Here is a 121896-nt window from a genome sequence, read left to right on the forward strand (position 1 = left end):
ACTTCTGCCACTTAAGAAATAAATATACACACCTACTTTGCCATCTTCCTGTTTAAATGCTATGGTCAGTTACTCCTGCCCATTGATTATTAGATCAAAGATTTAGTGATAGAAGAGACTGCAGATGTTATCTGGTCCAACTTCTACATTTTGCAAATGAGGAAACTGAGGCTTAAACAGAGTCAAAGGGGTATGTCTAATGTGACAGAGCTAGTAAGTGGCAAGGGAAGGATTTGACCCCAGGTCCTCTATGTGCAAATCTAGTACTCTTTACTGTACAAATTTGTAGGGCAAAGACTTCTTCGTATCCCTTACAGTACCAGCCTCAGAGTAGGAGGGCATGTAATACTTTTAGGTTGAGATAAATCAATGGGATCTTTGCTACTAGACTAACTAAGGTCACCATAAATGAACTTGCAATTCCATGACTTTCACAGCTCTCAAAATATGGGGTCCTGTACCATTTTTATCCCACTAGCTGATCTTGAAACTAAAATATGTGTATTTTTGTCTATTTTATCTCATCTCAAAAGGGCTTATAAAGTTGGGGACAAATAGGAATGCATTAAATTGAAGGGGAAAATAGACAGGAGAGTTTAAAGGGAAGGAGGGATGAACTCTAGTCATACTTCAATATTCCATTAAATAAAATTTTATTGTACAAAAAAATGACTTTTACGTTCCACAGAAATATCACTCTAAAACACAATAACTTGACAAAGACACCAGTTTCTAGGACAGCAGAGCTCACCCAAAACTGGTCCTGAAATTAGCCAACCCCAGGGCAATAGATGCATTAACTGTGACAAACATAAGAACTATGTCCTGTGCCTCTAGAGCAGAATGAAAAAATCATCTGAAGGAAAGGAGGCCTCCTTTATTTTGTAGTCTGTCTTTGTTCAAGAGGCATTAAAGCAAGGTAGGTAAGGATAATGAGTTCTCCCTTCTATTGCCACTCCTTTTCCTGCATACATTTTTTGAGATCTAACTGCACAAGTATTCATTCACATGGATAGCGAAAGAGAATTAGCTACTGTGCAATTAAGTATATGAAATGAAGAGAAAGCTGCTTAGGTTGTTTTCTTTATGAGGTGCAAAAATTTCTCAAATGTGAATAAGAAAGGAGAAAGCTGAAGAATTCAGAGAGAGATCACTCTCTATATGATATTTAATCACTAAGAATTACAATTGCCTAAACATTCCTTTGAATAAGAGAAGTCCTTAATCAATGTTTTATGGAAAACCAGTTATTTGAAATAGAAAAAAATGCTTTAAATGATTGTACTTTACAGCAACAAATTTTAGACATATGTATGTGAGCAAACATGTATATGTCTGTGTCTATGTATGTGAGACTTAGTTTAATTCCTAAAATGTTGGATCAAAAACCTTTTTTTGGTGGATATCAGGGTGGAGGTGAACACTGAAAATTTCATTAGACCCTAGTCATGGTTCACTGAATATAGGAAGCAGATTAACATAATGGAAAAGGGTAGCAGTTGCCCAAGGACCCCTCAATTTCCCCAGGGGACAAAGCTCTTCCATGAGACACAATGAATAAATTGACAGAATGGTAATCAGGAAATCTAGGTTCAAATCCCAAGTCAGGCACTTAATACGTATTTATATAGTGCTTTAAGGCTTGAAAAATTCTATACATATCATCTCACTTGATCTTCACAACAACTCTGTGATGCAGGTGCTATTATTATCCCCATTTTACAGATGAGAACTAAGCATCACACAGGATCACACAGCTAACAATTACCTCAGCTTGGATTTGAAATCGGGTCTTCCTAACTCCAGGTCCAGCACTCTATCCACTGCACCATTTAACTTCCTCTGGTTGCTATTAGCTGGACAATCCTAGAGAAAGTGCCTTATCTATAAAATGGCAATTAAAAATACTTATACTACACCGCTCACAAGGATTCTTGTGACAAAAGCACTTTGTAAACCTTAAATCTCTAAATAAATACGAGTTCTTGTGTTTTAAAATTAGTGTAAGTATAATTTACTATGCATAATTATCACTGATAAGAATGAATGGATTTTAAAGCCAAAGTTTATCCGATACGAATATATCGGCTTTTAAAAATAATGTCAACTCCTGCTTACAGTTTGAAGTTGGCACAGATTATTGACTGGGACAGAACTATTTTGTCCAAGGAAGCTAGCTTTCCTTAGTGTGACCCAGCTGAATAGGTTAAATTAGAAGGTGGTAATTTAGCTGAGTCTTGAAGGAAGCTAGGAGGCAGAGAAAAGAAGAGAGCACATTTCAGGCACAGGAGACAGTCAATGAAAATGCCCAGAGTCAGGAGATGGAGTGTCTTGTGTGAGAAACAGCAAGGAAGACAGTGTCACTGAATTGCAGAGTCCATGGAGCAAAAAAAGAGCATTTAAAAAAACTGGAAATGTGGGGGACAGGGTAAGTTACAAAGGTTTTTAGAAACCAAACAGAGGGTTTCACATTTTACTTTGGAAACAATATAAGGTCACTAGAGTTTGAATTTATGTGACATGGTCAGATCCACACTTTAGAAAGATCACTTTGATAGTTGAATGGGAAAAGACTTGAGGCAGGGAGACCAACCAAAATGCTCTTTCAGTAGTTCATGAGAGCTTAGGAGACCAGCAAGAGGAATAGTATAGAGGGAGAAGACAAAGCCTAGGACTGAGCCTTGGGTGATACCCACAGTAAGAAGACAAGTCCTCAGTGAGGATATGGCAAAGGAGACTGAGAAGGAACTATAAGGTTGGAAAAAAATCTGGAGAGAGATGTGTCACAAAAACTTAGAGCAAAGATAGTAGCAATGAGAAAAGGTGGCAAGAGTTTCAAAGGCTGCCAAGTGATTAAGAAGAATGAGGATTGAGAAAAGGCTATTAGATTTTGTAAATAAGATACAATTAGTAACTTTGGAGAGAGAAGTTTTAGCTGAATGATGAAGTGAAAAGCCAGACTGAAGAAAGTTAAGAGAATGAGAGGAAAGAAGTAGAGGCACTTAATGTAGGTGGCCTTGTCAAGGAATTTAACTACAAAAGAGAGGAGAGATACAAGATGATAGCTACTGAAGATGGATCAATAGGGAGATTTTTGATGATGAAGTAGACACAGGCATGTTTGTAGACACCAGTGAAGCAGCCGGTAGACAAGGAGAAAGATTCAAGATTAGTGAGAGAGTTGGGATGATAGAGGAAGCATTTTATTGTTTAAGACCAGATGGAATGGGATCACTTTTACATGTTGAAGGGTTTGCCTTGGCAAGGAGAAGGACCACTTATTGTGTGAGACACAGGTGAAGGACAAGAGTGATGTGAGATTAAGAAGGAAAAAGAAGCTCTCAGTGAATAGCCTCAGCTTTTTCTGTGAAATATGAAAGGAGATTCTCAACTGAAAGGGTGTGAGCTGGAGAGCCAGGGGGAGTTTGAAGTGAAATGAAAAATGTTGGAAAAGTCACTGTACTGAGGGGGATAGTGAATCAGCTAGAGAATTCTAAAAGGATTACCTCAATTTATCAAGGACCCAGTTGTGATTACACAAAATAAGTTTATAGTGGAACCAGTCATCATGATTACATGATTTTCTCTACCTTCCTTCAGCATGTGAATAGAGTGAAAGCAGAAAATGATGGGAGTAATTCAAGGCTGGGGCTTGGCTGGGCAAGATCAACAAGAGGATAAGGGGGCAAGGGACTCCAGAGAACAATGGAGAGTTGAACTGGTTCACAAACTTGAACCAGTTCAACTGGTTTAAGATGGGGAAGGGAGGAGAGTGTAGCCAGTGAAGTAGTGATGGCCTGGGAAAATGTTAAAGGGTGGAGGAATTTGGAGTTTATGGGTAGGATGAAGATCAGGGTTAGGAATTATAAAGCAGAGGGGAAAGTAAAAAGGTGACTAGACTTGGAGTCAGCAAATACCTGGGTTCATGGTCCAAATCAGACACTTGAGAGCTATATATATTTAACATTTCTGAGCCCAGTTGTCTCATCTGTAAAATGGTAGCAATAATAGTTCTAGCGCCAACCTGGCAGTGTTATTATGAAGATTAAATAAAATAACAGACATAAAACATTAAACCACAGTAGAAATGCCAGTAATAAGTATTATTATTATTCCTGGTCAATGTCTAGGTTCTATTTAAACATTAAACAATTAGAAATGAAGAAAAGCCAAATTTACTAAATTTGAATAGCCTCAGCTTTGCATAATCTGGCTCAGGGGTCCTGGGAGACCCCATCCAAAGGGCTTCCATAGACTAATTGGTAAGTCAAATAACTCCAACCCTTCCCCTCTCACACTTATTCTCTATTATAACCAACCACTGTGCCTAAGGGCAAAAGCCAGGTAAAATCATACTGCTCATAGATTAGCTGATGTAATTTCGAGAGTAACTCTCAGGTTGGGTAGCCTATAGGGTCTAGGAAGCCACTACAAGTTGTTTCTTCCCTCCCTCAAGCCCCTGATTCTAAATCCAACTTTTATGTCAGCCGGTGGGTGATCACAAAGGCTCTCAGTATTCACCAATGCTCCTGGCCTTTACCTTACTATAGTATACCTCTATGTGCTGATTTCTTTAATTGCACATCTGCTAAATCCTGGGAGTTGGGTAAGGATCCTTGGGGTCCCCACTTCATAGTAATCTTGCAATCACAATAATGCTCACCTACTATTCCTTTGATATAAGTATAACTTCTGCCAGGGAGAAGGAAGCCCTGGCTATATTTGGATTCAGATGATAGGTGAGACTACTAGAAGGAAAATGAGCTGAGACAGGATAGTAGATTCCTCTCTATGATCTCCTTTTATCCTTCTGCATATCATCACTGTATTTCTATTTCTTCCTTCTCAGCAAGTATCACAGTGTGTACTTTGCCGTCTTGACAGTTCCTGAAGAATCTTCTCTCTTCCCCTCTTTGGTTCATGATGAAAGAGAAGTTAGGAAGGGACATTAAGTCCAATGTACTCCACAAACAAGGGCGTGTGTGGGCACACACACACACACACACACACACAAACACCTGCACACATGTCATATATGTTTCTATGAGGTCAAAGACAGGTGGAAGCCATTTCTATTTCCTACTCTTCCTTCCGAAAAGTTTAGACTATCTCTCCTCTAGGTTATATACTCTGTTTGGGATCAAAGGAACTAAGGGGATCATTGTGCTCATCCCCCTCATTTTACAGATTGGGAAACTGAGACCTAGAAAGTTTGACAGGCACAGAGGCCATAACTGAGTCAATGGTACTCTGTCTCTAGACCTCTAAGAATTCAAAAGCTAACTCTGAGCCCATGAATGGCTGTGACTGTGCACAAATGGTTTTAGCTCTTGCCTCAGTGCTGTAAGGATTAATTGATCACTGCAAGACATCTTGAACTACACAATAGGAAACAAATACAGGAGCCCTCTGCATTCATGGCTTCATGACTCACAGTTTTGAATATTCATGGTTCACTGTACCAACCTATGCTTTCTGTTCTACCATGCCCCAAGGGTACAGAGACTCTGGCAAAGGTGAAATAGAAGGGCATAGATAGTATGTGGCTGTAATGTTGATTCTATGTGTTTTGTTCCTTGGCAGACTCCATAGAAGTGGGGTGGGGTGGGGTGGGGAAGGACAGCACCAGAGTAGTCAAAAAACACCCAAAGCACCCATTAAATAGATATCTTCCCCATACATTCAGCTGATTAAACATTCTTGGCTTAGTTAGCTGCTCTTTCAAAATTTATAATTCATTCATTCATCCATCAAACATTTAGTAAATACCCACTATGTACAAAGCATAGAAAGCTACTCAACCTGAGCTTGACTCTTGCAATTACATCAGTCAAACCACCAAGAATCTCCCTGAGGGCAAGAAATGTCTTCTTTTTGACTTTGTATACCCAACTTCTTGCACAGAGCATGGCTTATAGCAAGCTTTTGATCTGTTCTTGATTGCTTGTTTAAATGAAACAGTAGATGGTATGACAGACCATCTAGAGGGAGAAAGAAGGAGGTATGGGTTAGAGGGAAAGCAAGGGAAGACTGAAAAAAATAGTATTTGCTTACTTTGTAATTTTGATTGGGAACCTGGTGGCAATAAGTGCTTTACTTAAGATATTAACTGTAGGAGGCTGCAAAATCTTACTTCCTGCAGTATAGAGCTGGTTTCCTTTTCTGGTCCATTAAGATTCTACCAGACTAACCTAGTATCACCCTATCCTATCCCCAACCTTTCAAATAACAGAGGAGATACAGTGGAGCTATCGCACAGAATAGAAATCTTAAGATTGGAAGGTTTAGATCCATTTAGTTCAACCTATACCTGATCGTGAATCCACTCTGAAACTGGGCCAACCTAGTCATCCAGTCTTCACTTAAAGACCTTAAGTCAGGGATGTCTACTTCCCACTTGAGGAAGCCCATTTCCAATTTTGAATCCCTTTAATTATTAGGAAGTTTGTCTTTATATTAAGTCAAAATCTGCCTCTTTGCAACTTCCACCTGCAATTCTTAGTTCTATCTTCTGGCCTCAAGCGGTACAATTGTAATATTTCTTCTACCTCTCAGCCCTTGAAATCCTTCAAGGTAGCTATGCTATGCCCCTTCTACCTCTTGTCTTCCCTAGGTTAAATATCCCCAGTTCCCAGTTTCTGGGCTTGAGATTCTTCACTATTCTGGTAACTTTCCTTAGGATACTATTAAGCTTATCAATGCCCTTCCTAAAATGGAACTGCTAAAAATGAACCCAATATCCCAGTTGTGGTTTGATTAGGACAGAGCACAATGGGAAGAACACAACAGGACTATCAACTCCCTGTTCTTATGTTCTATGTCTCTCTGAAGATCACAGCTGCTTTCTTGGTCACCATATCCCACCGTTGATGCACATTGAGATTGAAATCCAGTAAAACCAATTAATCCTTCCATCTCTTTTCTTTGTTATTACTATAGTCTAGAAGAATACTAGGGGGTCATCCTATCTCACAACACCTTTGGAAGTTAATCCCCATGAATGGGGAACATAGAAACACCAATTTCAATTGATGTCTCTATTTTGAAAAGTGATTTTCAAGTTCCAGCAGGTGGGCCACACTTGAACCCATCCCTTTGTTGTTCAGTTGTTTTGAGCTGTGTTCAGCTTTTTGTGACTCTGTTTGGGGTTATCTTGGCAAAGATATTGGAGTGGTTTGCCATTTCCTTCTCCAGCTCATTTTACAGATAAGGAACTGAGGCAGAGTTAAGTGACTTGCCCAGGGTCACATAGCTAGTAAGCCAGATTTGAACTCGTGAAGATGAGTCTTCCTGACTCCAGGCCTGGCACTCTATCCACTGTTGCACCTAACTGCCCAAATCTATGGGGATCGGTTTTTGGGAGAGGCCATACATTGGATCAGTGACTCAAGGGCTAAAGTCATGCCTGATTCAAGGTGAGGTGAGGAAGAAAACAAACAAAAAAACCCGAGGTGCCCACATACAATTAGTTCCTAGGATCCTAGTTCTAGAGCTAGAAGGGACTTCAGAGACCATCTGATCCTCCTCCTTTACTTTATAGTTAAGAAAATAGAGGTTTATGAAGTTCAGGTAACTTGCCTAAGGTCACCCAGGCATTAAGTATTCGAGATGAAATTTGAAAGTGAGTTTAGAGGCAATGCTTTCTTTCTCTATACCTCCCTACATGAATTAAGTAATTTGTTTAGCATTGCTTCTAACACTAGAACACTTGAGAAGTGACATGGCCTTCAGCTGAAAGCTACTTATCACAAAGCTTCTGGCCCTTTGTCAGTGCTCTAATATCAGGGCATTTTAGAGAATCATGACACCCAGTGCAAAAATGCTTGGTCTTCAGTGATTTTAAATGTTTGCTTCTTTACCTTGGAGGTAGCTCATCTTACCAAGTGCCTATCTTTTGACTGGCATTCCCTTTCAGCTGCCTCCAGTTAATATAACTGCCTGGCAGATCAGCCTTCATGTAAAATGACACGAAGCATCTGCCTGTTCTCTATACAAGCATGTTTGGTCCCGTCCTCTTCTGTGTGCGCTAATAGGAGTATGCAGACTGCTCTGCACTGTGAGCTGCTTAAACACTAGAAGTTTGGGGCTTTAATTAATGATGTGAAGCCTTACCTCTTACTAGTGTGTTTAAATGCAACAATTTACTTGCAGGTATCCACTATATTAGAATTGGGAAAGATGACTGGTCAGGAAACTGTGTCTGTTTGCAAACAAAGGGCTCTCCAAACCTGCTAGCTTAAAGAAAATCAAAGGAGAAATCTTTAAGGAATTTTAAAATGCAGTACTTATTTTGGGCTGGATATAGGCTGGAATACCAAAAGCCCATCTCTCCTCGCCTAGCTTTATTTTCCAATAAGACGAATGAATTTATAAGTTTGAATGTACAAATATTGGCTGCACTTTGAGTTGAATCTGATCCCAACAACTTAAGAGAGGCCGCAAATTGGTGAGTTTTTCTTGGCAAGCATGAAATGCTAAATAATGGTGTTCAAATATATGGCCTGCTACAGTATTTAACATATATAAAAATGACTACATATATACATTTACTATACATCATACATAGTACTGTTTATAAAGTGGACTCCTACATAACAATGAATTTCTATAGAGCCTATCAATGTTGTATTTAGCTAACCAGTGAGTGGGTAAGCTTTCATTGTAAGCACCCATCTCTAACCTTCACCCTCTGCTAGATTTTTTTTGCTTATTTTTCTTTTAGGGAGAGTGTGGCTGAATTATTTGAAGTTTCATTTCAGCGTTTTTAAAGAACTCTTCTTCCCTGCTGTTATAATATAGTTAGCATAGAGTGATTGCTTGGATGTCTCACCTTTGTTTCATACCTGTCTTGCTCAGAGGAATTGTATTGTTGTGAGCAAAAGTGTATTGGCCAGGATCAAACATGATAGCTTGTCAATAGCAGTGTAAAATGGCCCACAGTCACTTACACAGTTTGTAGTTCAGGAGGGCAGTCAACACCACAGAATTGTTATTGGCCAAAGAATCAGCGACACATTCTTCTAGGTTCCTTGTGTATTCAAAAATGGCAAGGTCTGAAAATGTCCTCCTTTGTTCCTCTACTGTTAGGCAATCAATCCTTCTAGTAACTATTAATTCTAATATAACTGACTGTAAAGCACAATGTTGTCCTAGAATCTTACTGAAGTTCTTAGGAGAGTCAAACTTGCTTAGCAAATGCCTGAGTTCCCTTTAAGGTTGATAAAGAGTGTTAGGCAATATTCTTTTTTAAAATTAAAACAACAAAATTTTATTCAAGTTTATAACTTCCTCACTAACCTTTTTGCTCAATTCATCATCATTTCTTTATTGGAGTGTTGAAATTTCCCCCAGCTATTAATTTTCAGGCAATATTCTTAAATAATGTTTCATGCTATTGAACCGAGTCAAGGACATGCACAGCTGAGATACATCATTGTTTTTAGGAAGCAACATGACCCAGCAAAAAGAGTGTGGGAGCTAGTCAGGAGAAAATGAGGTTACAATGTAATATCTGACACTTACTAGCCATAGTGGATAAGTTACTTTATCTCTATGAGTCCCAGCTTCCTCATCTGGAAAATCAGGATGGTGGTAATCGTCATGACGATGGTGATGATGATGATAGCATTTATATAGCACTTTAAGATTTGCCATTCTTTAGAAAAATTATTTTATTTTATCCTCACTGTAACCCTGAGAGAGATATGCTTTTATTACCTTATTTTACAGAACAGAAAACTAAGGCAGACTAAGTTAATGACTTTCCCAGAGTCACATAATCACTAAGTATCTGAAGCTGGATTTAAGAGGATGTCTTCCATGCTCCAGGTCCAGTGTTCTATCTACTGTGCTATCTAGCTGCCTACAGAGGTAGCAACTACCTCACAAAATTGTTCAGAAATTAACAAGCACGTATTAAGAACCCACTAAGTCCCATGGAATTATACTGGTGCTGGGGATACAAATAAAAAAGTGATATAATCTCTGCCCTCAATGAGTGTACAGTTGTTTAAGGATCAAATGAGATTCCATATATATGCATGTATATATGTGTATGTATTTTATATATATATATATGTATATATATATATATATAAAATTATTGCATAGCTTTAAGCACAATGTAGATGTTAGCTATGAAAAATTTTTAAAATTCTATAATTTTGTAACATTTTCCTTTTGCAAAAGATACTGTAGTTGAAAGATATTCAGTTTTTCCGATCAACTTGTCAATGATCCAAATTTTATGCTTAAAGTCACTTTTGAACACCTTATAGCATTAATTAGTTGCCTTCATTAGCAAGTAAACACTCTCTACGTTTGTATGCATAGGTTTTGGAAAGCCTATACACATAATTGAAAGTTGGTTTCCTTTTTGATGGCTCTCAGATCCCAAATGCGGTTGGAAGTCCATTGCATTATCCCCTCCAATATCACATCAGGTTTTAATAAGCCTTCTTTTTGTAACGCACATGTGCTTGAGACTTCATGGAAACCAAATCAGTAGAGAGAAGGGATTACTTTAGAGTCCTTTGAAATATGCTTTGTTTGAAATGGCCTCTGGTGACCAGCTTTCATGAATGGCTGATTTTGCTTGTGGGGGCACATCATCTGGTTTAATCATACCCGCCTCCTTTATACAGAAAGTGCACTTCTTACATGCACTGAAGAAGTTTTAAAATAAAGTAAATTCATTGGTAAGAAGATAAATTTAAAGAGTGGATAATAATAAAATTTTGACATTTCAGTGATTAGAGATGTGATTGTGTCTCTGAAATGTCCATGCACATTGGTTGAACTACAAGCTTAACCTCACTAATGAAATTAATTCTTTCCATGTCAGACTGAGCAATAAATTACGATGCTGCCCCTTAACTTGTTTAAAAGCTGTATTTTTGAAGTTTATTTTCTCACATCTCTGTAGGTTAAAAGCTTTATGAAAGTTTCCTGATGGTGGGATACCAGTGACATATTTTCGATCAACCAAAAAACGACCTTCTAATTTATAACTCACAGACTTTCAGAGATGTAAGAGAGACCTCAGTGGTAATATAGCCCAATCATTGCCCAACAGGAATTCATGATAGAACATCCTTAGCAGTCATTCAACCTTCATTCACATCAAGACCTCCAGTGATGAGGAAATTGCTACTAGCAAAGGTGGCCCATTCTTTTGAATGGCTGTAATTGTTAGAAAATTCTTTGCATGGAAATTTTCTTTTACTTAAATCGAGTTGAAAGCACACTTTAAATTCTGAAATCAGAATGTGTGCACTTATTTCATTCAGTGCAGACATTACTATTTTCAGATCACCTGCAATCAATTGTTTTTGTAAAGATGTGATGAAGTCATGGCTTTAAGACCTTGTGCAGAAATTCTACTTGACAGGTATATAAATCCATCTGAAGCCACTGATAAACATCTCAACAATGGCTAGATTACAACTTGAAGATTGGTGGATAAATTTGACAGACTGGTAAAGAATTCTGTAAATGTAGATAGCCGATTACATTTTTTGTATTCCTTATAAATCCTTTGCTTTACAGCTAAGTTCAGTGCATTAGCCTTCTGGTAGAGACAGCAGATCCTGCTATTTACTACCATTTTTTGCAGGCTTGATAGCACAGAGGAAATTGAATTAGAGGATCTATATCTTTTGGCCTGATAATGTTGTCTGCAATTGCCCCATTTGGCTTTTTAAGGACTAGCTAAGAGTTCAGTAACAGGAGGTATACTAATGCAAAGACAGCGGGAATTTTAGTTACTTACAAAACACCTGTTGAAAATGAATTTGCCATCTAACTACCAGGAACTACCATATTCTTGTAAATATCTCTCACTTCTATCTTCTTGATTCCACTTAAATGACTACTATGCTAGCGTAGACTTTCCTTACCTTTGACCTGGTCTGTTGAGAAGGAAACTGAAGCCCAGAGAGAGATGAAATAACTGAATCAAAAACAAACAGGGAGGAAGCAGGAGAAGTTAAGATTAGAACATAGGTCTCCCAACACCAAAGCCAGGAGTCTTTCCACTGTAGTATGCCATACCATCCACAATTTGATTCAAAATTAGGAGCAGCCAAGTGGCATAGTGGAAAGATCACTGGGCCTCAAATCAAGTAGACCTCAGTTTAAATCTTGGCTCAAACACTTAACTAGCTGTGTGACTGTGGGTATATGATTTAACTTCTGCTTACCTCAGTTTCCTTATCTGCAAAATAGTACCTACCTCCCAGGGTTGTTGTGAGGATCAAATGAGATAATATTTGTAAAGTGCTTAGCATAGAGCTTGACACACAGTAGGCACAATTTAAATGTTAGCTATTATTATTATTATTAATTATCAAACCAACATTTCTACTGGCTAAACTGGACTACTTAATTCCCCTATTCTCCTCTTAACTTCTCCTATCTCCATGCATTTATTCATACCATTGTCCACATCTGGAATGTCCTCAAATTCACAAAGATTAAGTTGATTTGACATCAATTTGATAATGTCCCAACCTATTCAGAGTTCTGTGTGTGTGTGTGTGTGTGTGTGTGTGTGTGTGTGTGTTTAATGCTAATGATCCCATGTCTTTTGCTGAGGTTAACAATGACTTCTTTTTAGCCAAATCAAACCTCCTTTGCCAGACCTCTTTGCTTGCTGCTTTTGGCAATGATAACCATAATCTGCTCCTTATCACTCTTTAGCTGCTGCTCCAGTGAGGCTACTATGTCTTCTTGACTCACTGTATCTCTGTTAACTTTCAGTTTAATAAGCATCAACTAGGTGTATAGCTCCATGTCAGGCACCAAGCTACAAGATCAAGAGTGACACGATCCCTAGAGTTATGAAGTTTTCATTCTAAAATTGGAAAGGATCATAGCTGGAGGGGTCTTAGAGGCAATCAAGTCCAAAGCCTCCCCATTTTTCAGATGATGAAACTGAGGCACAGATAAGTTAAGTTACTTGCCTAAGATCACACAGCTAGTAAGTGTCCAAGGTGAGGATTCAAACCCAGATCCTCCTGATTTTACGTTCAGCGTCCTCCCCACTATACCAATGCTGCCTCAGAGAGTTCAGTGTCCTACCCACCATACCAATGCCACCTTTCAGATAAAAAATAACTATTAAACAAAATAGAACAAAATGAATACATAGGAATGATTTTTTAAAACTAAGTCATATGTGAGATCAGGAGAAGGATCACCTTAAAATAATTATTGATGTTTTTATTTTACATCACCTTCATTTCCAAATAAATCTCTCCTCCTCCCCCTATATAGCAAGCTATCTCTTATAACAAAAAATAAGGAAGAGGAAAGAAAGCAGTTAAGCTAAACTAATCATTACATTAAACTAATTGGGCAGTGTGTGTGTGTGTGTGTGTGTGTGTGTGTGTGTGTGTGTGTGTGTGTTTGTCTAATTATCCCTATGGTTCCCTTGTGGTTCTAAACACAAAGTTCCCTGTCTCTGCAAATGTGGGAAGGTTTTCTCATCTCTCTTCTAAGGTTGAGATTATTGGCTTCATAATTACTTAGCAAGGAAGGCTCATTTCTGAATGGGGGGATCAGGGACGCCTTCATGGGGGAGATGACATTTGAGCAGGGTACTGAGAGATGTGTTGAAATTGGACAGGTAGAACAGTCAAAACCCCTATGTGCATAACACTTTTTAGCCAGGACTTTTGCCATAATAGCCCTTTGAAGTCAGCTGTGTCACCACCAGGTGAAAGATGAGGAAACTAAGGTACAGGGAAATGATTTGAGTTGGTCACAGACAAGAGGACCAAAATTGGAACCTGTGTTTTAGGACTTCGGGCTACTATTCTTTCCACTAAGCCTCATTACCTGCCTTTGCTGGATTCTCTTCCTACCTCTGCTTTCTCACTGTAGAAATTGCCCAGAGTTCAGAATTGAGCTATTGCATTCTCTTTATACATGTAGTCCTTTCATAAGCTCATATATTCTTGCAGTTTCAATCATCACTAATAAATGTATGACTCCCAAATCTGTATCTCCTTCATTAACTTTTTATTCTCCCTCTAGGCCTCTATTTCTTGTAGTCTGCAGAGACTTCCATTTGGATGCCTTGCAAACAGACAAAAGTAGCCTTTCTCATTATCTTCTCGCCTTTTCCCCCCATGTGTCATATTCTTCTTTACCTTGTTGTTTAGGCAGAAAAATAACTAAGTGGCAGAGAACCTAAAACATCTGAAACAGCTGAGAAAATATTAAATAACTAAGAGGTTACATATCCAACACATTAAAAACTTACTGAGAAGCAAGTAAAGCCTATTATCTCAGTAGCAACTTGGAAATGATGAGATATATTTCAGTGACATCAGAAATCTAGATTTCTCGATACTAAGGGTCACATCACCAGGTACTTTTAGTCCAATTTTGGCTTATTATAATATACATGGACAATGGGATCTTTACTGATATAATCAATTTATTCTAGCTTCATCAGAATTTTTAAAATTATAGCATAGCTAGTCAAAGGACATAGCTTTTAAATACTTTTAAAATACTTTTAAGATATTTTACAACTTTTAAATACTTTTCAGACCCATTAGTTCATTTTATTCTCCCCAAACCTGTGCGACATAAACATTATATCATTTAACTTTAAAGGTGAGAAAAGTGAAGTATAGAGATATCAGATAAGTCAATCAGTATCCAGTCGTTTTAGCCGCAGTAATCTAAAGGACCAGAATTGAAATTGAACGACTCCACTGCTAAGTCTTCCAGTCCACTGTTCTTTACACTTAACCATGGTTGCCTCTCTTCAGTTCTTCTCTTTTGCCCTTTTCTCTGTGGGAAAAGCATGAAGGGAAATTTCTCAAGGTCCCACTGAGCTTCTTTCTTAGAATTTTCAAAGAAAAAACAGTGCACTAAAGGGCCTGCAGTTCAGACTCAGGAGTCAATTAGATTGTAAGCTCCTTTAGGCCAACAACTGGTTTGTTTTTTCCTTTATGTCCCCAACACCTAACAATACAATAGTTTTATTCAAATCAGAAAACATTTATTAACACAGTAACTTGTGCGTAATAGGTGCTTAGTAAATGTTTGCTTTAAAAAAATTACCTGGGGGAGAGGTCTGGTTCAACTGGTGTTTATTCTGAAGCTAAATATAGCATATCTATTCAGGAAAATTAGCACAGAATGGAAACCCAGGAGGTGGAAGATGTGTGAAAAGATTAGAGGTGGTTTGAAAATATTATTGTCCCAGAAGGAAACAGATGGAGTCTATCTACTTTGCTTGGAATTTTGATGAATTAACTTGGGAAATAGATGTTTCTTGGATTGAGTGTATGTTGTCTTTCTTTGCCAGCTATGAGATTCCAAAGAAAGAGAAAAAGTCCTTTTATAGATGTTCTTTTTAAAAGAGTAGTTCCATCCTCAAGGCCACCTCCACAGAAAACAAATTGTGAATGAGAACCTTTAAGCTTAAGCCTAAAAAGGAAAACCCATGGACATAGACACCAAGAAGGGGCATGAGCAGGGAAGAAAAATAAGGGTCAGAACCAGTGCTTGATGCTTGTATTCTCTTTTGCGTAGTTCTGAGATTAAACTCATGGAGTCCTGGCTACATTTACTGTGAATAATTGCACTCTGCTGACCCAAAGTCTCCCTGCAATTTCCATTGGTTCCTTGGTTTTTCAGATTCCAACTGTTGTATGGCTTTGTCTTTTTTTTTTTATTAAACAGTACCCCTGCCCCAAGTAGGGGAACATCTCAATGACCGTTAAGGTTACACTGACCCTGTCTTTCTCATACTTGAGATACGTGCATGGGCTTCAACCTATAGCTTTGTGTTATCCTCAGATTAAAAACACAAAATGGCAAATATGTACACATCATCTTTGTGGTCAGTGGAACCCATGGCCTCCACTGGTAACCTCATGATGTCAAGAACAATTGGTAGGACCCCCACCTCAACCTGGTGAGTGAACTTCCATTGTAAATTTATAGGAAGACATGGACAAGGGTCACATAGGACGGACAGACTTGGATGGGCTACACTTTGAGTCAACCTATGTCAATGAGATCACGGAGCCACTGTAGTGGCTTCCACATCTTGGAGCAGTGATCTGGAAAATCCATGTAAAATTTTTTGGCCATCCCTTCATACCAGAGATGAAATCTGAATTATTATGGTTTTAAAAGATAAAATGTGTTGATATTATACAATACTATAGATATATTTTATGCATTTCTGAGTTTCTAAACTTCTTTGTCATCTGCTAGCCTTTGCATGTTGTCTGTGGCTTTTGCAAAACTCCCCAAAAATTACCATTTAATTTCTTATGCTGACACAAGATATATCAAAACCACAACAGGGAAAGTCATGATTTGAAAGGGCTAACTGTAGTTGTGTAGGAATCATTCGGTGTTTTGCAACCAAGAAAATCTTTCAAACCTTTTTTAATTAGTTAATCAATAAATATTTAAGCACTTACTATGGTCAAGGCACTGTGCTAATTTCAGGGGGTACAAAAAGAGGCAAAAGAGGGTTTATGCCACCCAAGGAGCTTATAAATGAATGGGGAGTTGGAGACAACGAGCAAACAAAAATGTACAAGCAAGCTATAAATAGGATAAATAGGAAGTAAATAAGAAAGGGAAGGCACTAGAATTAAGAGGGATTCAGAAAGATTTCCTATAGAAGATGAGACTTTAGCTGGGGTTTAATGGAAGATATTGAAGGCAGTAAGTGGAGATAAAGAGCGAGAGTATTCCAGGCATGGAGGACAGCAAAATAAAATGACTGGAGCTGAAGAGATGGAGCATCTTGTTCATGGAACCACGAGGAGGCCAGTCTCACTAGATTGAAGAGTATGTAACAGGGAGGAAGGTGTTAAGAAGACTGGAAAGGTAGAAGGAGGCTAGATTATGAAAGGTTTTGAATGCCAGAGGATTTTGTACTTGATCCTGGACGCAATAAGGAATAGGGATATAGTTGGACCGTTAGTAGTTGAATACAGGATAGATTGAAGTTGAAGGAGACTTGAGGCAGGTAGACCCCTCACTAGACTACAGAAATAGTCCAGGCTTGAAGTGATGAGAGCCTGCACCAGAGAAGTATCAGTGTCAGACAAGAAAAGGGCACATCCTGGAGAGATATGAAAAGGATGAAACTGGCAGGCCTATGTGAATGAGAGATAGTTAGGAATCAAGGGTGACACCTAGGTTATGAGACTGAGGGATGGTACATGATGTTACCCTCTATAGTAATAGGGAAGTTGGAAGAGTTTTTAAAAATCAATGTTAAACCTGCAAATCCGGTCATACCCAGAAACCTAGGGACTGAAGTCCTCTGTATAACCACCAACAAGGTCAGAGAAAAGTCAATATCTAATCACCCTCAGACATTACCCTGCATCCCTCAGACATGACTGCTCAACAAGTAAGACAGCCTGGATGAGACAGGCTATAAGCCCCATCCATTCTGATGGCAGTGATGAGGTGTTAGACTTAGATTCTGCTGTACAAGAAGAGCATATGTAAACCATACCCCACCCCACCCCTCACTGGCTAGGTATCTACCCTCCATTCTTTTTTATGTGTCTTGAAACATTTAATGACACATTTACATTTCTCCTTGGCTGTCCTATACAAAGAGCCAATTAAACTTTCCATATAGTGACTGACTGGGAACTGCGTTGGGGTTTTTGTTTAATGAGTTGGATAAAGGCTACTTGTATTCAAATCCTGATTCTTGGATAGAACATAGTTCCCTAAGCACAATTTCCATGTGTGAGAAGAGTTGCTTTTTTAATTTCTCCTGTTTTCTACTATTTCTCTAGACAAATCGTGATGTCTCTAAGGACATTTGTAGCCCACCACAAAGTATCCAACGCAAACATTGCATCCTTGTCTTTTCTGTCAAGTCCAGCATTTTGTCTGTTTTCTTCTTTACTTCATTTCCTTTAAGTTCTGGAAATCAGGCTGTGAGAGGATGACAGGTTTTAAAAGGTCATTTTTAAATAAAGAATTGTCTGTGTAGATTCTTGTAAGAGGTTTTGTATGTGTTTGGTGGAGTTGAAAAAAAAAGTTTGATTCAACCAGTATGGATGGATGATTAATCTTTTTTCTTTGTATTCCCATTGCTAATGTTTTTATAAATGCATTACTGGAATAATTAACAACTTAAGGCAGAATAATTACAATACTTTTGTGCCTCAAAAGGAAAGGGAACTAAATTGTCAAAAAGCAATGCATCTTAGCAAAGGCAATGTTATCCCCCTTTTCTTTCTTAGGAAAGGTTTATTGATGTGTACTATACACTGAGAAACCAGGGCTAATTTTTTCCCCTAAAGGTCTAAAGTTAATAAGATGAGATGAGGAATGACTGTTAATCACTTGCTTTGGGTTAGTGCAAATAGCTTTCCTTTGGAGATACAATTAATAGGAAATTTCAATTTCACAATATGGGGCAGAAATATTATTGACCTGTTGCTCATGTCACTGCTCAGTAGAGTGAAGATGGCTACAATTTCTGTGTTGAGAGTAACTGCAAAGTTTGGTGTACGCTGTGACCAGTATAGAAAACTCACAACCAGCCTCACTTCCCACACATTCTTTCAGATTTTGTAAGTAACCAAATTTTGTTGAGGCATCATGGGTGATAGAGAAGAGTGTTGATCAGGAAAACGTGACTTCCAACTCTGCCTCTAAAACTATGTGGGCATGGGAAAGCCACTTTTTTTCTAAGTCTCAGTTTCCCCCTCTATAAAATGGAGATACTGATGCCTACGGTATCCATCAACCTCACAGGTTATTGTAATACTGAAGTAAGATAATACATGCAGAGCGGCTTTGAAACTTTAAATTGTCAGTTATTATTATTGCTGATGTTTGAGGAGCAGCCATTAAATGAAACTCATTTTTTGCCTTTTTAAGCTGATCCACCTACCCTTTTGTGTGAAAAAGCTCAATTTGGCATCTTAATAAGATCATAGAATGGTTGGTATAGAAATGAAAGGGACCTTAAATGGCATCTCATCCTGATATTTTCCTTACTTGTCCTGTTTTCCTGTTCTTTCAAATCTGTAACTTTAAATAAATGCACAGAAATGAATGCACAATAAATCATTAGGGCAGACTAATTGTAGACTTTTCATACTCAGAATGCCCTTTAACTTCCACAAAAGCCCTGGAGTTGACATGCTGAATCTTGTATGTTGACTTCTGCCTGGGCATAGGGTCAGTCTGAAATGGAATGCTGTTTGATAGACAATGCAGTCAGGATTTCCGTGCTAGAGACACTGGGATTCTTGTGTAGTTTTCCTCTCATACACACACGCACAAAGTAATTGGAAGCTGTAGAGTGAAGAGCGTTAGTGTTGTTTATAAAACATCTCATAAAGCTTAAAATGAGAGGAGTGTGTATGTGTGCAAGCCAAAATCATGTATATGGCCAGGACTAAAAAGTATACAGCATTTTTGTCCCCCACTTTACCTTTCTGGAAATATGGAACGTTCTGTAGCACTCTGAAATAAGTGGAGTCCTTTCCTCCCATAGTGCAATGCTTCCATTTAATTAGTCATGCTTATTTGTGTAATGCTACTCTAACGCTGCCTGCCTAGTTACAAAGCCTCAGGTGTGTGAGTTGAGTGTTTGATGAAGTCTGCCCCTTTCTAATTAATTTTAGGGTGCAGTAATTTCCATACAGACTTTCTCATAGGCCTTCAAAAATGGGGGAGTGGGGAGAGGAGTGAGGTCTTTTGCCACTTTTTAGTCATCTATGAGAAAATGAGACAGTTTTAGGTTAGTGCTCTAAAGTGGGAAGGCATTTATTTATTTCTCTGGCCTTGGTTTTGTTTTGTTGGGTTTTTTCTTTCTTTCTTTTTTCTTTTCCTTCTCCGGTGGAGACTTGCTGTGGCTTTGCCCGGCTTCAGCCTGAAATGTACAAAGAAAGAGGGGAAAAACGTGAGAGTGTAGTGGCTAACCTTTAGTCCCCGGACCAATCAATCATTTTCAGTTGCAGGTTTATATGTGCTGCAGCAAAGCCCAAGCTCGGTGCTCTCAGCGCATGGGGCTTCACAATAGTGAGGCTGTTTGACCGACAAGTCGGGAGAAGGGCTCTGATAGACACCCTGGAGCCGATACTGGGAAGAGAGAGAACAGTGAGGGAGGACCCCGGCTCGCCAGAGGGACGGTGCGCTCAGCTCTGCCTCTGATGGATGGGGGGCAGCTAGTAGGAGCTCTCATAGTCGGGGCTGGGGGAGGGCTTCACTGACACTCACTTAAGATGAACTCTCTGTCAGGAGAAAGGAAGCTCCAGGGTAGTGATCCAATGCAGATTACAAGTGACAGCTATGCCTTCCATACGGCTTGAAAGGGGTTCTATATTTTACGCAGGTGAGTTATTTCTCTTCCAACTTCTCATTACTTCCTCGACCTCCCCTACCCACCCACCTACCCACCCACGCACATGAATTGCTCGGTTATCTGACAGACTAGATTCTAATGTTACTTTTGTTAAGGATTTTTTTTAAGTATCGTTACAAATCTGAGCACAGATAATGACCCTGACGTTTCTGTATTTTAATGATCAACTTTAAGCCTGAGTGTGAATAGTAAGATACTGTTTGAAATAATTGGTAGCAGTCCCGTATTTTGTTTCCTTCTGTTCTCTTTTCGTGTTGGAAGGAGAGAGGGGAAAAAAAAGACATGTTGTGGGCTATTCAGAAGGGTTATTCCAGATCAGAACAACTTGTCTCAAGGTCTGTGACTGATATTTCCTTTATATTTTTTTTCTCTCCTCTGATAGGACTAGATCAGCAGATGTTCCAAACACCTCTGCAGCACAGAAATTGATTACTCAGCCCAAATACTTAATTCAAGGTACTATCTACTGTCCTAAAACATATAACATGTGAAGCCTTGTCTGGAGATCGTATGCTGGCAATGAAATTGAAATAGTCAAGGGGCAATTTGGAAAACAAAGGATAGGAGTAAGCTTGTTAAATATTCGAGTTCGCAGAAAAGGTGAGTAAGTTTGTCACTTTCTGGATGCTTTGACTGATTTTTACTTATCTCTACTACTTTTTGTAAGTTTATTTTGATATTTGGGTTTGTTTTACCCTCCTTTTCTCTCTTTCCCTACGCCTCTCCCCTTTTTCTTTTTGACTCCACAGATCTCTGACAACCAAGAAACAAACATTTGGTCTGTTTTGTAACACTGAAACATCTACAATGAAGTCCTATTGCTGGACTCTGGTTTTGGCTGTCCTGGGTACAGAATTTCTGGGAAGCTTCTGCACCACTATCAAATCTCCACGGTTCAGAGGGCGTGTGCAGCAGGAACGAAAAAACATCAGACCCAATATTATTCTTGTGCTTACAGATGATCAAGACGTGGAGCTAGGTGAGAGACTTTGAAAAGAAAACTGTTTTCACCTCCTTTGTATAAGTAATTCCACTACTTTCTAGCCTCCTGCCAAGTTAGTGTACCTATTAGCTGACCTAGTTTTAGAAATGAGATTTTATGGGACACAAAGTATTATATTTTGCATTTTACCACTTCCTTTGACTGTCTGGAGCTTGACATAGTCTGTTTTGAGGGGAAATTTTATTTGTGGAAGCTAAAAATTTGACCTTGCAAGTTGGAAACTGTTGGCAAACATTAAATACTGTTTAGGCAAAAACATTTCTAAAATTGAGAAGCTCTCAACTATATATAAAGTATATCGATAGAAAAGGAAGTTGATGGAATCATGTTTGCCCACAAAAATGAAGCTGCAATGTTTTACAAATTGTGTGTTGTTAAAATTGGCCAGGCAGCCACTATTAACTTTAGGAATAATGGCTCTTTCTATGAAAAAATATGTAACTTCAGTAATTTAGAACACAACCCAATGTCAGAGTTTTCAGGGTAACCCTAATAGGATCTACGGTTTTCTATTTAGTAGCTATACTATAGTCAAATCATGGTTTTTTCTTTGCTTCTTCTGCCCTACATCATTTCTCTAGTACCACACCCATGGGGATAGGATGCAGGGAAGAGGGAAGAGAGCATTTATGAAGTACCTACTATGTGCAAAGCACTGTACTAATCCCTAAGGACATAAATAAAAGCAACAGAAGAGTCCTAACCTTCATGGTGCTTATGTTCTAAGTGTGGAAGAGGACATATCATGGGGTGCTGGAAAGGAGATAAGGTACCTACATGAGGGAAAAGAGGTTGGCTAGGAGAGAAGTCTAGAGAGTAAATTGAACAAGAATGAAATGAACATGGCAGCAATCACTTCTAAAATGGCCATTCAGGCAGAGGAATAGAAGAGCATGGCTTCAGGGCAGTGGTTTTTCCAGGGACAGAGGATGACTGGTGAAGGGGTTGAAAAGTCCAAAGAGTACAGCACTAGGGTGAAATGAGCATGACCTTTCCTGAATAGTGGTCAGAGAGAGGCAGTCACCAATCAGGAAAGCTGGGCCTCTCAGCTTAGATTTCCCAAGTTTTAGGTTATCCATATGGGTGTGCTCATAAATATTTAACAAGCAGCTCTGCTGCCCTGTCCAAAAAATGTACCCTTGACACCTTTAAATTTAATTTGTACCATTAACCTTTTCTCCATTGCTTTCTTAAGTCTAGAAAAGCAACAAAACAGTAGGACAAAACTTGATTTATAGTGCTTGCCAATTTCCAAGGTGCAAATATTCACACTAAAAAGTTAACAGAAAAGCTCCCTCCACCTGTACCCCTGCACCCATTTCTGGTAGGCATGAAAATCAACATTATGCAGTGGAAGGAGGGCTGGATTTGCTTTAAGATGATCTGGGTTCAAATTCTCAATTTGGCACTTCCCACCCATATGATTATTTTAAAGCAATTTACTTAAATTTTCTGGGCCTCAATTTCCTCACCTACAAAACAAGGAAGGTAGACTTGTTGACCACTAAGATCTGTGATCTTTTGAAATTAGGATCAGTTACTTCTTCCCCATAATTGCCCAGGTCATATTCTCATGTTTCCCAGCTCGCTATGAATCAGAAAACTCTCTTCTAGTCTGATCGCTGGACTGAAAATAGACTTGCCTGGATAACCTACCTAGATACTCAGTTGTGCTAGAGAGGAGGGAGAAAGGGAACAAGTTCCAGCTCAGAAAGTCCCTTGAACATTGATTGGCCTTTCACTGCAAACCTGGAAAGAAGAAACACATCTTCAAGTCTATGTTACTCTGCAGACCATCATATAACCAGTTTAGTTGAGATAATATAAGGCAGTTCATACAAAATCTTCCAAAGCTTTCTTAAGCACCTACTGCCAAAATTTCTTTCCTTCAAACCCCAACTGAGGTGCCTAGTCTGCCTTCCCAGAATCCCCCCTCACCCTTCTCCAAATTGAAAGTGATCTCTTCTTGCTCAAATTTCTCATATCACTTTATCTGGACTTGTCCTTTGCACTTATCCCAATATTTATTGTGATATTTTTTGTGATTTGTTTTTATTTATTTATTGTGATATTTATTTTTATATACATTCTTTTTTTTTAGACTGAACTTTTTGAAAGCAAGATTTATCTGGTATCCATCTTTATGTTCCCAGTTCATAGTGCCTCATGCATAGGAAACACTTAATTTTTTTTTTAGTTGATTAGAAAAACTAGCAACACTTCCCAGTTTGTCTAAAACTGTACCTGGCCTTGTTTGAAACTGTACCTTGTCTAAAACTGGCCTCAGGGTCCTGTCAGTCCCAATACAGGGCTTATTCTACTCAGTTCCGAGCTGTCCAGAGAAGACCATAACTGCCTAAGCCTAACTGTGACGTCGGGTGACTTTACCTAAGGTCACCATTTCCTTGATTTTCTTCTTTTGTGCTCCTTAGTAAATGTTTATCGAATTGAATTCTATTGTTGATCCGGAACATAATTTAATTCAATGAATATTTCTCAGATCCTTGCATATTCAAGACCTTGGACTGGGTGCTCAGCATCTAAAAGCAGAAATGAAAGAGTATTGATCCTCAGGGAACTTGCATTCTATTAAAGGAATTTGGGAAGAGTACAAATAAATTAGAGGTTAAAAGGAAAGAGCATGAAAGACTTGGGAGATCAAGAAAGGTGTTGAATATTAAGTAGTACAAGGGCTGATTTGAACATGAAGGAAGCTAAGAATTCTACCTATCCTGAAAATGTATGCTAGAGATAAGAGACAAAATGACAGAGGAAACAGGAGAAGATCAATGGGGAGGATCAGCTAATATTTTATGAAACTACAATTTGGTTTTATTTTTATTAAAGAGACACCAGTGGCCTTAGAAAGTAAATGCAGCTCTCAGAAATAATTGCAAGGGTTAGAAGTTATTCTAAAATTTTTGCTCATGACACAGCATGACACTCTGATATAAAATCAGAGGAGGATTTTTTGCTTTAATGTATAAATCAGGGATTCTAATGTGAGATATATCACATTTATTTTAATTATAAACTCCATTAATAGTCAGCCTGGCATAGTGAAGACTGAAAGACCTGGTTTCAAGCACTACCTCTAATTCATATTAAGAATTTTCTTGGTGGCCACACTCACTGCTTGGCGACATCCAACTGCATGAAACAGCTATGTCACAATAGTATGACCAGAGACAAGTCACTTAACTTAGTTGCCCAGGCAACTCTGATGAAATCTCAGGATCTAAAAAATAAACTAATGATCAAAAAAAACCAGAAAGTCAGATAAGCACACAAGATAAATAATAAAAGCAAGCCTAAACCATTGCACCCTTATGTAGAACATTTCAACATTGTAGAACCAAACAATGAGGAGTAAACCCACTACATGTTTATCTGTTACATTCCTTTTCCTTTAATTTTTTAAATCGATACCTTTGTTTTATATGATATCATTTTTTAAACTCCTACCCCTCTCCTCCTCCCCACCACCTGAGAAGGTTACATTTATTTTAAAATATTTTAACAAAAATCTACACCTCCCTATGGAGGGAGCTGCTTCATACAGTTAATACTTTTTCCCTACTTTCCCCACTTAATTCCACACACTTCCTTTTTGGAAAAAGAAAAATGAAATAATGGAGAACAGTTGGCCTTTAACCACAAAATTGAAGCAACTTGCTCTATTTTTTCCCACTCTCTGACTTCTTGACCAGGTGGGAAAACAAGAAACAGAAGTAGCTGGTATGGTCTACACTGGAGAAGTGTTTTTTCATTCCCCGTGCTGCTCCCACATTTAGGCCACCAAGATTCCATTACCATGTTGTAATACCATGCTACTGATACCATCCCATAAAATCTTAGCTCCTGAGAGCTTGGACTATCTAATTTTTGTACTTGTATCCCCAGTACCTAGCATGGCATTAGCAAATCGCAGGCATTTAATAGTTATTTATTGATTTAATTGAATGATGCTTCACAATGATTGAGATTCTGCTGATGTCCATCTCTATAGTTCCTTTACTCATCAGCACCATTTTGTTTTCAACTAATGAAATTCTAGTTCCTTACATAATCATATGAAAGTTCCTATGAATGTATTCCCCATTTTACAATGAAAGTCAATGAAGAATCATTAGAGTTCCATATATGAAATTTTACTATTTAATAGGCTATCAGTATGGAGTATTAAAGAATATCTATATTTGAGTGCTTTCCATCACTGAGTCCATCCATCAGTGTGTACTTCTTGAGCTCTTGCTACGTGCCTATCACTGTGGTAGGTTCTATATAGACAAGCTTTATGAAACATAACTTCTGCCCTCAAGGAACTAAAATTTTATTTGGAAAGATAAAAAGACCACAAACAAAGCAATCAGAACACAGGATGAGGTAGGTTAAAAAAAAGGTACTGCTGTGGTCAAAGGCAGCAACCCTCTCTATAACTGGATCAAGTCCAGGGAATAGTATTTTTACATTGAGAGCGTAAGCTATCTTTCAGTTAGGAATAACTTCCTTCCAACAATCCTTGTATATTATTTCTTTGGACTGTTATTTTTTTACTTCTACTGAAATGACCTTGCAAGTGTTTAAATCTTTTCTTTGTATAGCCCCATCATGCATTAGCACCTAGAATGTTGTATGCAGATGTGGTCACTATTCCTCTAATAACATACCGCTAAACTCTAAAAAGGCCCAAAGGGAGCAAGGTAATCACAATTATGGAGCTTTTTTCACATTACAAGAGATTTCAAAGTGAGCAACCACGAAGGCCAAGAGGAAGGGAGTGTGATGTAGTGGCTAGAGGGCAGCACTTAGAATCAGGAAGATCTGGGTTCAGATAATCACCTCTGGCATTTTGCTACATGTGGGATCATGCACAGGTCACTTAATCTTTCTGCTCTTCAGGCAGCTCTCTAAGACTTTAAGTTGTAGAGGTCTGCTAATCTGGATTTCTGGAAGGAAGTACTAGAATAATGAGATCACAGGGCCTTCAGGCATCTCTATTTTAAGTGCCTACTGTGGGTAAGACATTTTAATAAGTGCTAGAAGTATAAAATGAAGCAGATAAAGTTTCTGTTCCTTATCAGCTTATACTTTAGTAGAAGAGATAGGACATTGGCACAAAACTCCTAAAATGCAAATTAGAACACAAGGAAACTTAGATATAGTGAAGTTAAGAGATTGGTTCATCATACTTAGTGGAAGATCCAGGACCAAAATTCAGATCTCTTGACTTGTAGTCTAGTTCTAGCATATTTTCTATGCTTCAAGAAAATATGTATTTCAAATCTAAATTATTAAAACTGTGATATTTGTATTAAAAATAGTAATCAGTTCTAGAATTGTTATGCTGGGTCATAGGATTAAAATTTTAAAACTGGAGAAGACCATATAGTTCAACTCCCTCATTTAACAAATGAGAGGATATGAGTTGTTCGGGTTCATAGGGTTATTAAATAAGTGAAAGAGCTAAGATTCAAATCCTCTAGTTTCAAGTCTAGCACTTTTTCTAGTGTACTAGTCTGATTCTCAGTTGTCCTCCCTTACTTCCAGAGTCAACATGATGGCAACCATCTACCAAAGGCTCTTCGAAAGTATTGTTTGTTGTCGTTTTCAGAAATGAAATTCTGAGCTGATTCTGACCATTGCTCTGATTCTATGTGGCATTTGTTATATTATTATATTTCTTCTGGGGAACTAGAATTGATACTGAGAACATGATAGTATAAGTCTTCTGTTTCCATTGGACACCAGACAAAATAGTTCACAGAGATAAGGAACTCTGTGAAGTTAAAGATGCCATGCTGTCTTTTAAGAGTGACTGTTTTTGGCTTTCATGGCCCTGTGTCTTTCTGGAAGAAATAATCAGTCTTGGTTCCCTGGATAAATTCCAGATGGATTTATTTTCTAACCCTTATCCCCTCCAGTCTAAATTGTTATTCTGTTCTGGTTTTAGCAAAAAGCATTATCATTTCCTATGGACCAACATCCATAATTTTGGTAAAACACTATATGCTTAGTGCTTTCATGTTTTTTGTACTTTCAAAGTTTAAATACTGCTTAGTATGAGGCATTTTAAACCAGAAAAATTATCCTGCTTTTAGGCTTCTATATTTTGTCACACTTTGTCAGTTTACAGGGGATCCAGGTAAGAGGAAAGAGAGAGGAAGATTATATGTAAATTTATTATACATATACATATATGAACAAAATAATAAAGATCATATATAAATAAGAAAGGTTACATGTGAATATATAACATTACATGTTAAACATAGACTACCTCACAAAAGATAGTAAAATTCACGAAGAACTCTGAAAAACAAAAGTTGAATATGTGAATTGTCTATCAAAATTCATCATGAAAAACAAATTATTTAATTACACATAGAGATTCCAGTTTCTACAGGAAGTGAATCTCAGCATGTCACTGCTGTTTCTGAGCTGTCTCTAGAGAGGATCAGACATGTCTCATAGCCGCAGAATGTGTCAGGTTATAGTGATGATGCCAATGTATCTTCTAGAATTTCTGACTGTGTATATTTTTCTTGACTTGGGATAAAATGACTTGGTTGAAGCCACCTATTAATTTCTTAGAGAAATCATTCTTTCAGAAACTCCTTCAAAACCCATATCCCCAGCATGGTTTTTAGGATATGTAAGCTGAACTTTCTGAAATGTTTAAAATTAATGTCATAGCCAATTCAGCAGAAAGGTAGTATTCAGTAGTAGAAAGAGTAATGCACCTGGTGTCAGGCTACCTGGGTTTCAGTCCCTTACTCTAATACTTGCTTGGGCATTTCACTTCACCTTTCTAAGCCTCAGTTTCTTCACCTATAAAATGGAGTGATGATGATAGCTATAAATTACATAGTGATTTAAGGATAGTACAGCCACCATTATCTTACAACAACATCATATACCAGATAAACTTCTAGAGGGAGTGAAAATAGTACTTTAAAAAACAAAGATAAGAAAAACATCTGGACCAGATGAAGTTTTCTTATGATGTATGCAACAGCATTTTGAAGACTTTGGCAGATTGATCCTCAATGTATCTAAAGAAAGGCAAGATATCAGAGATGTGGGAAAAGGTGATCAAGGAAACATTAATAATTACCAACTCATATGCCTAATTTCCATACTATATAAAATTTTAATTCTTATGAGAATAATCTTTATGCTGAGAATCAAAGGTATACTTGATAAGAGTATTAGAATAGGCAGACACTCAAAAATGATATTTCACAGAATACATCTTTATTGACTGAAAGGTATAAAGAAGACAAGATCTCCATGGTATTTATTTTTTGTTGATTATTAAATGCACTTAATTTGGTAGAGCAAAATGCTACTTTAAAGACAAGGTGGCTCATATATACATATGTGTGTGTGTGTATATATATATATATATATATATATATATATATATATATATATATATATATATCAGAACTGTACTAAATTCCTTGAAAGATATATTAGTAGAAAAAAATCTTATTCAATGACCCTCTGACCGTTCATGGCAAGTCAGGCCTTAAACAGAGAGAGCTGCTTAACAAAAGCATTTGCCATTTTTGTGGAGGAAATCCAGTGCAGACCTGAAGAATAATCCCCAATAGCGAGATTGTCCAAAAGCTCCTCTATCTAGATGACATTTAACTGATTGCATTGATCCCCAGAAAACTGCAGAGCCTACTAAAAGAGATCTATGCTTACTCAAGAGACTTGGACTGATTGATTATTCATACAGGGAAGGGTGAATCCATTGTCCAGTTTGTGATATGCATTTAGATAGACTGTAGATCTTGTCCATCCATATCTTGTAAAGACACAGCAAATGGACAATAGTTAGACCAAGAACTCAACAGTGAGAAGAGAGCAGGCTAGCTTGCCTTTGGGGAATTACAAAGTTCTTTTGATATCCCCAAGTTTCTCCCTAAGACAAAGGCCTATCAATTTATTACCATTGGTGATGTAGTAGATATAGTGCTGGGCCTGGAGTCAGGAAGACCTGAATTCAAATACAGACTCACATATTTACTAGCTATGTGACCCTGGGCTAGTCACTTAACCACTCAGTTTCCTCAAAGGTAAAATGGGAATAATAATGGTACTTACCTCCCACAGTTGTATGAGATATTTATAAAGAACTTGCCACAGTGCCTAGCACTTCATAGGGACTACATAAATGCTAACTGTTATCATCATCAGTCATCATTATCATTATATTCACCCAATGATGTTGTATGGCTATGAGTCATACAATCTCTGTAGAACCAAATTTGAGGCTCATCCAAAGGTCAATAGTACAGTAAGTGTGAGTAAATTGTAACACATTACAAATAAGTAATTACACAGGAGTGATATAAAGGACATCATAAAAAATTGTATAATTGAAAAAGATCAACTGGTCACATGGTAAGAGTAAGGGATAGCCAATCAACAGGCCATGGCCTTCATTGGTGTCCTTAGTGTGTCAAGAGAAGAAGATGAAAGACACCAGAACGTTTGGGAGGGCCCTACATGGCAAACTTGAGGGAGAACATAAACAAAAATCAATCAAACAGGAGGGGCAGTCATGGATGGGTCACTGGAAGGAATGCTTACATTGATGATTTTGAAGGTTTAGTGTTATGTGAAAGAGTTTTACTGCTTTATTTAAAGCAGTATTTATTAATTATAATTGATATACGATATAATTGTATATAAATATAATAATCATTAATTTATTTCTTTAACATTTATCTACATCTGCTCAGCAAATCTCCCCCACCCCATTGTTAAAATGGTACTAGGAAAGAGAACTATATATATTGTAAGCAAAAGCAACCTTCAGTCTAAAGTGCCACTTTCCCCTCCTCCATTTCCTTAAACAAAGATAGCCTCGTTTAGTATCAGAGCAGTGAAGATCTCAGGTATCATTCAATGCAACTTCCTCATGAAACAGAGACCTGAAGGTATAGCCATCCTTCATCTTCACAAATGGTATTTCTATTTTCCACACAAATGTCACTATGACCATGGTCATTCCCTTTGAGTTTCAGCTTCTTTTTGGGAAATGCCTCAAAGAGAAGTAAACGAGCTCAAGTGAAGTCTTTAGGTTTTCACCATGAGTAAGGGCCATAACTTAAGGAGGTGAACTCTACAACTTCTATTTTGACTGCCTAGAATTCATTTCTCTTGTCTTTTTGGTTCTTGGCTATGTCTCAGATAGTTATAGTTGCCAGGATAAGTGACCACTAGAGAAATGAAATGTTAACTCTAGCATTTTTCTGTGCACAGACTCCTTTACTAAGAGAAAATACAGTAAGTGAAGATGGCAGTACTGTCTGGGAGTAGAAGGAACGGTAGTCATAGGCAGAGTAGATGTAATTTGGTTTATGCTACATAGCACAGGGCAGCTAGGTGGTATACTGGATAAAGTGCCAGGCCCGGAGTCAGGAAGGCTCATCTTCCTGAGTTCAAATCTAGGCTTCTGACATTTATTAACTGTGTGATCCTGGGCAAGTCACTGAACCCTTTTTTACCTCAGTTTCCTCATCTGTAAAATGAGCTGGAAAAGGAAGTGGCTGCAGTGTCTTTGCCAAGAAAACCCCAAATGGGGACATGAGGCAGACATAGCCAAAATGACTGTACAAGAACAGTGTAGTATGGGGTGATGAATATAGAATCTGCCTCTCATGTATCTTTTCTGTGTGACCCTGGGCAAGTGACTTAACCTCTCAGTGCTACAGACAACTTTCTAAGATTCTACATTACAAAAGAGTTTCTGGATCTGAATTGGTAGAGGGAGTTTCTTCAGTGGAAGTTCCCTGAACCATTGAAAGCGTGTTGCCTCCCACAAAAAAATACTGTTTTACAGAAGGGTGACATGGAAAGGTTGTCATGATTCAAGTTCAGGAAAGCTAGGTGTGAATAATAATTCTTCTGTAAATATTATAACCTGTGTATCATTGGGCAAGTCTCTTGACCTCTTAGGTTCCTCATCCAAAAAATGAGAGGATTACACTAGATGACATCTAAGATCTTTACCTATATTAAATCTATTATACTGATCTGATCACCCTAAATTGTGATGGAAGTAATCACTTAATAGATGTTTACTAGTAACCATTCTCAAAAGTCTCAATTTTATCATCTGTAAAATAGAAATAACTTGAATGCCAGTTTTATGCAGTTGTGAGAAAAGCGTTTTACATATATGAGATCTATCAATACTTTCAAAAGCTTCATCATTTTGTCAGCATGGGCCCCCTTCCACAGGTGCCTATCAGAGCTGCTCCCTGCTTTAGCAGGTAGTTTTATGAATTGGATGGATTTGGGTGACCAAAATAAGTCATCTGGAAGGTGACTGTTTGATGACGAGCTTCTTGACCTTAGTCTTCAGATGTTGGTCTTTAGATGACAGCTCTGAGTGCTTTCAAACTTTTGGAGACTTGCCAGAACTTGTACTCTACTGGCATAACTTTCAAGGCTACCATTTAATTCAACAAACCTCTATTGAGCACCTACTATGTGCATGGAATTATTATTTACACTGGAGATAAAAGGATAGGGATAGGAATGGAACCTGTGATTTCATGGGTATAGGGAAGTCCCTGGTGAAAAAAAACTTCTTCTATCAATAGAAATCCCTGCAAACTATCATCTTAGGGGATTGCTTAGATAACTAAGAGGATGAGTGACTTTCCCAAGGTCACATGGCTCTCAGTGGGGGAACTTGAACCCAGGTCTTCTTGCCTCTGAGACTTTGTCCATTATGCTGTGCTGCCTCTGTCACTGGAGATACAAAGATGAAAAAATAGTAATTATACCCAATATTTTCAAAGTACTTAAAAGTTGCAGGACATTTTATATACATTACCTCATTTGAGCTTCACATGAAATCTTGGTATTATAGGTACTGCAGGTGTTATTTTCTTAATTTTATGAATAAACTGGAGCATGGTGGACTTTACCATGGTCAGACAACTAGTTAGTTGCATTCATGAGCTTCAAATGATTTCCTGATTCCAAGTCTGACATTCTGTCCGCTACACTGTCATGCCTTTCCTAAAAAGTTATATTATTATTGCCTTCAAGGAGCTTGTGGTCTACTGGAAGATATAACATTATAAAAATGGTATTAAGTGTTTTTGCAAGGCAGAATGTGGAATGGACACAGAAGAGATGCACAATTGTCTATGAAAAACTTGAGCAAGGGGCAGCTAGGTGGCACAGTGAGTAGAGCACTGGCCCTGGAGTCAGGAGGACCTGAGTTCGAATCTGGCCTCAGACACTTGACACAGTTACTAGCTGTGTGACCTTGGGCAAGTCGCTTAACCCCAGTTGCTCTGCCTTCCCCCTCCAAAATACAAAAAAAGAAAAACTTGAGTGAGGAGAGCTCAGCCAGAAGTATAAGGAAGAGTTTCATGGAGGAGGGGGCAGATGGGCTGAGAGTTGAGGGAAAGAAGGATTGGAGTAAGTGGATATGTGAAAGACTGATAGCACAGTCATGGGGAATGCAGGAATGTTTGGAAATGGCAGAAGCAATCATGGGTCATAGGACACTAAGTTTGAAAGGGATGTAAGAAGTCATCTGATCTTCTCTTGCATGCTTTGGTGTGCTGGAGATCTCATCTTCCTTCAAACAGAGCTTTCTCCAGTGGGATTTGTATACTATGAGATGGCCCCAACCAAGAACTAAAGTCCTTGATGATGTGTGTCTTGCCTTTGAAAAAAGAAATGTTTTCTAGTGGCTGCTATTAAATTAATTTGGGTACTAAGAGTATTATACAGAAATGGACTATTTTCAAAGAGGCCTTGTTTTCAAAAGCAGGTCATTTGTGTGCCAAAATGTATTATTCACAATTAATATGTGACTTCTTTCATTTGGTTAAAGTTAGTATTTGGTTATCAGAGGGGGAGGTTTTTTTTTCTCTTAGTACTGAAATGCTTGTCATCTTAGTGTGTCTTTGGTCTCTCCCGCTGCTGGAAGAAGTCAGTGTCTCAAAAAAAGTGATGGAGAATAAAGGAGAAAAATTTAAAAAGTTAAAAAGAAGTCATCTGATCTAATCCAAACCTTAACTGAATCTCCTTTTCAACATCTCTAGCAAGCTTTCATTCAGTCCTTGCTTAATGACCTCCAGTGATAGAGAATCCTGTATCCTCTGAGACATCATGTTCACCTTGGGACAATTATTTGGACATTTTCTATATAGCAAATGTAAATCTGAATCTCTGTATTTTCTACCAGTTGCCTCTAGCTTTACTTTCTGGACTAAGTTGGCATAATGGAAAGAGTGTTGAACCTAAAATCAAGAGACCTGATTCAAATCTCATCTCTGATATGTACTAGATATGTACCTTTAAGCAAATCACTTCTGTGAATCTCAGTTTCTACATCCATAAAATGGAGATAGAACTACCTGCCTTACAGGGATGTTGTAAGGCTGAAGTTAGAACGCACATTTAAATTTTTTGTAAATCCTTAAATACTATTAATACAATATAAATACTATCTATCATTATTACTCCCCTCTAATAGGACTACTGTCATGTTCCACCCATGTCTTCTCATCTACTGGCCAAACACCCTCAATTCATCCAACTAATCCTTGTATTTCATTGCTTCCTTATGCTGGTGACCTTCTCTGTATTCATGCCAGTTTGCCAACGTCCTCCCCAAAAGTGTTGCCCAGTACTAAATCCAGCATGTTCCATTTATAGTGTGATGGGAACAGAGTACAGTAGATCTTAAAATATTAGGAGAGCACACTATGGTTTTCTTAATTCAGCTTGTCTTTTTTGGTTGATGCCTTACCTTGTTGACTCACAATAATCTTGAAATCCACTAAGAACCCGAGATTTTTTTTCAAATGAGCACAATCACAACTCCCAAATCATGGAGTTAATATTTTGAACTTGAGCATAAACTTCAGTTTTACCCATTAAACTTCAGTTTATTAGATTCTGCTGATCACTCTTGACTAAATCCTTTTGGACCATGATTGTGTCAACCAACTTTGGGTACTAAGAGCATTATACAGAAATTAATTAATTAACTAGCCCTTTTGGTTTTTTGTTATTTACATATTTGACATGCATGCCATCTATGCCTTCATTCAAATCATTGAGAAAATCTTTGAACATCACAGGACCAAGGACAGATCCCTAGGGTTCTCCACTAGAGAGGCTCCTTGCACAAAGGGCTGGTTGGCCCATTTCTTTTCTAAACTCTAGTCTTTATCTCAACATATACATACACTTTCTTATCAAATAACACATGTTCAATGCTTAGCCCAAAATAAGTGCTACCTAGATGCTATTCATTAACTCCAAAATTGGTTCTATTTTGTGCTCCCCTGAGCAGGTGAAAGTAGAAAAAACAGCTAATATTGTCTTAAACAAAGTAAGGGGATTATTGCTTCGCAGGACTCTCGGGCTGTCTCAATGATAAAGCTTGTCTCCTGTTATAACAATAATGTTGCTTGCAGCTGCTGTGGGGGTGCAAGACCAATGATACTAGCACACAGGAGGGTTGCTAGCACAGGTTCTTTGATCTGCTTTTCTAAAGGAAAGCAACTTTAAAGAGGTCAATAATCTCACTTTAATCAAACATATATATGTATGTGTGTGTCTATGTATATATGTATGTATGTATATGTGTGTGTGTGTATGTATATATATATATATATATACCATTCACTTAGTCCAGGGGAAAAGTCAACACCCTGAACTTCAAAGCAAATACAAACAGAAATTACAAGCAGAAATTATATAAACAGAGCAAATAACACAGATCAGCAGACAGAGCTTCTAACTGTCTGTCCATAGCAATACATACATAATTACTAGAGAGAGAAGAACCAACATCTGAGTTTTTAAAGCTGGGGGGGGGGGCTTCTTAACGGCTACCCAGAGTCTCACCTGGGTACATTACACAAACACTTTTCCCATAAGTGAGCCCCAAAGCAAAATGCCAACCTCCAAGTATATATACTCTTCTTCAGGGTCAGAGAGCATCAGAACCCTTATGACCCAGGCTCGTGTGACTTAAGCAGGTCACATGAGCCTATTAATGGATGGGAAAGATCTTTCCATCTAGCAAAAACTACATTAACAATACACCTGTTTACATAAGACAGTAAAAGTTTCTACAAGGAAAATATATATGTTTGTATATGTGGATAAATAGGTAGATTGATAGATATGTAAAGTTAGGTTATATTATTGACTGATATTGATTCTTTTGGCTTCTGGGTTTTCAGTGGGTAGCTTTTTGTATTTTTTGAACTGGCATTGGCTTGCATAAAAAGTTCCTAATTGTCAAAAAAAAACACTACATAGGCTTCTTCTCCTGTTGTTGGGGAGGAGTGGGACCAGTTGGAAATCTGAGGTTTCAAGTGCAACCCCTTTGGCATCAGTTCTCCATGTCATTTCTTGACAAGTTCTGAAAAGACTATTGACTTCTAGCCTGGGCTTTTCTGCAGCATTTGGCTGAGGGTCAGGTACAGTGTTTGGCTGGGCACGGTAGTAAAGATACAGATCCATGACTTTTTCCTTTACTGCCTCTCCCCACCCCCCAACACATACAAATGTACATTTTTTTAAAAAAATATTTCTTTCTCAATTCTCCAAATGGAATGCACTGCATATTGTAGAATCATTTTCTTTTACCCAGGGAATCACATCTATATTTATTAAAACCTAAATTGGTAGAGTTTCCCTGCTATACAACTTGGAGAAAAGCTCCAGTTTAATTAAAAAGAGTTTTGTCATTACAGTGGAGGTAATTCTGGTGAGAGGATTCATTTTTTTAATTAAAGAAAACATTTTTATTTTCTCAAAAAGCTAATATGGCCTATGACTGGTAATCCTGAGAACAACAACATTTTGCTTGTGTTTTGGGAGAGGGGCTTTTTGGTGCTTGGCTATTCTATTGTTGGAAGGTAATCTTCAAAGGACTGCTGGCTTTTGAATCTGCTCCATATCAAAAATTCTAGCTTTAATTATCAGATTAGCCTGCATTTTTCCTTTGTGACTAAGGAAGAGAAAGGCTGAAATGTGCTTATTACTCTGCAAAATACCTCAGATGGCCGGATATGAAATGTTTAATTTTGTGCTAGAAATGAGGGCTGATCAAATTATAGGCTCATTCAAACCAGGGAAAGAATTAATGAATCAGGGGGAAAGAACCATTAACCCAAAAATGGGTTTTAAGCTATCTTTGCTCACCCACCCTGGATTCTTTTGTGTCTTGCAGGATCCTTGCAAGTGATGAATAAAACAAGAAAAATCATGGAGCGTGGGGGAGCCACTTTTATTAATGCCTTTGTTACCACCCCCATGTGCTGCCCCTCTCGGTCCTCTATGCTCACAGGGAAGTATGTCCACAACCACAATGTGTACACCAACAATGAGAACTGTTCCTCCCCTTCCTGGCAGGCAATGCATGAACCACGCACATTTGCTGTGTATCTCAACAACACCGGATACAGAACAGGTAAGCGACAGTGGCCTTTGGGACTCAGTGTGTAATGGAAATTGTTTAATTTTTCATTAGCTATTTTCCTGATCCCTTCAGCTGTTAGCTTTCTCTCTACCTGTTGAAATGGCATTATTTTGTCTGTAACTTGAACTTACTTACATATGTCTGCGTTGTATCTCCCTACCCCCAGGATGTAAACTTCTTGAGGGATTGGACCATTTAAATTTTTCTTTATATTTTTATAACCTAGTCTTGTGCCTAGTGCATGTGGGTCATAAAATAAACATTGTTGGATTGAATAGAATTGAATCATCTAGCACTGTCCCTTAATCATAGATCGATGTAAAAGAATATCCTAGGAAGATATCTTTTGTGGATCTTTCCCCATGGGATCTTGGGCCATATAATCTGTCAGCACTTAATATGTTATATTTATGAGCAATGATGTTGATTACGATGATGCCGGAATTGTCATTGACAATTCTTATTAGACATATGTTCACAATGGAAATGAATCCCAAGAACATTGACAAAGTGATCTTTCCACAATAGGAAAGAGGGAAGGTTATACCTGGGGTCTTATCCTAAGTGTGTTTGCTCATATTAGTAATCTTAAATTTATGGCCCCTTTTAGCCAAGGACTTAAATGCAATTTGCAAATCCATCAAACATCCCTGAGGGATTAGTAGACGGCAAGATTTCTTTTCACATTTTATAGCTGAAGGGGAAACTTTCAAAAATGATGACCTGCTCAATGGCAGAGTCAAAATCAGATCCTTAACAACCTAGTCCTGCCTCTAGGCACCAAATGTTATATCTCTTGATGGAAAGTGTATAGTTAAATCAGTACCTTTTAATTAGGTAATAAGCTTACAATATGGCCTTTGGTAGCATAGTGTTTCAACAATCTGGCTGGCAGCTGCTGTGGGGAGCGTAAAACCAACAAGAATCAGCTTATAGAACCCTGCAAAAGCCAAGGTTCTTTTGATCTGCTTTACTCAGGAAAGCAACGTTAAGGAGTTAACAGGCTTACTTTAATTCAGCATACAAATACCATTCACTTAGTTCAGGGGAAAAAGCCAGCACCTGAACTTCAGAGCAAATACAAATAAATTACAAACATCAACAGACAGACCCAATACAAAGCATAGTTACCAACATCTAAGTTCAGCCCAGGAGCTCATAACAAGGGCTGGCCCAGAGTCACGCATACCACCACTGCTTGTGGGTCAGAGCTCCAAAAAAGAGAAAGCCAACCCCGGGTTTCATATCTTTTTCAGGGTCAAGGGTGAGTCACACATGAGACTCACCCACATGACCTAAAATCATCACAAAGAGGCAACTTAAACCCACGTGGTCTAAAAGCCTGTGATGTCCCAAACATGCCACTCAAATCCATGTAAACTAGGCCCTTCCCTGAGGCAAAGAGGTCACCAAGGACTCCCAATCTAATCAAGGAAACAAAGACCAAACTCTTCAAGGGTACTTGGTTGAACTGAGTGCTAAGAGCCCATTTTGATTGCCAACACACAAAGACAGCGCCAACAGCTAAGACCTCGATGATTCTGACATCCTCACATGTAATCCAGAATCACTGTCTATGGTTTGACTCCCCACCCCCCAAGGGGTACCATATGCATCTGAAACCAGAGGTATGGATGAAACAGCTCTTGCCAAGACATGACACATTCCACCAGGGTAGCTGAAGTGGTTTCTGGTTTGAATGTTGGCATCCACTGGGGAAAATCTGTACCTCAACCTACATAAAATTCCTAGGATGAGAAGAGAAAGGTCAAGGGGATCAACAAAAAGGGGCATAAGTTGGTAGATGACATGCATGAGAGTAGTTCTGATGAGTTACGAACATCCTAATTGTAGTAGTAGAGCAGGGGAAATTCAGAAGTGAGGAAAATATTTGCAGCCAGTGATGATATGTACATTTATGTTTCACATGCCAGCTGGTCCTTTTGAAAAGTTACTTTATGCCAACTTTCTTCTTCAGCTGCATGCCATCATTACTCCTCCACCCATTCAGACATGCAGAGACAGACATTCCCTTTCCATCCATACCTCACCAACAGTTGATTGAAAAATCTGGGGCTGCTAATTGGGCTTTTTGACTTGAAGATTAAATATGATAGGACTCCTCCTTTTAGAAGCTTTGAAAATTCATTTGGGCAGATTGCAAGATTGCCCCTACTATGCCTAAAACACATGCCTTTTATTTTCACCTATTGATATCTTTCGAAGCTTAGCTCAGGTACTATCTTAGCAAGTTTTCCTTGTAAAAGTTATTTTTAAGTTGTGTATTAAACTTATAGTTTGTTAAGTTTATACATATATATATATATATATACATACATATATATATATATATAAACATTCCTAATTTCTCTCAACTAAAATGAGCCCTTCCTCAAATTTTGCTAGAGCACTTTGTTAGTCTCTTACCTTTGCTACAATCAACCAATCAATCAATGCTATTCTTTCAGTTCCTTTGGTGTGCTTAGGTACTGTGTCAAGCGATGGAGGTAAAAAGACAAAAGTGAAATTGCTCCTGCCCTCAAGGAGCTTACATTCAAACAGGGGAGATTACACACACACACACACACACACACACACACACACACACACACACACACATATGTATGTGTGTATATGGCAAAGTCAAAATCAGATCCTTAACAACCTAGTCCTGCCTCCAGGCACCAAATTTTATATCTCTTGATGGAAAACATATAGTTAAATCAGTACCTTTTAATTATGTAATAAGTTTATAATATGGCCTCTGGTGGCATAGAATAGCCAGCAGGTAAGACCCTGATGATTCTGACACCCTCCCGTGAAATCCAGAATCGTTGTCTATGTGTGTGTGTGTGTGTGTGTGTGTGTATACATACATATATATATACACACACACATATACATACATACACATATACATATATAAGACACACATATACAAAGAATATTTACAAAATCAATACAATGAGTTTGGAAAGGGAAGACACTAATAGCTATAAGGAATGTGGAAAGGTGTCCTATAGTTGCAGCGTGGTCAGTTGGATAGAGTGGCTTAGTGGATGGAGTGCTGGACCTGTACCAAAGAAGACAAGTTGGAATCCTGCCTCAGATAGTTGAGTGTTCCTTAGTAAGTCACTTAACCTCTCTTAGCCCCAGTTGTGTCATGCGTAAAATGGAGGTAATGATTAGCACCAACTTCACAGATGGATTGTGAAGATCAAATGTGATAAGATATGTAAAGTGCTTGGTGAACCTTAAAGGACTGAATGAATGTTCTTATTAGAAAATGTGCTTGATGTAAGTTTTGAAGGAAGTTGGGAGTTCTCTAAAAGAGTCAGAGAGGACATTTTAGGCATGAGGGACAGCCAATACAAAGGCAAAGACACAGGAAATGGAGAATCTTGGGAGAGGATCAACAAGCAAGTTATGTATAAATTGTAGAGAGTCAAGACAGGAGTAATGTGTAAGGATATCAGAAAAGTAGGAATAAGGCATTGTTAAGAGCTTTAAATAACATACAGTGGGATTTCTATCTGGTCTTAGGGATGATAGGAGGCTCCTAACACATTCTACCCTGTATTATACTGCCTTGTGCACATGCACATCCCCAGATAGACTGCAAGCCTCATGAGGGCAAAGATTGTGCCATTTTTCATCTTTGTAATTCTGTTGTCATGAACATAGTAGGTGCTGTTTGAAAAGTAAATGTTTAGCAAATGAAAAAAGGACTAAATCAAAGAATAGTTTGAATGACTGGATTTTGTCAAATGACACTTAGAAGAATTCAGTGCTCTTGCCCAAACACACAGATTTGGATTCAGACAGATCTGTCCTTGAGTAGATCTAAGAGAGCCGACTCCATCTGATAGCACCTTCTGGAGACTCATGCCTTTGGTCCCCCTTTAAGGTACTCTGTTTAGATGAGGTAAGTGTTAAATGTCCCCAGAGTGATAATGATACTCTGTACCAGTTAACAAAAAATTGGGATCTTTCTTCCAAAATAAAAGATATTCTTTAAGGAAAATTGTTTCCCAAGTAGTTGGAAAAGCAGCAATAAAGAAATAAAGGTATAATATGCAGTTGGGGGAAAGTACATTAATAAATAAGAGTGGAATTAAAATTTAAAGACTGTAAAAAGGCAGCAATTTAGATCCACTTTGTCAAAGTCCAGCTTTACTGAAAAGAAATGTTAAAGTGGCCCAGACACTTAGTAAATAGTGAGCTATTTGAGGAATAATATTTATCTACCAGAACCCCATTTGAAAATATACAAATCATCAGATCTGAGGGATGAGCATCTTAGGAAATTAAAAGATTTCGTGACCATGTGTTGCACCAGCAACTGTTATTATTCCTGAGAAACCTGAGTTTAGAAAAAGTTATTTTCTTAAAAAGATGAATGAGTTATTTGGCAAATTGGAGTTAAAATTAAGTATATTGCCCAAATTAGTAGAGAAGTATAAAACATACAAATAGACATCTAGGAGAAGGCATAATGAAACATTAAAATTGTATAAGAACAAAGACCAAGAGACGAATTATTAAATAGGCTCATTTGGGAAATATCCAGAGGAATTACAGAAAATTAATTGAATTAATACAATGTCCTATCTGCTACCACATAAAATGATTTATTGAGCCAAGATCTATGATTGGTTTAGTAATACCATGAATGTTTACAAATTGTTCTTGGATAACAAAACTTTAAAAATGCTTAGATTTTTCAATGGAAGGGAAAAAATAATAGCGTGTCTAACTTTATGAGAAAACAGTTTGGGGTACAAGAGAATTCTATGTCTTAGTAAGTGAAGTCAAGATACTTGGGTTCCTATCCTGGCCCTGCCACCAGCAGGGCTAAGTAGAATTAAAGATCTCAAGGTACCTTAGGATCAGTCTCTTCCAAACCCATCATTTAACGTGTGAAGAACCAGATTCCTTGAGGTCAAGTGACTTAACTAGAGTTTCACAGCTAGTTCATAAGAAACTGTTCTAACACAATAATAATTATAATCATCTCTCCTCCACATCTTTAGCACTCCACCTAGCAACTCCAATCTTGCAACCTCTTTTTGAAGGGAACCATGTAATAGCACACCAGAAGAAACAATGATATGGAAGGGTGAAAAAAGAACATACTAATGAAATTTTCGAGTAGTAAATTAGGGTGAATTTCTTTCTTTCTTTTTTTTTTGCTTTATGGCAGGGCAATTGGGGTTAAGTGATTTGCCCAAGGTCACACAGCTAGTACATGTGTCAAGTGTCTGAGGTCTGATTTGAACTCAGGTCCTCCTGACTCCAGGGCCCATGCTCTACTCACTGCACCACCTAGCTGCCCCAGCATGAATTTCTAATACCACATAAAGCAGACCATTTCTAAAACATACCCAGAAAGCTTGACAGTATAGATGGGAAAATGAAATTCATCTTCAAGAGAAATTTACACACCCAGTGCATCTGTAGAAAAATAGCTAGAAACCCAGATAATCAATTTCAGATACCAGCCAAGGAAATTGTAATGTTAAAAATGCCAAATGGCTGTTACAAATTTGCCCACAGCATCCTATTTCAAGAAAGCCAACATTGATTTTAGGCTGAAAGTATACTGGTGCAGTGTAATAATATATAGAAGTAAAAATCTCTCCAAAGATGTTTGGTGAGACTATATCCAGAATGCACAGTTCATTATTTTAAAATACTTCATTAGTAGAAATATGTAGGAAAACTAGGAGTTTAGAGGCAAAGTTCAAGGATCACTTAGGGGCTTAAGAAATAATTTGTATGGGATGAGCTAAAAAGACTAGGTTTTTATAATTAAGGATACTAAAGTAGTGTTGGTTAAAAAGCCTAAGATACCTAAATGGGAAAAAACAGTAAGGAAAAAGAGGAATTATTTTGTATTGCTACATTAAGAATGTAGCTAAGAGTAATGGGGTGGAATTAACCAAAGAAAATGTCAGCCAAATGTAAAAGAATCTCCTTGCATTAAGATCTGTTAGACAGTTAAATCATCATTTCAAGAGAATGAACTATCTTCCCTGGAGATATGTTTCAGCGAATTGAGATAAAGTAGAATAGAAGGCACCTCAGAGAATTGTCCTGAAGTCCCTTTTAGTGTGGCTGGCACTGTAGCTTAGATGATATAAGAGGAGAGATCTTTGATAGCTGTTTCTGCACATGGCCTGAAATTTCTGCCTGTGTCTCAGACTAAAACTGCATTTGGTATGAAATGTAAAAATATCTTTTGCTCCTTGTGCTCCTCATGAAATGAAGTGTATGCGTATTGGGGCTGGGTGGGAAGATGGAGAGAGCTACTCTGTTCTTTTTATATATATTTCTCTGTTCTTCAGCAATTTGGGAATTAAGTACTGAACAATATCTGACTCAAGAGCCTGTCTTATTATGAGGATACAATCATATGCATCCAGTGTTTCATTTACCCTTTTTTCATCACCCTCTTTTAACACCATTGAACTTAAAATCAGAGTCAAGATTTGATGCTAGCAATAAATGGAAATCTGGATTATGGTAAATTATATTAATCAGTCAGAACAGCAAAAAAAGTGTAATTTCTTCAGTATGAGAAATTCTTGCATCATACAGATCTCAGAAAGCATCCTGTCTATAAATTTTATTTGTAGCAACTATTAACAAAATACTTAATTAACCAGACCACCCAGATTCACCAAGATTGTCAAATTTAACCAGAAATTTAACAACTATTTATGGAGTGAATTAATGTATTAAATTAAAAAACATTTATTAAGCCTCCACTCTGCACTAGGCATTTGGTGTTACAGCAGTAAAAACATTACATTCTATTCAGAGAATACAGTGTGTTAAGTAAATACAGAGTATATACAAACTTACACAAAGTAATTTCCTGAAGAAGACAACATCAATGACTTAACCGGAGAGATCAGGAAATGTCTTGCAAGCTTGGGGTTCTGTACGGTGGAGGTGACTGCCAAATTAATATTTCACCTCTCAGACATGGATGTTTTGCATGCAGAGGACCCTAGCAAAAGCTGGGAGCTGTCCACAGCTGAAACTTATTCAGAACAAGGAGGGTAGCTGGCACAATGGACCAAAGCTAAAAAACATCAGTGTGCTCACTTTTTTAGTTGAATCAAATTATATCTTTAACCATCTTCATCCTTTTGGCAGCTCTGTAGCATTTGACCTCCCCCTTTACTCGGACACACTGTTCTCCCTGGGTTTTCAAGACATTTCTCTCATCTGGTTTACCTACTACCTCACCCCTTTATTGGATCATCAACATACCTGCCTTTCCTATTCATGGTTGTACCCCCAGGGCTCTGTCTTGGGCCCATTTACCTTTTACAGCTAATCTGTTTTTCTTGGGGATCTCTTATGCACCCACTAGCTTTACTATTGTCTCCACAAAGACCATGGCCATATCTATTTATTAAGCCCCGATCTCTGTCCTGAATTTCAGTCCCATACCACCAAATCTTAACAGTCCATAGAAGAAACCATCATTTCCTCAAAGCTCTTCCATCTTTGCAGCTCATTTAATTCTGTTAAGGACACTATCATCCTTCCAGCACCCACCTTCAAAACTCAGAGGCTGTCTTGCCTCTTCCCTCTCATTCATCCATCATATCCAGTCAGTCACCAAGTCTTGTGAATTTTACCTCCATAATATCTCACATCTATCCTTTTCCACTCACACAGTCACCACTGAAATTCATGGCCTTATAACCTCTCATCTGACCTATTGCAATAACTCCATAGTCTCCTCATTCCAGTGTCTCTCCTCTCTAAACCATCCACACAACTGCCATGTTGATATTCCAAAAATGCAGTTCTAACCATGTAACCCCCTAACTCTTCCCAAGAAGCCTCAGTGACTGTCTGTTGCTTCCAGGATAAAATACCAACTCTTTTGTGTGACTTTGAAAACCCTTAACAATCTGGCTCCATTCTTTCCTAGCTTATTACACATTGCTACCCTTTATGCACTCTATATTCCAGCCAAACTGGCCTATTTGCTGTTCCTTCTATACAGAGTTTGTGCTTTTGCACAGACTGTCCTCCATACCTGGCGTATACTCCCTCCAGAAACTGTAGCTTCCTTCAAAACTTAGACCAAATTTCATCTCCTATCAGAAGCTTCTCCAATTTTTGATGCCTTTTTCCAACACCAAATATTTTGTATTAACTTTGTGGGCACATGTTATTTTCTTTCTTCACCTTCCCCCCATTAAAATGTAAGCTCTTTGAGGACAGGGGCTCTTTCATTTTTGTATGTGTTTTCTATATTTATCATTATATGCTATATATATAATATATTATATATTATGCTACATATAATATATTATTACATATTTTATTATGTATTATACCTATTACATTGACTGGTATGTAGTAGGTGCTAAATAAATGCTTATAGAATAAATGACTTCTTTGTAAAAGCACAAACCTTTTTAGAGACCAGATTTCTTGAAATTTTGTCTGACCTTGGTAATTGTTTTCCATCTTGCCCCACAAATCCTATTGACATCAAAATGGCATCTTATTTTTCTGAAACCCAGACCCCACCCTCCTACCTCTGACCCCTGGTTGCTTGGTATCTCATGCTAGCTGTGTGGACAAAAGTCTATATCCCCTGAAGGACCTATGTCTTCTGACATTGAAGAGTTAAAATTATAGATTGTCTTGCCCAAACTAGGCTAGCCAACTAGCACCATACCCCTGGTGTATTGAATGCTTTCTTGATATTTTCTTAAAAGAACCATAATTTCCAGTCTAACATTTACTGATGAAAATATCCCCTCTACCAATGGAGATCAGCACCTAAAGCACATAAAGAGTTGCCTAGGAAAGCAAGGGAAAAGGAGAAGGGAGAAGGGAATAAGCATTTATAAAATGCCTACTATGCTAAGCACTTTACAAATATTATCTCATTTAATCCTCACGACAATTTTGCAAGTTAGATGCCATTCTTATTTGAAGAAACTGAGGCAAACAGAGGTTAAGTGACTTGCCCAGGGTTACACAGCTAGTAAGTATATGAGGTTGGATTTGAACTCAGGTCTTCCTGACTCTACACCTAGTGTCCTATCCACTGCACCCTCTAACTGCCTCACTGCCACTAAGAAGTTAATTGACTTTCCTAGGTTCACATGGCCAGTGTGTGCCAGTGACAGGACTTGAACCCATTTCTTCCTGACTCAGGGTATCTATCCTCTCCATGATGCTGTCTCTCAGCACACACTTATCTTTCGATAATCGTTTTATCTTACTTTCTTATAAAACAGGTTTTACTTTATTTCTTTCTTGTTACTACACCCATATTCATGCTGTTTCCTGCTCTTCCCACCTCCATTTATCAAAAATCCTACCCATCTTTCAAGATTATCTCAAAAGCCCCCTCTCTCATGAATCCTTTCCTGATCCCCTCCCCCAAACTATGTGTTCTCTATCTGTCCTTTGAACCCCAATAGCATTTTGTAGATCTCTTCTGTCACCATACTCCATTTTATAGAACAAATAGTTGTTTACATGCTTAGTACCCCCCCATACATAAACATATCATACTGACATTAAGGGAAGACAATGTAGCTTATTCATCCCACAGTACCTCATACATGGTAGGAGCTTAATAAATGTTGAATGGATGAAGTAGAGAGGGAGAGAGGGAGGTCTTTAAGGTCTTTGTCAAGAAATGTATCATTGAAGTCAAATTGTCTTTCTGAGTATAATTGCTGTATGTTACTTCAACTTAGGCAGGGCACCTCTTAAATTGGTTCTAGTAAAATTTTGCTGCTTTAAAATAGTAGTAGCTCAGTTAGGGAGCTGTGAATTTAATTATACCAATATGAGGCCTAGCACTGAGTGCTTTCTTCATTTTTCCAATAGGAAAATGACTGTTGCATTCTCAGTCTTTCAAAGTATTTGCAATTGTAATATTATTTTGCTATGTCACGTTAACATAAAATCTGCTATTTCTTGCCATTTCTTAATAAAATTATAATTTCATATTGATTTTCCTTTGTGGGACTGGTAATTCCATGTGAAAAAAATTCACATTTCTCCCCACCCCTCTACATTGCAGCTTTCTTTGGAAAATACCTCAATGAATATAATGGCAGCTACATCCCTCCTGGGTGGCGAGAGTGGCTTGGATTAATCAAGAATTCTCGTTTCTATAATTACACTGTTTGTCGCAATGGCATCAAAGAGAAGCATGGATTTGATTATGCCAAGGTAATTTCCAGACCCTATGACACAACATCAATTATCTCATTCTTAATAGGGGAGAGAGAGAGAAGCATTTTCAAAGAGTTTACCCCACCTATATTGTATTTGTTTCCTCATAGTGAAATTTAATCATTTTAAGATTATTTTGAAATATAGGTAGGAAAAAAGCTCCAAGGAACACTAGTTTCCCAAGTTTTTTTTTCTTTTTTTGATTAGGAGAAATAAATCTTTGATAATAACAAAAAGTACTGACAATTAATTTTTCCATGGTTATTCATTTTATTCTGTAGTGGACTTTTTCTGCATAAATAGCAGCTTACTTGAGCTATTTATTGCAAAGGAATTTTGTCTATGAGATCTGAATTGGAAAGGAGATTAATAAAATAAAGTAACACTTTGCATATAGAACACTTTTAAGGTTAACAAAACCCATCACATTCATTATCTCGCCAAGATAATAGAAGTATTATTATCCCCATTTCAAAGATAAGTGAACTGAGGCTCAGAGAAGTTGACTAACTTGCCTGTGGTCTTATAACTTGCTAGTGGCAGAAGGGGGACAGAGATGTAAAACAATCAAGGGCTGGAAATCTGCCCTCCCTGTTTTGGCTTGTGTTATACAGGAGGACCTATGCTTTGCAAGCATTGCACAGTATTCATTACTACAAGCCAATTCTGGAATTTCCAAGGTGCCAGAAAGGAATGTATTATGAGACTCATCAATGACAATAAATATATTTGAGCTTACACATTTGAATGTGAGATCTGACCTGCAATTTTGCAATGACAATTCTTAGTTTGCTGCCCCATATAAAGGTGAAATGGTCACCCTTGAAAATCAAGGGAGAAATATTTGAACCTAACCTTCAGAATTGTAATTGGATTCAACCACATTTGCCATTGAACCCCCTTTGCCCTCCTAGTCTTGACCATTTTCTTCTTCACTGAGTTTTGTTTGTTTTGTTTTGGGCAGGGGGATTTGGTCAAATATTGCTGCATCTAGCATTTAGAGCTACAAGAGATCCTGTAGGTGATGTGGACCACCCTCCTCCTTTTACAAATGAACCCAAAGGGGTAAGGGACTTACCCAAAGTCACACAGTGTCAGAGCAAAGATTTGTATCTATATTCTCACCAAATCCAGCACCCATTCCAATTGACCACATTGTGTCCTCAAATATCAAAAATAACCTGAATTCTGAATTCTCAAGAGAAAATAAAAATGCACTAGAATGAGAAGGTCTGGGCCACTTGATTTATTTCATGCTTATTGCCATATTTTAGAATTTACCTATTTGAATGTAGATGAATTTATGTTACATTGTATCTTTTATAATTTTTTGAACCCCCAAAACGATGTGAACTGAATGTTCAGTTCTTTTTATAGTTATAGAATTTTAGAGCTAGAAAGGACCTTAGAGATTACTTAGTTCAAGCCCCTCATTTTACAATCGAGGAAACTGAGACCCAGAGAGAGGGAATTGGCTTCCCAAGGTGACGCATCTAACTACTGACACAATTAGGACTCAGATAGTACTGGAACTAAGTCCATTAATCTATACCCTTGTATTTATTATCCATGGGAGTGTTTTTCACATTCATTGCTCAAGTTATTAACCTTTACCTCCCTGTTGTTCTGAAGAGTACAAGGTAATCACTACTTCCCCCAAAATATTAAATTAGCATCTTTTTCTCATTATTGAAGCAGATTAAATGTCAAAGACTACTGTGTCAAATAAGACTGTTCCAGGGAAGGAATGAGAATGGCAGAGAGTGAGGAAGAGCACAGCTGGTTGGCCTGTCCCTGTGCTGACATGTGACTCAGATACTGCCCCCTCAGGCACTGCTTTTGCAGCTGTTCAGAACCTTGAATCCACAACATGTGATTAGTCATGCCTGGAAGTGTTTGAAATTGTGAACATGGTCCGGGCACTTTCTCAATGAAGCTGACACCAGAGCCCTCCAGGCCAGTCATGTTGACCTAGGGGAGGCAGGTGGTTTAATTTAAGTTTCCATCTTTTCTTCTTTCTCTTTTTGATTTCATTTCCTCTTTCTTCCTTGTAGAATTTCATTAGCCACCCTGGCTCTGGGTTGAGCCATTTTATTAACAAGTAGCAGCTCTGCTTCTGGCAGCTGTCCTGCTTTAACTGGGCAATTAAAAGGGCAGGATCAGCAGGAATCAGCCACATTCTAATGCATGTAAAGGTTTCAGTATTAATCCACTGATTGATTTTATATATATATATATATATATACATATATGTATATACGTGTATACATATATATGTATACACATCATAGTTTTTTCCCTGGGCACCTGTATTTTGCCAGCCATTTTGGAACAGTGACTACTGTGTTACTCCCAGAGATTTGAGATTAGTCCGAAGGAAGGAAAATTCTCTCTTTGGCGGGGCGGGGGGAAAGGTTCTGCAAATGTGAGTTAGTACTGGATGTGGGTGGTTTCCTACACTTGGCGCAGTTAATTACTTGTCAAATTATTACATCAACGAAACACAAGAATGAAATATGTATCCGGTGTTTCATAGCTAAAAACATTTGTGTTGCCAATTCTGATAACTATCTTAGGTAAACACGACCTTTTTTTCCTTTTCTTTTCTGATATCTAAGTTGTATGTCTCTGTAGGGGATAAAAATGATTGTATCTGTATTGTGTATGTGTGCCTAAGTAAGGGCGTATTATGTACTCGTTCACACATGGATGTCCTTCTCTAGCAGTTTTCCACATAAGTTGACCAAATGGCAAGTGTCTGTTCTGGAAGAACAGCTACTTCCCCAGGAGGCTTGTTTGCATTTCTTCCTTTAGATTGTAATTCATTGACAGAATTTCTTCTGAGGAAGTCAGAAGGAGAGTGTGATGTGCCCGATGTCACCCTTTTTGTAATTTCTGTTTTGTGTCCAATGTATGTTTCAGGACTACTTCACAGACTTAATCACTAACGAGAGCATTAATTACTTCAAAATGTCTAAGAGAATGTATCCCCATAGGCCCATAATGATGGTCATCAGCCATGCTGCACCCCATGGCCCTGAGGATTCAGCACCACAGTTCTCAGACCTCTATCCAAATGCTTCCCAGCACATGTAAGTAAAATAAAATCTGGGTTCTGACAAATCAGGACACTTTCCATTGCTTCACCTCTTCCCAACCCCCACCCCCTCCAGGTTCCTTTCTGCATTGCAGGTTAATGGGGTGGGAATGCAGGGCTTAACCATGGGAGGAAAATTGAACTGGGCCCAAATAAATAGGACCTAGCAACCTGGAACAGAATTAAAGGGTCACATGTAGTATTGTAATTATGAGGAGTAGTTCCAATATCTCAGTCTAACTACATGTTATGGATGAGAAAGCTCAAAGAGTTCCAAAGATGTTTCATGGGCTATTAAGGATTCATCTCCATGTTCTTGTTCATAGAGGCATTAAACAAAATCGAGGTGGCTATGCTTCTCACAACAGCAGACCTTACCTGGATATGATTATGTGAATGTGTATTATTTTAGGTAAATACTTAGACAGCTTGGCTGCAACTATTCAATTTGAGTTTGTTGCCCTTAAAGCTCTTGGGGTTTGGGAAAGGTGTTGGAGGGGAAGGGTAATTAGAGAGGGGAACATGGTTTTGAAATAAGAAGTTATTTCTTTTAAAATAATTGTGATGATGATGATAACACCATCCACACAGAATTTTATGGTTTGCACAATACTTTCCTCACAACAGCCTTGTGAGATAGGTAGTGTAAGGATTATGGGATCATAGCTGGAAGGGACAGGTAAGTGACCTGCCCAAGTGAAGTGTACACTCCACTTCATGGTCATTGTTCAGTCACCAGTCATATCTAACTCTTTTTGTCCCCATCTGGAGTTTTCTTGACAAAGATACTGGAGTGGCTTGCCATTCCCTTCTCCAGCTCATTTTGCAGATAAGGAAACTGAGGCAAACAAGTGGCTTGCCCAGGGTTACACAGTTAATAAGTGTCTAAGGCCAGATTTGAACTCATAAAGGTGGGTCTTCCTGATTCCAAACCCAGTGCTCTATCCATTGCACCACCTAGCTGCCTTCTCTGAACTATTCTGATACTATTTTGCAGCTGAGGAAACTGAGTCTCAGGGAAGATAAGTTACTTGGCCAGCTAACCAAGAGCAGGGATTGTTTCATTATTTGTATCCCCAACAACTAACATAATTGGTTGTTTAACTAGGGAAAATGAACTCAGACCTCTATGCTACATAGCCAGTGTTCTTTGCATTCTTAACATGTTGCCTCCCTTTTTTATAGAAGGTAGGAGTGGTTGGGCAAAATGTACCAAAGAGTTGTACTATCCAAACATCTTTCCTCTGCCCTTAGGTGAAGAGTCTTTGATCCAAATCTAAATTTGCTGACTAGTTGATGGAAAGGAACAACTTTCTTGGGAGCACAGACATTTCTATACTTATGCTATTTGGCACATTTTCTTTCTTGTTAGTGACATGCAATCTTCAATCTAGTCATATTTTTTTACTGATGGCCCTTATAGTTTGGGGTGAGTATACAGACTGGGAATATATTGCACATAGTATGTAATCAGTACAAGATACCTGAAGAATGGATGTTGTTTTCCTTAGATTTATAATCAGTACAGAGCATAAGAAGCTTTGTCCCCAGGTGCTGATGGCTAAGAATGGGGAAACATTATTCCTTCCTACTTTGCCGTTTCTGTTTCTCACCTCATAGACCTCTGCTGGCCCATCCTGCCTTGTAGCATGACGACCCTCAAGTTATCACTACCAGATTCTGAGCCCCCCACCAACTTTTACCTAAGTTAAAAAAAATCCTCACTATGACCGGTCTTCCTAAATGTCCACAGTTTATTAACTAATGAACAAGCTCTTGGATGCCTGCCCTGATTTCCACTTAATACCCCAGACAGAAATATCTCAGAGAGAAAACAGAGTGCTTTCTATTAGCACTCTGCTTTGTCAGTCTTTGTATCTCTTTGTTATTTTGTGTTCTTAATTTGTAGATTATTATTAGTAATTGATCATTGTTAAGTGATTTATTAGTCATTAATGCTTTAAGTTACAAGGGGAGGGGGGAGCAGGCCATAGCTGGATTGTTTGGAGTGAAGTTTAGAGAGTAATGCTGCCTCTCCTCAGGGACTACCTTTTCCCCATCTTTGCTCACATTTTTTAGCTTGTGTGACCTGCATTAAGGCTATGCGTTTAGTATTTTATGACTTCTTTTCTTACTTGAAGACATTGCATTCCTTTATCATTTGCTGGTATGTCACATTATGCATTAAGAGTTTTCCTATGAAATTGTTTAAGTATTTTTTTTATTTTAATTAAGTGATGCATTACATTCACCACAGGGGCTCCCTAGTCAAAGCAACCCTGTGGAGAAGCCTTTTGTAAGGCAAGCAATCTTTTTTGGAATGTGAGGAATTGCCCATTCATTTTGGATTTTTACACATCCAGGTTTCTTAAAGTGGGACACACCTGTTCAGTGCTGTTCCTAGAGGATCATATATTCCTTTACTGATAGATCTACTAGTTCAAATGTTACATTGATTTATATCTTGTTGACACTAAGAAAAGATTAATGTGGTAATAGCCATGTCTCCCCCTAAAGTGCTCCCCCAATGCCCTATTGTAGTATGGAGGTGACTGACCCTGGATTCTCAAAGGTTATGAGCAGCAGAGCACAAGTTCTGACAGATCTTGTGTAGCTGGAAAAGTCTTCAGGTAGACAACCCTGGAGAATGACACAGGATTTTTACCTGATGGCTAGGCTAGCTCACTTCAGGGGACTTGATTAGCAGCAAGGTAGTTGCCAGGTGATGAGTTTTTTCAGCCACAGGAAATGATGAAGACCATCTACTAAGCCCTGGGGGAGTTCAGATCTATATTAGTGGAGGGAATACCTGAAGTGAACAAGCATTTAAGCGCTTATTAAGGTATCTGGCATTGTACTAAGTACTAGAGATACAAAGGAAAGGCAAAAAATCGTCCCTGCTGTCATGGAGCTCACAGTCTAAGGGGAGAGACAACATGCAATCATAAACATACATACATATACATATACATATATATATATATATACACACACACACAGACACACAAATATGTATGTTATTTATTGTGTGTATATATATACACAAACGTGCAAGTATACACATGTATCTATATGTGTATATATGAGGACACAACATGCAAAAACTATGTGCAAATTGGGTATACATATACACCCCAAAATATGTCTATATTATATTTCTATATCTACATATACATCTGTCTGTATATCTGTATTAGAGGAGACAACACGCAAATAACTTTTGTAAACAAGATAGATATGTATTTGTGTATGCATACATATTCAAATATAGATATATATACAAATATATGTGTATATTCACAAATGCATTTGTATTTATATACATATGTACAAATATATGTACATGTATCTATATCTTGTTTGTACATAGTATATATACAGCTATCTGTATATTTATATATGTCTGTATATAGTATATATACATGCATATATGTGTGTGTGTAGTATATGTGTGTGTGTGTGTGTATCTTGTTTGTACATAATTGTTTGTACGTTGTCTCCTCCATTCAACTGTTAGCTCCTTGATAATAGGGACTATGTTTTTGCCTTTCTTTGTATCCTCCACATTAGCACAGTGCCAGACAAATAATACATGCTTAATAAAATGCTTTTTGACTTTAGGTATTCCCTCCAATAACACAGATCTGAACTCCTCTGTGGCTTAATAGACGGCCTTCATCATTTCCTGTGGGTGAAAAAACTCATCACCTGGCAACTAACATGGTAGTGAACCCCCTGGAGTGATCCAGCCTGGCCTTCAGGAATCAGTCATAAAGTCTTTTGCCAGGCTGGTGTGTATATAATATGTGTGTGTGTGTGTGTGTGTGTGTGTGTGTGTGAGAGAGAGAGAGAGAGAGAAAGAGGCAGGGAGGGAGAGAGATCAAATCACAGACCTTAGAAGAAAAATAGCTATCATGATGTGTATGTTTATATCACAGTAATATTAACTCTTAGAAATGATCATAGTAAAAAGACTTAAGGATTCTTTCCCTTAGGATTCCCATTCTTTAGCTGCTCAGCTTTTCCATCTCTTGTAGATCTTTTTTTTAAGTACATTGGAATGATCTCTGAGATTGGAGTGAGCACTGGGTTTGAAACCTTGCTCTGCCTATGTAAAAGAACTGAACAAGTTGCTTAATCTCTCTGTCCCTCAGTTTTCTCATCTGTTAAATGAATTTGAACTAGAATGCTCATAAGCTACCTTTCATCTCTAAAATCATGGTCCTATGCTCTCAAATGATAAAAAATAATGACTTTCAAGCCCTTTCTCTGATATTTTGTCAAGAAAAATAATTTCTCATGATCCCACTTTTATATTCATTACCCTGTTTTAGCAAGTGCACAATAAGAATTCACCAATTCAGTGGACCCAAAGGGAGTTGCCAACTCCCTTATCAATATTTGTTCAATTTCAGGAAACCAACACCCACTGTGCCAAAGTGTTACATGGTGAATATCTGTTTTCGTTAAAGTAAAACAAATTGTTTTGAGAATACTCTAAGATCAGTGAAAATTGCTTGGGCTGCTAAGAAACTAGAATTTTAACTAGATTTTTAATTAGTAATGGAGTCATTTAAACAGGCATTGCCAGATTCCGCTTCTGACTTTCAAGAGTATCATTATTTTTTTCTTGCTCATTGAAGATCTTCTTAAATCTTTAGCAAGACCATTTTAGGGGCTTTTTAAATAATATGAGTTTAAGGTGTCACTAAGACAATATCTATGTGCGATTTCTTCCTTTTAACAGAACATGTCACTTAATCAAATCCCAAAGTGATTCCAGCCAGGGCAATCCACTGTGAGAGAGAGCTGCATTACAAGGATAACCAGAATGGTCTCATTCATTAATTGTAGGAATGGGCAAAGGGAGGGTGGAGCAGCAAACCCCTGGCAGTCCAGTTTAGCTATAATGTAAATTGTGTGAAGGAAGAATTTGGGCCCAGATTGTAAATTGTTAAGTTCTGGTCTAAGGAGTTTATATTTTATTCTATATAACACAGGTAGCCATTGATGGTTTTTGAGCAGGGAAGTGGCATGGTCAGACAGTGTACACTGGAATGCAAAGAGAATAGTGGCTATGTCTCAATCATTAATTAATTGAGTGAAATATGCCCATTACCATTTTATTAATGATTTTGAGTGGAGAAGTCATATATTAGTTGGGTTTCCAAGCCAACTCTAGAAACTCATACATTAAACCACACATCCAAGCACCCAACAGATGCTGAAGCATTATGTCATATCTGGCTATAGATTTTGCTATTCTAAGGCTCTTCAGAATTTCCTGTTTCTTCCTACCAACATTAATCTCCTCCTAGTTATGAACCTGGGCTTTCACTACTGCCCTGGAAAGATGCACTCACTGCCTAAGTAACTAGCCATTGAATTTGTCTCAGTTGCCCTAATTATAAAATGAAGAGACTGGGCTATATAATCCCTAACATCCCTTTTACCTCTGATCCTACACATTATGACCATATAAGAGAAGTGAATGAGGATAAATAGACAAAGGATCCAGATGAAGACTGAGAATGAATAACTGAAAAGTTGTCTTGATATTTAATGCAATGAAAGTAATTTGAATATAGTTATTAAGCATAATTAAGTATATTGACATGTAATATTTAGTTTTCAATTAATCATTTGAGATAAAAATACATCTCTGATTCTATGATACATATTGAACCTGGCCAAACTTGATGGAATCTCCTCTGCTCTCGTGTTATATCTTGTCAGTGCAAGAGGCTTTCTGGCCTCCCTCTCTCCTTTTACTCCTAAGTATACAAAAAACATTAAGCCACATGTCTCTTTTGAATTCCCAGTCTCTGGACTGTTTGGAAGCCTTGTCTTGATTTAAGATTTAAAATGTCACAATTTGAAAAACATTTATTATGTACCTACTGTATTCAAAGTGCTGTGGTGGGCATTGGAAATACAAGAATGACAAATAATATATAAGGAGCCTACAGTCTACTACAGGGCCTAAAGTATAGATATAATGCAAGTTCCTTGAAGACAGGGACTGTCTCATTTTTCTTTCAGGACTCCCAGCACCTAGAACAGTACCTGGCCCAAAGTAGACGCTTAGTAGCTTCTTGTTGAATGAATGAGCATGTGGAGCAGCAGAGCATAGTACAAAGATTCCCATTCTTGGATTTGAGTCCTGAGTTCAAGTGTAGCTCCAACACTTCCTAGTTATCTATCTGAGCAGGACACAATTTCTCTGACCCTCAGTTTCTCCTTTAGAAAAGAGGGATAATAATATTTAGATTTCATACTTCACAGAGTTAATGTGCAAAAGGTATTTTGTCTACTACATGTACGGCAAGTGATATGTTAGTATACCATAGAATGTGGTAGAGGAAAGCAGAGATTCAAAGTACTATAAGAAAATTTGAGGAGGAAGAGATGGCTTGCAGTTATGGAAATCTGGAAGGCTCATAGAGAAAATGGCACCCAAGCTGGATCTTGAAGCAAAAAAGTAATTCGAGTGGCAGAGTTGAGGAGGGAATATATCCCTAACCCAGATGATCCCTTGCACAAATGCATAGAGAAAGGATGGAGCAGCAAACCGCTAGTAGTCCAGCTTGGTAATAATGGAAAGTGCATGAAGGGAGAATTTGGCTCCAGATTGTAAGCTGTTAAATGTTGGGTTAAGAAATTTGTGTTTTATTCTACAAGACACATGGAGTCACTGGTTTCTGAGGAAGGGTGATTTGAGCAGGAATGACATGGTCAGACTCTATACATTAGGAAGATTCTTCAGAATCCAAAGAGGATAGGGAAGACAAGAATTGTGGTGTCTTATGGGTCTAGAGCTCAAAGTGGTGTCAGAAGTCATTGATTCTAAACCCTTCATTTCAAAATGAGGAGACTGAGGCCTAGAGAGGTAAAATGACTTACCTAGGGCACAGGCAATAAGTGGTAGAGCAAGGACTGGAACCCAGGACCACTGACTTCAAACCTGACATTCATTCCTTCTACTGTATTGTGATACTTGATTGTACAAAGGCCTGAACACAGGGAGACAAGTCAATTAAACAGCGCTTCCAGAATTCAGCCTGGAAAGTCATAGGCATTTCATCAATTCCATTAATTCAGCAACTGTGGAGACCTCAAATGCCCCATCAAGCTTTACATCTACCAGCAGCAATCAGGAATAGTTCAGTGGTCAAAGCAATGACTCTTTAGGCAGAGGCCACTGCTCAGTCCCACTTCCAATGCTTGGCCAAGTCATTTTAATACCTAGAACCTCAGTTTCTTCATATGTAAAATGTGAAGGCAGACAAGATGGCTTCTGAGCTTCCTTCAGAATCTACATTTAAGGTCCTGAAGGAGGGCATCTTCACACCACCAGCATATACACATTATTGTCACAAGATTTTGGTTTTTTCCCACCTTTGTTCATCATGGGTACTGACTACTAACTAGAGATTCTGTAAAGTAGAATCCTCTATATAATTTAATTTACTCTATTCTATAGACTACAATCTATTCTCTCTGGAAGGAAAATAAGATAGCAAAATGGACCAATAAGAGAGATAGAAATGCAAAAATCACATCTCTTACTCTGCAGTCATATTGAAGCTTAGACAAATTAAGCATCAATCCAGGTTATGCTATAATCCCAGGTGCAGGATCTCAGGGCTGTGATTTTGTGTAAATATAGGGAACTTCAAGATGTGGAGAAAATCTGAATTAGTGAAAATGTTTAATCCAGCTTCCATTTGCTGCTCAGCCTTGGGCTTTCTAAGGAACTAACACTTGGCTGGTAGTTATGTCTCCCTGTCTGTCTCAGCAGTCCAGAATTCCTGGCATCTTTGTTGCTGAAGTTTCCCTTGCTCCCCCCAAAGGAAAGGGCTAGAGAGGGTCAGAGTGAGTTTGTTGTTCCAGTGAGTGACTGCTCAGGTTCAGAGTTCAATCAACACACAAAAGGAGTGAGACAAATTGAAGACAAACTGCCAATGGTGGTGTGTGAATCTACTGAATAGCTGGTTTCTGTAGCAAAAACCCAAGTAGCACATTCAGGCAAAGGGATGGAAGAAGTTAAGTGTCTCACAGAAATATCTGGCAGGCCCTAGGAAAACAGAGCATGAAGCTATTGACTCCGCCTATTGGGGATTGGGGAAATGTAATGTGAACATTCTCCCCTCAGGTTTTCTTCCTTGGTGGCCGAGCACCATTTGGATCCCTTTTATCTGGCCTTGGGATATAGCCATCTGACCTTCTTGAAATGTAGCCATTATATCAGGTTTCTCTAGTGTTTACCCCCAACAAAGGAAGGAAAGCAGTTCAATATCAGCTTGTCAGCTTTACAAACTGAAACTAGGGGTTATGCCTACAGATGAAGAATTAGAACAGATTATCGGTCACATATGACAGAAGGCACTGTTTAATAAAGCAAGAGCTCAGTAGCACATGGCTTCCTATATAATGTGGGATTTCAACAATAGGAGAAATCCTCAGTCAGTTGCTGCTGGTTCTTAAAGAAATCTTGTCATCCCTGTACATAGAGCCCCTTGCTAAGTCCTGGACTCAGGTATTCTGAATTGGAACAACTGAATTGGTGGGAAACTGTCTCGCACCTCCACAGTCACCTCCCTCACTCCAGTATGGTTTTCCAACTCTGTCCCTTGACACCAGCTTTATAATTGAGTTTTATTTGTTTACTTCAATTCAAATCAACAAGCATTTATTGAGGACATATCTATTATGTGCAACGCACCTGCTGTTAAGTAGAATAAGAAAAATGGAAGATAATTTCATTTCCAGACCACTCTGTATATGCTCCCTTGTGAGAAATTAATTCCTCTCAAATTTTATTTTGATTTGTCCTCCCTTCCTTTCCTATTCCTTCTTTTTAAAACAAGCTATTATAAATTTAATGTGAAAGAACAATAGAAGCAATTAAATTTGCATAGAAACTATTTGCATTTAAATAAATGATTTCTCAAGGCATGAGATATGATAGCAAATTTTCAGGTATTCCCCTAAGTCTCCATGAGCTTTCTTTGTCCAATTACTGCCTTTTACTTTTCCTCCTTAAGATCACAGTGGGTAGTTTTTTCAGGGTGGTTTTTTTTTTTGCTTTGTATCATTTCATAAAGATTATTCCAGATTTCTTTGTATCTCCCATACTTGTCTATTTTAATTGCATTGTAATATGTTAATGAACCACAATTTAGTTAACAATTCCCCTACTATTAGACATATAAGTTGCTTCAGGTATTTTACAATGACAAATAATATCAAAATCTTTGAAAAGATCATTCTTTTTTGTTTTCTATAATACTTCCACGGTATATTCCCATCAGTGGAATTATCAGATCAAAATGTATTGTTATTTTTGTAATTTTACTATGTAATGCCATATTGCTCTAACAAAAAAATTCTACTAGTTTGCAATTCCACCAAAAAAGAATGTGTACCTATTTCTCCCCAACACAGCCAGCATCATGTTTTGTATGTCTTAATTGTAGTTAGTTGATGGGCATGGGCAAAACTGTTTTAATTTACATCTTTTTGTTTATTAAGGAAGTTGTTTTCTTTTTCCCACCCCTCCATGTATCAACATATACACAAACTTTAATCCAAAAAAAACTTCACAGTATCAATACATATGCCCTAAAATGTAAGCATCATCTTAAGTTGGTATTGTTCTAAAAGCACAGTATGTTAGAGAAAGTTCATCCATAAATACAGGTAACTAATATAAGGTAGGAAACAAAGTTTTAAAATAAATATCTTTTTATATGCATATATATGCATATGAATGTGTGTATGTATATGTGTGTGTATCCTTTCCCTCATAGAACTAATACTAAGCAATGTTGTCTTTTTTATAAGAATTTGTTATAGATGTAGTGGTAGTGGGGCATGGTGAATAGAGAGCTGGCCTTCCTGCCATAAGATCTGGGTTCAAATTCTACCTCTCATGCATAATCATTATATGACTTTGGCAAGCCACTTAACATCTCAGATGTCTGGACATCTCTCTGAAATTATCAATTCCAGATGCCATCAATCCTGTATTGGTAGAGGGAGTTTCCTCAATTGGAAATTCTCTAAAATAAATATCCTATCCCTACCTTGTGATACATCATTATATTTCCCCAAAAATATAAGAATGAGGATGATTTTGAAGATAATAAACATTTATTGATTGATTAATAAGTAAATCTGAAATTTTCCATGTAAACAATATGAATTAAAGTAACCCCACCAAATATTATTTTGTGACAGTATCATTAAAAAAATACATCCTATAATAATTAGAATCATGGGATAAGAGGTGGCAAGAGTATTAGGGATAATCTAGTCCTAGCCTATCTTTTTCCAGATGAAGAAACTGCGACCTAGAGAAGTTAAGAGTCTAGCCAAAAGTAACACAAATGAATAAGAGATCTAGGACTAAATTCCTAGAGTACTTTCCATGCTGCTTCAATTTCAGTCACAGTTACTATTATATATTAAAATATGACCAAATGGCATATACATGTATGTATGTGTGTATGTGTGTATGTATGTGTGTGTAGGTCTTCTAGCTGATTATTGCAAGCTAATTTAGGAAGTCTATAGGAAAATACATGTGACACTCAATTGAGCACTATGCTTTTTCTCTGTACCTAAATCTTGATGAACGGTACTTGACTAGACATTAGTTGGAAAAGGAAAAAAATATATTCAGTGAAATCAGTTCAGTGTTAGTGAAAATTTCAATGGTGTCATACAGGAGACAAGCTTGGGGCTTTCAGATTTTATCACCAGTGAGTGTTACTGTCTCATTCTATGACCAGGGACGTGGCTTTCTAAGAGAAGGCTGGTGATATTACCAGGATCCTGAAACTATAACTGGTTGTTGTTCCTTGAGACTGAACAAATGTTTAAAAGTAATTTCCAAATATAAAATGCTAAAAAAAAACATTGAATATTCCTACAGTGAAAACAAAGTTCATGTGTTGGTAAAAAAAAATGAACTGCAAAATTCCAAGCAACACTCAGTATGGTTTTAATATAGAGCTCATGTACTGTATTCCAAGATTCTGTTGGAACTATCACTTAGGTAGTATTGATGACTCTCCATGGGGCTCTGCCTGTCAGGATGAAAGGTCACATTGTTAGGCCTCTACACAATGCAATGGGTTCCCTCATGAAGCAGTGCTATTGCCCCCACTAGAGATCTTCGAGGTTAGGTGACCAGGTATCTTGTAGGTGCTCCTCATTCTGTTATATGTTGGACTAGGTTGCTGAGCTATCTGTCAGCTCAAAGATTCTCTAATGATTGAGCCTGTGATTTTTAAATGCTTCAAGGCATGACAGCAAAGCAAAACATTAGAAAGAAAATACTATTCTCTCAAAGAAAATTCACTTAAAGATAAACTAAAGGACCTAAGTGATCTTTCCATTTCTCAGATTAATCAACTGGTCAATAAGCATTTATTAAGGCCTGCTATATACCAGGAACTATGTTGTTCTTTCATGTCAGACTCTTCAGGGTCCCATTTGGGGTTTTCTTGGCTAAGATACTGGAGTAGTCTGTCATTTTGCAGTTAAGGAAACTGAGGCAAATAGGGTTAAGTGACTTGCCCAGGGTCACACAGCTAATAAGTCTCTGAGGCTGGATTTGAACTCATGAAGACGAATCTTCTTGATTCTAAGCCTTGTGCTCTATCCACCACACTGCCTAGCTACTGCAGGAACTGTGTTAAGCACTGGGGATATAAAAAGAGTCAATAGACAGGCCCTGTCTTCAAGGAGTTCACAACCTAATAGTGTAATGAGCTTGGCAATAAATCCAGAAACTTGGTGCTGAAAACAGAAAAAATGGAATATCTGAGGAAAATTCCATCAATATGATTAAATATACTTTCTTTTAGAAGGAGAAGTGCAGTTCAACTACCTTATACTTAGTAGAAATACCTTATCTGGAGAGATAACTGAAACCATTACTGTAACAAAAACCATATGAATAACGTGCTTCAGGGAGATTTTAAACTAAATCCAGTGGAGTCCCAAAAATCAGAATCAGGCCCCATTCCACCCTTATGTTGTTGTTACTGGTTTTTGAAAAAGCAAAAAGCCAATTGTGTGTCTACCTTATGTCCAGTAAATCTGACAAAAGCCAAAATGTCTGAGCAGATGCGTCAACCACACTGTGGGAGTGCAGTGCTCCCAAGTGTGGCCTGAACCAGCTTAATGTAATTGGGAGATATTTCACAAAATAAATAAAAAATACAAGAAAACAAATAATATTACATTTTGAAACTAAGTCAATATGCAGCCATCAGGGATCCTTACATATGAAATAGCAGTCCATTTTTATTTGAGTTTGACACTAATGTCTTTGACAATATGGTTTTATTTGGTACTTATAGCAGATATTTATTTAGCAGTTAGTGGGAAGACTTCAAATGGAACCCAAACCAGCTGTATTCAAGTTTAGTATAGATCAGAGTGAATTTTTAGGACATATGTGAGAGGCAAGAGAGCATATGAAATAGAACCCTAGACTTAATATCAGGAAGCAGTGATTCAAATCTAGCCTCTGTCAGTAGCTGGTGACCCCAAGCGAGTCACTCAAACCCTCTGAGCTTCAAGCAATGACTTTCTAAGACTTCTACTAATGTATAGAAAGGTTGTAATGTGCATTGGTACCAGGGCAGAACATTGACAGAACCTTGATATATTGAAGTTGATTTTTTTTGGCCCTGAAAGGAATGCACATATAATCTGTTTGTTTGTTTTTAAAGATTAGGACTTTGACAGCTGCTAATGCTATATCTACAAATTTAATAGGATAAGTGTGATGAAGTAGAAAGACTCAAAGGGCCTGGGTTTAAATCCCAGCTCTGCTGCTTACCAGTTATGTGACCTGGAACAAGCCACTTAATATTTTTGGACCTTGGTTTCCTCATCTGTAAAATAGGCACATTGGTCAAGAAGACATCTAATGTCCTATGTCTCTAAATCTGTGATCTTTGTAGGTTGGAAGGAATCCCAGAAGCCATCTAGCTTAAACTCCTGTTTTTTACAATAAGATAACTGACAGAGATGTTGAGTGACTTGCCCAAGATCATACAGGTAGTAAGTGTCAGATTGAATCCAGAGCCTCTAACTCCAGAGTCTGTGCTCTTTTGACTATATATGTTCCCACGCAAGAATTTTGCTAGGCATGATCTGATAACATGAAAAATATAAGAAAAATATAGTAAAAATTGACCACTCTAGGAAAGCTACCAACTCAACCACATAGATCCTAGGGATGGTTCAAGAATATGGAAAGTTCTTAGAGTTGTAGATCAAGACTAGGGTGGACTCAGGGTTTTGAAGTGACCCAGTTGTATCAGTAAGGCAAGAATAACAATATAGATAATAATTGTCAAAATGCTTATGTGGTTCTGTATTGCAAAATATATGACTCTCCACATAGAAGGTAGAAGAAGTAAACCATTCATTCAGACACCAGAGAACCATATCCTGTAAGCCATCTGCCCAATCCATCACAGCAGCAAAGAATTCAATACATAATATCACAGCATGGAGCCTCATCATCCCAAAACCTCTCTGCCCCCTCCTGGGGCCTTCCCAAAAACTCACAGTACAGCTATCACAGGTCAGCTCTTTTTCTCTTAGCTCTACCTATCATAACTGCCATAACTGCTCTCTCAGCATTTCCTGTGACACAACTTCCTTTTCCTCTCAGCAAGCTCATCCCACCACATGTGACTTAGGCTTCCTGTGAAGTAAGCAGGTCACATGGCCTATTAATGGGTGGGAAAGATCTTCAAATCTAAATTACTATTACACCAGTGTAGTTACTGAGGGGAAGCAGCAAAGAGGTAACCATATGCCTAGACCATTTCCTAGCCTCAGTGACTCCCACATAAGATGGTCAGTCTGAAGGCTCCCCAAGAAGGACTGGGGAGTTTGAGTTTATTCTGGACCCTAGAGAGCCTCTCCCAGAGATTACTGGAAACACATACCTGCCTAAGTAACTTCTCAGAATTATACCTCAGATCAGGAATAAGTCCTTTAGGACGGCTGAAGTATGCCACAGGTTACATTAGCCCATCTTGGTCATGAACCACTTAATAACAGCATAGGCCCTAAAGTCACTGGGAATGGGAAGGTCAACCACATTGTTCTTGAGGACAAAAGAGCACAGAGTATTAAAACTACAAAATAGGGATGGAGAAAGGAGAGAAGAAAGAAGCCTTGCTACCATTACCCCAGTCTTATAGAGATTTATTTGAATTGAATGCCCTTAATATTTTGGAAAGAGCCTCTATTTACCTATATGGCACCACTCGTTACCACGGTGTAGATTTGATTTTCCAATAATAAGGCAATTTACCACCCCCTAGTGGGTACATTGTCCTCAGGGAGAATGTTAGAGAGGGCTGACATTGTTATCTGATTCCTAACCAGGCTTTGAATTGACCAAAATAGAGGATGGCTTGAAGTACAAAGAAAGGAATGAAAAGGCCCACCCCCACTTCTCTCTTCACTTTAGAGAAGTAATAACAAGGAGGTAATAAATGTAACCATATTAAAGTTAAGAGAGATTGATATGACTCATACAGAGGCTTATCTCATAGTTAGTTACCAGAATTGCAATGGAGATAGGTCCAACTCTCCATCCTTGGGTGCTAGGGAAGAAGGACCAATGGACAGAGAGATTTCTGATTTCTTTTACTTTCAGATCATGTGGATCTTTCATGGCTACTATCACTTATGTGGTGTCTTTTTAAATGTGTTTTTTCCATTAGTCCCTGACAACACAGGTGTTTATCTGACATTTATGTGCCTTAGGGCATTGCAAACAAGAATTTTATTTAGTGTAAAAAAGCAAACGTCAGTTGAAGCTAGAAGGCAGGAGGCCACATGTTAAAATACAATCTTAAAGGCTACATCTTCAATGATTGAGGATGACAGTTTGCAAATTTTAAGTGACAATTCAACCTGTCTCAGATACATAAAGATAGTTGATGGTCCATGGGAATCAGAATTCACCTGTCTTCTGCCAGAATGACAGTGCTACATTCCTTTATTGCCATCCCTACCTTATGCTTCATGTCTCTTTCTGGGAATTCTTCCTTGGAGAACAGGGTCACATTATAGAAGGGAAGAAAAGAAAAGCTATGATTTTGACAATATGCCTTTTACTCTCATGAGTTCCCACATATAAAATACGATAAAGCACAATCTTCTTCCAAATATGGGTACCCGATTTACAAAAATGAAGCTCACAGGGCAGCTACGTGACATGGTGGATAGAATTCTGACCCTGGAATCTGAAGGAACTGAGTTGAAATCAGGCATCAGATACTTACCAGCTGTGTGACCCTGGGAAGGTCGCTTAACCCTAATTGTCTAAAAAATATTAATTTTTTTTAAAATGAGGTTTACACTAACCTTGCCTGTTTCACCAAATGAAGCTGAATAATGCCAAGCATATCAAGGTAGCTGGTGTCAATATCATTAACTCATTAACTCCACAGATCCATTCCTACTATAAAATTTTTATTTGTGTGAGATTGATTTTGTGGTTTAAAAAAATCAACCAATTGATTTTTAATTTAAGGTTTCTTGCCATTAAAAGAAATAAGAGAATATTTGGATATTATAAATAAAATGGTAAAGTTATTCTGATACATTCTGATATAGCAACATCCTTTTTCAAACTATGGATCAGTGAGCAGTTTAGAAACCTGTTGCAGACAGATATATCTCATTTTTCTAATCTCAAAGCATCTCCAAGGAATGCTCAGTCACTCCCTTTCCAGGAGAAGGAATATTTGTCCTTATATATCCAATCTAAGAATAGTAGGAAAACAGGAATTAGATCAGCAAGAGACCATAGAGGTCAGCTAGTACAACCTACTCATTTTATAGCTAAAATAGTTGAGGCTGAAGAGGGTAAGTATCTTACTCTAGGTCATGTAGGCAGCGAGAGATAGGCCTAAAATTGAAATCAAGCCTTCTGATTTTAAACCAGCTTTCTTTCTCCTTGTTCTACAGCCCATCCCAATCTTGGTTTTTAATGTAAATAACGTACATTACTTAAGTAAAAGTCATAATATCGTAACATTAACTAAAAGAACTTTTCCTGTCTTGTCTGTTCTTGAAATTCAGTGGCCCGATCGGGTCAGTGGTTCACTTTCTGGACAGATTCCTTCATGCTTTGTTCATGGGAACCATTCAGTGTGTGAGTCATCTATTCACTGAACAGTAGAAGAAAAATGTGTCCTGTAATTCCCCCTCAGAAATGTAGAAGGATATTGTCTGAAAGTTCCCACTGGTGATTTTTGCCACAACACAGAGTGCCCATGAAATTTCTAGGTAAAGCAGACCACAGTCTAGGACTTTGGGTGCACAGGATCTAACCTTCTAGGTGATGTCATTATTTTTGGTAAGTGCCATGTTGTAATTTGAACCAGTTTATGAACTTTCCTACTGATATTTTCATCCACACTCAAGAGCAGTGTTTACTCACTGATGAAAAATGGGATATGAATATAGTAGGATGGAGAATCAGAGATAAACTTTTCTGTTGTCGGGAGCAGGGTCTGCTATAAGAATTGAGCAAAAAGCTTTTCCCCAGATCTCCTGTAAAGAGGAGCAAGAAAAGGAGGAGAGAGAGAGATGAAAATGTTGCACTTACAGGGCTCATTTCCTTTCAAAATTTTTCATTGCTATAATCGTATCTCTAAGGTGTCTCTCAGATAATCATATCTCTCAGGCCAAGGTGTCCCTAGGGGAAAATAACACCAGAATGGAGCCACTACAAGATTAATTCATATGTGAGGTCAATAATTCATTTGGAGATTTCTGAACATACTTATTTAACCTAAAATTAAGAATTCATTAATTGGATGATAATCTCTTGAACGACACTGCTAGATTATTTACATATATAACATATATTATATGGGCTTAGAAATAAGACCTAAAAGTTTTCCTAGCTATGATCTTTTAAGAGTTGGCAGCAGTCAGATATCAGTTTTCCTTATTATTCACCCAGGATGTTGATGTTCACTCTGACCAAGGGGTTCTTTGCAAAGCTGTGCTTTGGCTTAAAGATAATGATATGCTGACACTCAGGAAGACTCCTTTTACTTCCATCATGCACCTAGATGTATATCTAACACTCTGGCACTCTAGATGAAAAACAATATCGAGTCTCAATCTTCCCATAATTTAGTGTCAGTAGGGAAATGTAGGAGTGACATGCCAATAACTAAAAGAAAATTGTGCAAAATTCACAGGTATTATTCACATTGAAATTCAGCAGACATTTCATAGGACCATAGATTTAGAGTTGGAAGGAACCTTGGAGGCCAAATGCCCTCATTATACAGGTGAAGAAACTGAGTTCCAGATATGTACAGTGACTTGCCCAAGGTCACAGAGCTAGTAAAGGTAAATTTCAAGCCAGGCCTCTGATATCAAATCCAACCCTTTCTCTCATGCTAATCTAGAGTATTAGGGAGGATTGGGAGTTTAAGTAATTTGTTTATGGTCACCTAACCAGTATATATCAGAAGCAGAACTTCTACTCAGATCTTTGGGGCTCTAAGGTTTGTCCTTTGTTTCCATGATGCTGCCTCTTTACTAGGCAGGCTCTTTTAGCTAACAGTATAATATTATGACTTTTACTTGAGTAATGAAGCCTTTCTTTGTAGAGTAGAAATATACCACTCAAGAAATGGAGTCAGTTTCAAAAGAAGCATATGTTAAAAGTAAAGATTTGTTCACGTTACTTACAGCAAGTGTTTATGAGAACGTATTTCAATTAATCAATCAATGAACATTTGAGTGTCAATTATATGTCAGGCACTGTGCTTAGCACTGAGGATACAAAGAAAGGCAAAAGACAGTCCTTGGTCTCAAGGAGGTCTTAAGCTAATGAGAGAGACAACAAATAAACAAGCAAACAAACTCTGTGTGCGTGTGTGTGTGTGTGTGTGTGTGTGTGTGTGTGTACAAGTAAATACAGGATAAAAAGGAAATAATTAACAGAAAAAAGGCACTAGAATTAAGAGGGGTTGGGAAAGGCTTCCTGTAAAAGATGTGATATTTAACTCCCTAATAAGAAATCAAATGTGGTAGGATTTCATATTGCTATGAAAACATCTTTGGCTTCTTCATTATAAACATTGAACATAAATGTGATTGTAGTCATATTACTGTGTATAATGGGCAGTTAGGTGGTACAGTGAATAGAGTCCTGGAGTCAAGAAGACCTGAGTTCAAATTTGGCCTCAGAAACTTACTAGCTATGTGACTCTGGGCAAGTCACTTAACCCTGTTTGCCTCAGTTTCTTCATTTGTAAAATGAGCTGGAGAAGGAAATGGTAAACCACTACAGTATCTTTGCCAAGAAAACCCCAAATGGGGTCTCGAAGTATTGTACAGGACTGAAAATGACTGAACAACAATAAAACAACACTACGGATAATGCAGCTTTTATCCAACAAACCCAAAGAAAAGTTCAGTTGAACATTTATCAAGTTTGTTACAAAATGCTGTGCTAGGTACTGGAACTGCAGAAATGAAAAACAACACAGCCTTTGCTTTCAAGGAAATTATAATCTAATGGGAAGGTCTGAGACATTTACCAAAGCAACTTTTGTTATAAGTGAAAAAGAAGTCAAACAGAGATGCATGAAGCTTTAGGGAGAGAGCATAGCCCTATAAAAACCTTCATGGAAGAGGTGTTTCCTGAATGAAGCCTCTGAGGAAAAGAAGTATTTCAGCAGGGTTGTGAAGAGAATCTATTCTAGGCAGAGGGTAGCCTGCATATAGACAGGGAGATGGCTAGAGAGGAATAACATCAGGAAATGGCAAATCATCGCTCTGGCTGGAATACAGAGCGTGGGAAATGTAGACCTATAAAAGAAGGCTAGAAAGGTAAGTTCTATGGAGATCATGGAGAATATCAAGAGATTTGCATTTTAAAATGAGTGTGTCAGTTGCAAATCTTTATTTAAAAATTGAAATGACTCCGGAGATTTTAATGATGTTTCAGATGACAATGATTTCAAATTCAGCTTTATCGCCAAAAGAAATTAAGCTCCAACTGTATGCAAGGCCCTGGAAAAATTAAGATACAAAGATAAATAAGACGTGTTCCCTATTCTCAAGGAGTTGATAGTTGAGTAGGAAAGAAAGGATATGCTCAGGAAAGCAGAATGTTTTGAAGTGCTATAAGAGATCCATGAAGGCAAAGAGTTCCTCAGTCCAGAGGGACCAGAGTAAACTTCTCAGTGAAACTCTCAGGATAATTTGTCAATTCCTCTAAGCAAAGAAGACATAGTCTGGAGAGAGGAAAAAAAATGATGTGTTAGTGATGTTTTAATTGCTTCCCATGAAAGATTATTTCATGATCCTTATACACTAAGACTCCTTTCTGGCTATTTTCAGTACTCCCAGTTACAACTATGCACCAAATATGGATAAGCATTGGATTATGCAATACACAGGACCCATGCTGCCCATCCACATGGAATTTACAAATGTTTTGCAGCGAAAAAGGCTTCAGACTCTGATGTCAGTTGATGACTCTGTGGAAAGGGTAAGCATATAAAATCCTCAAGGATGCTTCTTCCTATTTTCTCTCCTACGTCACCTGCCCTTTCCCTCAAAACTGTTTTCATTTTCACATTTTCCTTGCATTTCAGGACTTTGATTTATAAATGTCCTTGCCATCTTCACCCTCCCCTCAACTTTCTCCCATTCTCCATACTTTCCAGTGTGCGGTTCAGATAGAATTGAGGGAAGCCAAACCAGTCACAGCTGGAAAAGAAACAGGAAGAACATGTAAACATAAGGGCGGTGATAAAATCATTTGCTTACCTGCTACATTTTCAAAATGACATGCTACAGAAAGTTTTCTTCTTTAACAAAAAAAAAATGTGCAGTGAAAATGTAAGCACTTGCAAAAATGGTTAAATTTCAAAAGCATTAGTTTATTCGACTCCTCTGCCCCATGTGAACATCTAGTGGAATTGATGGAGATAACTGAATCAGCTAGATGGTGCTTTTATTCCCTGGGGGACAGAGTTCAACTGATATAGATGACTTAGGAGAGAAAGTGGATAGCTAAAGAAGGTTAAGAGACCATTTTATTAAAATATCAGCCCTAGGTGGCCTAGCTATAGCAGATCTCAAGCTGTATTAAAAAGCAGTAATCGTCAGAACAATCTGGTGCTGGCTAAGATATAGAGCAGTGGATCAGTGAAAACATTAGGTACAAAATACACAGTAGTGAATAATCAGAGTAATCTAGTCTTTAATAAACCCAACACTCCAAGCTTTTGGGACAAGAATTCACTATTTGACAAAACCTACGGGGAAAACTGGACAACCGGATGGCAGAAACTTAGGTATAGATCAACATCTCACATTGTTTATCAAGATAAGGTCAAAATGGGTACATGATTAGACATAAAGGGTGATACCATAAGCAAATTAGGGGAGCATTGAATAGTTTACTGGTCAGATATCTGGAAAAAGGAAGAATTTATGACCAAACAAGAGATAGAGAGCATTATAGGATGTAAAATCGATAATTTTGATTATATTAAATAAAAAGTTTTTACACAAAGAAAACCAATGCAACTAAGATTAGAAGGAAAGCAGAAAGCTGGGGGGAGGGGATTTTACAGGAAGTGTCTCTGATAAAGGCCTCATTTGTCAAATATATAGAACGCAGTCAAATTTATAAGAATACATCATTCTCCAATTGATAAATGGTCAAAGGATATGAATGGGAACTTAACAAGATAAATAAATCAAAGCTATCTATAGTCATATGAAAAGATGCTCTAAATCACAATTGATTAGACAAATGCAAATCAAAACAAATCTGAGGTACAACCTCACTCCCTGGCTAATATAACAGAAAAAGAAACTAATAAACATCAAAGGGGATGTTGTAAAATTGGGACACCAAGGCACTGCTGGTGGAGTTGTGAATTGATTCAGCCATTCTGGACAGCAATTTAGAACTGTGCCCAAAGGACTATAAAATTGTGTATACCCTTCGATCCAGCAATAACATTGCTAGGTCTGTATCCTAAAGAGATCAAAAAAGGGGGAAGGACCTATTTCTACAAAAATGTTTGTAGCAGCTCTTTTTATGATGGCAAAGAATTAGGAATTGAGGGAATGTCCATCAATTGGGGAATGGCTAAACAAGCCATGGTATAAAAGTGTAATGAATTACTGTTGTGCTATAAGAAATGATGAACAAGATGATTCCAGAAAAACCTGGACTTACCTGAACTGAAGCAAAGTGAAGTAAGCAGAACCAGGAAAACATTGTACACAATAACAGCAACATTGTGCGATGAAGAACTGTGAATGATTTATCTGTTCTCAGCAATACAATGATCTAAGACAATTCCAAAGGACTCATGATGGAAAATGCTATCTACCTCCAGAGAAAGAACTGATGGAGTCTGAATGCAGATTAAAGCATATTATTTTTCACTTCATTTTTTCATAGGTTTTTTTTGGTTTATGTTTTCTTTCATGACATGATGAATATGGAAATATGTTTTTCATGATGCACATACATAACCTATATCAAACTGCTTACCATCTCAGGGAGGGGTGAGGGAAAGAAGAGAATTTGAAACTCAAAATTTTTTAAAAGAATGTTAAAAATTATTTTCATGTGCAATTGGGGAAAAACATTGTTTGAAAAAAATCAGCCTTTTAGAGAGTAACCCCCAATCAGAAAGACATAGGTTTATATCCTGCCTCTGACAAACACTATGTGACTCTACACAAGCCACCTATTACCTCTAGACAATCTCTAAGACCATAAGTCATAGAACAGTTGCCTTTATGCATCAAGATAGGGTGTTTCTCTTTGGGAGGTTCCTCTATCAATGAAATCATAGTTCTCTCCCATCCCCCTACTCAACCTTTTAGAAAGTCTTTGCATCACAACATGATAAGTTTTAGAAAAATGTTTATGTACATATGACAGAAGTTTATGGTTCCATATATAATCCCTTTTCTGCTCTTCTTTGTATAGTAAAATGCTTGTATTGTCAAATGATCATTAAACTCAAATTGAAGGAGATTTTAAAAAAGAGGGGTTAAGAGGGGACAATTGTGGCAAAATCTTCTGGATGTCATGTTATATCATTCCATTTCATTTCTACTATTTCCTGTGATATGTTTCAGCTATATAATATGCTTGTGGAAACTGGAGAACTGGATAATACCTACATTATTTACACTGCAGACCATGGGTACCATATTGGGCAATTTGGATTGGTCAAGGGGAAATCCATGCCATATGACTTTGACATCCGTGTTCCTTTCTTTATTCGTGGACCGAGTGTAGAACCAGGATCAATGTAGGTACTCTTCTGTTTATGACAAAAGTTATCATGTGGAAAGCAATTCAGTGACTTTGGTTAATAAAAATCTCAGTTTTAGTTTCCTTTGATCAAGAAACATTAGTATCTTCAGACTGAATAACTTCAAAGATAATGATAAAATTTTCTTTTCCTGTCACATTCAAAAGAACTTAAAGACAGAGAAAAGGGACTGTTATTAGTAGTCAATCTTTGCATAACAAGGACTCACACCTCTTGGTCTGATAGTTAAATAAGGAATGTGGAAGGGAAAGGATTCTTTAGAAGAAGGATTCATGACTGTGTTTAAATAGTGACCTCTCATATGCTTGATTTCACAATAGCTTCTTTCCAATTTCTTGAAGTCTAGAAAAAATGTGTGTGTGTGAATTATTTCAACAACATAGGGCAGTCTAATGGAAATAAGCATTAAGAACAAAAGAGAAGACATAGCCTTAAGTTGTCAGTTAGTAAATATTTATTAAGCTTCCAGTATGTGCTTAAATTCTATCCCTTCCATCAACTATGTAACCCTGGGTCAGCCAGTGTCTCTGTCTCCTGAGAAGAACACCAAGGGTAATCCAATACAGCCCCCTAATTTTGCCAATCATGAAATCATCAGTTTTAGATTGATGAAGAAGAGACCCAACATGCCTCAGAAGCCATCTAGTCAAACTCCTTCATTTAAGAGCTGAAGAAACTAAAGCCCAGGGAAGTTTGGTGGCTTGTCCAAAGTGAACAGTAAGCACAGCTGGGGACAAGTGAACAAAAGCAGAGAAAAATCTCACTACACCAAGTCTGATGCCCATTCTATTATCTCATGCTGCATCCCTTAGGGGATGTGGATTTAAATGATTTGTGTTTTGAGAATTTGGAGCTATGTCCTAAAACAATTGTAAGCACCCTGGTCTTTCTTAAAAGTGAATCTTAGAATCTCTCTTTGAGAAGTAGGGTAGGAGAGGATGATATTCAACTTTGAAAGCTTTTAGTTACCTTTGTTACCTTTTGACAGAATCTGGCAGCTCCATTTTGAAAATGCTAGGTCTGCAGGAAGCCTTTGACTTGAAGAATTTTGGGAAGTCAGTATACATTTTGCAAAGGCCATATGCCTGACCTTGTCTAGGCCGCTAGCTCCATTAGACAATGGTGTTAATGAGGCCATGATCTCCAGTTTTGATCCCTTTATGGGTCAGTTAACTTTGCTCTGTTCCACAGCTACAGAGTTCAATCCTCACACTAGCCAAATGCTTCATAAATGCATTTCATTGGTCACAATGGGGTCAAAAAAGAGCCTCTGGATAGATAAAAGTCAATCCTTCATGACTTCACATGGTTGTTCTAAGGATCAAATGAAAGAATACGTGTAAAGCAGTGGTGTCAAACTCAAATATAAACTAATCTCTGCAGTCTGCATAGTGAAAACAAATTACCATTATTTATTTAGTTAAAAAATTACCATTATTATCTTGTACATTTTATTTATTTGGTAAAATATTTCCCAAATTCATTTCAGTCAGGCTCTGGTCTCAGTCAACTGGGAGTTTGATGCCTTCGATATAAAGCACTGTATAAACCTTAAACTTACTCCTAGAAAAGTACCCTACATTGTATGCCCTCTTGATGGGAGGTGAATGGCTTTCTCATCTGGTTGTTCCCTTGCAGAGTATCTCAGATTGTGCTGAACATTGACCTGGCTCCCACCATCCTGGATATTGCTGGGCTCGATACGCCTCCTGATGTAGATGGCAAGTCAGTCCTCAAACTACTGGACCTAGAAAAACCAGGTAACAGGTGGGTCATTATCCTTCCCTATAGCCAGTCTTAGTGTGTACTTGAGCCAACCCACCATGGCAAAGAGAAAAAGTCTAGCAAAACAAACTCTTTCCATCAGGATCACCACAAACTTGGAATTTCTAAGCTGTATGTGAATAGTACATTTATAAGGTTACAGTTATGGTCCATATGAAGTGAGAGGTGCTTCTTTAAATAAACTGTTAACACAACTCCATATAAAAAGGCTTCCAGATGCCAGCAGTAAATATTATTGTTTTGCTTTCAGGTTTCGAACAAACAAAAAGACCAAAATTTGGCGTGATACATTCCTAGTGGAAAGAGGGTAATTATTGGCTTTGGGGTGCTGATGGAAAACATTCTACCTCTTGGGTGCTTTTTTTTTTCATTTTCACTCAGCAAGCCTGCAGATTTTGTAACTCCTAGTCACAAGGTTGAACCATTTCTAATCCTTCTCTGCTGACCAGCAAAGTGAGTTAGATCCCTCATTACAGCCTTTTTGCATCTGAATTTTCAACAATGAATTCTCATAATATGGAGCTTTAACCTATGTTTTGATTTGGACTTTTTTTTACCTATAGCACTTTGTTAAAAAAATGAATCGGTCTTTCTGATCATGATCCTCAAGTCACTTTTAGAGCATAATCAAATCTATGTTTACCTCTTCGATTGCACTCCAAGCCCCATCTCCAGTCTCCCAGGTTCTGTTTCTTTGAATTACACTTTTGAGAACTAAAATAAATTCCAAAATGCAATGGAGATTTGTTTATAAAGCCATTGATTTCCACCCATTTGATTCCATGCTTTGCCCTTTATCTTAACATCAATTTTCACAGCTAAAGGCATTCAAATGATTATTAGCTGCATTAGCTTTATGGCCTATAAAACTAAGCACTTTGGATAAAGCTTTTAAAAACTGCTACTGTTTGAAAAGGGTGACTCTAGGAGCAGAAAGTTTCTTGGTGACTCTTGAGTGATAGTTTACCAAGCAGCTCACCAAATGCTGGATTTGGCAGTGTTCTCTCTTTCAGAGAGTTTTCTCTTAAGTTCCTTCCTCTTGCTAAGAAGTGAGGTCATAGGGTGGGCAGGGATCATGGGAGGCAGGGAAGACTGCTTCTCTAATGCTTGTCTCTTTGTATCAAAGCAAATTCCTGCGCAAGAAGGAAGAACCTAGCAAGAATACCCAACAGTCAAATCACTTACCCAAATACGAAAGGGTCAAAGAACTTTGCCAACAAGCACGGTACCAAACAGCCTGTGAACAGCCCGGACAGGTGAGTGCAAAGGAATAAAACTTGTATTCAGTAGTTCTTCATGCTAAGGAAAATGGAGACCTCACCTCTTCCCCCATTCCCCCCAAAATAAGCTTAAAATTAGCCCTTTTTGCATGTTGTATTTCCCTTTGGCAATCTGGTAAAGCCTATATAACCCTTCTCAGAATGATGTTTTTAATTCTTTTTTAAATACATTTAAAAATTTTTCTATTATCAATCATCTATTTTTTTCTTCCTCTCACCTCCCTTCCTCACCCCGCCTACTCTATTCACTGGGGGGAAAAAAGAAACAAAGAAATTTAAAACCCTTGTAACAAATTGCATAGTCAAGCAAAATAAATTCCCATATTGGCCACAATCCAAAAATGTGTTTTTCATTCTGCATATTAGTCCATCATCTCTCTGTCAGGAGGTGGGCAACATTCTTCATCAGTCCTCTGGAATCTTGGTTGATCATTGTATGGATCAGAGTTCTTAAGTCTTTCAGAATTATTTGTTTTTTACGATATCAATGTTATAGTATAGATTGGTATCTTGGTTCTTTTCACTTCACTCCATTTCTTTATGAATGTCTTCCAAGATTTCTCTGAAAATGTCTTTCTTCATTTCTTATAGCACAATAGTATTCCATTACAGTCATATACCATATTTTGTTCTATTCCCCATTTTACAGGTAGACCATTAGTTTCTAGTTCTTTGCCACCACGAAAAGAATTGCTATAAATATTTTTGTACATACAAGACCTTTTTTTGTTTTTTTTAATCTCTTTAGTGGCATAGACCTAAGAGTGATATCACTGCTTCAATGCACAATTTCATAACTTTTGAGGCATAATCCCAAATTGCTTTTCCAGAATTACTGGATCAATTCATAGCCCCAGTGCATCTCTTTTCCTGCAACCCCTGCAACATTTATTAGATTCCTTTTTTGTCAGCCTTTCCAGTCTGATGGATATGAGGTAGGACATCACAGTTGTTTTAATTTTCATATCCCTAATTAGTGATTTATTGCATTTTTAATAATAGCTAGCTTCCCTTGAGAACTACCTGTTCATACCCTTTGACCATCAATTGGTGTATGGCTCTTACTGATTTGAATCAGTCCCTTATATATCTTGAAAATGAGACCTTCCTCAGAGAATTGTGCTGCAAAGATTTTTCCCAGACAATTGTTTCCCATCTAATCTTGGCTATATCAGATTTGCTTATGCAAAACTTTTAAAATTTTTGTAATCAATACTGTCCGTTTTACCTTCTATAATCTTCTCTATCCTTTGTTTAGTCTTCTCCTGTAGATAGATCTAAAAGGTAATTTCTTTGTTGTCCCTCTGATTTGTTTATGATGTAACTTTTATATCCAGGTCACTTATCTATTTAGAGTTTGTCTTATTATAAGATTTGAGATGTTAATCTTATCCTAATTTCTGCTATACTACTGTCCAGTTTTCTGAGCAGTGTTTATAAAATAGTGAATCCTTATCCCTGTGCCTAGGGTTTTTGGGTTTATTGAGCACTATGTTACTAAGTTCATTTGTTTCTGTATGTTGTGTACCTAATCTCTTCCACTGATTGATCTTTTTAACCAGTACCAAATTCTTTTGGAAATTCCTTCTTTATAGTATTATTTGAGATCTGGTGCTGCTAGATTCTTTTTCTTCCCCATTTTTGCTTCTCCAGATGAATTTCATTATCACTTTTTTCTATAAAGTTCTATAAAGTAATCCCTTGGTATTTTGAATTAATTTAGATATTATTTTCATTTCTATTGGCTCCATTTAGTCATGAGCAAATATTATTTCTGGAATTATTTTAGGTCTATCTAAATAACTACAGAATAATGGTTTTAAGTTGATTAAATAAAAGACATAGGATTACAAAGAAAACTAATTATATTGAAATCTGGTTATCAAGATTATTTTTTAAACAAGCATGTGAACACCCCTGACCCAGATTAAGAATTCCTATTCCAACATGTGTGCTTACATATGTTTATCTTCAGCAAACCTTACATGTGATTTTTTATTTTAAAAATTCCATAGGCACATTATGAACAATCATATAATCATACATATCATATTACAAAAGCAATATCACATTTTTCTGTGAGACAAGGTTGACAAAAATGGCTGTCACTTGTAGGCAGGAGAAAGGAATGATAGTGATCATCAGTGCCCAAATTTCCAGAAAAATATATGAAAAGGATTATATATGTGTATGGTTTGAATCTGTGATGTCATTGGTGTCGGGAAATGATGGTGAAGAAACCTTTTCTTACCAAAGCAGAGCAACAACTGCTCTGCAACTTTCAGTCTTAGAGAGTTTCTTGGAGTGGTAAGAGTTTAATTTCACAGAATCACATTTAGTAAGTGGAAGAGGCAAGATTTGAACACAGGTCTTACTGACTCCAAGCCCAGCATTCTATTCCTTTGCCATGCTACCCTTAGGAAAAGAATAATGTTGTTGAATTAGATTTTATCATTGAATCGAGAGTACTCATATCACCAGAGTACTGCTAAAGTAATAGCAAGTACTAATGAGCTAATGATGGATTGTCATGGAGCTACTCCAATCGAGTATTACTTCAGTCAACAAGTATTTGCAAGCATCCTCTATGTTCCTGGCACTTTACTAAGTGCTGGGTTTACAGTTACAAAAGTGATGCCATCCCTACCATCAAGGAGCTTCCATCCTACATTATGCTCTCAGCAAGGTGAGAAATGATCCTAAGATTTGACTTGCTAAAAAGCTAAGCTGTAATCAGAATTAATCTCTATTTTTGCCTAGCCTGATCCAGATTCCAAGGCTGAAAAGCTAACTCACTTAAAGAATAGTACCTGCAAGTGTCAGAAATATTTCTTACAAGAGTTGCATTGCATTATTATGGAGGTTAAAAGAACTCCAGATCACCTGTGTCTTTTCAGCTACTCTGCCCCGTGACACACCCGCCAATAACCATGCAAACAGCAACAGTGACTAAGAGTACAAGGGAGCTGGGTGTCAATATGTATTCTGCTTGATCCCCATTAAAATGGCTGCATTCATTGCATACTTGTTATGAGTCATTTCTCTTACTGAATATGCATAAATAATCACTGCATTCTCATCCTTTTCTCTCTGACTACATGACTCTTTCACACAAGTCTGGCTCCCTTTGAAGTGATTTGTGTTCTGCAGCTGAAATAGATCCCCTCGGGGAAAGGGGAGGGAAGCTCAGACCACATAGAGTTCTGTTAGACCATAGGTCTTAATTTCCAGGTAATTTAGATGAAGGCTTTGACCTAGTCAGTGCTTTGAGTTTGAGACCTTCAAATACTCCTCTTGATAATTAGTAGTTTTATAGAATTTTTAAGTTGAGAGGAATCTTAGATATCCCATCCCACCCTTAATTTCACAAAGAAAAGAAAAGATTCAGAAAGACAAACCTATCTGCCCAACAACACATAGCTACGTGGTGACAGAACCAAGACTAGAACCTATATTCCCTTATCCAGGGCCTTTGGGAGGGAAAAAGGTACCGCTCCTATTATTATCCTGTTGTGCATAATAAGACCCTATTTTATTTGGCTTCTGTAATTCTCTAGTAAGGTTGCTCTTTAAAAAATCACTTAACACTCAACCATAGAATGCTCTTCTCAGTATCAGACATTAGAATTTCTGTTTTATGAGCCAACTTCTGCAAGAATAGTAATTTACTGTTATTCGGGAGTTTGTAATGTGCTGTTAAATACATCTCATGCAAATTCATGTCCTTGTTACTATTTTAGTATACTAAGTGGTAAGCATTATCGTCATTTGAAAATAAGGTACAGTACCTATATTCCAGCATGTGATTCTGTAAATGTCTCCATATGCCTGGTGCTGAAATTTTAATACGTACCCTAAAGCCCAGCTGTGCTTTTAAACCAAACAGTGGTGCTCTGCCATCACCTTCCCACTAGCCAGCTGAATGTTAACTATGTTGTAAAATTCATTCTGCTCTTTTATAATTTCTTTCTACTCTTGTTTTTATCCTATAAACTGCTTTAATTTATCTCTTGATAAAAATTTCCCTCTGCTTGTTTTATTTCATCATAGATTAGTGCAAATTCAATTTCAGTGAAAGTGGTAAAGCATTATTGATGTTTCCTCTGTAAAGTCCCAACTCTGTGCAGCAAAGCAAAGGCAGATGGGACTTCATGTAGGTTATCCTTGCAGGACTTCTGAAATGGGTCAGGATTATGCTTTAGCAAGGTACTGCCATCTCCACTGAATTGAAGACCTGAAGAATATACCCAAATTGCCTTGAGCCAGTAATTCCTAATGCTACATCAGAGCTGCAGAAATCTCTGCAGGGAGTTGAATGTTGTAGATCTAACCACTGCTTCTACCAAGTCATTGCTCAACCAGTCTTGTGGGGTCAGAAACAATCTAGAACTTCAATAAATTTCCCAGCACCACTCAAGCCTTAGTATGAGGTGTCATTTAAACCCTAAGACACAAACCCTATCCCACCATCCAATTTTGTAAGAAATTTTCTTTTGTGGTTTCTGATAATAGTACTCCATCCTGGTAGCTAGCTGAATTTTGAAAGAACATCTTTCCTGGGAAATTTTTATTTCTGGTATTAAATCACTCTCAAAAAGAAGAAACCTGGGATAGCTGTGTATTATTGTGTTTCAAGGAGAAGGTTTTGGCTAGGGACTTTCAAGGATTTATTCTCCTGGCTTCTGTGTTTACAGCTGGTTTATGTCTTGTCCCGCCCCCCACTCTTCCTAACATACTGCCTTCATGCAAGGGACATGTTATTGGCAGCAATTCAGCCACCCCTGTTCTCCGTGTTGGTACTTGCCCTTGTATGGAGGAGAAATTGACAGCATCAGCCCCATTCTCTCCCCTGCTAATCCCATAAGGGATAATCCCATGACTCATTAATATAGGTCCCCTCATGCCTGACCACCTGGGGGCTGTTTAGTAGACAGGAAGCCATATCATGTTATCTACACCACCCTACCTGTCAATTCTATTCTTGAAAAAACCAATAGGGAATTAAAATGTGCTAGAATCCTGAGGTACTTGGCATCGATCCCAGACTGCTTCAACAGCATAGAAGCAATGGGACAAGAAAAGTAGTTCAGACAATATGTACATATGTGTTTGCATCACCCCTCTAATCCTGAATCTACCTTGGAGGCTTCTGGGTTTGAATTCCCATCAATCAGTCATAACAGAACAATGAACTTTTTTAGCACTTACATATACATAGAAAAGTCCATTTTGTAACAAAATTCCCTTCTGATGTAACAGAATGTCAAAGCTCAGAAGGATCTTTAATATTATTTCATCTTTACCTGGTAGATGAGGAGGAGAGTTAATTTGCTCGAGGTCACAGAGCTAGTTATCAACAAAATGAGGGTTAAAACTAGATTCATGCCTATGGTAGCATAGACTTAGAGTTGGAAGGAACGATCAAGGCCATCTATTCAAAATTTCATCATCTTATGGATAAGGGAATTGTGGCTCATAAAGGCTAAATAAGTTATCCAGCAGGATTGGAAAAGCCAGTACTTTCTCCACTATCCTACCCCACCTCTACAAAGGTGAGATAAGCCCTATTTTCTTTTTTGGGGGGATTTGAGGATACAATTTTCCTGGATTTTCCTCTGGATTTCAGGTTCTATGGAACTGGCTTTGGGATTTCCTACGCAACAACTAGAGTGATTATGACTACATTTTCCATTTTTCCAGAATTGCAGAATCTCAGGATTAGGTTGTCTTCAAGCAAAGGCTGGATAACCACTTGTCAGGTATGTTGTAGAAAGGATCCTTTTTGAAGTGTCACTTGGACTGGACTGACACTGAGGTCCCTTCCAGCATTGAAGTTCTTGGGTTCAAAAGTTCTGGAAGGAATTTGAGAGGCCATTTGTTTCATCCCAAAGGGGAACTTTGAAGGGTCTTTTCTACAATATATCTGACAAGTGTTTATCCAACTTTTGACTGAAGATTTCCAGTGAGGGGAAATCAACAACCTCCCAAGTCAGCCCTTTGTCCATTTGAACATGGAATGTATATAGAGCATGTACATGGGAATGTACAGTGCTCCAACTGTTAGGATTTCTTTTCTGAAATCACATGTAAATCTCTCTCTCTTTAGCTTTTACTTCTTTGCTCCTAATTCTACCCTCTGGGAACAAATAGATCATGTCATAGGGGAAAGACCACTAGGTTTGTATTCAGAGAAGCTCAGCACATATACTCTCTATCTCTTTCTACTGATGTGACCATGAGCATGAGCAGCTCTCTTAACCTCCCTGGCCCCACGTCTCCTCATCTGTAAAATGAGGAGTTTGAATTAGATAGCATCTGAAATCTCTTACAGCTTTATGAATCTATGATCATACGATCCAAAATTGAATACCTATCCCACATAATAAACCTTCACGTATAATTGAAGACAACTCTTATTCTTTTGCCCAGGTACACACACACACACACATACACACACACACACACACACACCCTCTCATTTGGAGATGTCTTTTGTTGTTTGTGGTATTTGTGGTTTAAAAATAAAAAGATTCTTTGTAACCTCTCTAAGATATTTCATGGTGTTTTGGAGAATTTTCTACCCTGTAAGAAGCATTAAGCATTTAAAAATTGTATAAAAATCTTTTCCCCAATCCTTGAGATATGATTTAAAAAAAAAAAAGTAAAAAAAAAAAAGATCCTTAGACCCCAAGCTAGGCATCTTCGTTTCATTTGAATGGTCCTTATTTGGCTTGAACTCAAGACCCCTTTGTCCTAAAATGTGGTATCCAGCATGGAACCTAATACCCATGTTGTGTCCTGGACTTACTGACTCCTTACATGAAAGTTACTAAAGAGGGGATGTTTCTGGATATGGGATATCCATTTTTGTAATATCTAGAAGTCAGTAAGCACTTATTAAGTGCCTACTATATGTTAGTTGTTGCACTGTATCCACTGGTCTTTGTTTAACATTTATGTAATAGATGCCATGTCTCCTTTTTTTTTCTGAGCCACCAAGATGCTTTTTATTTGAGTTTGTTTCAAGTGACTGTTATCAATAGGATATCAATGATTTATCTGTTTAGAATGCTAGGAGGAGTTCAACAATCAATCCAGCTGCATATAATAACGTAAAGGAAGTTAGAATGTAGCTTGGTAGGTGATGTCTGGTTTGGCTCCACTATCTATGTTCTCATGCAACAATGATTGTACGTTAGTAAAGGTCAGTTTTATGACCAGCTGCAGAGAGTGAATAAAAACACATATACCCGTAAAAGCTGGCTAAAACCAGGAAATGGTTGGCCAGAAGTCTACAGTCTGATTCCAGACCTTCACCGAGCTCTAGTTAAAACTACAATGTGACACATAGACATTTCTGTGTGCTCTGGCTGCTCTGACTTCACAGAAGAAACTCAGCCTTACCACATCCACACCCTCAGTCTCCTTACTGGCAAAAGTGTTCACTCCCTTTTCCATCCCTGTGTTCACATAGGTTGCCCTACCTGATGTCCTCTCCTCTGTCTTCCCAGCTTTCATTTTTAAAAATAAATGTTTATTAATATATTTTGTTATAACATCATCTACATTTTCCCCTGTAGTCCTTTTCCTACCCCTTCCCAGAAAGCCATTTCATATCCTAATGAATGCCTCCTCTTTTCAAGGCATAGGTCTTCCTTCAGCTCTCACTCAATTCCTTGTAGTTTTTCTTACTGTATTCTTTCTTATATAGTGGGAAGAACACTAGACTCAAAGGTAGTTGTTATTTTGTGAATTAGCTGTGTCCAGCTCTTTGTGACCCCATTTGGGGGTTTTCTTGGCAAAGACACTGGAGTGGTTTGCCATTTCCTTCTCCAGCTCATTTTACAGATGAGGAAATTGAAGCAAACAGGGTTAAGTGACTTGACCAGGGTCACAAAGGCTAGTAAGTATCTAAGGTCTGATTTGAACTCAGGTCCTCCTGACTCAAGGCCAAGCACTATGTCTGCTGCACCACCTTGATATCAAATCCTACCTTACTAATGTTATGACTTGTGGGCAATTCATTTAGTTTCTGTGGGTCCCAGTTTCCCCATCTGCAAAATAAGTAGGTTGGACTAAATATTCTTTAAGGTCCCTCCCGATCCACAGTCTATAATCTTATAATTTTCTATGTATTGTCTTGTCCTTGGGGACATAAATCATGCAGGCCTTATGTTCCTAGATTCTCTATATTACCTAGCAGTTGTTCAATAAATTCTTCTGGTTTGTTAAATCAAGATCATTAGGCTTATCAATATTAAATCATCCTGATGGTCATACAAAATGACTTTAACATTCCTTCTTGGTCAAAAATTCTGTGTCTAGGCACTCAAGGGAATCTTTGTCCTAACCTTAAAACCATAATATTTAGAGCTTGAAGGAACCCTAAAGACCAAGTCCATTTCCTCCATTTCACATATGAAGAAACTGAAGCCCAAAGTGGGGTAGGGCTTGCCCATGCTCCCGCAGTTAATAAGTAGCCATGCCAGGTCTTGAGCCCAAGTCTTTGGCCACAAAATCCAGTGTTCTCTCTGCTATAATACATGGCTATTTCAAAGATAGTCTAGAGTTTTATTTTTGTCTCTTAATCATATTTTCCTCTTATAACACTTAAAAATATAAGGACCTCCTACTGGCATTATATAGCTACTTAATTTTTTTTTACTTTTAAACAAAAATCTCTTTATTGATCTGCTGTTGTCCATTTCTTTTTTAAGCCTAACTAGGAATTTTGAATATATTTTAAAAAAATTCTTCTCGTACACACATAGGATTTAGAGGCAATCTGGTCCAATTCTTTTGTTTTATAGATGAGGAAAGTGAGGCTCAGAGATATTAAATGACCTTCCCAAGGTCACTCAGGTATGCAAGTGACAAACTGGAATTTGAACACAGGTCCTCTGGCTCCAAAGCCAATTCTCTTTCTAAACTAACTATAATTTGTGTATGTGTTTGTGTAAAACTCAAATAGATCCCCATCTGCTTCAGTGCCTCAGTACTTTCCCAGGCCTAGCATTACTATTGAGGATATTAAGGTAACATTTCATGTATCACGATATGAAAGGAAATTGGTTTGAGTCCCATGAGACATACAGGGAGCTATGAAATCCCCAAATCTCCAGGTTGCAAAGGAGATTATTTCTACCTCAGAGACTGTGGAAGGTAAAGAAGCTTGTGGATGGAAGGAATCTTAAAGTTGTTTTTTAAAGATTAAACAACAGAATAATTAAATGATTTGGCTGAGGACACACAGCTAGGAAGCTGCACAGCTGAGTCTCAAAGATGATTTGAGTCACAGAATACCCCAATCTGTGTAATAAAAGAGAAGTGTTATAATAGATTTTTGCTGCATGCAGAAGAGGGAGTATGTGTATTATTAGATTGTGAAATCTGACTTTCAGTATGACCATGAAATAAAAAGTACAGTCACACTTTCCTGGGCCTCAATCCCCCACCTATAAAATACAACTATAAAAAAGTCAGCCTAGTGTGTAAAATGTGTATGATTGTCCTGGTCAATACCACAATAATCAACATAGAAATTACTAGTCTCTATTTTTTCTATGCTGACCCAGATTCCAAAGCTGAGAAACCAACACTCAGTCTCCCAGCTGAGTATTTTCACTGACTGTCCTCATACCTTGAACTCTCACCTTCCTTATCTCTACTTCTTGCCTTCCTGGGCTTCCTCCAAGACTCAGTTAAAGTTCTACCTTCTCCAAGAAGCCTTTCCTAACCCCTCTTAATCTTAGTGCTTTCTTTCTGAGACCACCCCCAATTCGCATATTGTCTTCCCCATTAGACTATGAGTTCCTGGATAACATAGACTGTTTTTTGCCTTTCTTTATGTACTCATTACTTATCACGGTACCTAGCACATAGCAGGTGCTTAATAAATGCTTGTTGACTGACCCACTGACTAACAGTAGCAGCGATAATAATCATAGTAATTGTCATCGTCACTACAGGAGTGGCGGTGGTAGTAAGAGAGTAAACTGACAATTATATCTCTTTAAAGTTTGCAAAGGGCTATGGCAATTTAATATTTTAATTAGTTTTCTTTCAAGAACTCACTGCCCACTAAATTAAGTTAAAGTCAACTAGCACTTATTAAATATATTTCATTCCATTTCATTCTCATGACATCTCTGTTAGTAAAAAATGAACAAGCATGATTGCATGCTTTAAAAAAAAAAGAGAAAACAGAGCAATTGAATTATTTACACAGTTTTATGGTCAGTAGCTGGGCAAAGGCAAGAATGCAGCTCTTCTGACTGTCCACTTAATGCTTATTCTGTAACTTGTATCAAAATCCACACATTAGTCAAATTGTGTAATAATAAATACCATTTCATTGATAAAATCCCTATCTATAGATGAAGTATCATTTCCAACTGCATTTAAGTGAGGCTTAATTCAATAAAATTCCAACATGGCAAGAGAATTATGGCAACATTTTGAGTTGTAATGACAATGTAAGAATCCCAACATGTTTGAATGATGTCCCAACTCTGATAAAATGAAATCGAAAAAGGAACTTGGGTCATAAGATCATAGCTGTAGAACATGGAGAAGTCTCCAGAGGCTTTCTAGTCTATTCTCCTCATTTTACAGAGGGGAAAATTTGATGCCTGGGGAAGCTAGGTGACTTACCCAAGGTCACACATGTTTAGTAATCATCAGAAGAGGGACATGAGCCCAGGTCCTTTCACCCCAGAGTTATTCTCTTCACTGAGTGCAAAAATCAACTCTAGAAGTCCAGGACTGGGGAGACATGGCTATCCAGCAGTCAGCTCACATTTGGAATATTTTGTTCAGTTATAGCAGCTGTCCTTTAGAAAAAATGTTGTCAATGCGGAATATTCCCAGAGGAGGGCAGCCAGGATGGTGAAAGAATTAATTACCAGACCACTCAAGGATGGATGACCTGGAGCAGAGAAGAATTGTAGCTGTTATAATAGAAAGATTTAAGCATTTAAAAGATTCTCATGTGGAGTAGGAATTAGATTTTCTCTGCTTGATCTTCAAGGTCAGAAATAGTGAGGTGAAATGACAGAAGAGGGTTTAGCTTAAAGTGACTAAAACATCCTAATAATTAGATCTGTTCAGAGTAGAATAGGTTTGGGAGGGTAGTAGGTTTCCTCTCACTGGAGGTTTTTGACCAGAAATCAAATGGCCACGTGTTGGAATTTTTATAGAAGGCATTCCTATGTAAGCTGAGATCTAAGTTGAGATCCTTTGTGCTGCTGAAATTTTGTGATTCTTTGAGATATTTTTCAGGAGATTTGGTGTGTATTGGTAAGGAGATTTGGTGGGTATTGGTAAGGAGATCTAATATGTATTTTTACTACCTTTGATAATATTAAGCCATCCCCAAGTCCTAAGCATGGGCTTTCAGACTTCCCTATTTCTTTTGAGGGGACCACCATCCTTCAGAAGTCACTCACATTTACAACCTTGACATTGTCTCAAGTCTTTCCTCTCGATAACACTACATACTCGATCAACTACAAAGTTTTCTTGATTCTGCCTTCACAATATATTTTGTATCCACCCGTTCTCTCCACTTGCAGTCAACCACTTTAATTCAGCCCTCTTCACCTCTCACAAATTCCTCAGCTTGGCAATTAAAGCCCTTCAGAGTCTGACTCCAGCCTAAATTTCAAGGTTTATTTCCTATAACTCTTCTTCATGTCATCTGCTCTCTAGCCAGAGATGTAGTTGCTATTCCCCGAACTCAGTGCTCCATGTCCCTCACTGTACCTTTAAACAGACTGCTCCCTACCCCAGGCATCTCCTTTTAGAATCTCTATCCTTCAAGGTATAGATCAATGCTTCTTTTATTTTTTGGAGGGGGGAAAGCAGGGCAATTGGGGTTAAGTGACTTGCCCAAGGTCACACAGCTAGTGCATTTGTCAAGTGTCTGAGGCCAGCTTTGTACTCAGATCCTCCTGACTCCAGGGCCGGTGCTGTACTCACTGCTCCACACTGAGATCAGCACTTCTTTGGCAACAGCAAAAGGCACAATGACCAAAAATTAATTAAAAATCAAACACGTAATGAATCTGTGGTGTTGCTAGCAGCCTTTACCATTGTGGCATTGCAATTTCACTGCAGCCTTGGTTCTGGACACACAGCCTGGGCACTTTGCACTGCGCGTACCCTCAGGCCACACAATGCCAAGGAATGCTGTGGAAAGGTGAAAAGGGGTCCTGAGCAGAAAAAGTTTAAGAAGCTGTGTAATAGATCTCATGTCACTTCCCACGGGAAACTTTTCCTGACCCCACCCTCTATTTTTTAATGCTTTCTCCATTCTCAGATTATAATGAACATACATAGTAGTTTATATTTGTACATCCTAATATAAGTCCCTACTGGGAGGGACTTTTTGTTTCATTTTGGTTTCGGACCCTCCAGAATTTAGAATAGCACCTTACGCATAGTAGGCATTGTTATTGGGCCACAAAAACTATCTTTGTATAGGGTAATCCTCATCTCTCTATTCCTCATGCCTCATTTTCTAAACAGTTGTGCTAAATGAACCAGCACACAAATATTATATTGTGTTATATATGATAGGTTACATATATAATACATATACACACATAATATGTCATGTGCTCTACACTCTCCTCTCCTTTTGTTGGGGAGGTTGTCAAAAGTCTTAACCTTAAGGCACTTTGTAAGTGTGAATCGTTCATGTATTTAATGATAATAACTGAGCCCATAGACAATGAGCTTACTTACTAATACTTCTTCCAATTATAAAAAGGAAACATTTTACCCACCTGAGCATAATTATCTGCAGAACATTAATTATAAAAGAACGATAGTGGAATAGTGACTCATCCCAGCACCATTTCTAGCCGACCTCCACCAAAAAGATGAAAATAATGAGATAGTAAGAAAAAGACATGCTTTTCCCCATTCACCATGAGTTCCAATCTAGGTTGGGAATATCAACTTAGATAAATGAAGTACTATGGACTTTTAAAGTATATAGGCGTGCCTCAGAGATAGTGTGGGTTCGGTTTCAGGCCACTGCAATAAAATGAGTAGCACAAGAAAGTGAATCACACAAATTTTTTGGTTTCCCAGTGCATGTAAAAATTATTTTTGCGCTATATTGTAGCCTATTAGGTGCATAATAGTATTATGTCTCTTAAAAGTACATACTTTAATTAAAAATACTTTATTGCTAAAAATAATTCTAAACATTATCTGAGCCTTCAGTGATCTGTAATGTCTTTGCTGGTGGAGGGCCTCAGTGTTGATGGCTGTGGAGTGATCAAGGTGGTGGTGGTTGCTGAAGGGTTGGTGGCTTTGGCAATTTCTAAACATAAGACAACAATGAAGTTTGCTGCGTTGATTGACTCTTTCTTTCACTTGAACACTTAGAGGACACTGTAGGGTTATTAGCTGGCCTAATTTCAATATTGTTGTGTCTCAGAGAATAGACAGAGGCCTGAGGAGAGGGAGAGAGAAGGGGAAGAGTGGGTCAGTGGAGCAGTCAGAACACACACAACATTTATTGTTTGCTGTCTTATATAGGACATGGTTCATGGCATTCCAAAACTATTATCATAGTAATATCAAAGATAACTGATCACAAATCACCATGACAGATATAAAAATGATGAAAAAGTTTGAAATATCATGAGAATTTCCAAAATGTGACGCAGGGGCATGACGGGAGCACATACTGTTGGGAAAATGACACCAATAGACTTGCTTGACACAGGATTGCCACAAACCTTCAGTTTGTTAAAAAAAAAAATCAATATTTACAAAATGCAGTAAAGCAAACCTCAATAAAATGAGGTGTGTCTGTATGTAGTAGAGTGAAATTATGTGTTAAAGCCCAGAAGTCAGAGGAGTAGGAGGAGAACCAGTAAACAATTCATAGAAGACAAAGAACCTGTTCCAAAAGGGACCAGTGAACAGAGATCAAGGCAGATAAGGAAAAGGATTTAGCACAAAGGAGTTCATTGATTACTTTCAAAAGGAATAGTTGAAAGCCATATAAAACATCTTTTGAGGTCTTCAGGTGGAGGCAGGATGACCAGTTGTAGGCATGTTATAGCAGGGATTCCTTCATGTGTCAGTTGGACTAAAATCTCAAAGAGGTTGGCTCCCATTCTCAGATTCCATGTTGCTCCCCCTCACACCCTTCATAATCCAACAAAGTTGGCTCGCTTGTTGTCTTCCGTACACAACATCACTTCTCCTTTACACATTCCTTTGCACAAGCTGTGGAAGTGTTGCTCACACTCCATTGTGTTCATGGGAGATATTATGAGGAATAGAAGAGTCATTATTGTCCTACTGAAGAAGCCTGACAGGTACTCTCTCCTCTTCCTCTGCCTCTTCAAATCCCTGGTCTGCTTTTGTGTGTGCATGTGTGTGTGTGTGTGTGTGTGTGTGTGTGTGTGTGTGTATTTTCCCCCAATAGAATGTAAGTTCCTTGAGAAAAGGGATATTTTGTCATTGACTCCCTAGTACCTATCACAGTGCTTGGCACAAAGTAGGCGCTTAATAAATACTTGGTGCATGCACGTATGCAAGCACGCATGAGTGAAGGAATGAAACGATATTTAAGAACTAGAAGGAACGTTAAAATTGTTTCATGCAACCCACTCATTTGAAAAATTACAAATCAATAAATAGATTATACAGATGAGGGAAGATATTTGGGCAGATAAAGTTATTTGTCCAAGATCACCCACAGTCAGGAACAGAAGCCATATATCCTGACTCTCAGCCTGGTGTTATTTTCCACTTAAAGGGCCGACTTAAAAGCCATAAATAGGCTCACTCGTTCAATCTAACTCAAGCCCCTGGTTCTATACGTATTGCATATATTTGAATGCTTCTGGCTCTTCTGTACTTATATCCTTTTAGTTTACAATTTTTTAGGAGATGAAACCCATCTCATTGCCACTGACTCATTACCTTACTATCTCTCATCCTGGGTTCTTTGGTAGCCTCTGAAAAATTACTTACTCTCTAGTGATTCTTTCAGGGCTGCCACAATCTATTTGGGAAATAATAGGCATTTCTAAAATATCCTAAGGCTACAAACATGTATCAGACTTCAATGATTCCCCCTTTCTCTTCATTTTTTTTCCATTTTTAACTAAACGTATATGTAAAACATCAACGTCAGTATTCATTTTAATTTCGAATCTAAAATAAAAGCCTGCCCCAAATTCAGACCTCCCTTTTGTTTGGTATAGCTTCCAATGCCAAGGACAATGCCAGACATAAGGTGTGGTTAAAACCCAACTTTTCAGAAAGGAAACACCCTTTTCCTTCATCTGTATCCAGTAGGAAATCAGTGAGGCATTTTGGCTAAGAATAAAATGCAGACTTGATTTCAAATGGGCCAGCTCTAAAAATCCTGCCTCCACCTTTGTGTTGAACAGGAATCTACTTGTATCCTCAGCTCTTTCAAGTCAAAGGCCAGGCAGGATTTTCAAGCGTGTGGTAGCTGGAGAGCCAAAGGAAATCTTCATTATTTGAATTCAATACAATTCAACAAACATTTAACAGATGCCTACTATGTGCAAGGCAAAATCAAGATGTGGACTAATACACAGATTAATCGTCTTCCACTGGAACCAAGTGCCGGATTTTTCAGCAGCAAGGCAGGGCAGATTTCTTTGTCTTCTACATATATGAATCTACTTTAAGGAGGCTATGAATTATACATTCACTATTATTCACTAATTCATGTAATGACATTTATTAAGCTTCTGCTATGTGCAAATCCTTAGAGGCTTGCCTGGGGTTATTGAGAGGTTGAGTGACTTGCAGAGGGTCCAATATGTGTGAGAGATGTGACCTGAACCAAAGTTTTTCTCTCCATCATAACAGGCTGCCTCTTAAAGTATTTTGTCTGTTACCTTAGCAACTTTTTAAGACTATAAACTGCAGAGCAGGCACAGACCTGAATTAATAAGAGTTTTCTCATCAGGAGTTCCCTATACCAGTGAAATCATAGGTTATGTCTAAAAAAAAAAAAAGATGCTTTGGAATAGGACTTAATTTGTAGATTCACCTTTGTTTTCATAGGTCTGAAGTTACTTGACTTGCTTATTAGTTTCTTTATGAGATCGACAACTTGGACATTGGATGTTTAATAAAACATAAGTTCCTTGAGGTCAAAGACTGCCTTATTTATTTTTGCAATATTTGCATTAGGACAGTACTGTTATTTTTTTATTGTTTGAAAAATTGTGTGGCTAGGCTAGAAAAGGTTACCACTAGTGAAGAGAAAGCAATAGGATTGTCTTGGAACCATTGCATGCTAGCTATCACTAACAACCAGCCTTTTCTTTCTCCCTACCAGCCATTTATCCAAAGTAGAATTTGGAGTCATGTAAACAACAGGTCTCTTAGGGACAGTGGTTTCATATTCCCAGAACTTCCCCAGGTGTTATATTTGACTTAGAGACCAATTCTCTTTAAGGTGATGGAATCAGCCCGTATTCCTGGGTCCGTTAAATCCTCAGGAACCTCATAGAACCCAAGTCCTCAGGAACATCATAGCACCGTATCTCTTTTCCTAGGACTCTGGAGTTTGAGTCCAGCCTCTAAAAGTTTCCCTGATAATCTGAGACCTCAGGAAGTTGTCCCCAGGAGTGCTAAGTCATTACCTCCTACTCCCTGGGGCTACCTGAGTCATCGCATGCCATATGGTGCCTTTCGTCATGAGAGACAAGCTGTCTGCCAAATCCCAGAAAGCCTTGTTCCAAGGCAAATTAGTTAAGCTTTAGACATTACAAAACTGTCCCCTTTCTATAATCAAGCAGTAACAGCCATAATCAATTTTAAAGCCTGCCTCGTCCAGGTCCATCATTTTTCCCAGATTCACATTCTAGAGACAGAGAAGTGGGGCAAGTTCAATAGAGGACAGTTTGGAGGATCCCATGAAACGACTCCAGTGGTAAAGACTACTGACTAAGTACGTGAAACTCGGGACATGGGGGCATGTTTAAAGCTGACACTGTATCATATTCATCATCCAGCACTTATTAAATGTCTGCAGCAAAGCTTGATAAAGACTAGAAACAAGAGAACACAATTTGGTTCCCCATATGCGTCTCTAGGGAAAATGAAATGTACTTTTCTCAAGAAGTTCTTGAAGTGACTGGTTGTGAAATATTTAGAGATGGCTAAGGAAAATGGCCCAGGAAAACCTGATCTATTTTTGAATAGCCAGGGTAAATGAAGGTTAATCCTCCCTGGGATGGTCTCTAATGGCACTCATCTCTATCTCCCTTCCTTGACTCACATTCTCAATTCTGGAGCAGAGAACAGAAGAGTAGGCTTTATTTTTACAAAGAAAGAGAAGTTGGTGAAAACAGCCCTGACAGCTGCACTCTGTGGTTTGCTGAACTGGAGGCTTATACCTCCCCCATTCAAGACTCTTGTTTTGTCTAGATCCCAGGATCTATAGATCATTTTTTGGCTCTGGTGTCATTTAGGTAATTATGATTTCCAATGATTTTGTTGTCATCTCTATTTGCCCTGGATGGGAGAAACACTTAAGAGAGATCAGAAAGGAATTGAATTGTTGTAGTCACTTATCCTTCCCTTACTTACTCTTGAATGATACTGCCAGCTTTTCCCAAAACAAAAACAACAGTCCTAATAAGTAACATCTGGAACTAAATAAACAGCTTTCACTTTTCCTGGTGCAGAAGTGGCAGTGCATCGAGGACACGTCTGGCAAACTTCGAATTCACAAATGTAAAGGATCCAGTGACCTGCTCTCAGTCCGGAAGAGAACGCGAAGTATCCACTCCCGGGGCTTCAGTAACAAAGACAAAGAATGTAATTGTGGGGAGGCTGATTATCGGGCTAGCAGGAACCAGAGGAAAAACCAGAGACAGTTCCTGAGAAACCATGGCACTCAGAGTAAGTGATCTCCTAATGACCACCCAGCAGCAGGTGGGAGTCTTTGGAAATGGGAGGTATAAAGGAAACAGAATCTTGTGCATATATGTGTGTGTGTGTGTATACACAGATTACATATATGTCTTTGGTGGCCAGTTTATTTGTTCTATGACTCAAACCTAAATGGCAGACTGGTGTTTAAAATCAGAAGTCTCATCAATTTTTTTCTCTGTAAAGAATTTTCTGCTAATATCAAATGAATTCATATTCAGTTAGTAAAGGAAATGATTCTTGAAATCGTAGAATTATAGCATATAGGAGATTCAAAGGGACTTGAATTCATACATGCATACATACACACATATATGTATATATGCATATATACATAGATATAGATACAGATATAGACATAAACATAGATATAGATATACACATGCAATCATTCTTAGATCTAAAACTGGAAGGAAATTTAGAGGTCATCAACTCCAATTTTCTCATTTTGCAGTCAAAGAAACTTAGACCCAGAAAAGTTAAGTGACTCACTCAAAGTCACAGTAGTGTAGCAGTTCAGAGCTCTTTCGTTGCACCTTGCTGGATTGTCTCCTGACCCCACCACTTAAGTGGCATTGAAAGGAGGTAGGTAGTAACCACTCTGGCCTAACTGAGAGAAATGTTCCTTTATGGAATGCCTGGGCTCCGTATGGAGCCTCTGTCTCTTTCCCTAGTTGTTTATGTTTTTATGTACCCCATTACTATTTCTGGAGCTTTGTTGTTAGTGTTGTGGTTAAATCATTTCAGTAGAGTCTAGTTCTCTGTGACCCTGTTTTGGTGTTTTCTTGGCAAAGATACTGGAATGATTTGCCATTTTCTTCTCCAGCTCATTTTACAGATGTGGGACTGAGGCAAACAGGGTTACATGACTTACCCAGAATCACACAGCTAAGCTAGGAAGTCTCTGAGGCTGGACTGGAACTCATGAAGGCGAGCCTTCTTGATTCCAAGTCCAGTGCTTGCTCCACTGTGCCACCTAGCGGCCTTTTTCCATAGCTACAGGGATACAGAATTCCCACATGCTGACCGAAAAGGAACACTGCTGAGGCTGCTTTGACTTAGCCGTCGAAAGAAAGCACTTCTTTCAGCAAGTTGTTAGACAGCAGGGTTTCGCCTCCCACAATAACAACGACAACAAGGAATGTAGATGTTGGGGACTGGACATAGATGTGAATGCTAACTCTGCTGTGAGCTACCTGTGTGACCTTTGGCAACTCAACCACAGTATCTGAGGATGTTGGACTGGCTAACTTCTAAGTCTAAAACCCTATGATCCTCTGATAGAGGAAGTGTATGGTTGTAGAAAGAACTGGAATTGAAATCTGCATGTCCTGAGTTCAAATTGCTTCAGACACTTATAAGCAGAGGGGCTTCAGGTAAGCCCTTTGCCTGGAAATGCCTCCCCCAATTCCCTAGTAATTATACACTTAGTCATAGACAAGTGCCCACAATAGACTGGAAAGATGGGCCCTGAAAATGCCAGAGCCTTCATTATCACCTATAAGGCCCCTAAGTTGGAAACAGCAGATGACAGGCTATATCAGTGTGAGACACATTTACTTCAAATCTATCTGATTTGGTCAATTTTTCTCTGTGGTTTAGATAAGGACAAATTAATGTTATTTGTGTTGGTGGATACGGTTCAAATTAGTACAATTCTAGAGGAACACTGGTGAATATTTTAAGGATCACACTGTCCCTACCCAGCACCCCCATTAATTTTCAAGCAGACAGGAGAGCAACACCAGTGAGATGTGAGTAAAGGCCAGTCCAAGTGCAAATAGAATATGGCCTATAAATGAATGTCTACTGCCATCTAGTGGCAGCCTATGGGAAGTGACTCATTTCTGTGATTTTTATTTCCATGCTGGTTTGGAAATTGAACACTATATGTACAACAGTAATTACTCCACTCTGTCCAGAGTTAGAGATTATGCAGCTCTCCAGGACAGTATCACTGTCTAGGCATTTTCTCTGTTAGTGGGTAAGTCAGGTTTAATATATCCCACAACGCTAGCCAACTACAACTCTACAGCCCCCTTACCGCAGCGAAACTTTCTAGATCAGCTTACAACAGAGGTGCTTTGTTAGGGTAATTTATAGTTTATCATCCTGGGCCTTAAACTATAAATAATACTGCATTGCATTTCAGGTCACACTCATTTTAAGGACTGAATCACATTAGCAAAATTTAGGCTACTTTATTTTGAATGAGGCCAGATTTTTCAGTATGTGCATAAAATTAAAATTTGCTTAAAATGTCCAAATCCCATGGAATGGAATGGTATAAATGTCCTATTTCCTATTGATGGAGTTCTCTCCAGTGACCCTGTTAGTTCATGTTAAGGTTTGATGAGCCTCCCCTCAAAAGGACATAGATAATTGTACATTTTGATTCAGTGACCATTGTGTATCCCTTATGTCTGTGCTGGTGGGTCTATAGAGGTTTAGGAAAATAATGCCATCTTAGTGTGCCTTATAGGATCAACATGCTTCTCAGGCAGTTAACAAGCATTTTTTCTTTAATAATAATTTGTTTTTCCCCAGTTACATGTAAAAAACAATTTTTAACATTCATTTTTTTAAGAAGTTCTGATTTCCAAATTCTATCCCTCCTTCCTTCTCCTCCCCCCTCCCAGACAGTAAGCAATCTGATATAGGCTCTACATATGCAGTCATGTAAAACATTTCCATATTAGTCATTTTGTGCAAGGAGATAAAGGAAGGGTAGAAGCGAGGGAAGGAGGGAGGGAGAGGAAGAAATAAAGGGGGAAGAGAGAGAGAGAGAGAGAGAGAGAGAGAGAGAGAGAGAGAGAGAGAGAATGAGAATAGTTCATTCTGTATTCAAACATCATTTCTTTCTGTGGAGGGACAATAGCATTTTTCATCATGAGTCCTTTGGGATTGTCTTGGATCATTGCACTACTGAGAATGCCCAAATCATTCACACTGCTTCATCATACAGTATTGCTGTTATCGAGTACAATGTTCTGGGCTGCTCACTTCACTTTCTATCATTTCATTCACAAAACCTTTCCAGCTTTTTATGAAATCATCCTACTTGTCATTTCTTATAGCACAATATTATACCATTATAATCATATACTACCATTTGTTTGGCCATTCCCCAGTTGTTGGACATCCCCTCAATTTCCACTTCTTAGCCACCACAAAAAGAGCTGTTATAAATATTTTTGTACAAATAGGTTCTTTTCCTTTTCTTTAATCTTTGGGATATAGTCCTAGCAGTGGTATTGCTGGATCAAAGGGTATGCACAATTTTATGGTCCTTTGGGCATTGTTCCAAATTGCTCTCCAGAATGGTTGGATAAGTTCACAACTCCACCAATAGTGCATTAGTGTCCTAGTTTTCCCACATCTCCTCCAACATTTATCATTTTCCTTTTTCATCATATTAGCCAATATGATAGCTGTGAAATAGTACCTCAGAGGTAGTTAACAAGCATTATTTAGCATTTATTGTGTGCCAAACACTATCTTAAGCACTATGCCTACAAAGAAAGATAAAAACATTATCCTTACTATCAAGGAGCTAATTTTCTAATAGGGAAAACAACACACAAACAAGTATGTGCAAACAAGATAATATGCAGTGTAAATGGAAGATAATCCCAGACGGGAGGTACTAGTAGTGAGGAAAAGAGAGGAAAGATGAGATCTGAGCTGAGTCTTGAAGTAAGCTAGGTGAGGAGAGAGAACATTCCAAGTGTAGGGGACAGCCAGTGCAAAGGCTTGGAGTTGGGAGTTTGGAGGTGATATATGAGGAACAGAAAAAAGGCAAGTAAGTCAATGTTTCTGGATCATAGAGTAAAGAATAAGAAGGCTGGAAACATAAAAAGGGGGGAAGGGAGTTACACTGTGAAGGCTTTTAAAAGACAGTGGATTTTTATACTTGATCCCAAAATAATAGGGAGCCATTAGAATTTATTGAATATCAGGATGACATGGTCAGACCTATGCTTTAAGAAAATTACTTTGGCAACTGAATCGAAGCTAGATTAGAATAGAGAAAAACTTGAGGGAGGGAGACCAACCACAAGTCTATTGGAAGAGTCCAGGCATGAGACAACAATGGCTCTCTCCAGGTTAGTCACTGGACCTCATATGGCTAATCCCATATACATGGTAAATTAATTATAACAACAACAACAGTAAATAATATTGAGGGTAGAGAAGCTGTGATTTGGTCCAAGACCATGATTCCATTGATGTAGGAAATCCCCTTCACTAATGCAAACTATTAACTCCTCTATGACTTAAAATCTTTTAGAATGGCCTAAGAGATTAAGTGATTTGTCTCTGTTCATTGAGCTAGATTATGTCAAGGACAGGACTTTAACCTGACTCTTCATGACTTCAAGGAAAATTCCCTTTAAAGTATAATATATTGCCTCTCAAAAACTGGTAAATAATAGTTATCAAAGAAATATATTGAGTTCTCACAATTTTCCCCAATACTGGCATCATCATACTTCGGCTAACTGCAAGATGGTAATAATAGGTTGGTTGGTAGATGTCTTAAAAAGTTAACATTTTCTTCACTGAGTAGTTCGCTATCATTTATGTAAAGAAGTGGTTTCTGGAACATTGAATTTTCCCATGTACACACACATACATACATACATACATACATACATACATACATACATATGTGTAAGTGTGTCTATACTTCTATCAACTGGACTAATAGTATAGTCCAGCCCTGTTGGACTGCTTTAACTCTTGCAGATGGAAACTAATTTCAGTTAGCTCAAACATTTAAATTTGCTGAGTGTGAGTATTCTCTGCATTCAAAAGGGCCTGCCATACCAAATTATCATTTCAATCCTTCTATTTTCTTAAACTATACAATTATATCTTGGTATCAGTGTTAACTTGCCTTCCCTTCCTTGCAGAATACAAGCCAAGATTTGTTCACACTCGCCAAACCCGTTCCCTATCTGTGGAATTTGAAGGAGAAATATACGATATAAACTTAGAGGAAGAAGAGTTGCAACTGTTACGGCCAAGAAGTATTTCAAAGCGCCATGATGAAGGCCTTAAGTCTCCAGGAGTCCACAATGCTGCTGCTGTTGTCAGTGATGGTGAATTAATGCTGGCTGACGGCCCCAACGCAGTGGGACAATCAGATACTGTCCGAGTGACCCATAAGTATGGATCCTTAGATATTCAGGGGAATGATTTTCAAGTTAACCTGATATATAGATATATAGAGATATAATTATTATTGTTAGTACCTTTTTCATACCATTACAAGAAGGAAATGCAGCTCAGCTTTAGTGGGAGAATAACTAGCATTGGTTAGCAGCTCGTGGCTAAATAAGCAGTGGGGATCCAGGGAACAGAAGCTTTCGAGGTCTGATTTTGATTCAGTTTCATATTCAGCCTTATTCTACTGGGAATCCAAGAAGCCCCAACAATATTGCTATATCTTAACATAGCAGGCATGGAGCATGTGCCCTTGAGCTGCTTTCACCACAGGGGGTGCTGAGAGGAGAGAAAACAGATGGGGATAGTTATTTGAACTACTAAGCCAACACTTTTTCCTGGATCCGTGGTTGCTATTCTTTAGAAATTGTTGTATTACTCTTGCTGCAGTGGTAGCTGGGGCATAATCAGAAAGTGGGGTCTCCTGGATGGGTTTCCAGGGAAATAGGGTAAATGGGAGAATGGAATTAGGGAGGGGAAATACTTGAGTTAATTAGATCGGCACCCAGCTAGTCCAGCATGTCTTGCTTTGTGGAGGCTGAGCCCATGGGAAAGAGCTGGGGAATGAAGGGTTTCAGCAAAGTGCTGATGCTTTCAGTTTATTCTTCCAATCTGTTTCTCATACCCATATACTACCCCCCATACCTCAATATAACATATTTTGACTACATACAGCCATCTTTGCTTTTTAAAAAAAGGAACTCTGTAGAAATGTCTTTTATCTTATTAGTTTACCTTATTACCTATATTTTTACCTTATTATTTACCTCATTCTTTTGTGTTATAAGAAAGAACACTGCTTAGTTAGAAAGTGTTGATTATTGCATCCTGTAATCTTTATAGTACCAAAAAGCAGCCATACTCTTTAATCGTATTGTTCTCCCCCATTCCTTATCGATCAGCCCACCTTCCTCCTTAGGTCTCTCTTTGTGGCATTCAAATGGGCAAAAATGAATGGATTGGTTAAAACATGATCTCAATAGGAAAGGATTACAGATAGACATGGTCCTTTTTATTAAATGATTCTTTATGCCAAGTCTTTTCTTTTGCAGCATTTTGAAATCTCATATTAATATTCTCTATCAATGCCACCCAGCCCAGTCACTTCTTCAGGTGTATCAGCTGATGTTTTCTAAGCTAAAATTTCTTTTCGTTGCTTTTGTGTATTTTAGAAATGGTATTAAGTCTGTCCAGTGCCTACCATGCCCTTGGCAGTGATTCCCACTGACCCCATTCTGGACACCCACATATATAACCAGGAGGCATTGCATTCATAATTATCTATTTATCAGCTTGTTTCATTGATTCGTTGCTTATATTTAAATTAACTGGTTCAGGGGAAAAATAATGATCTCTTCTTTGGTCTTTCCTATAGGTGCTTTATTCTTCCCAATGACACAATCCATTGTGAAAGAGAACTATATCAATCAGCCAGAGCCTGGAAAGACCACAAGGCATACATCGATAAGGAGGTTAGCTGGGATTTAAATGTCTATTCCAAATCCAACTGGATGGCTCAGGAGCTATTTTTATTGTTCACTTAATGGGTGTAATACCTAGTATGTATTATAATTGCATGTAAAATGCTACACATAATAATAACTCCTCTCTCCTCCCATCAACAACTCTGTGAGCTAGGTACTGCAAGTATTAATATCAGCATCTAACATAGGATCTTGCCTGTAGTAACCACTTATTAATAGCTGGTATTCATATGGGATATTAAGGTTCACAAAGCACTTTACGCATTATTTCATTTGATTCTCCCATCAAACCTGTGAGATAGGCATCATCATCATCATCATCATCATCATCATCATTCCCATTTTACAGATAAAGAAACAGGCCCCAAGAGATTAAGTGACTGGCTCAAGGTCACACAACAAACTAGGTCCAGAAAAGATAAAGAATTTTATCAAGGTTAAATGACAAAGAAGTGTGAGCAGAGCCAGGATCTAAAGTCAGGTCCTCCTATTCTTTCCACCATACCATGAGCCCTTTGAGGAAACAAGTGAAGGATGATTTGATGACTCTTTTTTTATTCCTTCCAGGCCAATGATATCATGCATCTCTTAGAAAACAAACTTGCATTAAATGTGAAAGGTATTCCACCTTTGGTAGGATGTAATGAGTACTCTGACCTTTTCCCAGGAAAGGCCCAGATTTATTAAGTGGTTTAACATATGCTTATGGTGATAGAAAAAATAAAATTGAAGTGAGAAAGCATTTTGCTCAAAAGAAAATCCTAAAGGTCTGTTGGCCTTAAAATATAATTAATCCCCAATGTATTCCCCAGATTGAAGCTCTCCAAGATAAAATTAAGAATTTAAGAGAAGTGAGAGGACACCTAAAGAGAAGAAAGCCTGATGAATGTGATTGTAACAAGCAGAGGTAATGGTTTCTTTGCTGCAGCCTGCTGGTAACGTCTGCTCTGGAAACTCATTAGCTATTGGTGCAGGCTGAGGTTATTATAGTGGGGGTTGTGTCTCTCTATTACTAAGCTTATTATGTTTAATGTACTATTGCACATAGTAATGACTGAGGCTATTTAAATAAAATTAAATACGCTATAAATCTAAGCAGGCGGTGTGAGGCACAATCCCTTTAAACAGAAGCTTTTGCCAGTAGTAGCCATGTTATCTTTCTATTTTTTGCTTTGTTTACAGAAAATGAATTAAATGTAATCAAATGGAAATGTATGAAAACTCACTTTTTAATCCTGTTGCCTGTAGCTATTATAATAAAGAAAAAGGTGTGAAAACCCAAGAGAAATTGAAGAGCCACCTTCACCCATTCAAGTAAGTGGTTCCCATTGGGTATAGTTGGTATAGGGGAAAAAATGGTAGCAAGAAAACTGGGTAAAGTGGCAACTTCCCAGTTGTTAGTGGTGCCATCAGCAAAGAAAGCAAGTGTTTACTACGTGCCCAGGAAGGTGAAAATCAATCAGTCGAGACATCACCTCAAAATGTCATGAGAATCCATTCAAGACCACTCAACTGAGGCACATTGTCAGAGTCTAATTCAATTCTCTCCACCCTGTAGCACCCAGCTGATATATGTGATGTGCATAGCCTGCTCTCCTCATTATGTTGCCATGTGAAAAAAAAGACAAGGAGGGATGTTGCAGAACCCCTCAGCTAATTCCAAGGTTTTCAGCTACACCAACAACAGTATGAATGTAGAAAAATACAAAAAGATAGAAAAGGGGAAAACTTGATTGTAAACTATATGAGAGAAAGAAAAGAGAAAAACAGAGAAAGAGGGGGAAAGGAAAGTGGGGGAAAAAAGGAAGGAGTACAGAGAAGGGATATTTGAAACTTGCTGAAAAGGAGATTGAGGCTGAATGAGGAAATGTCTAGTTCAAGGGAATTAAAGAACAAAAATGACTCCACATTTACTCCACTGAGTTAAATAAGTTTAAAAAATATGGCGAGAGTATAGCATAGTGTATAAAGCAGCCGCTTTGAAGTCAGGAAGACCTAGGTTCAAGTGTTACGTACCTCAGTCAGATACAAAGTATTTGACTATATCACAAAAGTCACAACCTCTCCACGTGTCCAGACCATTTCTTATGCCCCTAAAATACAGATAAGTTACTGATCTGCATCAGTGGAGTGAGTTTTCAGACCAGGAGATCTCTATATTAATGAAATTAAAAATCCAGGTTAATATAAAATAAAATCTACAGAAAAATAGCATTTCACAAAAGATTGCACAACTTATGAAACTCTAAGATTTCTATTTAACAAAGTTTACATTTACTGTTATTGAAACTTGGATTTTCTTGAGAAAGAGTTACCTTCTAACTAGATGTCAATAAACAGTAGAAATCATAGTGAGGGTCTTTTTCAAAAAATTTTAGAGAAAGTACTTTTAAATAATTCAAAATCCCTTCTCTTTGAACAGAGAAGCTGCTCAAGAAGTGGATAGTAAACTACAGCTTTTCAAAGAGAATCGGAGAAGGAAGAAGGAGAGGAAAGAGAAGAAGAGACAAAAGAAGGGGGACGAGTGCAGCCTGCCTGGACTTACCTGTTTTACACACGACAACAACCACTGGCAAACCGCACCATTTTGGAACTGTAAGAATCTCTTCTTCATGAACTTCATGTACTTCATGTACTTCACTTGACACAGGAATCTGTGCAAATTCAAAAGGGATATATTTGATTATTTTTTCCAAAGGCAGCTTAGATGGTTTTATTTTTTTTTCTTAAGTAGTCCATATTTTATGTAGCAAGGCTAATTTTCTCCCAGATTCCTGTCTTAGAATAGTATATATTCTTTCCCCACAAATGCTCCCATTTAGTTTAAATTGCATACCCAAAATAAAATAGAAGACATTTGATGCAGATGAGGTATACTGCAAAATGTGCACTTTTTAAATGAATGCTTTTATTTTTTACTGGCTTGCATGCAAATTATTTTCCATGCAAGGAAAAATCTCCTAAGACTTAGAATTACAACTAAAGGGCAATTGGGTTGACCTGACAAATAGTACATTCCTCATTACTAGGGGTCTTCAAGCAGAAACTGGGGTGGCTACTTTTCACGGATATTGTAGAGAGGATTTCTGTTGTGATGCTGGTTGGATTCAATACCCTATAAAGTACCTTCTTAGTCTGAGTTCAATGACCCTACAGTTCTATAAATACATGTATTGTCTATATTGATTTTGTAGACATTAAAGAATGAGAAACAAACTGATAAATGGGGAATACAACAGAGATTTTAATCATTAGAAAGGATTTAGCCTTGTTAAGAGCAAATTTCTCAAGACTGACTCTCTGGATTTTAGCTAATCATCTTCCTTTCCCTTATGTTCTATATAGCTGGCACCTCAGAGAAGAAGGGGAGAAGGTTATGTTCCTTCCTTAGGCTTATTATTGATGCTGTCCCTGTACTGCCCTGGTAGTGTGCCACCCAAAGACCCCCTCCCTAGGGCATGCAGCAGATACAACTAAGACAGTGGGCTTTCTTGGTACTTCATGATACTTTCACTAGGTCTGTGTTCCTCTAAGACAGGGTTTCATAACTGGAATCCATGAATGTTTTTTGTTGTTGTTTTAAATATTTTGATAACTATATTTCAACATAATTGATCTCCTTTGTAATCTTTTTATTTTGTTCCATGCATTTAAAAAACATTCTGAGAAGAAGGCATGGACTTTACCAGATTGACAAAATAGATCATGGCATGCAGAAAAAGGTTAGGAACTCCTGCTATAAGGAATTTTCAATTCATATATTATAAACATGGATAGCCAGTGACCACTGCAATACAACATAAACCATACTTTCATGTAGCAGCCAGCTCCTTTCCAGGTGGTACTAGGTGTACATTCATTGGCACCAGACAAATAACAAATGGCTAATAGATCTCATGGGCCAACCCAAAAAGACCAGTTGTTTTTCTTTCCATATAAATAAATCAATGAGAAATTGTTTTTCAAGTGTTTTCTACATGCCAAGAACTGTTATATGTGCTAGGGATACAGATACAAAATACAGTCCCAACCCTAAAGAAAGAAAGAACAACACGTCAAGAGAGACTACACATATAGAGGACCAGGTGTCTAGGGAAGGGTATTTTGATCTTAGAAATCACAGGAATGGAAAAGTATCATGAGGGTTCTTTTTTTAAATGGTATTTTATTTTTTCCAATTATCTGTAAAGAGAATTTTTAACATCCATTTTTTAAAAATTTTGAGTCCAAAGCCAAATGGCAGCAGTCGGAGGAACAGGGAAACAGGCTAAGTGGGGAAATAACTGGGCGATCTCCTTATGGGTGGGATCCATGTCGTGTGCATATTTGTATCCGGGCACAGGATCTTTGTGGAGTAGGTATTTGATTCTTGCTTGTGAACAGTAAGAACCAGAGAACCTTGCAGGTCCCTTTCAGCTCTGTATCTACTGCTCCAAGAGAATCAATCCCAGCCTTCTGTACTCCCTACAGGCCCTCTAATGAAAAGACTTTTGGTTTGGGAGTTTTGTAATCTATGTGGCCTCTCACCTTAGGTTGGTGCATAAGTGACATCTCAGCTCACCATTTAATCTTTAATCCTTTAATCTTTCACTGGTCTTGTGACTATTTTTCTTCCCATCTTTTTTACACCAAATATTCTTCCTTTGACACTGCTACACAAGAAAAAACATTTCTAAAAAACTATCATGGTAGTCCATGAACATGGAAGGGGAAGGGTTATAGTATTTATTTAGCTCCTACTATGTGTTGTGCGTTTTACAAATATTGTATTTTTGATCATCACAACAACTACAAGGTAGGTGCTATTATTACAGTTAAGGAAACTGAGGCAAACAGTTGCTAAGTGACTTAACCCAGGGCCGAACACCTAGTAAAGTGCCCATATCCCACTGGAAGAATGTCAGCTCCCTGAGGACAGGTTCTATTTGTATCTCTAGCACCTAGCATGGTGCTTGGCATATGTATCAGGAGGGCAGAGTTTATAATCTCAAAGAGGATCATAAACATGTCTGAAACGTTCGGAATCGCCGGATATAAGAAACTCTCAAAGTAGAAGGCAGAAGAATCAAAACATTTATTTAGGCTCCACAGTAACCAACCCATGAACCAGCAACCCCATTTTGATATGTTGATCAAAAGCTTCCAGGCCCAATAAGTACGCCTTGCAAGAGTAACCAGGAGGCTACAGAGAAGCATGATTGCGTAAAGCAAAATCATGCTTCCCCCTTGATGGTAATAAGATTACCCACTGGCCTGAAGTCTTTGTTCAGCTTCCTCCCGTAGGTCAGCTCTGCTACTGGCAGCTCCTGCTTCAGCTGTGGCTGTAACTGTAACTGTCGCTGTAACAGTAGCTGTAACTGTCGCTGTAACTGTCTCTGGCTCCAACCGGAAAAGGAAAGAGAGGATCTTCAAGCTGTCCTCTCCCCTCTTATAGAGTTTGTGACATCATCAAGCTCCGCTTGAATGACCAGGGCTGATTGGTTCTTGAGTTGGCCCCTCCCCCTAGCATAGACATTAACACCTCCCCTCAGCCAGCCCCATGACTCATCACACAGGAAGTTGTCTGCTTCCTGGAATGCTCTTTGGGCTTCCTGCCCCGGAAGAGCAAGCCACAGTGTCCAGAGGCTCAATGAGGTAAGCTGAGTCATTCAAAGAAAACAAAGGCCATTCTGGCTACACTCCACCCCTCACAATGTTCTAGGATGCACAATCCAATCATAATTCAAATTAAATTATATATCCTAGAACATTGTGATTCAATTATGCAGGAAACTAAAACATATCATTCACAATAAAGCAAAACATATCATTTGGTGACATTCCTAAATATTGGTTTACGATTCAAATGTGATCCACCCCTAGGTCCCAGCAAGATAATCTCTTCAATCAATCATCCCCAAAATAATTATTAATAATTCAAATGTCCACCCCTAAATCCTTGTATCCATTACATAGGATCAATAATATCATAACAATAAAACAACACAGCAAGGATAACACAAAATAAGGAAACAGAACACTATCATCATTTCCACCCCCCTTGAACGATTGGGGCTCAAAATCTTGGGGTGAGGGGTGAAGGTCTCATTTTCCATAGCTTCTTCATGCTGAAATTGGATGTAGAGATGGCCCTGCCCCCAAAAAGTCCCATTCCAGAGGTCATTTCTTTAACGAGCTGGCAGGAATTCCAAGAATGCTACATGCTTAGGCAGTCACCGGAAAGTGCAGGGTGCTTAAGCCTGAAGGAAACAAAACTAGCAACAAGGTTAGCCAAAACAAAGGACAAAAAGAATAGACAAGTATGGACTATAATTCTTCAAATAAAATCATCTCAAGTTTGGTTGAGATTTTAGTTATGCAAAGATCCAACATCAGAGCCAAACTCAGGTGGGAAATGTTTCTTTTCAAAAGGAACATAATGAGGAAGCCAAGAGGATCCCACCCTAGATATAGACTAAGATTGTCCTCCCAGCCTTTCCCCAGATGTACAAGTTTTCATCCGTTGATCACACAAGGTCACCTTCAGTCTGAGTGGCTTGTGGGCTTGCAGGAGCAGTTCTTATTTCCCTATTTCTCGTGTTATCAAGTCCTCTATACATTCTGTATAATTCATTGGTTGGAATTCCATCTATCATTTCAAAACCTACCCCTGCTCTCAATAAAGCAGTAAACATTTCTTTCCTTGTTACTCTCCTTTGGCGCCAAGTTTGCTGGTTATTCACCCTTCTCTCTCGAGGAGATCTATCCCTTCCCCAGTCACCTAAGTCATGTAACTGTAAAATCTTATTTATCACTGTTGTAAGACGGCTCCCTACTTCTCCAAGTAATAAATTCAAAATTAGTTGTTTATAAGCAGGGGGAGCTGTCCTAATTATTAAATTCCTATGAGGCAGTTCCATTGGATCATTGTAATATTTGTCTGCAGTTCCTATCATAATGGCAGTCTTCATTACCTCCTCCTTTAGTCTCATGATACAATCTCTAAGTGAATACCAGGGTCTGTGCTCAGTGGGCCACATAGAATCAGTAGCATATCTCTTATTGCATCCCACAGCGGCTAATGCCAACAGAGTAGTCCTGCTATCACCATCTCCTTGCTGATGATGTTCCCTAAAAGCTTGTTGAACTAGAGGATCATGGCTGATACCTATGAATCTCATGCAGTCTGTCCCATCTACTGATATTCCACTGGCCCCTTGATCACTGAGTCTTACCATCCAAGATATCAATGGTTCTCCTATTCTTTGGCTGAATCTACTCAAAATATCTGTGACCTCTTGCGGTGAGAAATCTTCCTGAATTTCCCTTGTAACTGAATCTTCACCTCGGGTTTCTGTCTTCCTCCTTTGTATGGGTCGAGCCCTTGTCTGATCATTTAACCATCTCCTATTCTCTGTGTGAGGCACATCCTGAACCCCAGTAGTGTTTTGTGCCTCAGCCCCTAACATTGTCTCATTCTCTCCCCACTCACTTCCTCTGCCACCATGGCTAGGACGAAGCAGGCAGTCAGGCTCTTTCTGGGCTGGGTTGAAATGCACTCTGGGCTTTTTTGGTCTCCTGTTGCTCTTAGCCGCATTAATAGAAAAGTTCTCATTTGAGTCAGTTTGGTCTCCTGCTATCTGAGATTCCCCTTCTTCCTGTGGGGTAGGAGTGCCCCCATGTCTTTCACTTAATCTCAATCTTTCGTATACTAGCCGGTAGGCTGATAACACTATCCAGCTTTGCCTAGATAGTGATGCCCCTGACTGAATCCCAACTTCTCGTAAACACTTTTCCAAATCCCTAGGATCTCCTCTCCGTAGCCTTGGTTCCCAGTTTTCACAGGGTCCAGCTTTTTTAGCCAATTCTTTTGCTAGGGAGGAATAAAATGGATCCTCCCATCCTGGGATATTCATCTCTTCCTCTGGAATTGTTCTGCTTCTAAATAGAGATCTTATACCTAGCGATCCCATCCTCGTCGCCAAATGTATCAGGAGGGCAGAGTTTATAATCTCAAAGAGGATCATAAACATGTCTGAAACGTTCGGAATCGCCGGATATAAGAAACTCTCAAAGTAGAAGGCAGAAGAATCAAAACATTTATTTAGGCTCCACAGTAACCAACCCATGAACCAGCAACCCCATTTTGATATGTTGATCAAAAGCTTCCAGGCCCAATAAGTACGCCTTGCAAGAGTAACCAGGAGGCTACAGAGAAGCATGATTGCGTAAAGCAAAATCATGCTTCCCCCTTGATGGTAATAAGATTACCCACTGGCCTGAAGTCTTTGTTCAGCTTCCTCCCGTAGGTCAGCTCTGCTACTGGCAGCTCCTGCTTCAGCTGTGGCTGTAACTGTAACTGTCGCTGTAACAGTAGCTGTAACTGTCGCTGTAACTGTCTCTGGCTCCAACCGGAAAAGGAAAGAGAGGATCTTCAAGCTGTCCTCTCCCCTCTTATAGAGTTTGTGACATCATCAAGCTCCGCTTGAATGACCAGGGCTGATTGGTTCTTGAGTTGGCCCCTCCCCCTAGCATAGACATTAACACCTCCCCTCAGCCAGCCCCATGACTCATCACACAGGAAGTTGTCTGCTTCCTGGAATGCTCTTTGGGCTTCCTGCCCCGGAAGAGCAAGCCCCAGTGTCCAGAGGCTCAATGAGGTAAGCTGAGTCATTCAAAGAAAACAAAGGCCATTCTGGCTACAGCATATATCAGATATTTCTTAAATTTTTGTTGATTGAGTAATTAATTAGCATTCCTTTAATCTCCAAGTTTGACTACCAAGCCGGGAAAAAACCTATACCACCAGCCCTATAAGAAAGAAAATAAGCAACATGGATTTAAATCTGATAAAACATTGGCTCAAAGGTCATTCTGCAACAATGTTATACCTAACCTCATTCACCTTTTTCCCCTGCCCAACAGTGGGATCTTTCTGTGCCTGCACAAGCTCCAACAACAATACTTACTGGTGTTTGCGAACAGTCAATGAGACGCACAACTTTCTTTTCTGTGAGTTTGCTACTGGCTTCTTGGAATATTTTGACATGAATACAGATCCCTATCAGGTAAACAAAGCCCTTTCCTTTTTCTTCAGATTATAAGAAGTGGAATATTAAAGAGAAAATTTGAGTCAATTTCCTTGGCCTGACCCTTCCTTTTCTTTACCTCCAGCTCACAAATACAGTCCACACAGTAGAAAGAGGCATCTTGAATCAGTTGCACATACAGCTGATGGAACTGAGAAGCTGTCAGGGTTATAAACAGTGTAATCCAAGGCCCAAAGGACTTGAAGCAGGTAAGGGAGAAGATACACGTGTAGGCGTGGGAAAAGGACGGAACCTGTGGGATTTCATTGGCATAAGGAATTCCTAGGTTCCTGAGCAGGGAAGCTCACTGTACCAATGCTGAGCACTACAGGCTTTGCTACTTAGTCTTGGAGAATTACTTGGAACAGAGGTGTCAGACCTGGGACCTGGGCGCTGTTCTCCCCGGTGCTTCTCAAAGCAGATTAAAATGTTATTGAGAAATATTGAACAAAATAGACAAAAATACAATAAAACAAAGATAATATTACATCTTAAAACTGAGTCAATATGTACCCTACAGGGACCCTTCTGTATACAGAAGATTAGAGGCTCTGGTTTCAATTTGAGTTTGATACCATTGGCCTAAAACCCAAAAAATACTTGAGTGACTTGCTCAGGGACATACCTGCCCTAGGATTAGCTGTGTGTTTTGACACACAATCATTATGTGTAAGATGCAGGACCTGAACTAAGGTCTTGGCTTTGAGACCAAGTCTTCATCTAGTTAGTAGATTCTAGTATATGACACTGCCTTTCATACATATCTATCAGACAGACAGACAGATAGATAGATAGATAGATAGATAGATAGACGGTAAGATAGGTAGAGAGAGAGAGATCTATAGAAATCACGTAATAAATCATTTAAGTGCTTACTATGGGAAATACATAGATCTAGATATCTAGATATTTATATCATAGGTGTATATACATATCTATATACCATACATACCTATACACATATACATATTTATGTATGTGAACATATATGTAGTTAATTAAATATCTATTATATGTATAATTTTCTGTATTTCAAAGATATTACTTTAGTTCCTTTATTACCAAGTTTTCTTCATCTAAAACTTTTGTATATATGGAAAAATATTTTGGAAAACTCTCAAGGGAGTTCATGGTCAGATTCAATATCCTAGTTTGGAGGAAGGTATTAATGAAATGTAATGCAATTGACCTGTCAGAGTTGGTAAGAGTTTCACTCCACTCTCTCCAACAGGTCCAATTTTGTTAACAAGCTTTGATTCCCAACAGAGGCATCCACAGGAAGATGGAATAACAGGGACGAAAGCTTTGGGGGTTTGTTTGTTATTCTTGTCAATGGGCATGAGCTGTACTTTAAGTAAATGAGGGTATCCTCTTTCCTTAAAGGCGCTGAGCTGGCTCAGACAATAGCCAGTGTCTGCCTATTTACAGTTGGAATTGCCCCAGCAGGGTTTCAGTTCATCTGACAAAGTGAATTAGGCTCATTTGCAAGTGTCTCCTATGCCCCTTAATGAAAATTTCAAACAATCAGTTGGAATAGTATCTGAAATTAGAGCTTCTGGAGCAGCTCATTAACCTGGGATCTAGACAGAGTAAATGAGAATGTGTGGAATCGGTCAGATTATTTCCTCCCTAGGGTGTAGTACTGTACTAATCAACTCATTTTCTCCCAGGGTACAACTAACAAGTTGCCCCCTTTCTCTCCCTGCCCCCATCTTTCATGGTTAATGAGCATGCCCACTTTCTCTTCATCTATTACCCAGAAATGTCAACATAAAGATTCCACTTCCCAGTATTTTAATAGCTGTAAAGGAAAGAGGGAAGAGTAGAAAGATAAGTAAAGCAACTGGTATGGGAAAAAGCCAAGAAAGCCAGCAGTGAGAAGTACTACCAAGGATACCAGAGATACTGAAGGAATCATTTTGGCAAGTAGCTGAGCCATTTGGGGATAACCTGTTCTCAGAGTGATTAGTTGTGCTTCTAAGTTGTCAATTGGTCACCTCCCATGCGGGTCAAGAAGGTGGTTGGTCACCTGCCCCTAAATATCAACCCCTCTGTAAATCATTTCACCATTACAGCTTTTGTCAGGTCCCAAAGGTCTCATCAGGAGCCCCAGTGAAACTCAAGAGCCTCAAAGGAAGAGTTATACTTTAGTTAGCAGCTAATACTTGAATGAGATTAATTGACACCCAGCTGAAAGGAAATTGGGATGGACCTTTTGGTTTTCTTTATTCTCTTTAGGGGTATGATGACCTTGAACAATTTTATTGAGGATTACCCTACTCGCCTCAGCCTTCATAAAAGAGGCATACATTCTAACTAATGTCCTGCCTTCCTACCTGATTAGGGCCTCCATTAGAGAGATACTGCCACTCTAGCTGAGGTCTGAATAGAGCTAATAATAATAGCTGGCATTTGTAGGTGACATTAAGGTTTACAAAGTATTTCAGTTTATGTTATTCCATTTGGTCCTCATAATTCTGGGAGGTAAGTACTGTGGGTCTCATTGTCCCCATTTTATAGATAAAGAGACAGGGGACTTGGAGAGGCAAATGACTTGCCAAAGGTAACTTAGTGAGGCAATGGCATAGTCAGAACTTAACTTCAGGTCCTTTGGCTTCAAACCCTGTTCTCTTTCCATGAACCAATGCTTGAAAAGGTATTTATTTGTAAGAACCCCAAAGTGTCCAGAATGTGAGTGATAGCATGAGCACACAAGTTGGTGTTATGCATAGTTTTCTCAGTGATGAGATAGGATGGAGAGAATTGAAAACGTTTCTTACCAGGTAGCTCTAAAAGGTCCCATCTACCAGCTAAACCAGTACAGAGGGAAATCAGAATTGCCAAATTTTTTTTCAATATCTTGGCTGCTAAACACCAAGGTCTAACTTTGGTCGTGAGTAATGTGGACTTCTGAAGGAGATATCTCCTTGTGTTTAAATGTAGTTTCCTTACTTTTTCTCTTCCTTTCATGGAAATTCTCTGTTCCGTGTTTTCTAACTTGAAACTTTTTCAAGTATCGTTTCCAGTCCCTGTTTTGAGCCCAGTTTGTCAAAAACCTCACTGGGACCTCAGGCCTGGCTGTATTTAATGCAGTATATTTCTTTCTAGGAGTTAGATGATATGCATGGAAAACTACATTGTGAATGGTTTTTACAGATTCTAAACGCTAACATAAGTTACTCTTGTATTTTCCTATATCAGGAAATAAAGATGGAGGAAGCTATGACCCACACAGGTATTCAGACTTTTTTATTCTCCCTGGCAGCTGCTTTCCCAATAATTGCATGATCCAGTCCATTTCAACTAATGTCTGTTCCTTGCCATGTTGTACAGAGAAGCGCTAGCTTGTGGTGCATGCAAGTTCTAACAGCATCCTACACTGCATTTTGTCATTGGTTTCAGATAAATCATTGTGCATTTAACTCCCCTCACTCACAGTAAAGCATCAGCCAACACACTTAACTTATTCCATGCTGATTTTTAAGAACTTTTTAAACAATATATATTGAGCTACATGAGAAATACGTTGTTGTAGAGAACAATAATCTTAGAGGAAACCAAAAAATGAGTCTCTTTTGGGGGCCTTCTCTAATTACTTGGGAGTTTCATAGCAGCTAGTTATCTGAAAGATTTCATTAAATATAAGTTAAAAGATCTCTAGGCATAGGGAGTAATTAGAATTTTAAGAGAATTTTAAAGAGAAGGCTGGAGTATACAACAAAGAAGACCCTACATGTTACCACTTACTAGTAAATCCTAGGAAGCAAAGAGTTCAAAAGGATAGTGATGAGAAATATTGATACCTAGTCCTAAGATGGCACAGTAGAGAAAGCCCTGGGCATGGAATCAGTAGGACCTGAGTTCAGATTTGGCCTCAGACACTTACTAGCTGTGTGACCCTGGCCAAGTCACTTAACTGTGTTTGCCTCAGTAGAGAAGGAAATGGCAAACCACTCCAGTATCTTTGGCAGGAAAACTTCAAATAGGGTCATGAGGAATTGGGCATGACTGAAAAAATGACTGAACAACAACAAGAAGGACAAAGATGGCAAAAGAAGGAGAAGGAAAGCGAGAGTTAGCATACCTAGAAAAAGTTTATTTCCATAGGCTGATAGCATTTGGAGATGGAAGGGTCCTTTAAAATCATCTGTCTAGTCAAACCTCCTCATTTGGACAAATGAGGAAACTGAGATCTAGCGAGGTTTAATGACTTGCCCAGAGTCACCTTGCTTATAAGTAGCAGAGCTGAAATTCGCATGCAAGTCTGATGATTCCTATTTCCACTGTGACACCCCACAGGATGACTCCTATTTCCACTATATTATACTATTTCCATATTGTACCCATGGAGAACAACCAGAAAATACTGATGATGTTACATTCCACCTCAGGAAATTGGTCTTTCCTAATTTTCCCCTCTAGAGCCTCAATTCACCACAGACCTGTCACCCTGGTGCCACCTATGACTGATGACAATTGACTCGTACTATTCTGATAGTGTGGGGTGACACTAGAACCTCATTGTAGTGCATTGATGTATAGAGGAATCTGGTATCAAAGACAAGTGTCCTTCGTGGTGACGCCTTTAAAGAAAAAATGAGAAACTTCTAGCTCTGCTTTGCATTTTTTCTATTGATTTGCCATATTCCCTTCAGCTTTGTTTTTCAATTGTTTTGTTACTATTTTGGCCTCTTAAGAACTAGCCCCTTCACTAGAATCAAAGTCCACTGCCTCGTTTTGTCATGGCAGCGACTTTGGCTATATCTTCAAAGGACATGCTCTAGTGAGCCTAGTCCTACAAAAAAATTCAAGGGCTTCAAGTACAGACCTGGTGACAAACTTCGTGAGTTCACAAATGCTCAGCTCTGTAAGTCTGGCCAGTAGGAAATGATTTTCCTTTTTCCTTTGGCCACGGCGTACCATAACATAAAGGCTGTTTATTAGGGCAAGGAGAGGTTGCAATTGGTATTGTTATAGGACTCACAGTGATAAAAAATCAGCTACGTTTTATGAAACTGAAACCAGAGAATGAATGCAGCCTTGGCTCCAACTGGAAAAGTTAAATAGCAACTGGGAGAGCTGAAGAGAAAGAAAGAAAAGATAAAGGAAGGAGTTTCTCAGTGTACTTTTGGGATTGAGAGATAGATAGATAGATAGATAATCAGCTATAAATATAGATAAATATATCTGATACAAATATATGAAACAAGAGATGTTAAGTAATTACAATTCTTTCAGATTTTAATCTTTTAAACACTTTAGAGTATATTTTTAATAATAAAAATTATTAGATAGATTGCAAAAGACTTTTAAAGAAGTGGCAGAAACCAAGCTGAGGACATTTGAAAGGCTATAAATCCTCGGGGGGAAAAAACATGATCAATTGGGCTAGACCTGTTAGGCCCATAGCTTTCCAAGTATGACTTCTTTCTTTTGGAGAATAATTTAGTTTTTTATCCTTAACAGTGCTGCAGAAGCCACTGGCAAAGCAATCTGATCTCTTCGTTCAGCAAATTCATTTTGCTTTTCTCATTCATTGCTTTAGTGGACATTTGATACAGATAAAAGAAATGTGAGCTCAGGCTGGGAATTCCTAGGTTAGGAGAGAAACCAAAAAAAAAAAAAAAGAAGGACACAGCTCAGATAGTGCTTTAGCAAATAAATATGAGTAAAACTGAGAGCTTTCTCCCCATCCTGTATTGGGGGGAAAGTAGGCATATAGTCATTCAGTTGGTTTTTGTTTTATTTTTGTTCTGTCTTTTTCGATGTCACAAAAGAATATTAATATTGTTGTCCTCCATGTTTAAAGTCAGAGCTGCCATCAGAGATGGCCATATTTATGAGTATCTCTGAATTACCAGCATTTTATTTCTGTATAACCCTTTGTTTTGTGGCCAGGGCCACTCCCTTTAGCTTTCTATTACCTCTTCAGCTCACATCTTGCAACAAAATAGCACCCTTCTATGCCGAGCTGTCTTCTTGGATATTGTTTCTCAGCAAGTCCCAGTCTCAGAAACTATGCTTCTATCCCTTTGCTTGTGATTGCCCCCACTTTATTTAAAATGCATTGCAAACCTTAAAGTACTAGCTGTGAAAGCTATCATCATCATCATGATTATTGCTATTATTTAAATTTACAATGATGAGATGTATGTCAAAGCCTTAGATCAAGATGTTTCAGCCTTTTTGGTGCCATGGACCCCTTTGGCGGTCTAGTAAAACCACTGCACCACCTTCTCAGAATGATGTTTTTAAATTCATAACATAAAATGCATAGAATTACAAAGGAAACCAATTGTATTGAAATATAGTTATCAACATATATTTTAAAACAAATTCATGAATCCCAGTTTAAGAACCCCTGCTTTAGATGAAAAAAACAATGTGAAGAAGAGACAAAGTTTAACTGACATCATCCTTAATAACTAAGGACAAATCTTAACCAATCATATATCCCCAGAAAATTGTGCCACCCTTTGGCCAGACATTAAAGAAAATTCCCATTTGATCACTATCATTCTTACCATCATTCATCAACATTAGCCATCACTAAATGACCACACTTTTATCTTGTAAATTGTGTATATATGCTTGTTGAAACAGGGAAATAAGTTTTTCAAGCATGGAACCTTTTGAACATTGCTGTCATGTTGTTGTTTGCATTTAGGAAAATCTGAGATCTCTGGAGGATTGCCATGATTAAAAGATAAAAATTACTTTTAAACTGTTATAATACTAAGAAAAGTAGTTGAGAGAAATAATGTTTTTGAATGCAAGTAGATAAATACAAATGTCAAAAATAGGGGTCATTTCCAAGTCTCTCCTTAGATTTATAGTAGCACCTCACATTGGTTTGTGCACAATACAAAATAAACAACTGGTCATTAAGCATAGTGAGAAAGTTGTGTGTTAGGTTTTATTCTTCATGTTTACTGATCATAAGCAATTACCGCTCTTATTTTAACATTTAATTTTTCTGTTTATTTTTGGTTGCATTTGATACTTAGTCACTTTTAATCTGTAAACTATTGCAAAAATCTATCTTAATTCTAATGATATCATTTGAACTAGAACTAGGTAAAGGAAATACAACCTGTTATAAGACCTTGTAAATTCCCAGTTGGCCTATTGCCTACTTGTCTGCACCTCTATTCAAGGTTAAAGGTCATCATTTGCTATCTACATCCAACCTTCTTAAGATGGTAGTCCTACCTGTAAAAGTTCAATTTCTACATGCTAATGAACTTTGAGATGTGAGAACATTTTAACACTATAATGCTTCAGTTTTTGGAGGTCATTCTTGTGAGAATATCAACCATCTAGCCAGCACTGAACCTCAAATGATTTTTTTAATTGAAGGCAGCTCAGACAGTGAAGAAGCAACTCTTTGAGCAGTTGGCAGTGACAAAAATATCTGAAAAGCTCCAAAAATTCGACTTGATGTGATTTTTTGATTTGTTGAACAGAAGTAAAGGAAGATTCTTGTTGGCCAGCAGTGGCTATAGAGCCAAGCCACATATCACAAAACTCAACAATCAAAAATAAAAAAGCAGGATAATTAGACAAGATGAGAAAGAAGAAAAAGAAAAGTGGAGAAAAGAAAGTGGTGAAAGAAGTTAGCAATATTAAGAGCTATTTCAAAGAGTCAATAGCTGCTAGAAATCCCAATGGAGATGACAAATCGACATCTGTGACGGTAGAGAACAGGAGATCCAGTGAGGAGGAGGTAGGAGGAAGGCAATTAGATGAGTTCTGCAGTGCAAGGAATCAGGGTACCACAAATGCTTACCAATCATAGGCCAGCTCTTAAAGGCAGGGCAAACAGCCTTGGAGGCACATTAGGAGCACCTAAGGACCTCACTGCACTCAATGCAGCAGAATAAAATTCCTGACGTTTATAATGAAGAAAAGATTAAATTTTTTTCAGCAAAATGTGTGCAGGAAGGCACAGACTACATTTTTTAAAGATAGCCATCTGGAATAGTTAAAATTAAAGGATCTGGCACATAAAAAATATTGAGCTTAGATTCTTTAGAAAAATTTGTTGTATGCAAGAACTCATTCCTCAATTGTGGCAGATAACTTCAGCATTACTATATTAATTCTGTTCAGTGCTAGATAGGAGCTTTCTTGCAGAAGCCATAATTACAGTCTTTTTTGTCACCTTTAGCTCTTGAGGCTTATTATCTCAGAGGGAAAATGGCTTCAGAAGCATGAGTAAATATGGATGAATTCTTGTGATTCAACAAAGATTTATTGTGTCAAACTACTTGCCAATAAGACTTGTGATAATGGGAAAAAGAGAATCAGACAGAGAAAAAGATAGAAAAAAAAAACAACTAAGAAAAAGACAGAAAATACCAGAAGGAGAAAAGAAGAAGAGAAAATGAAAGGAAGTATAGACTAAGTAAATATGGACTGATAATGCAAAACTTCCAGCATAGCAAAAAAATGTCTTCCTTGGAAATTAGTGATGTTATGGGACTTGATTTTAAAAAAAATTTCTTACAAAAAATGTCTTCATCCTATAAGTTTCACTTTCCAGAACTATAATTTGTTTGCCTCATACATTACAAAATAATGTTTCTTTCTTTTAATTGACATTGGCTTCAAAAAGAGAGACAACCCCCCAGCCCTAATGGTACTGTCCTGATAAAAGAACCATGACTTGGCCTAACAGAAAGGACATGCTGTTCAATGATGATCAGCTATAGACTGACCCAAATCAAAGGCAATCACTGACTTTTTAGTTCCTCATAGTCATTAGAATCTGAGAGAAAAGAGAAAAATAGAAAGGAAGAAGCAAATAAAAAGATAAACAATATTCCAGCTAAAATTGATAATTTCCTATTCATATTGTAACATTGCTGTTCTTACAGTCCAGCAAGGAGCCCCAGCTGCCTTCCCCAGGTTTTCTCAGAAGTGAGGGGGTGGGGGGAAGTTGACTTTGAAGGCTCATGACAGGAAAATAGATAAAACTTGTGTTTTGAGCTGGGCCATAATTTGGCCCATGACACCTGGGAAATTGAGATGCAAAGTTTCCTTTAGTTCCTTTTTTCCTCTCTTGATAATCTGACTAGAGTAATGAGATGAACATCACTCAATGACTAGATGTTCTGGATAGCTCAGCATCATCAGCCTTGACCCTGTTTTTCTAATTGGCTCTCGTGGAAGATTTTTTTGTTTGTTTTATGTATGTTTTTATCTACAGGACTAAAATAGTCAGCTATGGTGACATGCCGATTGCAAAGAGGAGGGATACTAAGAACAATCAGAATGAAGAAAACGTTGATGCATTTTTTTTAATAAACCATGATACACATTCAAAGAGGGATGGCTCTGTAGGGCTAAAAATGTGATGACATAAGTATGTTCAAGTAGTCGGTTTGAAGTGTTCACTTAGATTCTGGTTTGGTTTTTGTTCTTATCAAGTTCTAAGATATAATAATAATAAATAACTACCCATATTGACTACTTTATCATTTTTCATATCACTTGTCATGGTCATCCCATTTGACCTTACCCAACCTTATTAGACTGGATATTCATTTGAAAGGTTAGTAAACGTTGTCATAAAACATTTTGGTAATTTGGCCAAGTTCATAATAGAGAACAGCAGAGCTCAGAATTCTCACTTCTGATCAATCCAGTGTTCTCTCCATTACCCTATGCTTCCAAAGAGCAGAGATTTCTCCCTACCCCCTTCTTTTTCCAGGTTGGGTCTTTTGCCCAATCACTTTTACAAACTAAAACTATTGCTTCCATACTAAATTTGTTGGGGGAGAGACTTGCTAAAGATCTATTTTTAATTACTGCTTTGGAAATATAATAATAAATTGCAGGACCTAATGGGTTGGAACTGTTTTCTTCAATGTAAGTCTTCACTAGCTTGCTTGTATTTTCACAGAGGACAGTTATGGGATGGATGGGAAGGTTAAGCTGCCAAACTTCACTGAAGACATCAACTGGCAAGGACTGGAAGATTTATACAGTGTAAATGAAAGTTCCTATGAATACAGATACAACTATAAACTGAGTCTGGTTGACTGGACTAATTACTTGAAGGATGTAGATAGAGTGTTTGCACTGCTGAACAGTCACTATGAGCAAAATAACACAAATGACAGTAAAATCGCTCCACAACATGGGTTCTTGAACACATCATCCACACTGCCTATGCTAGAGGAAATGTCCTCCACTGAGTCAGATGAAGACATAGGCAGTATGGAGGCAGAAGAGTGGCTGCTGGACTTGGGAACCCTAGATTTGAATCCAACACCATTAAATCAAGAGAGGAAACTTGAATGGAATAATGATATTCCTGAGATGAGTCGTTTGAATTTCAAACACTGGAAATATCGTCATACTGAAAAATGGATGGAGGATAAAGAATTAAATAGCCTTGAAATGGATTTCAGTGGCAATGGTTTAACAGAGCTGCAGTCAACAAATAGCTTCATTCTACAGCCCGTTAGCAGTCATCAGAAAGAATCACACCAAGACAATGACCAGAGAGAGGATATATTTGAAGATCAGATGTATCTTCCTGTGAGCTCTGATGGATCATCAGTTCATCGGGTTGCAAACACATCCAATGTTGATCAGCCAATTGGATCCGGAAAAATGGAGACAATTTTGAACACCACAGAGGATAATCATACAAGGGAGAATTTGCGAAACCTAGAAGGCAGTGGTTCTTCTTCACTGACCTCCAATTAGTTGAAATTGTAAACCTTATACACAGGATTTTTTAAATTGTTATTAGCAAACTAATAAAGGCAATCATGCCAACACACATTCCAAGCTTATTAGAGCTACATGTTTGTGGTTGTAATTAGTACATGTATGTATGTTTGTGTCACAGACCCACTAAGACATTTTTTTTTAATTCTTGATTCTTCACAGGTAGAGAAAGAGGTTTTTTGGGTGTGAAAACAGTATTACCCTTTGAAGGTCATAAAAACACACCATAAAAAGTTATTAAATCAGGATGCCAAGAATTTGAGTTACATAGCTTCCAAAAGTTGTCAGCATCGATGAATGTCTTAGTATACTCGCACTGCCTACATAATGTGTTTCTGATCAATGATTTTTAACCACTGGAATTTCTTAATGTCACAGGTTAGAGTAAAATGATATTGCACTTTGAGATCCTTATTCCCTGTGTCATTTCTTCATTATTTTACATGCTGTTCCTTGCCTTGTTGTTTGTACATTGTGATGTCACACCATAGGGTCACAAGAAAGAGATACAGGATGGATTGCAAGTGAAAAGTATATTGTTTTAATACTGTTTTGCCAGAAAAATATTGCATGTTTTTACTTTGACTTGCTAAAACTGAATAGCAGAAGGACATAGTGACTAAGAGTGTTCTGAGATTTTAAAAGACAAAGAATAAAAAATTGGCTATTCCCTCCATTTAAGGGAGGTATCAAAATATTTATCATATCCTTGAAATATCTAAAATTGAGTATATTTTTGAAGACATCTTATAAAAGGCTTTTCTTCATTTGGAAGGGTTTGTTTTATTGACATGGATAAGGGACGTAAAAGCTGGATTATACAACTGAAAATCTGTTCAATAAAATAAACTCATGAATGTTTCCTAATTTTAACACAACACACACATGCACCGTGAGTTTAATTTCATAGTATTTTGTTATATTTTCCTTTTTATGGGCTTCACCAAATACTGAAATTTTTTAAAAGTACAATACTCAACTGATTGCCTTTGAAACTCTATGCTCTTGAATTCCTATTATTCTCCCATTGTAGATTTTCACATACCAACAAAAAAAATTACCTCATTCATTTTTTTCACTACCATACCCAACCTCTTTTGAAAAGTTTCCTATCTGTTATTTTGTTTAGTGTACTGGTCTTCTGTTTTGTTTTACACAGCTCAAGAACTAAAGCAAAAAAAAATCTGCTTTGTTTTTAAGGTTCCTTTTTGTTTTAAGATTCCTTTTCCTTTAGTTGAATCTTTAATTTGAAAAAGCTGTTGTTATAGACTTTGTAAATATGTTAAAAACTAACTAGCTGTTACATATCTGATGTATGTGTCATTGACTGAATGACAGAACAAACGTATTTATGGTCATGAATGATGCTATTTGTAAATAGATCTCCCGTCATTAGGAAACCTACTGTGTTTTTAAATCTTGTATAATATTCTGTGATACTTTTATAGAACAATTCTGGCTTCAGGAAAGTCTAGAAGCAATATTTCTTGAAATAAAAAGGTGTTTTAACTTTATCTGCTTCAGATAAATTCACATGACCAAGTTTTGTAGTAAACATATTTCTGCAATAAACATTTTACATTACTTAAGTCTCAGCCAGACCTCAAATCATTGTCTTCTATGAGGAATAACTAGTGACGAATTTCCAGGTTGAACGTGATGGTTTCCTTGAAATGGCTTAATTGCTGTTTTGGGGATACAGGACAAGCAGAACAGCTCTTTATTGCTCTGGAGTTGCTA

At 38.0% G+C, this 121896-nt stretch overlaps 1 protein-coding gene across 1 annotated transcript; it reads left to right on the forward strand.

Moving 5' to 3' along the window:
• Positions 1-21196: 21196 nt before the first annotated feature.
• SULF1 (sulfatase 1) lies at positions 21197-119431 on the forward strand. Its single transcript, XM_036742137.1, has 19 exons — positions 21197-21368; positions 36637-36876; positions 46964-47115; positions 50041-50210; positions 69641-69791; positions 72416-72591; positions 74254-74382; positions 74651-74707; positions 75527-75656; positions 93386-93602; positions 98549-98804; positions 100237-100333; positions 101158-101252; positions 101594-101659; positions 102768-102940; positions 109250-109392; positions 109499-109622; positions 112615-112648; positions 119321-119431. The coding sequence occupies exons 1-19, from the start codon at positions 21197-21199 to the stop codon at positions 119349-119351; spliced, it is 2613 nt and encodes an 870-aa protein (XP_036598032.1). The 3' UTR covers positions 119352-119431.
• Positions 119432-121896: the final 2465 nt, after the last annotated feature.

The sequence above is a fragment of the Trichosurus vulpecula genome, chromosome 1 (genome assembly GCF_011100635.1).
Source record: "Trichosurus vulpecula isolate mTriVul1 chromosome 1, mTriVul1.pri, whole genome shotgun sequence".
Classification (NCBI taxonomy): domain Eukaryota; kingdom Metazoa; phylum Chordata; class Mammalia; order Diprotodontia; family Phalangeridae; genus Trichosurus; species Trichosurus vulpecula.

What these genes read in the sequence shown, in the direction of transcription:
- SULF1 (XM_036742137.1), top strand. Translation starts at nt 21,197, where the DNA reads ATGAAGTCCTATTGCTGGACTCTGGTTTTGGCTGTCCTGGGTACAGAA. An exon ending in CTAGAAAAACCAGGTAACAG is followed by an intron (nt 74,383 to 74,650) that starts GTGGGTCATTAT and finishes TTTTGCTTTCAG; the next exon opens with GTTTCGAACAAACAAAAAGA. An exon ending in ACATTCCTAGTGGAAAGAGG is followed by an intron (nt 74,708 to 75,526) that starts GTAATTATTGGC and finishes TTTGTATCAAAG; the next exon opens with CAAATTCCTGCGCAAGAAGG.